Source organism: Trichomycterus rosablanca, chromosome 13, assembly GCF_030014385.1.
Source record: "Trichomycterus rosablanca isolate fTriRos1 chromosome 13, fTriRos1.hap1, whole genome shotgun sequence".
Classification (NCBI taxonomy): Eukaryota; Metazoa; Chordata; class Actinopteri; order Siluriformes; family Trichomycteridae; genus Trichomycterus; species Trichomycterus rosablanca.
Genome location: NC_086000.1, coordinates 13,466,211 through 13,610,389, shown reverse-complemented (window position 1 = coordinate 13,610,389; position 144,179 = coordinate 13,466,211). Strand labels below are relative to the sequence as shown.

General features: G+C 38.7%; 1 protein-coding gene across 5 annotated transcripts; it reads right to left on the bottom strand.

The window, feature by feature from the left end:
• Nucleotides 1-58,963: 58,963 nt before the first annotated feature.
• qkia (QKI, KH domain containing, RNA binding a) lies at nt 58,964-142,654 on the bottom strand. 5 transcript variants are annotated; one of them, XM_063006717.1, is made up of 8 exons: nt 142,258-142,654; nt 113,958-114,100; nt 93,572-93,688; nt 86,586-86,729; nt 68,611-68,698; nt 64,939-65,358; nt 63,512-63,586; nt 58,964-62,313 (listed from the first exon to the last, which is right to left on the bottom strand). In XM_063006717.1, exons 1-8 carry the CDS (start codon nt 142,400-142,402, stop codon nt 62,297-62,299), a joined length of 1,149 nt encoding a protein of 382 aa, XP_062862787.1. In that variant the 5' UTR covers nt 142,403-142,654; the 3' UTR covers nt 58,964-62,296. The 5 variants fall into 5 exon arrangements, with proteins under 5 accessions (XP_062862787.1, XP_062862790.1, XP_062862788.1 ...); XM_063006720.1 differs by having other exon boundaries at nt 65,059-65,358; XM_063006718.1 differs by having other exon boundaries at nt 64,939-65,334.
• Between the last annotated feature and the right edge of the window lie 1,525 nt (nt 142,655-144,179).

Here is a 144,179-nt window from a genome sequence, read left to right as displayed (position 1 = left end):
AAAATAGTTGGGACAGTAAATCATTTACCACTTTGTAATGTTGCCATTCCTTTTCACCACACTTAAAAGACGTTTTGGCACCAAGGATACCAAGTAATTTAGTGTTTCAGCTTTTATTTTGTCCCAATCCTCCTGCAAACACGTCTTAAGATGTGCAACAGTATGGGGTCATCGTTGTCACATTTTTCTTTTAAAAATTCTCTACTGGGGACAGGTCAGGACTGCAGGCAGGCCAGTCCAGTACCCGTAATCTCTTCTTCCGTAGTCATGCCTTTGTAATGTGTGCAGCATGTGGTTTTGCATTGTCTTGTTGAAAAATGCATGGACGTCCCTGGAAAAGATGACTTCTTAAAGGCAGCATATGTTGCTCTAAGATCTCAATGTACTTTTCTGCATTAATGCTGCCATCGCAGAAGTGTAAATGACCTTTGCCAAGGGCACTGACACAGCCCCATACCATGGCAGACGCTGGCTTTTGGACTTGTTGCTGATAACAGTCTGGATGGTCCTTGTCGTATTTGGTCCGGAGAACACAAGGTCTATTTTATCCAAAAAAAGACCTGGAATGCTAATTCATCTGACCACAATACACATTTCCACAGTGTCGTCTGAGGAATTGAAGATCACCGGCATTCAGCTTAAGCTTGTGCTCTTGGCCCTTACGCACTGAAATTCCTCCCGATTCCTTGAATTGTTTAATGATATTATGCACTATAGAGGGAGAAATATGCAAATCCCGTCCAATCTTTCTTTGAGGTACATTGTTTTTAAACATTTCAATCATTTTCTCAAACATTAGTTGACAATCTGGAGATCCTCTGATCATCTTTGGAATTACATCATTATTTAGTTTTTCACCTTATTACTAGCCCCCGTCCCAAATGGAATGTGTTGCAGGCCTGAAATCCAGAAATGGCGGCATATTAACAAATGAAATAAAGTTGAGCAGACAAAACATGAAATATCTTGGGTTCAAAATGTCTGCAATCAAATAAAAGTCAAAGTAAATGTAAGGAACACTGCATTTTTATTTTATTTGCATTTTCCATACTGTCCCTACTTTTTCTGATTTGGGGTTGTAATATTTAATGGCATGCTTTAGTAAGTGTCAAATAATATCATCCATACATAGAGGCAAAAGCCCAAAGCTGATTCATGCTTCTCGGATGTGGTTTATTTAGTATTCTGTGACTCATGAGGGAATCTGGAGAGTAATGCTGCTAAAAAAGGAGGTTTGTCCAATTTTGGAAAGAAGACATTAAGGCAGATGTATTCAAAGGGTAGTAAAATAAGAGTAAGAGCACTTTAAAGGAGGTTTAACACCTTTTTACTCTGATTAACAAAAATACAGTAGTCTCTGTAATGCACCTCAGCTTCTTATCATTCCTGCCTCTTCTCTTTTTCTCTTCATCACTCTACCCCTACTCCCTGCTCTCTCCCTCTCTCTCTCTCTGGTAAGGGGTAATCGTCTTACCCCAGGGCACATCAAGGATACAGAAATGAAGCGATTTAGCATGTCAGCTTCATGAAAAGTGTTTGAAGATTAGTAGCGATGTTTCAACAACTGTAAAGCTGAGGTAAAAAGGGACAATTTCATCATCATCCCCCAAACCGGGAATATGTAAAATATCTTTCAATACCACTGAGAGGACATAAATATCTGTTGGAAACGGGAGAAACACCAGTTGACAGGCAGCATAAAGATGACGCAAACATATACTACCACAGTACATCTTATCCTACCACATGGTCATTCATGAAATAATAATAATAATAATAATAATAATTTTTAAGCGTTTTAAGTGTTTTTGAATGTCACTAGAAACAGAAGGATGCATTACAAAAATGCTTAGCGTTATCAATCAAGTTAAAATTAACATATTTTATTGCAAAGAATCTTGCATACAAAAACTTGGTGCGACTAAAGCTTAACATCAGATTGCCATTTCACAGACTAACATGACGTAGCAGGCTAGTGTTAGTTTCCAAGCTAAATAAACTGGTGTGATCTCTTAGTGTACTGTTCATGCACTAGCATTATTTTCTTTATCTAAATCATACTTACATTTGTGTGTGTCTGAGAACAATGCAGGCCACTGAATTGATTAAATAACTAAAACTCATTTTCATTTAACTAATAGTCTCTAGTAGAGGTGTTCAACCAACTGTATTAAACCATAACAATGCCGCCACCAGCCCAGCTTATTAGTTTAGTCAGATTAACTAAGGTCACTTGTTTTGACTATTCCAACATACAACATAACAGACAGTTTGAAATGTATGCGTGAAGATATGGTCTGTATCTAATAAAGTGCCACATTATGTTGTGTTTGACTTTTTTTTTTTTTGTGGGAATTAAGATCTTCATTCATTTATTCACTGTCTGTTTTACCACTGCTTTATTTTATTAATTGTTATGGTGGGTTTGATTCACTGGGTGTAAGGCAGAAAACTCCCCAGACAGGTTGCCAGTCCATAATAGGGCAAACATACACACATTCACACACACACACACACACACACACACAAACACACACACATGCACACATACTTAGGGGAAATTTTGTATTTCCAATTAACATGACTGCATGTCTTTGGACTGTAGGAGGAAACCCACTTTTTTGCTGTGAGGCGACAGTGCTACTTACCAAGCCACTGTAATGCCCTCAAACAATTAATCCCCACATAATTACCCCACCACTCTCTTGTTTGACCATTGGTATGATCTTATTGTGGAATTCTGTGTTCATTGTGGAATTCATGTTTTGTTAGGTCCACTGCATTTTATTTGTTAATTTAAATCCATTTCTGCATTTCAGGCCTTCAGGAACACATTCCAAAAGAGCTGGGATGGGGGCAATTTAGTAACACTTCATCACTTGTTATTCTCAGTGCCAAAATGTCTTTTAAGTGTTGTTCTTGTTTAAAAATTTTCCATACTCTCCCAACTTTTTTTGATTTGGGGTTATAGTGGAGAAACGCATAATGTAAATGAGCTAACTAATGCACTGTGAACAACTATGCATGTGAGCTAACAATGCACAATGATCAATTGAAGCCAAGTTCGCTTAAAACAAACTTGGCTTAAACTTTAACTCAAAACAAACAGAGGTGAAGTGACCAGATGTGCTCAACTGTCCCCCTCAGTATCCACTCACAATCCCACTTTGGTGTCCTGGTTGTTAAAATCATAACGCTTACATGTCATGTTGCTGTTTGTTTGCAATGTTTAACTCAGTTCCAAAACTGTGAATCAGTAGCTCACATTTTGCATGTATCTACACTGGTAAACCTTAAAGAAAAAAAACTTGAATACATGCTTATAAAAGGAGCGGTACATAGAGTACATAAAAGAGAGAGAGAGAGAGAGAGAGAGAGAGAGAGAGAGAGGAGAGAGAGAGAGAGAGAGAGAGAGAGAGAGAGAGAGAGAGAGAGAGAGAGAGAGAGAGAGAGAGAGAGAGAGAGAAACTGTGCATTTAATGGAAAGTAAGTTCTGTTCAAATGCATTAGCATAAAGCTAAAGCAAGTGGAATGGCAGGCTGCTGCCAGACGGCTGCCTAAATTGGAAGAAATTATTGCGTTGCTTCCTGCCAGTGTCTTGGTAATTACACTGTGCCTTTTTGAGCCTGTGAGGGAGGGGAAGAAAGCGTGCCAGCTCTGATGAATAAGGCACTGATTGCTGGTATTCACATCGCTGCTTTGATCGTTTTAGCTCATGACAGGTATCCCTGTTGTCCTTTCTGCTTTCTCACTCTCTCTCTCTCTCTTTCAAGAGCAGAGGCAAGCTGAAAGGAGGCCTGTTCTATTTAAAGAGCCACTTTTGTCAACTGGGCAGTTAAAATGGTAACAGCAAGAGCTTTTCAGAAAAAAAACCTCAATGACAGTGGGAGAAAAAAACTAATCTATTTCATGATCACTTAAGGCCAATTTGGTTTTGATCTCATATTGCTAACTACAGGAGAAAATGGGAGAAACAGCTAGACAAACACTGGTGGCAAGATTACAATCTGATGCAAACAGAAACTAGGCTCTTGTATATTATTTTTATTTTTCAGTTGTATTTATTTGTTTGAAGGTTCCTGGAAAATTTAAGGGGTTTTATACTGTCAGCACAAAAATGTCAGATAATAGACAGTATCGTTTTTTTCTTCCTAAAAGACAAAATCCATTGTCAGAAAAGCTGACATTCTGTGAAATGCAATAAAAGCAAAACATCTGTAACTTGGTAATATATAGATGAGATTAATCCCTAACATTTATCAACAGCATGACAGCGGTATGACCTCCTCAAGCCTACCCCAGCAGCAGATTTGGTTTAGGCACAAAGACCTGAGTGACTACAAGGGCTAAACTGTTATGGCCAGATGACTGGTTTGAAGTACAGTGGTACCTTGTAACTCAATGTCTCCTCAACTCAAAATGTTTGAAACTCAACGCCTTCATCGAAATATTTGTACCCTTAAACTCAACGTTTACCTTAAACTCAATGTGTTCCTTTTTGTTTAGTGCTTGGCTTGAGCGATGCGGTAAAACGTACCAAAGTGCGCTTATGAGATGAATCTGCATTTGTGTGGAATAACCGTCAAATTCAGTCTGAAAGTGTCCACATGTATCTGTGTTAAGCTGGATTTTTTCCCCGTTTCACTTTTAAACTTGTGATATAGCTCGGGATGCTGAGAAATGGTAAATATCAGCTTTTCCGAGAGAGTTTAAAAGAACGGCACAGGAACACTAAACTTCTCTGAATTATTACTGCTCAGAAGTTCTCCCCACTGATGAAATTCCTTGTTGTTTTAGTACAGTAGGTCACGTTAAGCTTTGTGCACCGCCACTTCATAGGAAATAACGGCACAGCCAGTGCAAAAGCTATTGTGCCGTTATCATGTTAATGCGCCTTTACTGAATGGAATACAGTATTCCAAGATCAAGCATCTCCACGATTAAGAAGCATAAGGAAACAATAAAGAAGTAAAGGCAAAGAGCAGGTTTCATTGTATTTTTTTATTGATTTTAACTGTTTTTCAGTGTTTTTATATTATATTTGTGTTATTATCAGTGTATAAGTGTCAAAAACAACCCTATTATTTTACATAAGCCTAAAATGTATGTAGTTCTGACATTGAGTTTCAAGGTACCACTGTATCTTAAATCAGCAAGAGTGAGTTCCAGCCAACAGTGGTCAAGAGTATGGACAAGTTACAAACTGGCAGACATTTTACATTACATTTACATTTTCTTACAGAAGTGCTTCCACAGTAAACATTTTCCCACTTTAGTTTAAGTCTTCCTCAAGGCAGCATGGTGGCTAAGTGGGTAGCACTGTTGCCTCACAGCAAGAAGGTCCTGGGTTCAATCCCCAGGCGGGGCGGTCCGGGTCCTTTCTGTGTGGAGTTTGCATGTTCTCCCCGTGTCTGCTTGGGTTTCCTCCGGGAGCTTCGGTTTCCTCCCACAGTCCAAAAACATAAAGTCATGTTAATTGGAGACACTGAATTGTCCTATAGGTGAATGGGTGTGTGTATGTGTGTCCGCCCTGCGATGGACTGGCGCCCCGTCCAGGGTGTTACTGTGTGCCCTGCGCCCATTGAAAAGCTTGGATAGGCTCCAGCACCCGAAGCGACCCTGATTGGATAAGCGTTTAAGAAAGTGAGTTTAAGTCAAATTCTAGATGGAGGATCATGATAAGCGAGACTAGTGGCTCTGAGGTTGTGTGGTACAGAGCTGGGTTCTGAGTTCTGTAAGGTAACTTGGGGCTGGTTAGTTTTTGGCTTTGTTGGCAAGCATCATTGTTTTAAACTGAATGTGAGCAGCTACAGGAAGCCAGTGAAGAGAACACAGCAGTGGGGTGATGTAGCAGTGTTTAGGTTGGTTAAAAACCAGGCAGGCAGCTGCAGTTTAAATGAGTTGCAGGGGTTTAATAGTGGATGTGGGAGCAGGTCCTTGGATGGCAAAGACTCATTTATGCCAGACATGAAGGCTGTGGGGTCCAGTACTGACCAACACAAAGTTTAGTCTAGTTTAAATTATAAATAATTTTACTGGTGATAAGGTAAATGTGTCACAATACAATGCTTTAAACCCCTCTTGTATGTCAAATTGCCCACGTCCATGCTAACTGTCCACTTCAATAGCATCAGTCTGTCCAAGCAAGAATAAATTACATTTAGTCCAAAGCCTTGGATTTCCCCACTTGCTTTGTGCTCTTTGTCTTCTGTTCTTGGCTAGGCTCTGTCCAGGATTTTTAGCAGTATTTAGAGGGCAAAAATGGGGGCACATGGCACTCAGACACTGCATCTTTACAGAGCTCTATTCAGACCAGCATAAAAATGCTTTCAGTGTCCCCATATGCTTTTAGCATTCAAGAGAATTGTTTGGCTTTTTCTGAGGCCATCGCCTGAAATGCAACAACAAAAGAAGTTCTACTTATGAAATACTTATCATTCCTAAATGGTTTAGGACCCTCAGGCAAGTCAATAAAAGTAGACAAACAGGGACTGGTATTCCAATATGATGAAATAGGTAAGGATATTTCTGTTCTGCTGCAACAAGGATTTCACAAATTGGTCTCTAGTGGATTAGCTGGTTTTATGTCATTACTCTAGAAATGCAATAACAGTGTGTCCCAGAGTTTATTTCAGGAGTTTGTAAACTAGACTAGAATAAGTTGCTTCTCTGTGGCAGTTGAGTCAGTAGAAATAGGTTTGTTCAAGCGAAGCCTTAAAAAAGGGTAATATAAGGTAGACTGAGCATTTTAGCTGTGGCTCTGATAGATGCACACTGATGCAATTCTGAAATCAAATTCTGCATTTTTTAGTGAAAAACACAGTAAGTAAATATTGTGATGTCAAATCATGATTGAGTACAGTCTTTTAATATTGTACTATTACAACAAAAAGTCTAAAAAATAATACAGCACAGAAACAATGTTTTGGTTAACTCTGTCTTACTCCCTTAAATACATGTTACTCTTAAAACAATAAAGAAACAATGGGTATATATTATTGCATTTACCAATTTCTTCCATTTTTGCATATTTGTTACACTTACAGGGGTTGGACAAAATAACTGAAACACCTGGTTTTAGACCACAATAATTTATTAGTATGGTGTAGGGCCTCCTTTTGCGGCCAATACAGCGTCAATTCGTCTTGGAAATGACATATACAAGTCCTGCACAGTGGTCAGAGGGATTTTAAGCCATTCTTCTTGCAGGATAGTGGCCAGGTCACTACGTGATGCTGGTGGAGGAAAACATTTCCTGACTCGCTTTTCCAAAACACCCCAAAGTGGCTCAATAATATTTAGATCTGGTGACTGTGCAGGCCATGGGAGATGTTCAACTTCACTTTCATGTTCATCAAACCAATCTTTCACCAGTCTTGCTGTGTGTATTGGTGCATTGTCATCCTGATACACGGCACCGCCATTGGATGCACATGGTCCTCCAGAATGGTTCGGTAGTCCTTGGCAGTGACGCGCCCATCTAGCACAAGTATTGGGCCAAGGGAATGCCATGATATGGCAGCCCAAACCATCACTGATCCACCCCCATGCTTCACTCTGGGCATGCAACAGTCTGGGTGGTACGCTTCTTTGGGGCTTCTCCACACCGTAACTCTCCCGGATGTGGGGAAAACAGTAAAGGTGGACTCATCAGAGAACAATACATGTTTCACATTGTCCACAGCCCAAGATTTGCGCTCCTTGCACCATTGAAACCGACGTTTGGCAATGGCACGAGTGACCAAAGGTTTGGCTATAGCAGCCCGGCCGTGTATATTGACCCTGTGGAGCTCCCGACGGACAGTTCTGGTGGAAACAGGAGAGTTGAGGTGCACATTTAATTCTGCCGTGATTTGGGCAGCCGTGGTTTTATGTTTTTTGGATACAATCCGGGTTAGCACCCGAACATCCCTTTCAGACAGCTTCCTCTTGCGTCCACAGTTAATCCTGTTGGATGTGGTTTGTCCTTCTTGGTGGTATGCTGACATTACCCTGGATACCGTGGCTCTTGATACATCACAAAGACTTGCTGTCTTGGTCACAGATGCGCCAGCAAGACGTGCACCAACAATTTGTCCTCTTTTGAACTCTGGTATGTCACCCATAATGTTGTGTGCATTGCAATATTTTGAGCAAAACTGTGCTCTTACCCTGCTAATTGAACCTTCACACTCTGGTATGTCACCCATAATGTTGTGTGCATTGCAATATTTTGAGCAAAACTGTGCTCTTACCCTGCTAATTGAACCTTCACACTCTGCTCTTGGACCATTGGACCATTGGACCAGTCTGGTGGCCAATCTTCATTAATTGCACATTGCACCAGTAGTGCAATGTGCAATTAATGAAGATTGGCCACCAGACTGGTCCAATTTAGCCATGAAACCTCCCACACTAAAATGACAGGTGTTTCAGTTATTTTGTCCAACCCCTGTATATGTTTCACATCATAAACTACCTTAAATATTAGACAGATACTGTATAACCCAAATAAACACAAAATGCTTTCTTTGTTTCATTTATTAAAGAAACAAGGCTATTCAGGCTTACCTGACCCTATGTGAAATAGTAAGATAATGGGGGGGAAAAGTAATTGCCCCCTGAGCTATTAAATCAACTAATTAACCAAATTCAATTGACATGCCTGGGTTCATTTTCACTAGCCACATCCAGGCACGATTACTGCCAGAGCTGGCAATGTGAAGCAGTCTCAAAAAGCAGAGATTGATCATTTCCATTGTCTCATTGAATCCCATTGTCAAGTCAAGTCAAATGTATTTGCATAGTGCTTTTCACAATAGACATTGTCTCAAAGCAACTTTACACAATCCAGAACTGACAGACCAAAAACCCCTGTTGAGCAAGCCAAGGGCAACAGTGGCAAGTAAAAACTCCCTTAAATTACAGGAAGAAACCTTGAGAGGACTTACACAAATCATACATGCACAAAATTAATTTAAACTAAAAGTTATAACTAGCAAAAAAGAATAAACAAGACATTGGAGTTCTTTATTATTTAGTCCAGTCTGTGATAAAGACCGTAGTGAGTTCCGGACACTTTCGGTGCAACACGCCAGGTTCCCAACATTGAGTTGTTATAAAAAAACCTTACACACTTCATGCTTGAAAACCATAGCTAAATTTAAACAATTCTAAAAGATTCCCTCACAGTGATGTAAAAAAAACTCGCAAGTTTTACAAATGGTTAATTGCAGTTGTTCTTGCTAAGGGTAGCACAAGCTGTTATTAGGTTTAGGGGGCAATTACTTTTCACATGGGTGATATGGGTTTAAATAAATAAATAGAACAATCATTTAAAAACTGTATTTTGTGTTTTCTTGTGTCATATTAATCTGACCCTAAAATTACTTTAAAAATCTGAAACATTTAAATGCAACAAATCAGGAAAATAGAAAAAAAAAAATCACTGTATGTAATTTTGTAAAATGCAATAAAAACATTAATTAAACTTTAAAACTTTAACCGACAAAATTACAAAAAACGACTAGTTTTGACTGATTTAGATTTAGTTGTATAGTATTGTAAAGTATAAACATATTTGATGCCTGCAGCACACTAAAAAAATTAGAACAAAGTCAAAATAAGAGTAAAACATTTGACAAATATTGAAATCAAGCTATTTTGAAATATTCCACTTTAAGCCGGTGAATTGGTAACGGGTGAGGTTATGATTGGTAATAAAAAAGAAATTACCAAAGGGCCATGGCTCACCACTTAGTACCAAACTTAGTAAGATAATTGTTTCAGTTAAAAATTCTCAGTTCTACATTCCAAATCAACATCTACCCTACATTAAATTGTGAAAAGATTTGATCTAAATCTCAGTCTATATAAGGAAGGACAAGAAACTACTGTTGTACATAACCTTCAAACACTCAGATGTCATTATATAAAAAACCCATCATGTTTCTGTGATAGATTTAGCCACATGGTAGTACTTTGTGAAAGCATTCTCACTTAACACCGTCTGCAGATGCTTAACTTGAAATTCTACTCCTATGTCATATGTCAAATCTATTCAGAAATGCCACAAAGTTATTTTGGTATGAACATATCTTGGATGTGCCAAAATTAAAAAGGACACACTTTTAGCACAAAAGCCAGTATCTGTCATGGTATGGGGGTGCATTAGTGGTGGCTGGGTGACAGAAGCATGGGTGACTTGCACATATGTAAAGGTATCATAGACACAGGCTTATACTGGGATTTCAGAGATCCATCAAGGATCCATTTTGATTTCCATAAAAATAATACAAATATTTTTCTTTACCCTTAAAATCCAGAATTTGTGAATATCTAAAAATTGCAAATATGCATAATAGAACAATAGGATATTAGAAGACCAGCCCAGGAACTTAAATATATATATACACTGATCAGCCATAACATTAAACCACCTCCTTGTTTCTATACTTACTGTCCATTTTATCAGCTCCACTTACCATGAAACCAAGAAACACTTTGTAGTTCTACAAATACTGACTGTAGTCCATGTTTCTGTGCATGCTTTGTTAGCCTCTTTTCACCCTGTTCTTCAATGTTCAGGACCCCCACAGGACCACCACAGAGCAGCTATTATTTGGGTGGTGGATCATTCTCAGCACTGCAGTGACACTGACATGGTGCTGGTGTGTTGGTGTCTGTTGTGCTGGTATGAGTGGATCAGACACAGCAGCGCTGCTGGAGTTTTTAAACACCTCACTGTCACTGCTGGACTGAGAATAGTCAACCAACCAAAAATATCCAGCCAACAGCACCCCCGTGGGCAGCGTCCTATGACCACTGATGGAGGTCTAGAAGATGACCAACTCAAACAGCAGCAATAGAGTGATCATCTGTGACTTTACATCTACAAGGTGGACCAAATAGGTAGGAGTGTCTAATAGAGTGGACAGTGAGTAGACATGGTATTTAAAAACTCCAGCAGCGATGCTGTGTCTGATCCACTCATACTAGCACAACACACACTAACACACCACCATCATGTCAGTGTCACTGCAGTGCTCAGTATGATTCATCACCTAAATAATATCTGCTCTGTAGTGGTCCTGTAGGGGTCCTGACCATTGAAGAACAGGGTGAAAGCAGGCTAAAAAGTATATACAGAAACAGATGGACTACAGTCAATTGTAGAACTACAAAGTGTTTCTATATGGTAAGTAGAGCTGATAAAATGGACAGTGAGTGTAGAAACAAGGAGGTGGTTTTAATGTTACGGCCGATCAGTGTATATATATACACCACAAACCACAAACAGCTTTAATATATTGTAAGTCAAATCAGTGTACTATTGTGTAGTTAGTATTTTGACCCTATTTAGCGTACAGTGTGGGATCATCTGAGAACAACGTCCAAGTCCAACTTTGTGAGTTTTGGCAATAATGATAGATTAGAATGCCTGACTTGCAATTGACACGCTGATTTTTTCCACTAGCATTTATGTCAGGACCTATAGCAAACTTGTTAAACAGCATTTTTATAAATCTCACTTTGTGGCTAGGAAGTAGTTTAAAGACAAAGTACTTAGATAATTTATGTGATACATCATTTATTTAATACAACTACACAATGGGTGGGGCTGAAACACCTGAACCCAGTCATCTCTCTATCTGTCCATCTATGTCTGTCTGTCTATATATCTGTCACTGATTTATTAAATTTAAATGTTTAAAGCTTTTATGTGGGTACTTTTAGCACACAGCTAATGGACTAGCTAAAGAGCACATTGACTATCTAGCCAGTTTGACAGTTATTCTTTGCCTGCATTTATTTATTCCTAATTTATTTATTTTAAATAACCACATTATCTAATTCAAGGTCATATTTGGGCCAATGCCACCTGGAAACATTGGTCGTAAGGACACGGGGCTAATACATCTGTCTGTGTTCAGGTGGCTATATAACGTATTTGGGCTAAGACATGACAAGAGGGGGCGGATACACACGCAGAGATGTATAACAAAAGATATTTTATAATAAAGAAACAAGACAATACACATTTGCACAAGACACAAACACACACACATGAACTATGCTAAATGCTAATGCTAACACTAATCTAAACATACATGAATAATGCTAAAGCTATGCTAATGCTAATTGCTAAACACATGAAACCTTAACCCTAAGCTAAGCTAACGCTAAACATGAACTGGACTTAGACAGAAAGCATGGACAAGACAAGAGCATGGACAGGACAGGACAAGACAAGAGCCTGGACAATACAAGAGCAAAACAAACCAAACCAAACCAAACCAAAATCCTGACAAAATCAAAAGAACCATAACAAGTCAAAGTCTAAATAACTTAGAGCAAGGCACTATCCGACATGACAGAGTTAAATAGTCTTCGCTTGACTGAGCCACAGCACACCCTTCAATTCCCTGAGCATTCTCCCTAAACAAGAGGCACCTGTGGATCATTAACATGGACCCAATCACAAAAAGGGGCATTGACATAAACAAACATGTGCTCCCGGAGAAGTGGGCATGACAGGTGTGCATGATTTAAATGTAATAAAAATTTAATTTCAGATTGTCCATTTGAATCAATAATTCTATATGATTTATTAAATAGAAGCCATAACATATAAAGTTGTAAGTACTGTAGTTTCTAAAGTCACTATCGATTTCCATGTACATGGATGTTCTATGAATATGTTTACATTAAATGAAAAGCAAATGCTGTGTATTTTTTAAAGTAAAAAGGGTAAACTAATGACAGCTAAGTGGATTTAAATCACTGTGCATTTAATGGCCACTTTATTAGGAACACCTGTACAGCGGCTCATTTATGTAATGACAGCACATTGCATAAAATCATACATCATCATGGATAAAAATCTGAGTGATCTTAGTGACTTTGTGGCATGTCGATTTCTGCCAGGCAGTTTAGACCTTTTTGATGAGGAAGGGCACAAAAGAATGGTTAGACTGGTCAAGCTGTGAGAAAGCCTATAGTAAATCACATAACCACCTAAGGTGTCAAACCCTTGGACTAAAATAGCTAAATACCTTCTGTCAGCCAAAAACAGAAATCTGAGGCTACAGTGGGCACAAACATACCAAAACAATGCCTAGCCTTAAAACTTAATTTCTGCTGCAACATGCAGATGCAGGATTTGACATAAACACTATGAATTCATAGAAGCAACCTGCCTTGACAACGGTTAGGCTGATGGTGATGGTCTAGTGATGTTGGAAATGTCACAAATTTGGCCACTAATACAAATCAAATATGGTTTAAATGTCACCGCCTATAAAATTATTGTTGATGACCATGCACATTTTTTTATAACGTATTTATTTATTTATTTATAGTGTTTTTAAAAATGTTTCTAAAACATGACAATTTTACTGAGTTTATTTTAATGACATTCCCAGACATCAGACAGAATCCAACAGAGCGCCTTTGAAATGAAGCAGATTAAGCGATTTAAATGTACAAATACATAGTGCAGCAATAAAAGCTGCAGCAATGGCATGGTGCAATTATGTCAACAAGAACAATGTAGGTTTCAGACACACACTGCCAAAACCTGGGATTTCTTATTCTTAACTCATAAAGTTATCCAATTGTTTCTAAACCAGTTTTGCTTGAACAGAAATTACTTGGTTTAGTACATACACACAAAAGCAATTGTTTGAGTAAGTTTCAAACTACTCATCATTACTCTCTAATCTCAAACAAGCTTTCTGACTTTATTCTGTGGCATCAAGAGACCTGAGGTCCAATTAGCTTCAGTCAGTTTTGTAAAGTTAATTGAAAATTAAAACTCACAAACTTAAACCTGACACCAAACTAAATGGAACAAGAAATTACAAAAATCTAATTGGAACAGAGTTAAGAAAGAGCAGAGCTATAGCACATGTAAATGCAATGCTTTGCAATGACTATCTCAACTGCTTTATTGTGGTCAGGGTCACAGTGGATCCGGTTACATTGGGAAACACTGGGTGCAATGCAAGAATACCCTCGACGGGGTGCCAATCCATCACAGATCTGAAGAAATCCCCCCAGGGCATAGCCAAGCCCCCAGACATAGTCATTTAGTCATCCATTTAGTCAGCTAGCTAGCTTATAGCAACCCTGATCTCAGGGGTGGTGGACTAGCGTGATAAACTGCTGGACCATTTAAGCATAATTTATTGTATTATGTAAAAATAATTAATAATAATAATTATTATTAAAAAATGTGGGGCAAGGACTGAATAAGAGTAAAATTTGTTGTAATTTTTCAGTGCAAAATTGCAGTAAATTTATGTAGCTGGTATTTTGTGCACTGCACTCTAGTTGGCACTGACATTGTATTAATTGCAGAGCTTCTAATAGACAAAACTCTAGAACCCTTGGTCCCATGTCCCAAATATTTCACACCAGCACAACACAACTGAGCTTTGTCACGACTGGCCTACTCAATAAAACATCATTAAAATACTGAATTATGACAGATGACTGTAAAATGTGCTCTGCTTGAGAAAGATGTTTCCTGAGTGCATGATGGTAAATAGTGGGGCTATTGTAAAACCCCTGCGGCAGTCATTTCCATTGGTACTGCCCATCCTCCACTGTAAAAGCAAGCCAGGACTGGCTTTGCACTGCTAATGGAACTGACCAAAAACCACTGGCCATTTTAATGACAGAGAAACAATGACAACAATGTGTGTTGTAGGAATGCTATAATAGATGGTAGATAGGTCAGCAACTAATGAGGTTAGCTTGTCAACATGCTGGTCTACCCTGTAGTCTACCAATAGCCTTACGAACTGGACTATTGGATAAACTGTGTGTTTTGACCAAAATGCCTCTTTTCTTAAGCTGATCAATGATAGGCAGAGTACCCTGCAAAGCTTCACTAATAATGGAATATTGTTTAGTGTGCAGAGCATGACAACCTGTAAGGACAACTGGTTTCATATCCAAAAGGCCACAGTCATTATCTTTACACCAAATTATATGACCAGCCAAGTCAAATTGTTTAAAAGAAGCAAGTCAGCAGACATTGACAAAGAGCAGTTCAGCCCCCTCAGAAAATCCATACCAAAAATGTTTTCAACTACTCCAAAATGCAGTGAAATTGTTTTTTGAAACAACGTTTGCTCACCGAGTAGGTTTTAGTTTGCCATCCCAGGTTACAGGACCAGGTTTCGGCACCAAGTTATTAGAAATTTGGCAAACAGGATTTAGAAGACTCTTCAGCACTGGAATTTTATTTACACATACAGATGGTCTGTATGACAATTATTTATGCTACTGGTAGGGACCAACATATGTAAAATGTGCGGCAATTTGTAAAGTCCTCAATATGGGACATGGGGAAACCTTTGAGGGGAGGGGGTGGTACTGGACCTTTTGTACCTTTTTTTCTGATTCTTCTTTTTATGATGCACCATACATTTAACAGGAGATCTTCCCTGCAGGTAGGACATTAATCAGCTTCATTAATCTTAAAATCCTATTGATCCTATAGGTGTTAAAATAAATGACTAAATAAATAATTGACATTCTGATTAGCATTTATCATAATATAATAATTTTTGTTTATTGTTTGTTTATTGGGATTTTAACATCATGTTTTACACTCTGGTTACATTCATGACAGGAACAATAGTTAGTCAACAATAGTTCATCAGTTCACAAGGTTATATCGAACACAGTCATGGACAATTTTGTTTTTCCAATTCACCTCACTTGCATGTCTTTGGACTGTGGGAGGAAACCGGAGCTCCTGGAGGAAACCCATGCAGACACGGGGAGAACATGCAAACTCCACACAGAAAGGACCCGGACCGCCCCACCTGGGGATCAAACCCAGGACCTTCTTGCTGTGAGGCGACAGTGCTACCCACTGAGCCACCATGCCGCCTCATAATATAATAGTATAAAAGAGATTTCCACATAGTAAACACTGATGTAAGTATAGCTGGAGGAGGGAAAAATCAAATATGTATCAGTTATGTATCACTGGGTGCCTCTTGTGTTCAACAGTTATATATAGCAGTATATAAAGCATGGTCAATAAGGGGTAAATGAGCAAGAGGTAAGCATGTCTGGTTGCTGATCAGAACATCAATAAGTTAGATTCTTGTAATAATTCAAGTGATAGCATGACGCTGGCATAATTGTGCATTACTGGATATAAAAATGGTGATGTTGTGCATCTTAAGAAATATATGTGGTTTTCCTTTTAAATAAACTGTGACCATGACGAGGACATGGATTACAGTTGCTTGACCTGTCAGAGCTTAAGATGTGTATTTGTTTATTTATTTTGCTAAATGATTCATCCTGGTCACAATGGGTCTGGTATACACCCTGAATGTGCATGTTTACTATATGATTTTTAAAAATGTGTAAAAATAATTTTAAAGCTAATTTTGCATCAATATTAACTTAATTAATAAAGACAAATTTCCTAACTAAAAAGACTCTTTATATATCTTTCCTCTTTCTCGTTATCACCATCTATTTCCTGTGTATTTTCAGTTTAGCATTTGTGTAATTTATGAGATAAAATTCTACTACATCTTTTCCTTAAGAAAAAAGTAATTCTGCATTTATTTAGAACTATTAATATTAATTTGAGCATGTTATAATAATTTTTTTCTTTAGCAGTTCATAACTCCCGGTTAATTAAATATTACAAATATTTTATCCTAGGTGAATGAATTGGTTAAACAATGCTGTGAAAGAACACACTGTACCAAAATTGGTTCACCCTCACTTCCAATCCACTTAATCCACTGTCTTGATTTGCATGTTTATATTCTCTACATCAGCCTTCTAATTAGAGTATCTGAAAGCTTCTTTCACATATACACTTTAAACCTGCCTGCAATTTAGAGCTATCATGTTTTAAATAATAAAGTAGCTTTTTGTAACCCAGGCAGAGGACAAAATATGTATATGTATTTGTTTACATCTTGTGTAACTGAACTTCTGAACTACCCAAATGTGTAATTAGGTTTGATAGTGATTTACTGATTAAAGGCTAAGTGGGAATGATTGAAAGACATGACAAATGATTCTATGACAAATTATTTTTAAGGTTTTAAATGTAAAAAGGACATTAATGGTATTTCCTAAGTTTTATTCTATCCTTGACTGCTACTGTGTCCTCTACTCACAATATTCTCCACCCATCTCCTGACTATTTTTTTGTGAGATTACTTTAGAACATGCATGCAGGAATGTATTCTTTTTAGAACATATACATTTAAGTAACATACAGCAAGCTTCTGGTACAACTGTGGATGGATCTTTAATCAATTTATTTGATAAAATATTGTTGAGATTGTTCAAAACCAAATGTTTAGGTTTTCTGTCACAAACTTACTTTTTAGTAGAACCTTTACAAGCACTTAGTTTTAGTCTAATTTAGCATTTCCAAAATTAATACAATGCACTTGTTTTGTTTGTTTTAAAGAGCTAGCACACACCATTATGAGTAATTTGCTGGGTTTAAATGCTCCTACTTTTTCAAACATATTTCAAACTTCTTCAAACATACTTCATTACACATAGTTCATTAAATTTTCATCAAGTGCCTTATCCTGGTCAGGGTCGTGGGTCCGGTGCTGTGTAGACACCTGGCTGGCTGATTGCATCTCTAAGATTTGAACCCAGCTCTCAAGATTGTGGCCTAGAGTAATAGACCGCTGTACCACCTAAGCACATATTTTTAGTTACTGTGGCCGATTTTTGAGAAGTTTTTTGAATTACATTTAACCATCGAGACAAATTTTCTCAAAACATAAGGTAACATGTTGGGTTTTCTTTCCAATATTCTCTATACTGTATAAACATTTTTAATTTTTACTATTTATTATTCATAGGAAAAGAACAGATAAATTAATTAAAATGTTTCTCATAAATTTACAAAGCTCCTCAGCTTTACATGATGCAAAAACTGCCTTTATTTACTTTCACATGCATATTCCTTTATTAATCTTTTTGTTCTTTTTTTTTGTATTGGCATTAGCTGCGGCTAATCAAGCGAAAAGTGTTTGGTCAGGTTAAATATGCCTCTCAAAGTCTAATAAAACCAAAATTGTGCGACTAGGCTGGATACACAGCATTACAGACAGTAGTAAAGCCAGCCTTCATTAGGTCGAAAATGCTGCTTTCCAGAGTCTGAAGCCAGAAGTGTTGAAATGAGTGAGATATACCCCATTGCAAGGTATATTGATTCCTGAATGTGACAGTGAGTCTGCTTATGGAGTTTACTGAAGCCAGAAGGGTGAGACTGAATGAAACATGCATCAGTGCAAAGTTTACTGAAGCCAGAATTATAGGATATGATTGGAAGGGTGACACTGCAGAATCGTCTAAAGGTGGAAGATTAGGTTGAATAAGCAGCATGACAGGTTTGAGATCAGACTGAAGAGTAAAATGAAGTCAAAATATTAGTATGAAGTATGATAGTGAAAGTGTACTGACCTTATGTGTGATATTGAGTTGAATATGCAGCATAGAAGAATATAAAATAGAGGTTCTGTGTGTACCAATGCAATGTAATTTATAGCTAGAAGTGGGAGATAAGGTTGAATTCACAACATTGCATTGTCAAAGGTAGAGACTGAGATTGGGTTGGATGTGTTACTCTGCAGGGTCTTATGCAGCTAGACGTGTGAGATTAAATGTGCAGAGTTGCCAAATGAACAGAAGCTATAGGCACAAGATTATTTTGGCTGCATTTTAATTTAATATCTTTAGAAGCCATAAGTACAACATCAGGTTGGATGTACAGCATTGCATTCAAGTCATCCAAAAACATAAGTGTGAAATTGGCTGGGGTGTGCAGTTTCTACTGATGCCAGAAGTCTATGACTGGAATGGATGCACTCACTGTGAAAGTGTAAAAAAGAAAGAAGAGGATTCTAGAAGTGGAATATCAGGTTGAAATTACAGATTGCTGAGTCTGGAGTTTATATTTACAGCATTTTACAGAAGCAACTTATGGTTATCAACGATTAAAAGTTGAGAAAGCCTTGCTCAAGGGCCCAACAGTGGTCACCTGGCAGTATTAAGTCTTACACCAGCAACCAGCCCATTAACTTAACCACTGTGCTACTGTGCAGAACAGTGATGGCATAGTTACCTTCAAAAAGTAACTTAGTTACTTTATTGATTACTTGATTTTAAAAGTAACATAGTTACTTTATTGATTACTTGATTTTAAAAGTAACTAAGTTAGATTACAAGTTACTTTATTAGTTACATTCAGCAGCTGCCGTAATGCAACTGGAGCTGCGTAGGCGATTGAAGCGGAATAAGAAACAAGAAAGATAGCGGAGTCCTCTGTTCACAAGTGTAAGTAAGATAAATAAAATAAAATTTTTAAAGACAAATAAATAACAAAAAGATGATAAATATCCAAAATTTTTGCGAGTGGGGTTTGTAATGAGTCTGTAACTATTGTGATATTACGTCATCACGTCCCCACGTGTAGTACGTAGCGGTGTTGTGTGCATACTGCACACTTCTGTACTGAAAGTATGTACAGTGTATCACAAAAGTGAGTACACCCCTCACATTTCTGCAAATATTTTATTATATCTTTTCATGGGACAACACTATAGACATGAAACTTGGATATAACTTAGAGTAGTCAGTGTACAACTTGTATAGCAGTGTAGATTTACTGTCTTCTGAAAATAACTCAACACACAGCCATTAATGTCTAAATGGCTGGCAACATAAGTGAGTACACCCCACAGTGAACATGTCCAAATTGTGCCCAAAGTTTCAATATTTTGTGTGACCACCATTATTATGCAGCACTGCCTTAACCCTCCTGGGCATGGAATTCACCAGAGCTGCACAGGTTGCTACTGGAATCCTCTTCCACTGCTCCATGATGACATCACGGAGTTGGTGGATGTTAGACACTTTGAACTCCTCCACCTTCCACTTGAGGATGCGCCACAGGTGCTAAATTGGGTTTAGTCCATCACCTTTACCTTCAGCTTCCTCAGCAAGGCAGTTGTCATCTTGGAGGTTGTGTTTGGGGTCGTTATCCTGTTGGAAAACTGCCATGAGGCCCAGTTTTCGAAGGGAGGGGATCATGCTCTGTTTCAGAATGTCACAGTACATGTTGGAATTCATGTTTCCCTCAATGAACTGCAGCTCCCCAGTGCCAGCAACACTCATGCAGCCCAAGACCATGATGCTACCACCGCCATGCTTGACTGTAGGCAAGATACAGTTGTCTTGGTACTTCTCACCAGGGCGCCGCCACACATGCTGGACACCATCTGAGCCAAACAAGTTTATCTTGGTCTCGTCAGACCACAGGGCATTCCAGTAATCCATGTTCTTGGACTGCTTGTCTTCAGCAAACTGTTTGCGGGCTTTCTTGTGCGTCAGCTTCCTTCTGGGATGACGACCATGCAGACCGAGTTGATGCAGTGTGCGGCGTATGGTCTGAGCACTGACAGGCTGACCTCCCACGTCTTCTATTTTTTAAAGCCAACCTCTGGATATGACGCCGAACACGTTGACTCAACTTCTTCGGTTGACCCTGGCGAAGCCTGTTCCGAGTGGAACCTGTCCTGGAAAACCGCTGTATGACCTTGGCCACCATGCTGTAGCTCAGTTTCAGGGTGTTAGCAATCTTCTTATAGCCCAGGCCATCTTTGTGGAGAGCAACAATTCTATTTCTCACATCCTCAGAGAGTTCTTTGCCATGAGGTGCCATGTTGAATATCCAGTGGCCAGTATGAGAGAATTGTACCCAAAACACCAAATTTAACAGCCCTGCTCCCCATTTACACCTGTGACCTTGACACATGACACCAGGGAGGGACAACGACACAATTGGGCACAATTTGGACATGTTCACTGTGGGGTGTACTCACTTATGTTGCCAGCTATTTAGACATTAATGGCTGTGTGTTGAGTTATTTTCAGAAGACAGTAAATCTACACTGCTATACAAGCTGTACACTGACTACTCTAAGTTATATCCAAGTTTCATGTCTATAGTGTTGTCCCATGAAAAGATATAATGAAATATTTGCAGAAATGTGAGGGGTGTACTCACTTTTGTGATACACTGTACTTCTTTACCGGCCGAGTAGTGCATACTTCCTCCAATCTAGTGCATACTCTGTAAGTATGCGATTTCGGACGCAGCTCATGACTTAATTGTCGCATAGGCCAGACGTCACTCCCCGAGTTGCAAAAATAGTAACGCACAGTAACTTGGATAAGTAACTTTAATCTGATTACTAGATTGAAAATAGTAACTCGTTAGATTACTTGTTACTGAAAAATGTGGTCAGATTAGAGTAACGCGTTACTAAGTAACACGTTACTGACATCAGTGGTGCAGAATATACATTTACATTTGCAGCATTTAGCAGACGCACTTATCCAAAGTGACTTACAATCAGTTAAGTTAGGGCCTTGCTGAGGGGCCCAACAATGGCAACTGGTGATGGTAGGGCTTAAACCAGCAACCTTATGATTACTTATTTAGTAACTTAACCGCAGAGCTACCACTGCCTTCCCTTTCTCCTGCTGCTGCAACCCCGCCCCCTTGCCCCAACTGTGACCATTACATCCCCCTTTTAACATGCATAAAAGAAACATGCATAAAAGAAACTTAGAATCTTAGTACTAACTTTGGGGTGAGAGCTGTCAGACAGAACTGAGGACAGTTATGAAATTCAGATAAGTAATTAGATCTTAAAGATGCAGTCTTTATAGTAACAGCGGGATGGAGTGGGTTCAGTCAGCATGCTGTGTGTGAAACTCATAATTTTTGTGATAATTATATCCTGAAATTTAATGTGGGTTTAACAAATCACATTTTATTACAACATAGTGAATATGATAAAGATTTTAAATATTTTGTGCTTTGTACACACAGAGCAGGTTGGAATTTTGCACATTTATTACAATTAGTATGCTCTAACAAATAAAACAAACAATGTAGCATATAAATGTTCAGGATTTTAGTTGATTAGATCATGAAAACAGTAGATGCTGTAATAAGCCACATCAGCTTAACACTTAGAAATATTCTCTTTATTTAATTGCCTCAGACCATTAAATGCATGTCTTTGTTATTAATTAGCTCAAAACATGCCAAAAATCCAATCATTAATTACAACCCCAAATCAGAACAAGTTAGGACAGCATGGAAAATGATTTCAGACAGGATGAACCTGAAAAATGTCATGTTTTGACTACTTAACTTCATTTAATTTATTAATAAACATCCATTCCTGCATTTCAGGCCTGCAACACATTCCAAAAAAAGTTGGGACAGTAAATAATTTACCACTTTGTAATGTTGCCATTCCTTTTCACCACACTTAAAAGACGTTTTGGCACCGAGGATACCAAGTGATTTTAGCTTTCAGTGTTTCAGCTTTTATTTTGTCCCATTCTTCCTGCAAACACGTCTTAAGATGTGCAACAGTACGGGGTCGTCGTTGTCACATTTTTCTTTTCAAAGTTCTCCACACATTCTCTATTGGGGACAGGTCAGGACTGCAGGCAGGCCAGTCCAGTACCCGTACCCTCTTCTTCCGCAGCCATGCCTTTGTAATGTGTGCAGCATGTGGTTTTGCATTGTCTTGTTCAAAAATGCTGGACGTCTCTCGAAAATGATGTCTTGAAGGCAGCATTTTTTAGTTTTTTCACCTCATTACTAGCCCTAAATTGCCCCCGTCCCAGTTTTTTTTGGAATGTGTTGCAGGCCTAACATGCAGGAATGGATGTTTATTAATAAATGAAATGTAGTTGAGCAGACAAAACATGAAATATCTTGGCTTTAAACTGTCTGCAATCAAATAAAAGTCAAAGTAAATGCAAGGAACACTGTGTTTTTTATTTTATTTGCATTTTCCATACTGTCCCAACTTTTTCTGATTTGGTTTGTGACATATACAATGCTCAGACATATAATATATTGATTAGATAATACAGAACAAGAAATCTTCAAGCACTCATCAATACAAAATCTCTCGAGATCCTTTAGGCCCATATGTCCTCTATAAGGATTATCCTCTTCAGCTCACCTAACATGCTTTCATAAGAGTTTAGGTCAGAGCACTGGGGCGGTCATGGTAAAAACTTGATTCTGTGTTCAACAAATCATTATGTGTAAACAGATTCTATAATGGCATGTGTGATAACAAGGTTCCTAGGTTATTTGAAAAAGAAAAAAAGATGCAAAAACATCACAGATCCTCCACCACATGTAACAGCAGAAATTAGAGGCTGCTCAGGAGTTGCATCAGTCTCATTCACTAGTTAAAAAGTCAAGTCAAGTCAACTTTATTTATATAGCGCTTTTTACAATAGACATTGTCTCAAAGCAACTTTACAAAATCCAGGACCAACAGATACAAAAACCCCTGTTGAGCAAGCCGAGGGCGACTGTGGCAAGGAAAAACTCCCTGAAAATTACAGGAAGAAACCTTGAGAGGAACCAGACTCAGCAGGGCCCTTCTTTGGTGGTCTGGAGGATACTTTAAATAAATACACGATTTACACAAAGCATACAAACACAGAATTAAATGATCTAAAAGTTATAACTGGTAATAAATAGATAAATAAATAATAATAGAGTTGTTATTCGCTCTAGTCTTCAATAAAGTCTGTAGTGAGTTCTTGTCATTCTTGGTGCAATTACTCCATACCCGTCACATCCGGCAGGAGCAGCATAGTTGTCACGGCAGTCTCGACTTTAATCCTTAACCTCGGCGGGTAAACAGGTTTCCATCAGAATGCCTTTGGAGTAAAACAACAAAGAATGTAGTTAATAATGTACAATGCTAGTTGAGTAAAACAGTTTTACAGAGAGTTTTAGACTCCGGCAGCCCTAATTATTACAGCATAACTAAAAGGGAGAGCAAGCAGGTAACAAGGTCATGAAGGCTTTCACAGGACATCAGCGCCCACCTCTCCTACCCAAACCGGTGTGATCGGACAAGAGAGGCAGAACGACAGCAACCCAACATCCCTGATCACCACAAGTTTCTATGACCAAGAACCCCCAAGCTCTGCGCCTTTGTCTATACTAATCAAAAGCCTGAGAAAATAAATATGTTTTCAGTCTAGACTTAAACATTGAGACTGTGTCCGAATCCCGAATAGAGGCAGGAAGATTATTCCAAAGTTGTGGAGCTTTGTAAGAAAATGCTCTTCCACCAGCTGTGGTCTTTTTTATTTTAGGAACTATAAGTAACCCTGCATCTTGTGAACGAAGTGGACGCGCTGGGTTGTAGTGATTAATAAGTTTACTCAGATACTGTGGAGCCAGACCATGTAGCGCTTTATAGGTTAGTAAAAGTATTTTGTAATCAATGCGGAATTTAACTGGCAGCCAGTGTAGAGATGATAGAACAGGACTAATATAATCAAATTTTTTAGTTCTAGTTAGCACTTGAGCTGCTGCATTTTGAAACTAACTGGAGTTTGTTTATGGATCTACCAGAGCATCCAGTTAGAAGAGCATTACAATAATCTTACCGAGAAGTTATAAACGCATGGATCAGTTTTTCGGCGTCATTAACAGATAGTATATTTCTTATTTTAGAGATATTACGCAAATGATAGAAAGCAACTCTAGTAATATTATTAATGTGTGTATCAAACCCTGGAGAGCCTGATTTCTCAAGCTAAAATCTCAGTGGTGTTACCAGTGTGGTTGGATTCGACTTTTGCTGTCTGCTTGAATTGCTGACATTCACAAGTTCAGAGTGTGACTGTATGCAATTAGGCTTTTCCAGTAGCATTTAGTCCTTATTTTTCTTGTTAAGAGGCTTTCTTCTGGCATGCCCTAAACATAGTTTATTGGCTTAAAAGTGGCATCTAACTGTAACCTGCCAGATAAAAGTGACCCCAAAATTGTATCCCTGGATAAATGTTTGTCTCTCTATCAACTCTTTCTCCTGTATGGCCACAAACTGCACTTGTTTTCTATAACAGATATGTTTATTATAGATTTGGTTCAGGTTTTGTCATCGTCATGTCTTAGGTAGGATAGGTAGTTCAAAAAACTGTTCTCTGTACATACAAAGACACCTACCTACTTGCTAGCTTATGACCCTCCTCAGTCAGCAAGGGTGTTGAGCAGTCGAGAGAGTAACTTTTTTTACACATTGGTGTTAATTGTTTTGACATTACTTAGTAGCAATTGATTAAGAAATAGGTACAGAAAAATATGCAAAGTGTAAAAAAGAAAGAAGAAGATTCTAGAAGTGGAATATCAGGTTGAAATTACAGATTGCTGAGTCTAGTACAAGCTGGAATTTATATTTACAGCATTTAACAGAAGCAACTTACGGTTATTAACGATTAAACATTGAGAAAGCCTTGCTTAAGAGCCCAACAGTGGCCACCTGGCAGTAGTAGGGCTTAACCAAGCAACTAGCCCATTAACTTAACTAGTGTGCTACTGTGCAGAATTTTCATTACATTTGCAGCATTTAGCAAATGCTCTTACAAAGCAACTTACATCCAGGCATCCAGGGTTTGTGCCCTGTGATTTCTGTGGAAGTAGACCCGCCGTGACCCTGACCAGGTAAAAGCAGGTGGTGAAAACTAAATAAAAACTAAGCAAGCCCTAAAAAGTATTTGCAATTGGATATTTAAACCATCCACAAACTACCCAGAGGAACAGTAATGATGCACTTGATGCCTGGATGTTGTTTATAATGAAGCTATGTAGATATAACCAGAAATCATTTGAATTTCTTGTGTTTGATTCATTAAAAAACAGTTTTACAATATACAATGACTACATTCTTAAAAGATTTAAAGAATCCAGAGAATCCTTTATCCATGGAGGGCAGGGCCTGTTAAACTTTTGTTCCCTCAGGCAGCACTACTTTAAAATTGATGTAGTTCTGTAATGAATATAATCAGAAGGGCATGGGAATCATTTGGAGATCCACTGTCAGTAAACAAAGTTTTTCCCTGTACATACAAATGAGATTAGGAATCTAATAGGCAAAATGGAAGCCATATATTAACAGTATTCTAAAATGCTACCAACTTCAACTTCTATATGCCATTAATACAGAGTATACAGGTAGATACACAGACTAAAGCTGCCTTCAGTTAAAATTGGTTGGTGCATTATGAAGCACAGTATTTGACATTAGAGGCCGCGCACTGTTGCAGCTGAAGTGTTTTATAAACAGATTTTTTGCTTTTAAAGCTACAACAATTGGTGTTTTCAGTTCCCAGATGATTGCAGTATGCTGTTAAAAGGAAAGGTGATGTAACACAGTGGTAAACATGTCCCTGCCCCCAGTTTTTGGAATGTGTTGCAGCCATTAACAGAATAAAACATTTAATGTATTGTCTTAGTACCATTTTTATTTGAATACAAGACAAAATGGATTTGCAAACACTGTGTAGCAGATCTTAACTATTTAAATTAGCATTTTTAGATGCAGCAACAAACTGTTTTTTAACAAGAGTTTTTACAAGTACTTTTTACAGATTTTTACTGCTGTGCCACATGAGGTAAAAAAGGTCATGGGCATTCAATTTTAGTTTTTGGTCTTGCCCTTTAGGCACTCATCTACATTTTTTTAATTCATTATTATAGATTCTAGATGATGACATACTTACATTTCTCTCAAACATACACTGAAAAACTATTAACTATTGAACTTATTCTCACTCACTTACTTTCTTAACTGCTTATCCAATTAGGGTCACGGGGGAATGCTGGAGCCTATCCCAGCTTTTCAATGGGCGCAAGGCACACAGTAACACCCTGGACAGGGTGCCAGTCCAACGCAGGGCAGACACACAAACACACACACACATACACACAACCATTCACCTATAAGGCAATTCAGTGCCCTATTGAACTTTTGTCATGTCAAATTTATTGTATAGAGCTTTTTACAGTGGACTTTACAGAATCAACGTCCAAAAACCCCTGATGAGCAAGCCAAGGGCAACGATAGCAAGGAAAAACTACCTTTACATACAAGGAATACAATCTATTGGTGAGTTCTGGACATTGTGAGTGTAGTCATGACAGATGCCCAACACATCCAGCACTCAAGCAGGAAAGGCATGTTTGCACGGCAGCCTCAAAGCCATAGAGTAAGAAGAGTAAAAACACAGAAGAGAGTTAAAGTTTGATCCCATAAAATCTATAACAACGATGATAAAGATGTCAACAGTGCAGATTATAACCTGAGACTTTGTCCCACCCTAATTATTGCAGCTTAACTGAAAAAGGGAACTTCCCTGATTAGTAAAAACTAATAAAAGCCTGAGTAAATAAGTATGTTTTTCTTATATTTATTTATGCATTTTCTCCCGAATGTAGTGTAGTCAATTTGTCTTCTGCTGCTGGGTATCCCTGATTGCATTAGAGGAGGGTATATTGCTGCTCACGTGCCCTCCGACAGGTGCGCAGTCCTAGTGGGCCCCTTCTTTACACCCGTGCTTCTGCACAGGCACCACTCTCCGCTAACCAGGGTCCTTGCACAGCGTTTGAAGACCCCACTCAGTGGCCAATTTGTGTCTGCTGCAGGTACTACCAGTTGTGCCCGCTACATGGCGCCCAGCCGACCGGTAGCAGAGCCGAGATTCGAACCGGGTGTTCAGAATCTCGGTGCTGGTGTGCTAGCGGAACATCCGTTAAGTATGTTTTTTTCATTTCGTCTTGAACATTAATACCAAGTTTGAATCCTGAACAAATTCAGAGAGATTATTTCAAAGTTGTGGGGCCATGTATGACAATTTTTTAATAGTAAGTAATCCTGCACCTTGTGAATAGGGTAAACGTGCTGGGTTGTAGTGCTCAATAAGGTCAGACAAATACTGTGGAGCCAGTAAAAGCATTTTGTAATTAATGAGGAATTTAATTGGCTACTGTGCACAAATGATAAAATAGGACTAAGAGAACTTTATAGTTCTAGTTAGCACTTTAGCGACTGCATATTGAATCAGCTGAATTTTGATCGTCTAGAGCAGAGGTCACTAACAGGCGGACCGCGGTCCGGATCCGGACCCAGAAGCCGTCCCATACAGACCCGGACCTACAGCCAAAACAGAAAGTTATTATTTGAAACCTGACGGAGCGCTTCTATTTTAACCGGCGCAGCTTCTGTAGTCTTTACGGTAGCGGTTTAGCGGATGAGAAAACGCACAGACACCAGAGATCACGTGACACCACTCAGCCAATCAAGTCTGTGCATTCCAGCCGGTAAACACTGCGACTCTACAGTGCAGACAGATGAGAGAGTTAGAGGCGAGTTACATGTGGAAAGACGGTAGAAAGAAAAAGAAAGATAGCGAACGTAGAAAAAACGAAGGGAGAGATACAGACGACTGTGCAGGAGAAAGTTGAGAAAAAGACGAGTGAGACAGGAGACAAATGGCGCTCTCCAAAAAAGAAACGTGTACAGCAAAAATACAGCATTTAATCCGTGATGGAGAGACTCATTTCTGTTCTTACTTCCCACTGGAGCACAATTTATTTTTATTTTCTCTTAATTTGATAAGAGAAAGGTTTGATAAGGTGGGGCGGTCCGGGTCCTCTCTGTGTGGAGTTTGCATGTTCTCCCCGTGTTCGCGTGGGTTTCCTTCGGTGCTCCGGTTTCCTCCCACAATACAACGACATGCAAGTGAGGTGAATTGGAGACACTAAATTGTCCATGACTGTGTTCGATATAACCTTGTGACCTGATGAGTCTTGTGTAATGAATAACTACCGTTCCTGTCATGATGTAACCAAAGTGTAAAACATGACAGTAAAATCCTAATAAACAAACAGACATCTGATTTGACAGTCAGTTATTGATTACATGCAGATGTTGATACAACTACTAGGCTATTTATATATATAATATATATATATATATATATATATATGTATATATATATATATATATATATATATATATATATATATATATGTATATATATATATATATATATATGTATATATACTGTATATATATATATATATATGTATATATATATATATAGTTAAACATTCCGGACTTTTGCTTCAAGAAATTTTCTCTAACTGGACTTCTTTAAATTTTAGTTGAATACCCCTGGTCTAGAGCATGCAGTGAGAAGAGCATTGCAATAATCTAACGTTGAAGTTATAAACACATGGATCAGTTTTTTAGTGTCATTAAAGTATGTTTCTTATTTGAGAGATATTATGCAGATGAAATTAAACAACTCTGGTAATATTCAAAACAAATCCATATAAGTTGATAAGGAAAACTGAAGGGACACGTGATAATCTGTAGCACTCCTCGATCAGTGGTGGAGAGGTGCAGCAGCAGCAGGATAGGTTGCCATCTGAAGAAAACGTATATGAGAATAAGAGGGGTAAATAAATAATTTTTAAAAATTGCTTGAGGGTAAATATTTTTAGGCAGTGTATACTGTAGATAAACGTGCAATTCATTGCATTTGCTGCTCTTTTTCCAGAGTGTTTGTGTTTTTGGAGTGAGCCAGTTTTAAAGATATCATTTTAATAAATCAGTTTTTTTCCTGAAAGCCCTAAGTCCACTTCCCATGGAGAGTCATTAGAAATGAGGGGAAAAAAACCCTTGGTTCCAACAGATCTTATCCAAATCATAATGAAGCAGTTAACTTATTATAGTGTGGCAAAGTACAATATTAAACTTTAATTTAGGATCTGATGCCAATGCACAATATCATGCGAATTTAATGTTTTCTTCAATTTCCATAACAAAAAGAAGGAATGGAATTTTTAATGGTTCTAGAGGAGCGTGCATACAGATTGTTTGTGTTTTGGACGCACACATCACACGCACACATATAAAAACACCATAAAATCACACATTATTATTTGCAGCACAGCCGATGAATTTGATTAATCGTCTTTGTACCCTAGGTCTTAAGATGGTCTCTGATTAGCATAATCCTCATCCAAACAACTGATAATGAATCTGGCTCTGCGGCGGATAAGAAAAGAAGAGAATGCATCACTGTCATTTAAGGGAGATGTGCACAAATTATTGGTTTAAGATTAAACAGAGCTTGTTTGAAATGGTTTATAGTATTAACTCCTCCATTAATCAAAAATATCCTCGAGCCTCTTCTGTCAGGAAGAAAGAAATCACAGAATGTGCTATTTCTAGGGATATTTAAAAAGGAGCAGGATAAATACAGAGTATGTTCACATTCAAATATTGATCTAAATTGTTTCAATAAGCCATATACCTGAAGTATATGGTGACTTAAGTATATGATCATTTAAATGTAATAAAAAATGTGAATGTAAATAAAAGGGAAACATAACATGCTTTTATTTTGTGCGGGAATAAGTACACAGTGGACTAAATATCTGAAAGATATCATTTAAGTAGGAGCAATGTGTAGCCCTCTCTCTCTCTCTCTCTCTCTCTCTCTATACTGTATATATATATATATATATATATATATATGGAATTTATATATAAAAAGTATATATATATATACAGTGTATCACAAAAGTGAGTACACCCCTCACATTTCTGCAAATATTTCATTATATCTTTTCATGGGACAACACTATAGACATGAAACTTGGATATAACTTAGAGTAGTCAGTGTACAGCTTGTATAGCAGTGTAGATTTACTGTCTTCTGAAAATAACTCAACACACAGCCATTCATGTCTAAATAGCTGGCAACATAAGTGAGTACACCCCACAGTGAACATGTCCAAATTGTGTCCAAATGTGTCGTTGTCCCTCCCTGGTGTCATGTGTCAAGGTCCCAGGTGTAAATGGGGAGCAGGGCTGTTAAATTTGGTGTTTTGGGTACAATTCTCTCATACTGGCCACTGGATATTCAACATGGCACCTCATGGCAAAGAACTCTCTGAGGATGTGAGAAATAGAATTGTTGCTCTCCACAAAGATGGCCTGGGCTATAAGAAGATTGCTAACACCCTGAAACTGAGCTACAGCATGGTGGCCAAGGTCATACAGCGGTTTTCCAGGACAGGTTCCACTCGGAACAGGCTTCGCCAGGGTCGACCAAAGAAGTTGAGTCCACGTGTTCGGCGTCATATCCAGAGGTTGGCTTTAAAAAATAGACACATGAGTGCTGCCAGCATTGCTGCAGAGGTTGAAGACGTGGGAGGTCAGCCTGTCAGTGCTCAGACCATACGCCGCACACTGCATCAACTCGGTCTGCATGGTCGTCATCCCAGAAGGAAGCTGACGCACAAGAAAGCCCGCAAACAGTTTGCTGAAGACAAGCAGTCCAAGAACATGGATTACTGGAATGCCCAGTGGTCTGACGAGACCAAGATAAACTTGTTTGGCTCAGATGGTGTCCAGCATGTGTGGCGGCGCCCTGGTGAGAAGTACCAAGACAACTGTATCTTGCCTACAGTCAAGCATGGTGGTGGTAGCATCATGGTCTTGGGCTGCATGAGTGTTGCTGGCACTGGGGAGCTGCGGTTCATTGAGGGAAACATGAATTCCAACATGTACTGTGACATTCTGAAACAGAGCATTATTCCCCCCCCTCGAAAACTGGGCCTCATGGCAGTTTTCCAACAGGATAACGACCCCAAACACAACCTCCAAGATGACAACTGCCTTGCTGAGGAAGCTGAAGGTAAAGGTGATGGACTAAACCCAATTGAGCACCTGTGGCGCATCCTCAAGTGGAAGGTGGAGGAGTTCAAGGTGTCTAACATCCACCAGCTCCGTGATGTCATCATGGAGGAGTGGAAGAGGATTCCAGTAGCAACCTGTGCAGCTCTGGTGAATTCCATGCCCAGGAGGGTTAAGGCAGTGCTGGATAATAATGGTGGTCACACAAAATATTGACACTTTGGGCACAATTTGGACATGTTCACTGTGGGGTGTACTCACTTATGTTGCCAGCCATTTAGACATTAATGGCTGTGTGTTGAGTTATTTTCAGAAGACAGTAAATCTACACTGCTATACAAGCTGTACACTGACTACTCTAAGTTATATCCAAGTTTCATGTCTATAGTGTTGTCCCATGAAAAGATATAATAAAATATTTGCAGAAATGTGAGGGGTGTACTCACTTTTGTGATACACTGTATATATATAAGGAAAACAACCCGATGGCCCTCCGAGAGGCGGGGTGGAAGAAGGGCCAAACCAGACTGACTTCTTGGCAACGACTGGAACGGATATAGGAAATGATTCTAAGATTATGAGAAGATGCAGGTGTGGATGGGAGAAGGTGACCACTTTTAGGGGTTTAAGGATTCACCAGGGAAAGAAGAAGTGTGAAGGAGAAGGCCAGCAGCAACATTGCACTGCAACTGCAGGTCAGACAAGAGGAGCCCAAAGCCAGGTCGCTAACCACAGTGCTGAGGGTTCCAACGTTGCCAAGGGAAGGCAGGCGGAGGACATAGGAGGGCCCGTGGTGGACACTTATCCCATAGAGGGTGACGCAGAGGAGAGCACCCCTGGAAGATCTTCCAACCCAAGCTGTCAAGAGCCAGGCCAAAGGACAGATAGGAAAGAACCTGGGCGGAAGCAGCCAGTCAAATGGCCTAAAGCAAACGAGGTGGCAGTTTGGCAGCAGCTTGACAAGGAACTCAGCATCATATTAGAGCATGCTCTGCGTGGCCAGGTGGAAACCAAGCTAAACCGCATGGGAGACATCCTGTACGAGGAGTGCAGAGGCAGGTTCGGAGTAGTGCCAGCAAAACAGAGCAGGGGCCCAAAGCAGAAGGGAAGGAGGGAGAGAGAGATCGAGGAATTGGTAAAGAGGCGGCGCCAGCTTCGAAAGCAGTGGAGGAAGGCAAGTCATGAGGAGAAGGAGGGCCTAAAGCCACTGTGGGAAGAGGTGAAAAATAACCTTGCCAGCCTGCGGAGGGCAGAGCGCATCAGAAAACGCAGAAGGCGGAAAGAGAAGGAGAGGAGCAGCTTCTACAAAGATCCCTTCAAGCATGCGAGACAGCTCCTGGAGGACAAGAGAAGCGGGAAGTTGGAAATCACGCAGCCGGAGCTAGAGAGTTACATCAAAGAGCAGTACAGTGATCCAGCAAAGTCAACTCCTCTGGGTTCACCAGGTTATGTTCCTCGCCCAGCCCCCCCATCCTTTCTGTTCAATGCGGCTCTCCCAAAACTCAGTGAGGTAGCAGAAGTCATCCGGAAAGCGAGAGCAGCCTCAGCCCCAGGCCCCAATGGGATACCTTACAAACTGTACAAGTACTGCCCAGGGGTCCAGAGACATCTGTGGAACCTTTTGAGAGTGGCCTGGAAGAACCAAATCATCCCTTCAGAGTGGCAACGAGCGGTGTCAGTTTTCATCCCAAAGGAGGCGAACTCCACCACCATTAGCCAGTTCAGGAGTATCGCGCTCCTGAATGTCGAAGGGAAGATCTTCTTCTCCATCTTGGCCAAGAGGTTGACTACCTATCTTACAAGCAATGGGTACATTGACACCAGCTGCCAGAAGGCAGGCGTGCCAGGCTTCCCAGGGTGCGTGGAACACTCTGCAGTCATATGGGAGCAGATCCAAAGAGCAAAAAGAGAGAAAGGTGACCTACATGTGGTGTGGCTAGACCTTGCCAATGCGTATGGGTCTGTTCCCCACCAACTAATCGATTATGCTTTGGACTTCTTTTATATCCCTGTCTGCATTCGTGCCCTGGTAGCCAAGTACTTCGAAGACCTCAGGATGTGTTGCACCCATCAGGACCTCACCACAGGCTGGCAACAGCTGGAAGTAGGCATTGCCATGGGATGCTCAATCTCGCCCATCCTGTTTGTTGTAGCCTTTGAGATCATCCTAATGGGGGCAAGGAAGATGGTCGGAGGAATAAAGCTACCATCAGGCCAAAGGCTACCACCAGTGAGAAGCTATATGGATGACATCACCACCATTCTTCAAACAGCAGCATGTACATCGAGACTGCTAAAGAGGATCGACGAGCTTCTAGGGTGGGCGAGGATGAAGATCAAACCTGCCAAATCGCGCAGCCTGTCCCTTAGGAAAGGGGTCAGAAGTGACCATACCATCTTTTTTGCAGGCGGTGAAGAGATCCCATTGCTCTCAAGCCAGCCCGTCCGTAGTTTGGGTCGTACCTACACAGCAGACCTCTCGGACAGTCAGATGGGGGAAGCAGTGAGGAAGCAACTCGCAGATGGTCTGGCTAGTATCAATCAGAGCCAGCTCCCTGGAAAGTATAAACTATGGAGCTACCAGTTCATACTATACCCAAGGGTAATGTGGCCTCTGAAGATAAGCGAAGTCCCCTCCTCGGTGGCAGACAAGATGGATAGATTGGCCAATTCATTTATCAGAAAGTGGCTGGGACTGCCGAGATGCCTATCAGAGGTAGGCCTGTTTGGCAGGAACGCGTTACAACTGCCACTGCGATCCATTGGCCCGGGATATAAGCAGGAGAAGGCGCGGATGGTGCTGGAGCTGAGGGAATCCACGGACCAACTGGTGAGAGCAGCTGGATCCCAGGTACGAACAGGGAGGAAATGGAAAGCCCAGGAAGAGGTTGATAAGGCTATCAGCAGGCTAAAACACCGCGAGATAGTCGGCCGAGTCCAGGAGGGTCGAGCAGGACTTGGAAGGAGCGAGACCTCCCTCTTCTGGTCAAAGGCATCCAAGGAAGAACAGAGAGCTATGGTGGTGGCAGAAGTGACAAGAACAGAGCAGGAGCGCCTTAAAATCAAAGCGGTGTCTCAGAGCCGGCAGGGGGGATGGTTGTCATGGGAAGGCATAACAGACAGGTCTCTGTCATGGTCGGATCTGAGGAAGATCCCCCAAGCCAGGCTCAGCTTCCTGATTAGGGCCACCTACGACACCCTTCCTTGTCCCAGAAACCTCCATCAGTGGTTCGGCACAGAAGAGGTCTGTCCCCTCTGCAGTACCAGCAACGCATCCCTCCAGCATATCCTGTCAGGCTGCAAGACTGCATTGTCCCAAGGCCGCTATAGGTGGCGACATGACCTGGTGTTGAGGAAGCTGGCAGAGGCGGCAGAATCATGCAGACAGAAGGCTAATAGCAGATCTGCTGCTCCAGGAAAACATCCAATTCTGTTTGCAAGGGCTGGAGAGAACGTCAACCTCTCTCGCCAGCGGGTAACATCTAGAATCCTCACAGCTGGTGGTGAGTGGACCATGAGGGTCGACCTGGGGAGGCAGCTCCAGTTCCCCAGGGAGATTGTAGAAACATCACTCCGGCCAGACCTGATTATGTGGTCTGAGCCACAAAAGACCATCCTGTTGGCAGAGCTCACAGTTCCGTGGGAGGAGGGTATGGAGGCTGCCAACGAGCGGAAGCGTTCCAAGTATGCAGACCTTGCTGAAGACTGCAGGGAGGCTGGCTGGAAGGCCATTACGTGCCCCGTCGAGGTGGGATGTAGGGGCTTTGTCGGGTCTTCAACTGTTCGCCTGCTCCGCGACATGGGATGCACGGGAGCAGAGGGTCGAAAAGCAGTTAAAGAATTGGCTGAGGAGGCAGAGAAGGGCAGCTTTTGGCTGTGGCTAAGGAGGAGGCAGACAAGTTGGGGGCCAAATAACATCTAGGGCATCAGCAGGGGGTGGCAGTGAGAGATCACTGTCATCGCTCCGCCACCAGGAGATGTACTGGGGTTAAAGGAGCGAAACATCCATGACTGGTGGTCCCCAGCTGATGACCCGGTCATGCCCAGAGAGGTGTCCAAAGGCACCTGCACTAAAGGCACCGGTGGAGGTGCGTCAGGCAGAAATGCCCAGCAGGCAAACCATCAGCCTGTATTCTCGTATATACAGTATATACTCTATTTTACCAGGTACACCTACTATAAAAGTACACTTGTAGGTAAATTACAAACCCAAATCAGAAAAAGTTGGGACAGTATAGAAAAGCAAATAAAAAAAAAATGCAGTGTTTCTTACATTTACTTTGACTTTTATTTGATTGCAGACTGTTTGAACCTGAGATATTTCATGTTCTTTTCTGCTCAACTTCATTTCATTTGTTAATAAACCTCCATTCCGGCATTTCAGGCCTGCAACACATTCCAAAAAAAGTTGGGACAGGGGCAATTTAGGGCTAGTAATGAGGTAAACAAAAACTAAATAATGTGATTCCAAACAGGTGATGTCAACAGGTGATTGTAATCATGGTTTGGTACAAAAGCAGCATGCAGTAAAGGCTGAGTCTTTGATGAGCAAAGATGATCAGAGAATCTCCAGTTTGTCAAGAAATGTGTGAGAAAATGATTGAAATGTTTAAAAACAATGTACCTCAAAGGAAGACTGGAAAGAATTTGCATATTTCTCCCTCTACAGTGCATAATATCAGCAAGTTTAAGCTGAACGCTCGTGATCTTTGATCCCTCAGATGGCACTGCATCAAGAACCGCCACTCAACAATAGCTGATATAACCACATGGGTGAGGGATTACTTTGGCAAACCTTTGTCAAGCTCTACAATACAGAGTTACATGCACAAATGCCACTTAAATCTTTACTGTGCAAAAAAGAAGCCTTATGTTAACCATGTCCAGAAGCGACATCGACCTCTCTGGGTTCGGAGGCATCTAGGATGGACCATCACACAGTGGAAATGTGTATTGTGGTCAGATGAATCAGCATTCCAGGAAATAATGGACGCCGTGTGCTCTGGACCAAAGACGAAAAGGACCATCCAGACTGTTATCAGCTACAAGTCCAAAAGCCAGGGTCAGTCATGGTATGGGGCTGTGTCAGTGCCCTTGGCAAAGGTCATTTACATTTCTGTGATGGCACACTTCTTAAAATGTGTTTGCAGGAAGAATGGGACAAAATAAAAGCTGAAACACTAAATCACTTGGTATCCTCGGTGCCAAAACGTCTTTTAAGTGTGGTGAAAAGGAATGGCAACATTACAAAGTGGTAACTGTCCCAACTTTTTTGGAATGTGTTGCAGGCCTGAAATGTAGGAATTGATGTTTATTAATAAATGAAATGAAGTTGACCAGACAAAACATGAAATATCTCCGGTTCATCCTGTCTGAAATGAAAAGTCAAAGTACATGTAAGATTATTATTTGCATTTTCATGCTGTCCCAACTTTTTCTGATTTGGGGTTGTACTAACTTTGTAAATTACTAACTTACAAGACATCTGTTATCCTTTAACCACTGAAGGACCAGGTATTATTGATGCTAGTGCAAGTGTCAGGGTTACGAGTGCATCAGGTGCAGCATTGTTGATGTTTTTAAATACTTTTTTTTACTTTTTTAATTCCATCTAAGATGACTGATTAGATGTGTCTGTTATCATGACTAATGAATATTACATTTATGAAATGCTTAAAGCACAAATTCATGTAATTGGGAAATAGTATTCATATGAATATAAATGTATATAAAAGCCTGTTTTACCAGTTAAAGGTGGCACTGTTTGTAGAACTATTAAACAATGTGAACCACTGTGCAAATATATCTACTGTAGAAAAAAAACTGAGAACAGAGGTTTACAGGAAGTGACATTTCCCTCAGCGATTTCAGACTCAGACTAAAATAATCCTCACCTCCAGCTTACATGTACACACCCTACTCACTCTCACAGAATATACAATTATAATGTTCCATCCTCCCACAGCCAGGGGGATTCTCTGAAACCATTCTAGGGGTCTGACCAATTCACATTGAGTTCACGTTTGATTGTTGTCATGTCATATTCACTAAAGGGAAAAGCTTCACAACATAGAACAAGGACTGTGTACCCCAGTGTACCTGCAGGAAGGAAAGGTTCTAGAGATATATACAAGTAAGGGTAAATGTTGCTGTGCAAAATGACTAATTAGTTGAATTAGATGAAGCTTCACCTGATGGTTTGAAAAGAGTACTAAAGGTCTAGGACCACAACATGTTTTATTTTGCCATGTTATCACCAACATAGAATGTTCACACTAAATCATGTACAGGATTCTGTGTGGTTAATTTATCAGAGGTTTAGTCATTGATAAAGATTTAATATTCCATCAAAAAGTAGTTGTAGGCAGACACAGACACAGCTAGTTGTCTTTAGCTGGTTGAGAGGTAGGTACGAGCAGCAAAAAAAAAAAAGAGAAAAAACAGAAAGAACATAATTGTGCATGATAAAGCTCTCTGTAGGAATCCAAGACTGGAGTAAAAAAACGGAATCCTCACACCTGTTGGGGAAGCCACGTATGTGCTGGCATGTGGCCCTCTTCAGCTATCTGGGCTGTTTTGTAACCACCAGAGATCATCTGAGTGCAAAGGGGACTTAAATATATTCAAACGCTAAATATTTTATATGATATAAATACAAACATACAGTGCTATAAAAAGTATTTGTCCTGTTTCTAATTTCATTTTACTGCCCATTGTATTTAAGGGAAGAAATAATTGTTTTGGTAATTACTCAATAAATCAATTAACCATATTTAATTAATAACTGGGTTAATTTACACTACACACATATTTGCTTACTGCCAGCATTGTTAAATCTTAACATCACTTTAATAGAACTTATTCAGCAATGTAAAGAATGAATCAAAGCAGTTCTGGGAGATGTGAGAAAGAAAGTAATTAAATATCTCTCAAAAGTCTTTTCAGTGAAAGGAAAAAAAACGAATTATGATTGCTGTCTGCTGGCCTCCCTTGTCTGAGTTTAAGTAAATCGCAACTTTTTATAAATTGTACCATAATGTATTTAATTTTGGGCACATGGTAATGCTAGTAGTGCTGTAATAAGCTGAAATAATCATCAGGTTTTGTGTGGACAGTCATTCTCCTTCTTCTTAACAAATGTGTCTGATTAATCAGAGCTGGTATTATTTTCCTGGAATCTGTACACAGTATTTTTATTAAACACTTAAACTAATTTGATTAAAATACAAGTATATGTTTTATGCTTTTATTTTAAAGCTATGCTTTTTATTTAAAATTACTTTTTTAGTGGCTGAAGCAAATTGGCACTCCTACAACCATTTCAGAAGCACTGGTTCATTGTAAAGAATAATTATTTGATTTTTTTTTAAAATCATGTTTTATCATTTTTGGTGAGTGCAGTGCTGATAAAGAGCATGGTGGATACCAACTCAGGACATAGCTTACCAGTCATAAACAACAAAAATGAATCTGAATTACAACCCCAAATCAGAAAAAGCTGGGACAGTATGGAAAATGCAAATAAAATAAAAATGCAGTGTTCCTTACATTTACTTGACTTGAATTGATTGCAGACAGTAATTGACTTTTATTTGATTCCAGACAGTTTGAACCCAAGATATTTCATGTATTGTCTGGTCAACATCATTTCATTTATTAATATACCTCCATTCCTGCATTTTAGGCCACATTCCAAAGTTGGGACAGGGGCAATTTAGGGCTAGTAATAAGGTGAAAAAACGAAATAATGATGTGATTCCAAACAGGATATAACAACAAGTGTTTGTAATCATGGTTTGGTACAAAAGCAGCATCCAGGAAAGGCTTATGGAGTCTTTGATGAGCAAAGATGGCCAGAGAATTTCCAGTTTGTCAACAAATGTGTGAGAAAATGATTGAAATGTTTAAAAACAATGTACCTCAAAGAAAAATTGGAGGGAATTTGCATATTTCTCCCTCTACAGTGCATAATATCATTGATCTTTGACCCCTCAGAAGGCACTGCATCAATACAACACAGAGTCACATGCACAAATGCCACTTAATACTTTAATGTGCAAATAAGAAGCCTTATGTTAACCAGGTCCAGAAGCGGCGTTGACTTCTCTGGATGGACCACAATGGAAATGTGTATTGTGGTCAGATGAATCAGCATTCCAGGTCTTTTTTGGAAAAAATGGACGCAGTGTGCTCCGGACCAAAGACAAACAGGACCATCCAGACTGTTATCAGCAACAAGTCCAAGTTCAAGAAGTCATCTTTACCAGGGACGTCCAGCATTTTTCAACAAGACAATGCAAAACCACATGCTGCACACATTACAAAGGCATGGCTGCGGAAGAAGAGGGTACAGGTAGTGGACTGGCCTGCCTGCAGTCCTGACCTGTCCCCAAATAAAGAATGTGTGGAGAATTTTGAAATGAAAAATTCGCATTTTTCTGCTGTCCCAACTTGTTCTGATTTGGGGATGTACTTTTGAGAAATGATATAAAATAATAATTTCCCCTGTTACTGGATATTTGTTACAGTGAATGATTTCCAATTTTTAAATAAAACATTACTAAAAGCAAACTTGAAAACTGAACATACTGTAATTCCACTGTAAACAGCAATGGCTGCATCATTGATGTCACTCCAAAGCATAAGTCTATTTTCTATCAGCTATTTAAATGTAAAATTGTTTTTGTATTTGGGATTGTTGTCCTGTTGCATTACCCAGTGTCATGAATATTCATCCAAGTTATAATGCAGCACAGCTAAATCCCCACACCATCACTTCACCTGGACCACTTCACTTGGAAATCAAACCGGGGACCTTCTTGCTATCCACCGAGCCACCATGCCGCCCATTTAAAATAAATTGTATACATTACCTTAAAATTAAAAGCTCTATTTGATTTTTGCCAGACATAATCAGAACCTTGTTGTCAAAAAAGTTAGATTTCCAAAGCTCATAACTACATTGGAGTGGGATTACTTCAAAAAACTTTTCCCTGTATTTCAAGGCATACTCTGTTTCATGCTGACCAGTCAGTTCAAGTCAAGTCAAGTCAACTTTATTTATATAGCGCTTTTTACAATAGACATTGTCTCAAAGCAACTTTACAAAATCCAGGACCAACAGATACAAAAAGTTCCAAAATAAAAGCCAGAATTTAGAGTCTATTTCACTTTCGAAAACACGTGTGGTGTGAACAGGACATCTCACAGTGTTTAAAATTGTGTCACAATGATGTGTTCAACTTAATTAGAATTAAAGGTAAATGCAGTGGTTTTAAAGCCTAATGTTCATGTAATTCATCTTTAAACACCTCACCTTGTAATGTGGCTCAATCTTCATTCATTCATTCATTCACTGTCTATTTTAGCACTTCTTTATCCGATTTAGTGACACAGTTGGTACAGTTTACTGTGCAAAAGCTAGCAAACACCCTGGACACGTCGCCAGTCTTTCCCCTGTTACTGGATATTTGTTACAGTGAATGATTTCCAATTTTTAAATAAAACATTACTAAAAGCAAACTTGAAAACTGAACATACTGTAATTCCACTGTAAACAGCAATGGCTGCATCATTGATGCCACTCCAAAGCATAAGTCTATTTTCTATCAGCTATTTAAATGTAAAATTGTTTTTGTATTTGGGATTGTTGTCCTGTTGCATTACCCAGTGTCATGAATATTCATCCAAGTTATAATGCAGCACAGCTAAATCCCCACACCATCACTTCACTGCCCTGTTTGACTGTTGCTATTTAAAAATATTCATTAATTCATTATCTGTTTTAAGACAATTCACCAATAAGTAGAAAACACCTCAAACATGTCTCCAGTCTATCACAGAGCAAACACACACACAAACACACTTAGTGATTTTAGTAGCTCCAATTCGCCTGACTGCATGTATTTATACTGTGACGAAAACTCATGTGGACACGGGGAGAACATGCAAACTCCACACAGAAGACCTGGACCACTTCACTTGGAAATCAAACCGGGGACCTTCTTGCTATCCACCGAGCCACCATGCCGCCCATTTAAAATATAATGTATACATTACCTTAAAATTAAAAGCTCTATTTGATTTTTGCCAGACATAATCAGAACCTTGTTGTCCAAAAAGTTAGATTTCCAAAGCTCATAACTACATTGGAGTGGGATTACTTCAAAAAACTTTTCCCTGTATTTCAAGGCATACTCTGTTTCATGCTGACCAGTCAGTTCAAGTCAAGTCAAGTCAACTTTATTTATATAGCGCTTTTTACAATAGACATTGTCTCAAAGCAACTTTACAAAATCCAGGACCAACAGATACAAAAAGTTCCAAAATAAAAGCCAGAATTTAGAGTCTATTTCACTTTCGAAAACACGTGTGGTGTGAACAGGACATCTCACAGTGTTTAAAATTGTGTCACAATGATGTGTTCAACTTAATTAGAATTAAAGGTAAATGCAGTGGTTTTAAAGCCTAATGTTCATGTAATTCATCTTTAAACACCTCACCTTGTAATGTGGCTCAATCTTCATTCATTCATTCATTCACTGTCTATTTTAGCACTTCTTTATCCGATTTAGTGACACAGTTGGTACAGTTTACTGTGCAAAAGCTAGCAAACACCCTGGACACGTCGCCAGTCTATCACAGAGCAAACACACTCATACATACATTCATACACACACTCATACTTAGAAGTTATTTAGTATCTCCAATCAGCCTGACTGCATGTCTTTGGACTCTGGGAAGAAAACTGGAGCACCAGAAGGAAACCCACACAGATACAGGAAGAACATGCATACTCCACACAGAAAGGACCTGGACTGCTCCACCTGGGCATCAAACACATGACCTTCTTGCTGTGAGACAACGGTGCTACCCACCAAGCCACCATGACATGGCTCATCTGCAGAATGAATTCGGACATGTGAAGAATTTTTTTGCATTTACATAATATTTGGCCGTTCAGAACAGTCTGATCTTCCGCTGGTGTGCAATACCCGCATTCTTTAGTTTTCTGGGAGCTCACTCAGGTGTCATGGCATTTGGGCCTCACAATGGCATCGCCCTGTGAGGGCGGATTGCCTCAGAGGTAGTGTGACATACCTTTTCCAGAGTATATATTGTTGCTTTGTGCAGGATGCACCAGTTGGTGAGGTAGGGGTTCTGGCAGAACCGGCAGGTTCAGAAAGTTCCTTATCTTTCAATTTTTACAGTAGCTGACTTGTTGCAGACCACCAGAGAAGGCTGCCGTATTGTGACATCCAGTTCTCAGTTCTGCACTAGCTTTGTTCTATCTACTTTCTTCGATGCAGGCTGTAGATGTTGTATGTCTTTAATTTCAGTTTGTTTTTAATTATTTTGCCACCTTTTTATTTGTGTGTGTAAAATAAATAAAACATAAATTTAACTGCAAAATAGACTTTTCCTTTTGCACTCTTAAGAGAGGGTAATACAGTTTAACTGATTATAAAGAAAAAATCTCAAATACCATTTTAGTTTTTTTTCTTTTTTGTACTTTTTGTAATCTGAAACAGTACTGGGTTAGATAGGTGGCAGCCTGAAAGTCTGTCTGACAGGTAACATTTGTCTATGAAGCACACACCGAGTTTAACACCTCACACCCACTGAGAGCAATTAAACACACACATGTGGTGAAAGCATTAGGATTAAGATCATTTGTATCTATTACTAATTTTTCAGCCTGGCTACAGATTATGCAAACAAGGTCATCTTGGCTAAATTAGCTAAGGTGTGCGTGTGTCAAATAACTAAAACAGATAACTTTAACTTCAAACTTCCACTCTTGTACTATTAAGAGAAAATAATCCTGTTTTACTTTCATTATTACAAAAATTGATATTAAACAGACTGAAACACTAAGTCAGAACAGCATGGCACTAATCTTAACTTTAAATTACTAAAGCACAGTGTAACATATAGTGCTTATATTCCATGAAAATCAACATACATTAATCTAACATTGTCCAGGTGCATCATTAAAGAGACAACTACACAACTAAACTAAAAAAATCTAAAAAATATTTTGTAATGTATTCACAACCCCAAATCAGAAAAAATAAAAAACACAGAGTTTAATTTACTTTGACTTTTATTTGATTGCAGACAGGATGAACCTGAGATATTTCATGTTTTATCTGCTCAACTTCATTTCATTTATTAATAAACCTCCATTCCTGCATTTCAGGCCTGCAACACATTCCAAAAAAAATTGGGACAGTAGAGCATTTACCACTTTGTAATGTTGCCATTCTTTTTCACACTTAAAAGACGTTTTGGCACCGAGGATACCAGTGTTTCAGGTTTTATTGAGTCCCATTTATTTTGTCGTCATTGTCCCAGAGAAGTCAACGCCGCTTCTGGACATGGTTAACATAAGGCTTCTTTTTTGCACAGTAAAGTTTTAAGTGGCATTTGTGCATGTAACTCTGTATTGTAGTCAGTGGCGGCTCCTACCAAATCTCTCAGGGGGGGCAATTGTTGCGACGATGGCCAAGGTGACCCGTTCAATGGGTTAAAGCTTAAATAATTAACATCTTAAGTCATCTGTCAGTTTGCCCTCACAAATAACTTTGAACATGGGGAGAGACCAGCTTTACCATTAATCATAAAATTAAGTAAAGCCTTCACCCTAACAATTTAATTCAGTCATCATCTGCATTTTATTTTAGGTGCAGCAGATCCTGAGGTGATGGTAGTCATGTTGACGAGATCGCTAGCTGCTCCAATTAGGGTTGCCAACTTTTAGAACTGGAAATAAGGAACACCCTGGGCTGACGGGTTGGCGGAAGGCATAGGGTGGGGGTTGGTATGGCGGGTGTTTACCTGAGCGGGAGCAGCGGGTAGGCGGTTAGGGTTGCACCTATAAAAAATATAACGGGTCTTACACCGTCATAGGAACATTATCAAAATGTTTTATTTAGGCTGTTTAACATTTTTTATTTTCATTCTTTATAATAATAAATCAAAACCATATTTTAGGCAAAACAACATAAAGAACATCATGTAACATTTTTTCTCAATAGTGCAAACAACATTTTTACATAATCCATCTTCACACTGACATGCAGCCCCGGTTCTGGACTGCGTTGCTTAGGGGGGCAGTGAGAAAAGTGCCGGCCCTGCTTGTGTTACTTTACTTCGGATTCGAACCTAGGGCGGAAAAATACGCGCGACGCGCTCTGCCCACTGCACTACTCAAACATTGAAGTAAAACCAGGTTGTTACCCTGATATCCCTGCACACACACGGCGTTACTAAGACTAAAAGTGAACACTACTTAAAATAATAACCAAACGTTTTCTAATTCCTACGGTAGCAGCAGTTTCCTTCTGTTTCTGTCTCAGTCTAATCTGCAGCATTTCTCTCCCATTGATAAAAAATACAGAACACCACGTTTAGTTTCCAAATAAAGAACGATTACGTGTGACGCAATCGTCATCCCCCCCGGAGGTCATTCAAAATGCATTGCAGTGCCTGCAGTTCGAAAAAAAAAAATTTTACATGAGAGTGTATGAGAGCAATCTGGGGCGATTTTCAGTTAGAGTGGAGTCGCCCCAAAAGGGGCGGTACTGTACGGAACACAACTCGACGCTGATTGGACTACAATATTCCGAGGCAATACAGACTCCAGAACAGTCACAGCTAGTTTAACACTGGTTGAATGTGATAGAAAAATTTCTTCCCTTTCGCACTTTGGTGGTGCGTCACCTGATCGCCTTAAGGAACGAGCCGCCCCTGATTGTAAAGCTTGACAAAGGTTTGCCAAAGTAATCCCTCACCCATGTGGTATATCAGCTATTGTTGAGTGGCAGTTCTTGATGCAGTGCCATCTGAGGGATCGAAGATCATGGGCGTTCAGCTTAAACTTGCGCCCTTGGCCTTTACGCACTGAAAAACGATTTCTTGAATCGTTTAATGATATTATGCACTGTAGAGGGAGAAATATGCAAATCCCTTCCAGTCTTTCTTCAAAGTACATTGTTTTTACACATTTCAATTTATTTTCTCATGCATTTGTTGACAAACTGGAGATCCTTTGATCATCTTTGCTCATCAAAGACTCAGCCTTTCCTAGATGCTGCTTTTGTACCAAACCATGATTGCAATCACCTGTTGACATCACCTGTTTGGAATCAAGCTTTTCACCTCATTACTAGTCTTAAATTGCCCCCGTCCCAGCTTTTTTTGGAATGTGTTGCAGGCCTGAAATGCAGAAATGGATGTATATTAACAAATTAAATAAAGTTGAGCAGACAAAACATGAAATATATTGGGTTCAAACTGTCTGCAATCAAATAAAAGTCAAAGTAAATGTAAGGAACACTGCATTTTTATTTTATTTGCATTTTCCATACTGTCCCAACTTTTTCTGATTTGTGGTTGTAGTAAAAATCAAATAAACTGCTATAATTTAAGCAGGTTAAATGTCTGGTTTGTTTAAGTAGAGTAACCACTACGAACCTGCTCAGGTACAACCAATTCACATGCCAGGCAAATTGGCCGACACCTGATATCAGTTGTAGTGGTTTTAATTACTTCAGATTACAACAGCTGTTTCTTGAGGATTCCACTACTAATAGTAAATAGTAACACAAAACTTCAGCAAGGTTTGGAAGCTACTTTTAAAGGGCTCTGTAATAAAGTTGTGTAAAGGCACAAGTTATGAGAAGGATACAAAATGATTTCAGCGGCTTTAAATGTCCCTCTTAGTACTCTTCAGAACATTATTGAGAATTAAACAGTATATGGCACTGCCAACACCTTGCCAAGATCATGCCATTTTTTCAAACTAGAGGACCAGCCAGGAAGATATTGATCAAGAAAGCTATCAAGAAGCCAACGGCAAGTTTGAAGTCTCTATGCCCAAAATTGGGCAATCTGTGCATGTGTCAACAATCCTTACACAAAGCTGGCCTGTATAGCAGGATGGCAAGCTGCTCCTGTCCTGTTAAACGACTTGGAGGATTGTGATGCCATGTAACATTATGGTCAGATGACACCAAGGTTTTTGGACTAAACTCCAAGCTCGGCATACAAAAACACACTATAACTATCAGAAAGCATAGTGCTGGCAACATTATGTTATGGAAATGTTTCTCTGAATAGTTGGTCACAATTTAAGGGAAAATAGATGCTGCCAATACATCCAAATTCTTAAGGAAAATATGCAGCCCTCTGCTAGATGGCAGAAGAAGGGCAGGAGGTTCACCTTTCAGCGTGACAATGACCCTAAACAAACCACCCAAAAAACAAAGCAGCTGTTTAAGGATAGGAAGGTTAATGTCCTTCCATGGTCAAGTCAGAGCCCTGACCTAATTAAAATAGAAAAACTTGAATGAACTTAAAGAGAGAAGTACATTGCTGGTCATTACAAAATTTGTCTGAACTTGAACAACTCTGCAAGGAACAACAGGCAAATGTTCCTTAATCTAGGTGTGCAAAGCTGGTAGGCACATATCCAAACAGACTGCGGCTGTAATTAAAACTCTACAATGTATTTTTATACACCTCTGAATTGAAACACTAATTGCCAGTCCTTTATGTCCAACATGAGTGCCTGTCCCACAAATGCTCTTTTGACTGAATAGGTATAAATGACCACACATGTATAGGGTAACTAATGGTCAGGCATACCCATATTTTTATTTCTTCAGAGCAGTGATTTTCTCTGGGTTGTCTTATCATGAAACATTAGTGCTCAACACTATACAGAGTAGAGGCTGTCATAACAGCAGAAAAGACAAACTCTATAATAAGTGCCATGCATACATACTTTTAATGATTACTATGACTTATACTGATTAAATGAAGTGGTTTTAAGATAAAATGAATCAAAGAACGAGATCTCAGTTTCTCAGTGAAGAACGTTGGACATTAATCTTAATCTTTTCACTAATTGAGCCAATTAGATTAAAAAGGTAATTTAATGTTAAATTATACTTACACATTTGATTCTAGTCCCCATATAACACAGGAATAATATAATAAATTAGATTTAAGGGGCTAATGCAAATAATTTAAAAATGAGAGTTCTCTAAATTCTTCTAAATATGTGTGTGTGTGTGTGTGTGTGTGTGTGTGTGTGTGTTCAGATGCAAATTAGTTAACATCTGAAAACAGCACACACTCTATTATGAGGTGATTATGACACATTACGATGCAAACTGTGTAGAAGATTGCCTCTTACAAACAGGAAGACACACACACACACATACACACACACACACACACACACACACACACACTACTGGGTTTGGACAGCCCAGGTGTCTCTAAATGCACAAACCACTATTCATCAAACTGCACATTTCTCTAAAACACACACACACACACAAACACACACACACACACACACACACACACACACACACTGCTGATTTTACAAACAGTCCTCTCACTCTTACACACAGCTGTGTCCTGCTTGACATTAACCATTCATTCTGCACCAACTGGCTTCATTTGTCACTTCTGACACTGTTCGCCTCTTGTCCTTGTTTTCAAAGTGTTCAGCTGCCATTCACTACAAACGGGTCTTTCATCCCTTCCGCGCTAATGGCAGCGTTGCCTTCCGTTTTTACACTCACACACACACACAGCAAACTCCTCAGGCCTTTCCTTTCAATCTTACCAATAGCAACATGTGAGAGTGTGAGATAATAGTTGTAGGCGATACCAACAAAAAAAGAATAAAAACTTTTCTATGACTAGTTGATCTGATCTCTAGATTATCAATGACAAATTGTGGGTTGTAATCCAGCTGTTGTTTATATTTTAGACATGCTTTATGTACAAGTGAGTTAAATGCATTGCTTATGGCATGTGTGTTTGTTCTCTTTTATCAACTATTAGGTCTTTCTGCATCATTGCTATTGCTTGTGTCAGGGGTTATAGCTTAACTATAAACTTTTATTGCTAGTTGGTAACCTTGTTTTTCATGGTCGAATCACTCATGCACCACTGTTGAGGAAGTAATGATATTTTTTAAAAACACAATGGAACTTAAAGTGATTTCATACATATACAGATCTTAAAAGTAGAAAGTTTGTTTAGTCAAGCATTGCTCCAATGAATATGGCATTTTTATGGTGTTCCACAGGGTTCTGCATTAGGCCCACTTCCTTTTTCTTAGTACATGCTTTTATAAGGTCATATTACAAAGAAATACAAAAAACTGAGTAAGTAATTGCAGCTGTGCTTATTAGCCTCATTTAAGTGCTTTATTAAATAAATGAACAAGTATTAACTTATTATTATACTATCCAGTATTTTAAATCTTTGTAAAAACAAAAGTTCTTATAATTGGTAATAAAACTAAAAGAGTGACACACTTTTGTGCCAATTAGATTAAAAAGGTAATTTAATGTTAAATTACACTTGGATGATACACATTTAATGCTAGTCCCCATATAACACGGGAATAATACAAACTTTGCACTATTTACCGCCCAAAGGTCAGATTCAAGGGGTTAAGGCAAATAGTTTTAAAATTAGAGGATTTTAATTCTTTGTAAAAACAGACAAGAGAGAACATATAAAAATCTGTTTTAACCTTATTACTGTATGTCTGTCTCAGTTGATTTTGAAATTGTAAAAAAATCCCCCAAAAGTTTGGACTGTGTATAAAATGCAGTAAAAATAAGAATATGTGGTTTGTTAATTCTCTTGGATCTTATTTAACAAACAAAAGTAGGAAGAAAAGATTTCCAATGTTTAAGTATAATAAGAGTGAATTTGTAACAGGTGAAGGAATCATGATTGGGTGTAAAAGAGGATCCACCAAGTGCTTAGTCTTTACAAGCAATGATGTGTCGGTATAATAAATTAGTTATTCAACATCTACTGTACATAATATTAAAGGGATGTGGATAAAATTCTGGGATGTGGCAAGATCTCTGGACAGATCTCAGTCTGTGTAGGGAAGCTATTAAATCTGATATTGGTGCTTTAGTAAATAAACCACAGAAAGTCATGTATAAGACAACTGATATTAATTAGATACCTTTTTTGTGATGGTCTTCCCTCTGAATTTTATCATGAGATGATCTTTGACATATCTAGTTTACTAACACGAGTATTAGGGCAGTTAAGTGGTTAAGGTACTGGACTAGTTGAACCGCCTAGTTGCCACTGTTGGGCTCCGGGGCAAGGCCCTTAACCCTCAATTGCTTGCATTGTACATAGTAGCAAGTGTAAGTTGTTTTGGATAAAAGCATCTGCTAAATGCCATGAATGTAAATGTAATGAAGGTATCTAGAGATGTAGTCTTTACTGAATAAAGGGGGACATGTCTGATATCAATAACTGGAGACATTTTACTCTAATTAATGTTGATTATAAGATCTTTGCGAAAATCATGAATAAATTAAATGGTGTATTAGATTTTATTATTTCCCAAGAACAGACATGGGCTGTAAAAGGAAGACATATGAGGGTCAATTTAAACAGCTTAAGAGAACTTGAGTGTGTATGCTTTTGACTATGTTTTAGGAGTTAATCTGTGTTAAGAAGGTATAACTTTCTTGAAAGTTTTATAAAGTTGATTATATGCTTATATGCTGGATCTAATGTTCAGACTAATGCAAGTGGTCATTTAACTGAACCCTTTGAACTCATAAGAGCTGTGAAACAGGGCTGCCCATTTACTGCGCTGTATGTCTTAGTCCTTTAACCACTAAAATCCGGTATGATACAAGGTTATAAGGTTTTAAAATTGTAGATAAATGTGTTGTAATATCTGCGTATGGAGACAATATCATGATTTTTTTTGTTAACTTTAAAATAATTTTTGAACATTTAAAAAAATATAAGCAAGTATCTAGTGAAATGCAATCTGAAATTACACAAGAAAACCATACATTACTTAAGTATATTCATACACACGCATATGTATGCTAATGTACAGTGTATCACAAAAGTGAGTACACCCCTCACATTTCTGCAGATATTTAAGTATATCTTTTCATGGGACAACACTGACAAAATGACACTTTGACACAATGAAAAGTAGTCTGTGTGCAGCTTATATAACAGTGTAAATTTATTCTTCCCTCAAAATAACTCAATATACAGCCATTAATGTCTAAACCACCGGCAACAAAAGTGAGTACACCCCTAAGAGACTACACCCCTAAATGTCCAAATTGAGCACTGCTTGTCATTTTCCCTCCAAAATGTCATGTGATTTGTTAGTCTTACTAGGTCTCAGGTGTGCATAGGGAGCAGGTGTGTTCAATTTAGTAGTACAGCTCTCACACTCTCTCATACTGGTCACTGAAAGTTCCAACATGGCACCTCATGGCAAAGAACTCTCTGAGGATCTTAAAAGACGAATTGTTGTGCTACATGAAGATGGCCAAGGCTACAAGAAGATTGCCAACACCCTGAAACTGAGCTGCAGCACAGTGGCCAAGATCATCCAGCATTTTAAAAGAGCAGGGTCCACTCAGAACAGACTCGCGTTGGTCGTCCAAAGAAGCTGAGTGCACGTGCTCAGCGTCACATCCAACTGCTGTCTTTGAAAGATAGGCACAGGAGTGCTGTCAGCATTGCTGCAGAGATTGAAAAGGTGGGGGGTCAGCCTGTCAGTGCTCAGACCATACGCCGCACACTACATCAAATTGGTCTGCATGGCTGTCACCCCAGAAGGAAGCCTCTTCTGAAGTCTCTACACAAGAAAGCCCGCAAACAGTTTGCTGAAGACATGTCAACAAAGGACATGGATTACTGGAACCATGTCCTATGGTCTGATGAGACCAAGATTCATTTGTTTGGTTCAGATGGTCTCAAGCATGTGTGGCGGCAATCAGGTGAGGAGTACAAAGATAAGTGTGTCATGCCTACAGTCAAGCATGGTGGTGGGAATGCCATGGTCTGGGGCTGCATGAGTGCAGCAGGTGTTGGGGAGTTACATTTCATTGAGGGACACATAAACTCCAATATGTACTGTGAAATACTGAAGCAGAGCATGATCCCCTCCCTCCGGAAACTGGGTCGCAGGGCAGTGTTCCAGCATGATAATGACCCCAAACACACCTCTAAGACGACCACTGCTTTATTGAAGAGGCTGAGGGTAAAGGTGATGGACTGGCCAAGCATGTCTCCAGACCTAAACCCAACAGAACATCTTTGGGGCATCCTCAAGCGGAAGGTGGAGGAGCGCAAAGTCTCGAATATCCGCCAGCTCCGTGATGTCGTCATGGAGGAGTGGAAAAGCATTCCAGTGGCAACCTGTGAAGCTCTGGTAAAGTCCATGCCCAGGAGAGTTAAGGCAGTTCTGGGAAATAATGGTGGCCACACAAAATATTGACACTTCAGGAACTTTCACTAAGGGGTGTACTCACTTTTGTTGCCGGTGGTTTAGACATTAATGGCTGTATATTGAGTTATTTTGAGGAAAGAATAAATTTACACTGTTATATAAGCTGCACACAGACTACTTTTCATTGTGTCAAAGTATCATTTTGTCAGTGTTGTCCCATGAAAAGATATACTTAAATATCTGCAGAAATGTGAGGGGTGTACTCACTTTTGTGATACACTGTATATATGGCTATATTGGCCCAATCCAAGGTGCAATACTCATCACTTATCACTTTATATTTAATCTATATTTAATCTGGACCATGTACTGTATACTTGGAACTGCACCTTCCTGCACTTTTAATTCCATTCCATTTGTTTATTTACACTTAATCCATCCACATCATAAATAAATAACTGCTCTGTAGTTATGCAATATATGTAAAACTCAGGTTACCTTCTATCTATCTATCTATCTATCTATCTATCTATCTATCTATCTATCTATCTATCTATCTATCTATCTATCTATCTATCCTATCCTATCCTATCCTATCCTATCCTATCCTATCCTATCCTATCCTATCCTATCCTATCCTATCCTATCCTATCCTATCCTATCCTATCCTATCCTATCCTATCCTATCCTATCCTATCCTATCCTATCCTATCCTATCCTATCCTATCCTATCCTATCCTATCCTATCCTATCCTATCCTATCCTATCCTATCCTATCCTATCCTATCCTATCCTATCCTATCCTATCCTATCCTATCCTATCCTATCCTATCCTATCCTATCCTATCCTATCCTATCCTATCCTATCCTATCCTATCCTATCCTATCCTATCCTATCCTATCCTATCCTATCCTATCCTATCCTATCCTATCCTATCCTATCCTATCCTATCCTATCCTATCCTATCCTATCCTATCCTATCCTATCCTATCCTATCCTATCCTATCCTATCCTATCCTATCCTATCCTATCCTATCCTATCCTATCCTATCCTATCCTATCCTATCCTATCCTATCCTATCCTATCCTATCCTATCCTATCCTATCCTATCCTATCCTATCCTATCCTATCCTATCCTATCCTATCCTATCCTATCCTATCCTATCCTATCCTATCCTATCCTATCCTATCCTATCCTATCCTATCCTATCCTATCCTATCCTATCCTATCCTATCCTATCCTATCCTATCCTATCCTATCCTATCCTATCCTATCCTATCCTATCCTATCCTATCCTATCCTATCCTATCCTATCCTATTCTATTCTATTCTATTCTATACAGAAATGCTGCAACATTCTCTGGGCCTGAGCTCATCTCAGATGGACCAAAAGTCAGTGGGAACATGTCCATGGTTCCGCTTATTTTAGGGAAAATGAACTTTGAGTTCTCTGTAATGAATTCAGGACCATCCAGACTGTTATCAGTCATCAGGTGCAAAAGCCAACATCTGTCATGGCATGGGTGACTTGCATATGTGTGAAGGTATCATTGACTAAAAGATGTATATTGGGATTTAAAAGACACATCCTGCCATCAAGGCAATGTATTTTCCTGGGAAGTCCATGATTATTTATTAGCAAGATGATGCCAAGCTTCATTCTGTACGCATTACAAAAGAGTGGCTTCATAGAGACAGTATGTGTGTATTTAACATACCTGCCTGCAGTCCACATGTGTCCTATTGAAAATGTTTGGTGCAGCTTGAAGAGCAGAATCAGATGACAGTGACCACAGACTGTTGAGCAACTGAAGTCTTGTATCAAGCAAGAGTGGACAAGAATTTCACTTCCAAAACTGCAACAACTTTTTGGGAGTATTTGGAAGCATCAAATTCTAAATTCGAAATGTGTGTAAACACTAGATGTTTACTTTTATCAGTTAAATAAAGATTTTTTAAAAATGAACAAAACACAGATTCTTCTTATTATTGCATTCTACAAAAACATCCCAAATTTTCTGCAAATGAGGTTTGTATTAATGGATAAGACATATACATACATCGCTGAATGCCTGACAGAAAATGTTACAGATTGAGTTTTAGGATCAAGTGCTGCTTTATTACATAAATTCTATGTAACACTGCCAGATTCTCTGGGCTCGAGCTTATCTCAGATGGACTAAAATGTGCAGTGCACAGATGAGTCCACATTTCAGGAAAAACAGACGTCAAGTTCTCTGTGCCAAAGACTAAATGGACCTGGCAGACATATATCAGCAAAAGGTGCAAAAGCTAACATCTGTCATAGAATGAGGTGCATGGGGTGACTTTCAGCAAAAGTCATAAGTTATCAGCTAGTCATAACTTTTAATTACAAATAACCGACAGTTATTTCACCTCCATAGCATCCATGTGAACACTATAGTGAGGAAATCTACTTTGTACATGATACAAGCAATTATTTTCAACAAATGCTGACAAACAGATCATTTGACAATTCTAATGAGTTGGAGGTTTGCATAAATCAAGTTGACTGCACCTTTAAATAGCTAGTAAATTACCATAAAATGAGATAATGGCTTTGTAACGGGCTAACTCACATAATTTGGGTTAATTTGAAGCGTACCTATGCCGGTATTTAAAGGCCTAACCTTACGACCCACTTGTCACTGACATCAGAAATCAGCCAACACATAGAAAAAGAATTGTGGACCTTCCTTGGGTGCAATTTCCAAATGCCTGAAGGTACCACATGCATCTGTTCAAATGATAATATTCAGACTTAAATGTCATGGGACCAGGAGGAACTGTCAATACCAAGTGATGAAATGTTTCAAGTGTTTCTTCCTGCAAGCACGTCTTAAGGTGTACCAACAGTTTGGGGTTGTCATCACATTTTTTATTTTTTAAATTCTCAACACATTATTTATTTGGAAAAGGTCAGGACTGCAGGCAGGCTGATCTAGTACCCGTACCCTCTTCTTCCACAGCCATGTCTTTGTAATGTGTGCAGCATGTCAATTTGGGGTTTCTGCCAGCCATACTATTGTCCTTTAAATAATGGCAAAACCATTGTACTGAAGTGTCCAGCCAAAAAACAGTGCTTTAATATAAATCTTTTGTAGGGTTTTGTTGGGGTAATCTGATTTTCTCACACTGTGTTTCAGGACTAAGATAAATCATAACATGTATAATCAATCAGTGAATTTTAAAGTTCCTTATTTCAATCTAAACAACCAAAAAAGCAGGTATAGAAGCCAGAGAATCCAGTTGTAAATACTTTATTGCACTCATCACATTTTTTTTCTTTTCTTTTTTCTTTTTTGGCATGTGTCACATACTATAATTACATTTGTAACAACAAGAATGAAAACTTGTTTACATACCTTCTTAGAACACCACAAAAGTATTTGCAATTTAGTGCACCCTTTTTAATTTGTTTGGCTTTAAAAAAAAAAAAAAAAAAAAAAAAAAAAAAGAAGAAAAAACACAATAATGTAAAAAGTTATTATTATTTCCAGATGCATTTTATCTGTAAAAATTTGGTAGGTTTGTCTTTAACCCCCTGAGTGCCACATGTGCCCAGAACTGTAACAGTTTGCAGTCCATTAAGGAATGTTTCTACAGATTCAAATGCACTTTTTTCCCAGAGGTTAATGTACAGCACATTTATCATACAAAACAAAATCTGTTGCATGTAACAGCCATTAAAGGCACATTATGGTCCAGTAATTTATCACAAAAGGGACTCGAAAAGAATGGACATCAGCATTTTACATTAAGGTACAAGAAAAGTAAAGCATATGCAACTGTATGATTTAAAGGATTTTAAAGGTTTTGTTGCTAAACAACTGGTTTAACATTATGCAAGAAAGAAACAAACTTTGTATAGATCTTTATCTGTTCTACGAAATGTATTAAAGCAAAATGTAACATGTACAGTGTACAAGTATATTAAATAAAGGTTTTTGTAGCATTTATTTAAAATAATGTAATTTACGTTTGGTGTGTATTGTGAATTCTGAGCTGTATCATAAAAACATGTAATGTTCTGATCACTAGGTTACCTTTACTGGTATAATGTTCTGATCACTAAGTTACCTTTACTGGTATAGTGTTTTGATATCTTTCACACGTGTAACACACACGTGTAGGTGCAGGTAAAAAAAACTACATACAGTATATTATGTTTATTAGGCCCAGTGTGTGCAGGGTAAATCGTTAATTATGTGCTGTAACATCATTAGATAAGCACAAGGGTGGTGGAAAAAAAAATTCCAGTTACAACTGTATGTATGCATACTGCATAGTAAAATACACATCATAATTGTATTTATTTAGAATGTCATCTAATTTGGCATGTTTAGTTATGCAGCAGGGCAAAAAAAATCTGATCTAAATAGCTAATAGAAAGAAAAATAAACATTTTGGAGAGGCTTACTTAAAGTCCTGGGCTTACTAAACCCACTAAAGATGCTGTGTGTCAAAAACACTTGTATAAAATAGCTTCGTAGTGAGGTAAAGACTAACATCAAATTATAAAAGGTTTAGTTTGTCAATGCTGTAAAAGTGTCCATAAGAGCTCCAATAAGCTTTTTTTTGAGAAACATGCAATGTTTCAGATCACTGTTAGTGTATTATTTTAGTTTACACTTTAATTGTATTAGATCTCTAGCCAAGACATTTAACATTTTCCACCCAAAGTTCACAAATGTCTTTCCTGTGAATTACAGATACATTTTAGGTAAGCATGCATGTGTAAAATAGTTTATAAGAACAATGCTATGACCAAAGTTCTAAAAAGGCCAAAGCCTTTTTCTGCTGATCCTTATTGCTGGCATCACTCAGTGGGTTAAATTATTCCAAACCAGATTTACGTTATTGTTTACATGTGGTTGAATTTAACAGTAAATTAGACCAGAGTAACAGAACATGTATAAATAAACCCAGAAATCCCAATTATTTACTAGGTATTCCCTGTGCTAGATGCATATCAGGAAAATCAAATTATCATTTATCAGGAAAAAATTACTTTGACATTAAAAGAGGCTAAAATTCTCAAAATCTCCAAGGCAACAGGACAAGTAGCCCTTGTGAAAACAGGCTATTTTTTGGCAGTAGTCAAGTGTGTAGCAGACAAGCTTAACTAGACTGCACACTAACAGAAGGCACTTGGCAGTAACTTACGCAGCACCAGTGGCCTACCAGTACATTCTGCACTCAAATAGCACTTTGTGTAGCACAGAGGAATGAAATATGACAAAACTTCAGATGCTTTTGGCAGGAAACATTGGTGTAAAAACACCAGCTGCAAGATTTGCAAAGCTTAAAACATTTAGTATATTGGCTATAAAACTGCAGCTGTCTCTTCCAGTCAGAAATAAATGTTTTATATTGCTAATGCTAACATTTTGTACTCAGGACTATTTCTTTGTCACAGCTCAGAAGTACATTCTATTACTGCTAATAAACAGTTTTGTGAAAAAGGAACTGCATGCGTCACTGGACTAGATGACTACCAACCTTACTGTTAAGATCAATGGCATAAATGTTTGGGTCCATTTTATTGCCTACAATAAATTTTAAAACTAGTTCTAATTTATAAATTAGAGCAAGTTTCCCTGAGAACGTGGAAGCAAATGTGGCGTGTTAACACTTTCCCACTGACCGAGTGCTGGAGCCAGGGAATGTTCTTAAACAAGGAAGTCAGGACTTAAGTTTTACTTCTTGCTAGTGCGGTCATGGCTCAGATTATATTTGCTAGAAAGTTCATTTCTGAAACACACACCATGTCTGAAAACAAGTGCAAAATATGTGTTCTTATTAAACAGTATCTAAGTTTCAATTTTATGTTCTCTACTACAGGTGTTCAATCTGTGCATGAAAGTGAGCAGGATGAGGGTCTGCAGATTTACTACATTGTACAGGAGTCTTGAATTTTAGGTCAGAATAACACACTATTGCAGCCAGATTTTACTGGGCAATATCAATGGCAACAATTACTTGCAAGATGACATACATGTTTCATAGCTTGGATTGTGTAGCTGTTAAAAATGGCTTATTTTACAGTAAAAGTGCCCATTTAGTTTGTCACTATTTTCAATAACATGAACATTGATTTTTTTTATTGATTTTAAAACAAATGCTAAATTCTTAGCATTAGTTTAAACAGAATAACAGTAATAATATAAACGACACTCCTGATCTATACCAGAGGTAAAAAAAAAAAAAGAATTTGTTCAAATGGCATAAGTTTATCATAACAAAACATTGTTAGTCATATTTACAATTAAAGCTGTCTAAATAATTTCTCCTCCCTTGATACCTTCACCAATACCATATGTTTTAGATGTTGTGGCACAATCAACAGCAGAAATGCTTCGCTGTGTTGACATCTTTTAAGTTAAAAAGATTCAAACATAGAAAGGTTTAGCCAGCATACAAGCAACTTGGAAATGCCTGTGAGGTAAATTCTCAACAAAGTACTAGTGAAAATCTATTAATCCTAGAAGACACAGAACCTGATTTGGTCCCCCACAATAATTTAGGCATAGCTGAAAGCCTAAAACACAACAGTAAACTGCCAAAACAGATGGCAAATTTGAAAGCTTTGTTGTGCTCAAGATGTGGGTGATGAAATGACAACCTACATAATCTACTGTATATTAAAAATTAAACCAGCAATACTTCCTGTCTGAGACTGGAGTGATGTGGAAATGCAGTGAAAAGTGCAGAACGGGCTCAGTTTAGGCACCAGCACTGGAACCAGCACTGTGTTTGTGAGGCAGACAGCATGGGTTTAAATCAGCAGAGCAGAGTGAAGATGGATTGGCTCGTGCACTTCTCCAGTTAGTCTGTGTATTGTATAATTGTGTTTATTTCAGTGTAAATAAAGGAAGGTAAACTCGTTGGTGTGTATATAGTTTGTGTGTGTGTGTGTGTGTTAGTGCGATTGCTTCATTTATGTCAAGTGACCAGACACCGGTTTTAATTGTGTTAGTGCTTAAACCATGTCAGGGTAGTACATTCATTAAACAGGTTAACACAAGACCAACAAAAAACAGCAAAGTTAGTAGAATTCTTATTAAGAATATTTTTATTAAAATAAATGGCAAGAGAGGGGTTAATAAGAAAAATAACAGCATACACCATCAAAACTAAATGCAAGCATGTAAAAATTCTAACAGGAAAAACTAATATAGTTGCTAATGAGTTAAACAAGCTAAGGATCGGCAAGAAAACAAAATATAATTGTAGGAAAGGCAACACTCCCAACAAGAGAGATGGTTTGAGATGTAAAAGGGTAAGACAAGTTAGATTTTAACCCCCAAAAAACTACTGTAGTGGGTTTCATTCAAAAACAAAACAAATAGATCAGAGAAGTGATTATTAATATACATATAAAATGAAGATAGAAAAATACATTAGAAACCTGTAACAATGATTGTAAATTACATTATTATACATGTAGTAGGCAGGCAGGAAAGAATACAAGAGATTTCTCCAAATACCTGATGACTAAATCGACCTTAAAACAATGACCGACAGCATGTAGTAACATTGCAAATGGCATTTTTCTTAATACTGCTTCATAACAGGACTCTCTTCTCCAACCTCCTGTCTGATATTGCATTTCATTTCTTAAGTTTAAAAAAATACAGCATCTAACACTAATAAATGAGCAAATAAAATATTGACCTTTCCTGGGTTACATGTCAAAATGTAAAAAAAAAAAAAAAAAAGACATTCTAGTTCTATTTTTCAGGTATTTATTCATTTTTGTATCATTTAATTAAACCTCCCAGTCGTTTCAATGGCTGGAAATAGTGTGGATTAGACTCGTAATTAGAATTTTATTTAAATGCAATATTCAAATGTTTGGCAATTGGTTTGACTTTTGTTACTGCTTCAGTATAAGGTGAATGAGCTGAGCAGCCTTTCTTTCACACCAATAATACTGAAAATCAAAATCTTGTTATTTTTGTAACTAGGCTCTCACCAGATAAAAAAAAAAAAGGTGTGGCACATTGACAAATACTGAAGCTTTTTCATATAAGCTTTAAAACTGTACTGTAAGAGCATAGTCTAAAAATGTCTATTTTGCAATGCTGAAATAAATGAGGGTTTGGACATTTTTAATATTTCCAAGAACACTGAGTCAGTTATTTAACTGAAACCATTCAGGTCCATGCATCATGGCAGTTTGGTTTAAACAGAATCACAGTAATAATATAAATGGCACTCCTGATCTAAACCAGAGGTAAAAAAAAAAAATATTTGTTCAAATGGCATAAGGGGGGTGGGGGAAATGAAAAGGGAGAAGGAAATTAACTCAGTAACTCAATCTTGGGAAGACAAATCATGGCACATAGTTAGCTGGTCAAATGACTGCTATTTGTTTTGCATAGAGTAGATTCAGTGGCACAGCTGGGCGACAGTAACATTTGATCAAGCCTCCCCTGCACTTTGCCTCTCTATGCACTCTTAACGCCCTGTCGGAGCTGCTGCAGAATATTACTTAACATAATGTAACTTTAAAAAACAACTATCAATAAGGCACTTTTTTCACACTTTTACATTGCTATCCTTTTCTTTTTGCTTATGATCGCAAACACTCCATCATTTAGAATTTCATCGCCATTAACACTCACAGCATTTTTAATGCAACCTTGCTTTTTTTTCTTGTTTTTTTTTTTTTTGTTATTTTGTAACTGCAAATATAAAAAAAACTTAAATTGCCAAAAATATATTTTTTCTCCAGCACCCTGTAAAGGTATCTAATTTTGATCGGATCAGCATTGTAATACACAAGGACATATCTAAACTTGTATGCATTTATATATATCATGTATGTATAAAGCAATCTGAACAGGCAGACATGGCTTTCACATCCTATTTTTTTTTTAAGAAAGTTCTACTTGGATGGGGTCTGGACTAACAAGTTTGCAGGACACATTGTGGATGAGCAAATTCATTTTGAGAATTTTTTTTTATGTGGTAAAAAAAAAAATCTTGTAAAGATGTATGCATAATTCTCAGGAATACTTAAAATTCTTAAACACAGTGGTAGACTTTTCAAATTTCAGCCAGAAGATTTAAAATTTTAGGTTTAGGAATTTAAAAAAATAATTAAAAAAAAATAAAAATAATCAGGTATGTACAAAAAATAGGTACATGACAAAACCTCATCTTTTTTTATTTATCCACAATCCTTAGTGTTTTTTTGTTATTTATAATGTAAAGGATAGAATCATTGTTGGTTGGTGTTATCATGCGATTTGATTGAACGTCAAACATACACAGGCACGACAGCACACTTTCATAATCTAAACTAACAGCCTCTGCGTTCAGATACATAATTGTATATATTTACTAAACAAAAACCCTTTGGCTAAATATGCACACAATACTTTTTTGTCTTTTTTTTCCTCACAGCTCGATTAAAAATACTTTTAAAAACTTCAGGCACTGTATTTTGAGGGTGGGGTTTTGGGTAACATGTAAGTACAGTAGCTACTGCTCATGCCCGAATCACCCCAGCCTTACACATCCTAGATTTAGATAACTGAGAATACTCTTCGTAACCAACCCCATCCTGCCGCATATATATGTACTTTCTGCCCCTCTATGATCTGAAAATCATGTACAGTCGAAGTTAAAAAATATTCAATGTCAGGAGATGAAAAATCTGTGTTAAAATGATTGTGGCTAAGGTGTATGTAAACTTCAACTGCAGCTTAAAGATTTATTAAAAAAACAGGAAGTTAACCAAAAAGTATAAAAGAAAACAAACCAAGCTTTTTAAGCAGTCCATCATTTTAGCCATGCATTCAGTGTCAGCTAGAAAGGCGCACCCAGAATGTGTCAGCAAAGTGAAAACAGATGGGAAGAAAACAAATCACATGACTACACATAAGAATGACAGATATAACAAGTTTGTGTGAGTGAGTTTCTTTCTTTTTCCTTTACTAATGTCTAAAAATTTGGATACTTTGCAAGACAGGTTTCCAGGAAAGGCGATTATACCCTGGACCCTAAACTACTTTCAGAATTTTATATTGTTTAGGCTTAATTAGAATGTAGTGGGTGGGTGCAGGGTAACCAAGAAAATAATTTTATTGCTTTGTAACTTAGTGCAGATTTGCTACCACCCAACTAGTGGGATAAAAAAAGAAAGAAACACAGTCATTAGAGTCAATTAACAACAATAAAAAACTAAAACAAAAATAAATCACACAACTGGTTGGTTTGTTGGCATTTGATGTTGCGATTTGTGTTGGTTTGTGTGTTAGGGTCACAGGTGCCTCTCTTTCAGCTTCCAACAGGCTAGCAAAAGGCAATTACCAGTTAATCTGATCAGCGGGCAGGCTTGGGGCGGCTCATCATTGGGTGAAGAGTCAGAGGTCATTTGTTAGTTGCCAGTGGCGGCTAGGTTGTTAGAAACAAACAAAAAAAAAACAAAAAAAAAAAGGAAAAAAGATAGAGAGGATATTAGTGTCCACAAGAAGAGACTGGAATGACATCATTTTAACAGTAAAATGAATGCAAAATCCTTCCAAACCCATATCCCATTGCAAACAGACAAACACAGACTAAACCAGATTTTAATCATGACATGTGCATCATGATTGAACTCGCTAAGCCACCCAAACTGAATCAACATGTTAATGTTAAACAGTAAAGCGCTTCATTGCTCTATGTACCCAAAAACAAGCAAAGAAATGACAGACAAACTAGTAATGTTATAGTGTCTTTTGGGCTGGAATGCATGTTATAGACAGTGATTAGTTGTAAAAGGTTTTAAAAAGGGCAGCACTAGTCTGCATAATAAATACAGTCAGAATTCACTTTAATAATTCCTTGTTTTTTTGTAAATCATTTAAGCATTTTTTATACAATGATACTGTGTGAAATAAAGGTACCCCTTTTAGAACAAAAGCTTTACTGTATTTGTTTACTAAAATAAGGCATGTCATAAATAGTTGTAAATCAATACATATATACTTTTTTAAAACAATAATTTAAGACACAAAGGCTGATGAAGTATAATACAGGTAACTTGTAATTACAGTTTCCTTGGTTTGCTGTAACAGGGTGTCTGCAGGTATCATCTATAGTTAGAGCCCTACTAAATTCACAAGAATGTTTTTTCAAAAATCACAGATTTCACGGATATTTAAAGAAAAGTGCCACATTTCATGGCAGACATTAAATAACATTTACATATTAAATTGAATGAATGTCCGTGTTTTGACAATGCCTTTTCCAAAGCTTTTCCAACTGGTTTACATTAGGTGCAATTATTGGCAGGACGCCAAAAAATTAGGGTAGTGTAACCTGCAGAGACTCTGCTTGAAATCAGTTCATTTCTGAAGCACCTCAGTTCATTTTTAAACTATTATTCATAGTTTGAGATCACATTAAGGGAATATATTTAAATACAAAACTCTCCCCTTAATTTCACTGACAGTATATAATCTGTACATAAATGTAATTATTTAAACCTGAGTATAAAACAGGACATTATGATTTAAAATTGTCACTTCAAAACAAACAAAATTCCATGTAATACAAATACATAGTTTGTATAAAAATACAAAAAGTAAAAGTGCTTTAACTAACTAACCTCTGTCTGTGGTCACTATCCTTTGGTAAGGATGGACCCGCGAGTCATGTCTCCGCACTTTAGTTGCCATTGCACCTAGATTGTAACAGGTCCATAAGGTTAGACACCATTCACAACAGACAAAATAAATAAATTAAATTAAAAATGTATGTAAAAAAACGTAAATGTAATAATTCAAGCTCAATCTAGGTAGAGATTTCCCACTGCATTCTAAATTTGAGTTGAAGCTAGGTTTCCTCAGTCTGTCCTTAAGTCTTACATTTAAGTCATTTTAATATTTTAATTTTAATACAGATTTATACAAAAAACATAGTGTTTATGAAGAAATCAATACTACAAATGTTTACCGTACTTACTATACAAATCAAAACATGTTAATAAGTAAAAGTAGAAAATGCACAGTTTAGCACCAAATTTCAACAGAGGCTTGTTTGACACACAGGGCTCTTTGAGACAGGTGGGCAAGGAAAAAATCCCAGAGTAAAATACATCCTTTAATTAAAAAAAAAAGTTACACATCAAAATCAATCAGGGAAGATGTCTAGCATCATTATGCAGTATGTTGTTCACCATGCTATGCTTTTTTATTAAATAAAGCATGCAGATTTTTGAATATGAAACTTTAATGAGATGCTATAAGCTTGTCGATTCACTGTTAAGTGTTGACTAACGACAGCCATGATTGGTAGAGAAAAATTACCAAAATTTGCATCCATACCTAAAATAAAACAAACACTTTGTTCTGCATTTGACTAAGGTAGACTTTTACTAGACAGAGGATATGAAAATATATTTTTAGGGTAAACTCAGGTAATGGGTGTGAACACTATGTTTGGCTTTCACACTACAAAGAATGCGACTGCTAACTGCCACAGCCTCAGCATTGACACATTTGTAGTCTAAGACAATCGTTCCTTAGAAAAGTGAAGACAATTCACTCTCAAATATGGAAGAGTGGTTGGATTCAGTAAGGCAAATAAAACAATACAAATTGGAAAGGGGGCAAAAACTGTAAGAAGATTTAGATCAGAACTCTGGCATCACAGTCTGTGGCCTGAGCAAAAAAACAGAGCTAAGAGAATTTCAGATGGCAGCAGAAATTCACCTGCAGACTGTCTGACTCACCTCAGAAGACACAAAAGAAATGTGTGTGCAAGCAAGCATGTCCCTGTCAGTCCGACTGTTGACAGCGTGTGTATACATACACAAGGGAATCTCACTCTGCACAGACTTTGCTGTGCATTACAGAGCCAATGACAAGAAGGTGGAAAGCACACACACAGTAGACTGAGTGATTGAAAAATCTCATCTTTAAACAAGGATGCATTTCCCCCCACCTGTCTCAGCAGCACCTTTAGCTCAAATGTGTTTATCAGTCCCCACTTCCCTTTTTAACAGCTGAGCTCAACTGCTCAGCACATATTTACCTTTTAAGTCCGGGGCAAGGCTTGGCATTGCCATGTCCAAACTTCCCCCATAAAGTGGAATGGCGGTACCATCCTGAAGCCCGCCGAAGGCTGCGGCACCAAACCCCCACGCCCGCTTACCTAGGACACCTCCGTGGTCGATAGGGTACTCCAGGAGAGAGGTGGGAGCCAGGGCGTAGGGGTACTCATATGGTGCAGCATAGATGATGCCTGCATCGGGCGCCGGTGGGACCAGTGTCGGGGTGGCATTGGAAAGCATGGTGGGCATCTGTGGAGGCCGAATAAGGTTCATGATGGGTGCACCGACTGGGGTCGGTGGACGCAGTGCAGCAGGGGGAAGAACCTGACCGGCGGAGGCAGCAATGAGCCTGGGGCCCTGAGCTGCTGCGGCCGCCGCTGCAAGAGAGAAGGCAAGGTTCGCTATAGCGTAAGAAAGCAGACAGACAGCAAGCAGGAACAAGTGGATAAGGAAAAGATAGTGGGAAGAAATGTGAGAATTTGGCAAAGAATGAATGGATAGACAGCAACAGAAAAAAGAAATAAGTGGGAAAGCAAAGAGAATTGTGATTGTCAATTCACAAATGCATGGGTCAGGTTTAAAGTGAGATTGGATGTGAGGAAGTGGAAACAGAAACATGAAAAAGCAGGAAAAAAGAAATAACAAAAAGAAGAGAGGACAAAAAAAAAGAAAATTTAGTTCATGCAATGTTCAACTGTAAACCACAACAAAACACAAAAACATAACCAAAATAAAATAACAGAAAATAAATCATTTAAGTACACAATCCTAAGTAGCAGGTGCATCAGTCATCAGTGACACAAAACATCAAAGCATAGCAATCACTGAAACAATTATTCCAGAGCACAACAGAACTAATCAGAGAAGAAACATAAAAGCTCTCGACACTGTTAGAGAATCCAATTGGGGTTTGCGCTGCCATGTACTAATAACCAGCGTGTCTGTATTACTGAGACGCCAAGTGATTTGCTAGAGACTAAAATGCCCAAATTCATAGAACTAAAGCACAAAGAAGTGACCCTGAGCAATAAAGGTTCAAAGGGGGTACAGATGGAACAGTTTCACAATTTAAAATGAGCTAGTCTGTAGCAAACAACTCCCGAAGCAAATAACACATACAGTATATGCCAGGCTGACTTGCAACCTGTGAATAAGTTGTGAAAAACTTATGGTTTCTACACAATTTAGTAGCTCAGGTTTTATTAGGTACAAACAAACACATTTTACTTTTCCCAATCAGCAAAAAAGCTTCTTTTACATTCATGACAGCCTTGGCAACAAATGTTTCAGAACATTTTAATACCATCTATAGGACCATGTAGGCTGTGTGTACATGACAAAAATTTTTTGTCATTTAAATTAACATTATAACGCATCTGCATAGAAAACACACGGGTTGACTATGAATAGGTTTATACAAAATGTAAATTTAAATAATTTAGCTAGCTGTCTAGCCTACCATAAATTGGTTTCAATTAGAAATTGTAATAAAAATTTTAATTACAGCTGATTCAATCAGTTGAAATGTGCCTTTGTTATAGTGATGAGTATCATCAAATCTAATAAACAATGTACAAATGTTATTTAGTACAGACTGTTGGGACTGATTAACATTTATTTCAGTTATAAACAATAAAGTAAAAATAATACCAACATAAGAATTTATCATTTATTTAGTCACCTGATAAATCAGAATGTCTGATCTTAGATACAGTAGTTGGAGTTTACGCTAATGCTTCTCATAATGTTAGTAATATTGCATTGCAGTAGAATAACTGATATTCATACACCGCTTGAACTTAATGTTGCATGTTGTCAGTTGCAGTGTGAAGTTCACAAGTATTTTACAATTTTACAAGTCTTTTCCTGCGTTAAATGCTGCTCCTTAAAATAGAAAGTATATGTTCATACCACTGACTTTAAACATGGCAAACCCCAAATAAAATCTGCTACATGGCGTAGACACTAATTTTAAGCTTTTCTAAATGCTCTGAAATTTTGTACCAGTGATGATAATACATACAGATTCTCAAAAGAAAACCAAAGAAAAGCCTAAATGACCAAATAATTTTGAATGATTTTTTAACTGAATTTGTACAAACTCCATTTTTAGACAAAATTGGGACACTTTCTGAAAATACAATAAAACATTTATTTTTACTTATCAGAAAGGGTACTTTTTTGAAAATGGGGTTTGTATGAACTGAGAGGAGTCACGTGCCAAAAAAAGGTAAAGGTGGTGCACATACAGCATACATTCCCTAACTTATAATCACACACATAAACAGACTAATTAAACATTAAGCAGCTTAAGTGAGACAGTCACACAATTTTTCAGAGATAATTCTTAAAATAAATTTGCATTTGTAACAGCAATGAGCTTCTTTATATGTTTATTTTTACTTTTAATCTGTATCTTTTTTACAGATCCTGTAAACCTTTAAACTGACAGCATGTTATCTGGGTGGTGGTGGAGCATTCTTTGCACTGACATTGTATTGAAGAGTGGAACTGGTAACAGAATATCAGAAGCAGCAGCATGTATATGGTTTTTAAATACTGTTTACACATACTGGCCTCTTTGTCAAGCTACATGTGTATCTGTGCTTAGTAATTACAAAACAAATATTATTATGGCCAGTACGTGCAAATCCTGCTTTGTCCTTTGATTAGCTGTCAGCATCTTATCACAGGACATGGCTAAATATTTTTTACCAAAGTCTTACCTCCCAGAATTGACAGTGATGTCTACTGAATACCACATGACCATCTGAATACTGCATCAGTGTCACTGGAGCACTGAGAATGATCAAGCATTAAATAAAATCTGGCCAGCTTGGCAAAGTGCACAGGGTAACAGATGGGCTACAGTTAGTAATTGTATGCCCACAAAACACATTTATGTGGTAGCTAGTGGGCTAAGTAAAGCACTTATAAGTGAGGTTCACAATCACATTGTTACTGGAACGTCTCCGGTTTGCTGTGTGACAGTGGTTAATCAAGTACATGACCAGCATTTAAGCAATCAATGTTCATTTTCTCCCGTTAGAAAAATTTAGTTTCTGTTTAAGTGATGGCTTCTACAGAACCTGTAAGTCTGGTCAGGTTTTTAATATAGCATTTGTATTTCCAATAACAAATCATTAAGCACTATACACACTATAAGAGCTAGAATAAAAAAAAAAAAAGTCATTTACTGTTGTGCTGTGTGTTGGGCCACACGAAATCTGAGTAAATGTGTTGGGGAAAGAAAGAAAATGATTTCAACATTCATGTACATGCAATACCGTAAAAGCAGACATAAAAGCATGCTTAATTAGATTCAGAATGTTATGACCTTATTAAACATGGTTTGTTTCCAATAATTATAAGCTTTGGTCAGTTACCCCACCTGGCAATTTGTGGACCATAGGATGCAAATACATCGAAATTTGTTTACATAAAGACTAAATTGTATCATGAGATAAAGGTAATTTACTTATAACAAAAAATTATGAATTTAAACACATCGCACATCATTTACCTTTTTGCGTGACTAAACAGTTAAGAGAATAAAAGCAGGAATAAAATACTTACACTTAAAAAGCAAATGAAACGGAGTGTAAAAAGAGAAAGTCATGAAGGAATGAATGTGCAATGTGTTGTTTACTTACGAGCTTTGAGGTTGGTGTCTCTGTAGGTTCCATTCAGAATTGCCAACTCCATCAGTTGCATCTTCTTCAGGTTATCTTCTCCTTCTGCCTAAAAAAAGAGAAAATAAATAAACAAATCAATAAACAGACTAGTCAAAGAAACCCAACATCTGAGGAAAATGCAGATATCAAACTAAATTGTGCAGCCTTTTTATACAGTGTAAAAATCAAAAACAAAGTAACAGCATAGTGCACTTCAGCCCTGTCAATTCTGTCTTATATAAATAAACAGACAGGCAGCAACCATGCTCATTACCACTAAATTAGAGAAGGGAAATTATTCACGAGGAAGCAATTAGACCCGCACTCCTCCCATCAAATACTAAAACAAAACAAAAAGCATGACGATAGTGAGCCTAGAGAAAAAACATCCACCCACACACCCTTAATATACAGTCCCTTCCATAACTACTGGCACCCCTGTTAAAGATAAGTGAAAAAGGCCCATAGGAAAACATGCCTCTATACACAGGATTTACTTAACCAGCCATTAAAGTACATTGCATCCTATTTTGGTTGTTTCATTATTTTTACAAGTACAGTGGCATCATAATCATGTAAAATATCTGTACATGTTTGAGCCTATAGGTAACAAACCATAGTAATGTACTGCTATTCACAAAAAGGCACCAAAGGACAAATGTGCAATACGTGTCTACCTAAACAGAATTTAGGTCAGAATGGAGTGATGTTTAGTATACAAATAAAAACTCAAGTTTTGAATTGTAGTCAGATATGGTTTTTTTTTCGGTAAAAGAAAAATAAGACAGACAAAATAGCATATTGCGCAATAAATCTGAACTCATATGGGAGAAAATAAATCACAATTCAGAAGGCTCATATTTCTAACAGCAGGTAGACCACAGCTGGTGTGGTGGATGCTTAGAATAAAAAAATACATAAAAAGAAAAGCCATTTACAAATCAGTTGAGCCTTATTTTATAGACTTAAGATGCTAAAAATGCTTCACATGTGTGTGTGGTAGTAGGCCCATCACTGCTTTTATTTTTTCAAACAAACCATAGATACTACAAAGCCAGAACACAGCAGGAATGAGTTTCAATATATTGAGTAAACAGGATTACAAAATGTACTTTATACATCAAGTCTTTAACCACATGCATTTACAACTGTAGTTACATCTACTCAGGTGTAGATTTATAACTTATGCTTTGCTAATTTAACTTTCCCACTGCCAATTCAAAACAATTCAACTCCCTCTACATGTACATGTCACATTTAAGACAAATGAAACGACACTGAGTAAACTGGGTCTAACATTATTCCTTGTTCATTTGCTACATTGTTTGTGGATATTTCCAGAATTTATGCAACGATTAACAGTGCAGTAAATGCAGGAGTAAATAAAGGAGCGCAACGTGTCAACATCAAACTGAACAGTCTCAAATCGCACACGCAGTTATTTAGACAATCTGAGTACAATTGATTAGTAATCCTAGCCTAATGTCATTGTTGTTCTCATAGCTGTATTGTTTATTAGCACTAACTGATTCAATCAAATACTAAACACATGTTCCACAGTATAATGACAGCAGCATGAGCTCGGATAAAAAGCCCTTAACTGATGGACGGGTTAGTAATGGAGTGCACAAGATATGATTGATATGATAAGATTTCTTGATCATAAAACAAAAAGATTCTGAAATGTTTTATTTTAAAAAAGATATGCTTTTCATTTTATGTTGTGGCAATCACAATGTGTTAATATTCTGTGCTCCTTGGTATATTAGGTAGGCTAACTTGTACTACATTTATCTCAGCTTTCCTAGGTTGTTCAATCTTTTATTTTTTCATCTCCCACTTCTTAACTTTGATTAGTGTGTATAAACAGTCACTGATTGAGCTGTGTATGAAAATAATTTAACTCAGACACTCATAAAAAGGTAAACAAATGCTCTATTCATAATTTAAAAAACTGCATGCTATCTAAACAAAATCAATCCTGATCTCAGACTGTGGGCCTTTATGCTCTACAGTATACACGACCTCACAACCATGTCAGTAAGCAATAGTAGGCAGGGCTCACAGCTGTACAGAAAGTTCCTATTAGGCAGTAAAAAGTCGAAAAACAGGGAACAAGAAAACATGACTAATGACTGCAGTATTCCAACAAAGCACAGAGTCATTCATTCCAAAGCATTCGAACAATCATGTGTGGGATAGCATGAGTAAGATCATGTGAAACGGTTTGTGTGAGAACATGATTGTGTATAAGTCTGTTTTATAGCAGCTTGAGTAGTTACAAAAGTTGTACATTTACAGAAAACAGCTCCTTACAGAAACCAACATCAGCCCTGCAAAAGCTGTTTAATTCTATGCTAACAAGCCACCCCCCCTCCAAACAGAAACGTCGCCAGGCCTGTATAATCAAACCCAGTAGGCATAGCAGGCTTGCTTTATTTCTCAGTATAAGCTTTGTAGATGAAGTGCACAACCAAGCTCTCAAAGGCTTTATGAGGATTTCAGAGAAGCTAATGAGAGGTGAGGTAAAGGTAAAAACAGCACTTCAGATTTCACACAGGTTTATGAGTCAAACTCCTTTACTCATATAAAGATAACGTACACAAATATATATTTGTGTATACACACACACACACACACACACACACACACACACACACACACACACACACACACACACACACACACACACACACACACACACACACACACACACACACGTTGCATTGGTTTAAATATCAGAGGTACTATTGGCTGCTCAGACTTCTACACAGATGATTGGCTAACTGGACCTGCCGTGACCCTGATCAGAATAAAGTACTTGATGAAAATGGAAGAACAAAAAAAGCATGTTTAATTGCCTGTAATTAACTTTTCGCTACTGGCAATTGTTTAAAATTAAACAAAAAACAATGCTAGAGAAAGTCTGTGTGCCAAAGACAAAAAGACAGAGACTGGATGGAGGAGGAGTAACCATGTGAAGGCTTTTATACACTGAGAAAAAACGACTGTGGCTGTGTGACAAAGAGGAAGAGACAGAGACTGGAGGAGGAGTAACCAAGCAAAGGCTTTTATACACAGCAGTGTGTCATCCTGAAAAGCTAGGGAAAATTCAGCCTCGGATATTACCACCACGAGTCGACAGCAGGGGAAAAAAGCAAACGCGCACACACACACTATCCAAAGGAGTCAAATAAAATCAATGGGTCAATTTGTGTGGCCACTGAAGCAGAGCAGAGATCATTGGGTATACTGTGGAGGGAGCATTGTCTTGAGTGTCAGTGACATCATTGCTAATGTGCTCAGAAACTTGCATATGTATCACTCTGTTCATGCTATTGCATCCTCATTTAATAAAGTCACATTACTGCACAAAAGAGGTTATAAAAAAACAACCAAAATGTTTTCTTTACCATGGACGTCACAGCTGTTATTTTAACTGAAAATGCATTTTTATCATTTATGATAAGAATAATGCTTGTTTGACATTTTCTTTGTTAGATTTTTTTTAACCAATCCATAATCATCTGGTCTGTTTTAATTCCAGACTTCGGTTTTGACAACATGAAGTCCTGTATAAATTCAATTTCACTCTGCAATTCATGTCTCTTGCATGGAAATTGCATAAAGATTTAGCTTAGTTCAAGTTTTATCCTCTGTTATGACTATTAATCCTTCATACGGCACGGTGGCTAAGTGGGTAGCACTGTCGCCTCACAGCAAGAAGGTCCTGGGTTCGATCCCCAGGTGGGGCGGTCTGGGTCCTTTCTGTGTGTAGTTTGCATGTTCTCCCCGTATCTGTGTGGGTTTCCTATGGTTGCTCTGGTTTCCTTTCACAGTCCAAAGACATGCAAGTAAAGTGAATTGGAGATACTAAATTGTCCATGACTGTGTTCAGTATAACCTTGTGAACTGATGAACCTTGTGTAATGAGTATCTACCGTTCCTGTCATGAATGCAACCAAAGTGTAAAACATGACATTAAAATCCTAATGAACAAACAAACAATAATCCTTCAAACCCAATCATAAATTACTTATGCCAGTTATTTTGGCCAAATATTTATGCAAACTTGAGAGGTTAAAATGGGTGAACATTGTCTGGTATGAATAATGAATAAACCTGAGGAACATTTTCTCAATTCAAAACATTTATGCCATAAAGCTAAATGTGTTCACAGGGTTCCCTCTATTTTAGTTTTGTATATATTTTACTCATGATTTCCTGCGTAAAATATATAACATTAATGGGCATACAAACAGGCACAATGTTACAGTTTATTAAACGAATAATCTTTTCTATATACACCAAGTGCTTGGGTGCAAAATTCTTTTACTATTTCAGTGCATTATAAGTGTATTGTTGTGGTGTATATAAATGTTGTCGACACGGTCAACAAATCTGGCTGCACTCATTTGCAGTGCCCATCACAAAACTGACTGAAATGGGAGCATCAATCAACCTTTGTACTATTTCACTCGACAGCTTGGTGCTGAGGGTACAGAGACAGTCTGTTAAAGGAGCAGGGGGGAAAGCCCTGACAGTGCTGCTGGATTCATGAGCTTTATTAGGGACCTTCATCGGGCCACAGTGTGCAACCTTGGCGCTTAAGCGCTTAGCCATCAATATCCCCAATACCTCCCTTACATGCAGCCAGGGGCCTGTAACAAGAGCACAAAAGATAGACTAGTCACACTCTTCCTCCTTTTAAATTCTCTCTTTTTACACCACACTTAGAGCTTTCTAATCCCACCATGACCTGAGCGAGCATAAAAGCAAACACACCGACAAAATACACAGTACAAATGAACACCACCCAAAGCATAAAAACAGAAAACAGGTGAATAAACTGTCCAGTTCTCATATTAACGATTGCAAGACGGGCGATTTAAATCAACCCAGGATAAGAGCGAGAGATTTGGCAGTGTGTAATATGTAGGTCATCAAAACTCTGGGGCAGTATTTAAACAGTAGCGCAGATGTTGACATGTGCCCGACATGAAAGTCCATACGGGATTGGATTGGCTTTCACCAGAGAGTAATGTTAAATGAGAATGTATAGTGAGAGGGAGAAAGTAAAAGGAAGTATTTAAGTGATCCACAATCTGAACTGATACAGCCCACTGTAAAACCCTCATGAGACATCTGTCTGCTAGTCTCTCTTTCTGTAGATGATGTATTTTTCTGTCACTGTGATCCCTCTAATACCTTCCAATCTAAGCAGGAATATCTAGAAGGGGATTTGGTGAGGCTGATTTGTGGCTTTAAACACGGACGGATTAGCATCAGATTGAGAGACGTGGGAGTTAAAAGCTGATCTCTGCGCTCACTGCCACCTGATCCACTAGCTCTCACATGCCATGACCTCGGCTAAGCAAAGAGGTTCCAGAACACCATGTTCTGCTGCTCCTGGTGGTGTCAGAGGCTTTACAAGCAGGAGGAGCTATTGAGAAATCAACAAGGCCAAAAAGGGAGAATGCATCAGCAGACAAGGGACAAACCCATGGGGAACAAACTCAAAAACCCTGGTTGCCATCATGTCAGAAGTGTGTTTGTGTCAGTGTTTTCACCACCTCTACCTTGTTATTTTCTCATTATAAAGTTTTTTTTTTTTCTATAAAGTTAAATGTGTTGGAGATGCAACAATAATAAGCCAAAAACGAGGTTCTCACCAGAAACAGCACTCAAGTATGACACACAAACAAGCTAACAACTAGTAAAAGCATTAGAGTTTACCAGACAGCAATTTGCAACTATTCTAAACACTCGCAACCAGAACAAACTGACACATTAGCCACAGCAATCAATATTTATGATTCTGTGCTGACTTGAGAAAATGAATGCATATCTGAGCAATAGCAGCTGCAGTTCCGGCAGCAGCCAACACAAAACAAGGCCCTAGGGTCTACTAGAATGCTAAGTAATCCTACTTCTAGCAACTAAGAGAATCTGGGGTTCCAACTCTCAGGTGACAGCTTTTAATGACATTGTCAATATGCCAGGCAGGATTCAGGCAGGGTATGGCAAAGAACTGTCAAATAATTATCCATACACCTTTAGCAGCAACTGGGAAGGTGCCTTTGGGGAAAGAGCATGCACTGCATTAATATCAAGAACTAGGTATTTAACTGCTATCTTTAGTAACAGGATTTGGTTGGCTGTTTAAAGGAAAAGAGATGGACCAACATCCACAGGGGGCTTTAGAGAGGACCAGTGCAGATCACATTTTTTTTTTGTTTTGAAATGAGAAGCAGGTCTTTCTTCAACAGGTCATGATCTATTGAGATAATCTTATTTATTCTGCTAGCTATAACAGAAAAGTCTGGTGGGGGGCACTAGGGGACATGGTTTAGTAAAAGTGGTGGCAGAGACTTTGTGCTTTTAGAGCATATGTGCAAACAAAGTTAGAGAACCCTTTGAAGTGTTCTCAGCATGGCTAAGCCCAACTTAAATTGACTCCCCTCCAGAACTACATCCCACTTTCCTCCCATGCAGGACTGGCATTATTGTGATCTGAAGCTTTTCTCTGCACAGCACTTTTACCTCCCTCTAAACCTTATGGGGGGAATCCGTGAGCTGACTCCCAAAGACACTGAAAAAGGAAGAGACATGATTGTGTGGAATATCGATTGCATTGAAATTCTCCATGTGGAAAATGTCTGGACATTAGACACTGTGGTAAAGCACCATTTCTCTAAAACATTTTGGTGGCAGTTAAGACCAACACTGTGTGAGCAACAGAGTGCCTGTTTCTGCAAATGAAGTACACAAGGAATAGGAAAAATACTTGTTAGAACCTTAGAAACCTTCCTTGATTTGTAAACCTCATCCTACAGCTAGATATGCGGATAACACTTACCATTACCCTGCCAAAACGGTAGGGATCAGCTTGCACATCAACAAATTAAGTTATTTAAAGTTCAGCAACGTTCTCCTCTCGAGGACTGAGGCACACCCCCAGAGTAAGCTGATTAAACCAGTGAACCCATGTCTGCAGAGATGAAGCAGGCCTAGCAAGAGCTCTACCCTTAGGAAGGTGTCTTTCTTGGATCACAGCCACCTGCTTTCCCCCCATGGCAAGGCTAATTTAGGATGCATATGTGCACTGTGGGGAAAATAATAAGACACAGTGGTATGTTGGTAGATGGCATTTGTCAGTATTTTTAGACACATTACACCTATTAAAGAGGATTTGAGCCTTCTGTTGACTGCCATGCAAAAATACAACAAGTTGTGTGTATTTACTGGTGTAACAATTTTAAGAGATATAACTGCCTAAAAAAGACAACTCCCTAAGAGACTAAAGCTAAGACAAGCATTGTACCAAAACAAAGGACAAAAGTTCTCTGTTGCCAAGTTGTACATTAGCATCGTTTAGAAACATTCAAGGCAGCAAAACAAATCCAAAAGAGAAGCTTTTCATATTCATAATTTACCCTCTTGTCATAAAAAGCAATTAAAGTCAATTTAGGAAATAAAGAAAATTATGTATACATGTCTGAATAGAATACTTGGCATTGTCATGAAAATGCATAAAACCAGGATGAAAAAACAAAAAGAAGTGTGCAGATGGTGGTGGGGGACGACAAAAAGAACACATTAAGAAAAACAGTAATACACATGAGAGGGCAGACAAAGACATCAATAAAGAAAAAAACTGACTGAGCATGGGGCAGTAGAAAGACTTTGCTTGGATAAAGTTAGGCTACAATACAGTTTACCTTTTTCACCAAAAATAAGTCGCTTGGTGTTTAAATGAGGGCAGCCATCAGGCTTTATTAGATTTTAAAGCTTGAAAAACAGTATGCAACAGAAAGACCGAACATGACCTGGCCAGTTGTAAAGTCACGGCCATCTGCCAAGTGGTTTCTATATTTGATTGTTGGCATTGCAAAAGGCAGTACAGATATAAATAGCCGGGGTGAGAATTCCAAAAGCATTCAATATACACTTGTACCCTTCATCTTATCCACAAACACCCAAGGACAAGCAGGCGAGACACAATTGATAGGGTATTAAGATAACCAAGGCAGCCTGGCAGCTTTACTGCCATAAGAACGTTCTTACACTTGTATTGCTTAATGGCTTAAACTCTGCCTAGCTAATGCCAGTCAAACGTTAGCATAAGATACTGCTACCAAAAAACAACTGCCTTAATATAATTTACCCAAGTTAGAATTGAACAGCTAAGCACACATTTGCAGATCGCAATGAAAAATAAAGTGTGGCTTAAAGAGAAAAATGACTAATAAATAGCAAGACCAAGAGAGGGAAGAAAGCAGACAAACTAAGCTAACATAAATCTAACTTCCACATAAAGAGAGCAGAATGCCAGAGGTTAATGAAAAACATTGCTGGTGTTTGATCCAGGCTGGTTGACCTGAGCAAATTAAATGGTTTAAAGGATGCTTCAACAAACCTGCGTGCTTTGAGATATAGAAAAAAATAAAGAAACAGTTGAAAAAAATCTTTGAGACTGTCGGAATCTGCACTGTCAGTGGTAGCACTGGGCAGTGGTAGCTCAATGGTTAAGATACTGGACTAGTAATCAAAAGGCTGCCGGTTCAGGGCCCGCCACTGCTGGATCCCTGAGCAAGGTCCTTATCCCAATTGCTCAAATTGTGTTCAGTCATAATTGAAAGTCGCTTTGGATAAGTGTCTGCTAAATGCTGTAAATGTTAACAGGTTGTTTTGTACCCTTGACACTATTTGTGCTCCTAAAGAGAATCAGAAAATCTTCAAGTTCCTCTTGGGAGAAGTGAGTGCTGAGTCACTGCACCACCACAGTAGGCCATTTCAGGCTCAAAGCATACCATGTTCCCATTACCCATGATCCCTCAGTCAGAGCCGGCAGCTACTGTTTAAGCCTGATTGTGGGCGACATAATAAAAGCACACATGGACCAAGCATGGGCTTGTTTTGGCCTTGCAGGGTTACTGTGTCTATTTTAGGAAATTATGCATCACAGGTGGTTTGCTGAAAGCGCCACCGTGACCTCGTTGCCTCCCTTTTTAAATGAAGCTATTGACTGCTAATGCTGCTAGTTAAAACAGCGCATGCTCAAAATTGCAGCTATGTCAAACAGTAATAAAGGCATGATGAGGTAATCGGCAAATACCTTACCAAAAAGGGTCCAAACTGACAGGAGGAACTAAAACTAGGGCTGGCTTGATACCACTTTTTTATGTCCGATACGGATACTGCAAATTGAGTATCTGCCGATACCAATCCAATACCGTCATTTTTCCCCCAAACAACTAAGCAGTAATAATTCATGTCTCAATGCACCATGCTTAAACTAGCTATCTAAATAACAATGCTCAGACTGTGAAACAAATATTCTAAAGTAATAAATACAGAACCTACAACATCACACTTATGCAAAACTGCTGTTTTTATTTGAACTTTTACACACAGAACATTTAGCAGCATTTTGGTTGCTCTCACGTTTGAGCGGTTGTTCACGTGACATCTCGCTTTACAGCGTGTCGTCCAAAGTGTCTACAATTGGAAGATGTGGATGTCAATCAAACACGATGGAGCAATTAGAATTGACACAGAGTTGAGATTTTCCGTTAAAGTTCTGTCACGTTTTTAGATGATTAAAAACGCGCGCTTATTAAAAAACCCTGCTGGATTTTGAAGAGGACATCTGTGGCTAAACGGAAAACGGTGTAGTTTGTTTTCTTTCATAACACTAATGGATTAATCATTGAGGATGTGAGATATCTCCAAGCCGGGACAAGATAGGTCCTTTATCTCAGGTGAGCGGTTTATCATTTATAAAGCGAATTTTTATTGTGTTTAAATAGTGATTTTAGATGTGGCAGCAGTAGTTGATTTTTTAAAATGCTAAAAGTTTAAGTAGATCAGTGTGTTTTAATTTCTGAATGGCTGTTGCAGATGAGTTGTAGATCAGTGGCACATGTTAATGATGTCATCAAGATGCACCTTGTTACGGCAGTTGCCGAGTGAGCTGGCAATAAACGGCACTCTGTTGGAACGTATCTTCATGTGTTATTTGCTTTACACACAAACAATGGCCTTATTTACATTAAATGTTATTTACATTAAGCAACAGAATTGGATCAAATTACACAATTTTTTCCTTCCGATATCCGATCCAGTGATTTGGGCCAATATTGGACCGATACAGAGTATCGGATAGGTGCCAGCCCTAGCTAAAACTATAAAGAACATTTAAATCAGTAGAATAAAAATTATTATTGGGGTGCTTTTGTGTGCACATAGCAAACAGCTGGATTGCATTTTGTCCTGATTTGTCATTCTGCTCTAATAAAGACAAATGTGATTTAACAAGTATGAGGAAAAAGGTGTTTATTGATCTCAATGAGTCTGCTGGTCACAGCAGGCCTCTGTGCCAGACTTCAGGCAGAGAGCTGACAGCAAAAACTTGGCTTTCGAGTATGGTACGCCTACAGACCACAATGCTTGTCATATATCACACACCATCTGTCTCTCACTACATCTTTTCTCCCTGTGGGGATGATTCTTCCCTACATTAGAAAAACCGAACGAGAGAGAAATACAGTGAAAGGTTTAAAGGCAGGAAACCATTATTATGAAAAAACTGTGAATTGATGGGCCTAGCCAGTGATTTAGCAGAAATCTTTCCTTATAATCGACTCATTGCAGTAATCAGTTGATTACACTACACAATGCATTCAATAAGAGAAAGAAAGAGGATCAGTATAAGAAGAGCTTTATAGCAAATACAATTAACAACAGCTTAAGACACTGTTGTCCAGGCTACTTATCGAGCCACCTTAATAAGGGCAAGAATACAAAAACTGCCATAAAATATTAAGGCACAGTTTTTCCTTTATTTCTTATATCTCATATCTTATTTCTCAATCATTTTCCCAAAGCGCCTGCTGGCCTTTCAAACTATGACAGATGAAGAAGGAACCACGAAGCACCAGCCTAACTCCCTGTGAGAAAAAGAAGCAAATAAAGCAACATCACATATCAGTGAGTAAGAATAGAAAGGAAACGTTACTGCTGGATTGGGTTTTAACTTGACGTTAAGCATGGAGTTCTTCAGATTAAAATGAAAGGATTTTGTCAGACTGCAGTGGTGCAGAAATCTCCTGTGACACAGCGTTTCAATTAGCAGGAGTTTAACAGAATGCGCTCATAGTGGCCTAGATTCTTTAATGAGATGGTAAAGGTGTGGGTCCCTGTTTCACCCACTCTTTAACACCCTGGTGACAACAAAAGGAGAAAGAAGACGCCGAGTGGGACATTTATTTTTTGTCATTTTCAAGGTTACGTCGAATCTGCATTAAGATTAACTTATTATTAGTTATTTCTGACCTGTCTCCATTTCCCCCACTGATTCTGTGGTTGCACGTGACCATGCTACTATTTGTAACACATACTTACACAGGACAGCCAACAAAGAAGCCAGTCAAACCCACTCCAATGTTACCATCACCCAAAAACACAGGAATGTTTTCATCTAAAGCAAACCAAAAGGGTGGAGAAACAAAAACCTCAACATTGTGAGAAGAAAAGGCTATTAAGCGAATCATGCTAATTCCTATGCACTGCATGTTCCACCTATTCCGGCATATAAAAGACTGGATTTAATAAGCATGTTATGCCTTTCTCTACATCACTCAGTTCCTGGAAAACTTCCTGCCCTGCCAGTGTTTCGAGAAATTCAAACAATGCTTTTTGTAATCACAACATGCAGTGGACTTTTCAAGACTTATGCTCACAAATTTTAAAACCCAAGAACCATCTTGAGACAGGCTGGGGAAACTGAACAGCACACATTTGACAGGCCATATTAGAGGCATAAAAAAATACAAATACAATTAAACATTCAGACAGACAGGTATTATATATTAGTCTATAAATTTAATTTGGGGCACTTCAATCTTCATCAACCTTAACAGCATGCCTATCCTCACACTGCTGAACATGACATAATTCAGTGGCATTATCTGTAGAGTCAAGGCACCAGATGGACAGGCTTTCTGCTGTAGCAACCAGGAACAGAGATACCTGGAAAGATAGAGGAACCCTAGACTGAGTATTGATCTTCCTGATCGAGCAAATGGCTTACTGACCTGGAAAAATACAACAGGGAGATAATGGATAAAAAAAAGCAAAATAGATAGTAGGCTACTTTTTTTTTTTTAGGTTTTTGCAAAGAAAGGCTCCAGAATCAGATCAAATCTAAGCTGTCAACATAATCCAGTCTTAGCTTCGTAGCAAGACAAAGAAAAGACAGTATAATGACAGCTACTTGTTGTATGGATTCATGTTTACCTGGGTTTCCCATTGATTGTAGGTCAGAATGATGCAGAGTGTACCTTTTAAATGAATTATAGTCTGGGGTGACTCAAGTTTGAATTATTTTAAAGGGTGCTGTGGCAAATAAAGGTGGAGAAACTCTGATCTAAGCTACAGGAAACTACCAGCATTTCAATAAAGCTAAGACTAAAACTAATACTGAAATACGTTTGACTGTAAAGAAGGTCAAATCAAATCAAATCTAATCAAAATATAAAAACATTTAATTTTATGCTTTATTAAATAAAAAACAGCCAAATGTAGCAGTAATGTAGAACAATAACATGAACATAAACATCATGACCAGAACTCGTTTAGCATTTAGTAGTGCTTGGTATTGACAAGATAACCCTGTTTTTTTTTTTTTAGCCCAAAAGACTTAGTCTCTCATCACTATTTCCTAATTTAAACTATGTTTAACTAATAATATTTGTCTACCAGAAAACTTTCAATTCAAGCTCATAGAATTACTGTCACCTTGGAGAATTTTACACTAGTTAAATTTAAAATAATAAAGAATGAAATGCCTGCTCCATGGTATAACGGCCGCACATGCTCCAATTTCCTTGCTGATTTAGAGAACGTCAGTGGTGGAACACTAAATTGAAAGAGCATCAAATACCATGGAAAAATGCTCAGGATTAGTATATTTATGCACTTATTAAAGCCAATTTCTCAGAATAACCCTTTTAAAAGATTCTAAATCATTTGAAACAATTTTTTTATTCTGATACATTATAGAAAACTTAAAATAAGTGTCCCAGAAAATAAATATAGTATACGGTCTAACAAATCTTTCTTTAAAGTTTTACATTGCGCTATTAAGCAACACTTGGAATAGTGCTAATGCTAATAGCTACTTAATTCAGCAATGTTGTTTATTAAAATCGCTTAGACTTTCTAACTTGAGAGATTGATATCCCTGACGTTTAACTGACTTTGTGTTATATTGTGATATTTAAGTGTTCCCTTAATTTTTTGAGCAGTGTAAACTATGGATATATCTGATGACCCAACTGTACACAATTAACAATATGTGCAAAAACATGAAAGTGAACAATAAATATATGACCCAGTAAGAAAAATGAGAATCTATTACTTGACTTTATCTGTACCATCATACTTCTGACCTTTTGACTATTTCTCCTTTAACCTCTGTATCACATGGCATCCACAATACTGTCTGTTTTATTCCCCTCATCAGCAGTACACCAGCAGTATTAAGGAATTTTCCATGCAACAGTCTGCAGTGCGATTTCATCAGCTCTGAAACACTGAGGCACAGGGACAAACACTGCCAGTGGAGCGGCACTGGGCCAAGTACATGTGTGACCGATGCAGAGAAGCACAAGTGACAGGGTGACTGAGCTTCTGCAGGGCGTTTGGGACACTGTGTGACAGCAGAAAGGCATCGTGGGAAATGGAGGTTGGAGGTGAGAGGCAGAAGATTGTTTGTATAAGGGGAAATGGAGAATCAGTGGGTAAGACCACAAACCACACATAAAAGAGTAGCTCAATCTCTCACTCTCTCATTACTCTGCCTCACTCATCCTGCTTTAATATTTTCACCTGCCTGCTCTGTTGCTCGGCTGGCATCTTTCTCTAGAACTTTGCCGCTCTCAAAGTTGAAAAGTTCACGGGTTTTATGAGCTGAATTGCTCAGTCTTCACAACACTCCATTTAATCTCTCTAAATCGCCTGTTTATGCAGTCACCCCATCACTGCATGTGAATGTGTGTGTAAAGAATAAATTCACAAAGTTTAAAATATACATTTCTCCTGTGCAAGTTTAATAGCAGTCGCAATGTTTCAGAAAAGGTGAACTAATGGTTCAAACCTCTGCATTATCACATTACTTGCATGACCTAGAGCAGGGGTGCACAACTTCTTTTTACCAAGGGCCGATTTCACATAAACACCTAAACCAGAGGGCCACACATTTCATTTTTACAGATCTGTCCACATGAATTTGTAATACAGTTAGGGCTGGGTGATATTGAAAAAAAAAAATCGATTATTTTCAAATGTATTATTGATTCTCGATTGCGATTGTAATTTTTTTGTTGTTGGTATAATTCAATTTGAAATTTTTAATTTAAAAGACTGCAGAAATGCAAAAATAGTAACAGCACCACCTAATTATCCTTTCAAGGAACTCAAACTTTATAACAATAACAATAATTAACAATAATTTGAACAAAATAGAAATCTAAATTAGCTATATCCTTTATATAAAAAACTCACAAACAACTCACTTTAAATAATGTGCAGCATAAGAAAAGTGCAAAACCACAAACAGTTCTTTACAGGTTTTTTAAAAGGAACACGAGCCTGTTTACTGTTTCCACCATATAAGTGAGTCTGTATCAGTATCTACACTGGGGGACATCGAATAAGCACTCAGCTCAGCTTTGATTTTGTCTTCTTGTGACTGGGGGGGTGGATGGACGGGGCACATTCCACGTCTAACCATATGGACTACAATTCCCATGAGCCCCTGGACTGTCACGTGACTACCACATGTCCCCGGTCAGCCAATCCTGATCGCGCTCACCGGAGTTTTGATTCAATTCAGCTGTGTTCGGTTCCATGAATCTTATTTAAACTCTTCTGTTTTAGTCTCGTTGTGAAGTTTTGTCGATCGTGTTTGTGTCCTTATTTCTAAATCTATCCGTTACCGTGTATAATCCTTGTTGTCTTCCGTTTGCTGCCTGTCTGTTTATCCTCTGGTTTTGGACTCTGCAGGGTTTTGTACACTGTTTTTGCCCTTTTAATATTAAACTTTCCCTGATTTATATTCCGCGAGCGCCTGGTCAGTTTCTGCCTCGTGACATGTTGGTATTTTAATTAAAATATAAAGTATGTAAACAACCGCAATTGTCACATTCTAACATCATGTGAAAACGTTCATTCTAACTAACAGAATTAATCGTGAAAATCGCCCAGCACTAAATACAGTTACTTAAAATCAGGTACTTACAAGAAATGTGTTGGTCTGACACCAAATATTAATGTGGTCGCAAGCACAGCAGACATGAGAAAATACTTGTATGTCCATTCAGGGTTAAATTTCATATGCTCGAGATCCACTTCTCTTTGTTTACTCGTACTTGGTTTGGACAAACACATGGTGCAGCTGAGGTAACTTGTATTTACATCAATTACTTTTCAGTCGCAATTTCATGGAATTACCTGGTGAATTTAAAGTGACAGTATCATTTATTTAAAAATGCATCAGCACTTCATTTGGCGGGCCGGATCGAGAGTTTTGCCGGGCCGGATCTGGCCCGCGGGCCGTATGTTGTGCACCCCTGACCTAGAGGAAAGTTCACTGGGTCGTAGCAAAGCAAAAGCTCACCTTGGAGTTGTTTTATGAGCATGCACACTTCTAAACCCTTACACCATGTCATAGAACATCCAGAGAAACAAATCTTTGTGCTGTGCCCCTTTTGTTTTGGAGGAATATTCAATAAAGACAATTTCACGCTCCCAAATGAGGAAAAGATGCCGTTGATTACATGAGGAGAGGCAGAAAGATTGTACTGCCATGACTTAATTGCATTTACATCGCTATGATAAAGGACAATGACAATCATGATCAAGATGAATGACAGGTTTATGAGGTGACGCTAATAAATACAATGACCTTCATTAAAAACTAAAAATAAGGGATTTCCTGTTAATATGTTTAGAGCGATGAAATGGTATTCACTAAAATATTAAGCTTAATGAAATAACTTTCCAGGAAAAATGACTAAAACTACAGGTAAAAAATAAAGTATTTACCTACAGAAGAACCACCTCTGAAACAAGCAAGATCAGTATAGTTATTTCTAATAATCTGCTCCTTTGGTAATTTGATATTTTTTGGATCTTTCAGAGGACATTTGAATATGTGTAGTGTGAGACTATGACCCATTTACACCACAATAAACACTGCATGTGGGCTATATTTTAAACATGGGTTTGTTTGGGAAGAAAAGGGGAGGATGTCTCATTACATCTGAAAGCTTGCTCATCCAGCAGAAAAACAACAAGCCTTAATGAAGATTGAGATTCAAAATGACTGCAATTTAGAAAGTGTAAGAGACAAGGGCTGAAAAAACAATATCAAGAGGTGGAAGGGATTAGGCACTTGCTGCCTGTGTTTCAGGAGGTCAAGAGCCTTGCTATGCTGCCCCTTGGGCAAACAGAAGACACTGCTGTCTTGGCCTTCTGTTCACAGCAGGTAGACAGGTGCCATAGCTGAGAGAAGGAAAAGGAATGCCAGCTAAAACGGAAATACAGAGGAAAAACCGGTCAGTGCCATTTGTTCTCTAGCAGGAGTCCTGGAACACAGCACAAGCCAGAATGGAGTAAGCTTTGAAGGAAAGACTAAATTAGCCCATATGCATCACATAATTCGTCTCCAGCATGGGCTGAGTGAAATTTGCAGGCTTCCACCTAATTTCATTTAGAAATAAAGGTCAAAACACTGCCGGCAGTGTTATTCAATACTACATGTATTCCTGTCCATCAAATGTATTATTAAAATGAAATAGTATTGTGATACTGATGCATTTAGCACAGGTCAAATAAAAAATAAATAAATAAAATATTGCTTAGATAAGAAATTACAAGACAAGAAGAATGCTGATGCTCTGCTTTGCCTGGGTAAACTCTGATTTACTATAAATGCTACAGTCCATCTTCTAATGCTACATAATGCTTCTTCAGATGATCCAAGGCAGATAATCCGATACTTTTTTGGAGTGATAAAAACTAAGTCAGTGCTCGAAACTGAGTAAGTATGCTTTTTACATTTTATTTTGCTTTGGAAAATAGCATAAATATTATTAGATAACAGCTTGGGACCAGCACAGAGAGCGCACTGATTGTTTTTTCGCCACTCCCCACCCCTGGACATGTATGTGCATAGCACCTCTAAAATCAAACCATGGATCACCAGATCTCAGCGGTAGTGTGCTAGTGCACTTTACCGCTGCACCACCAGAGTGCAATGTGAGGGAACTACATTATATGACTAAAAGATGTGTGACTGTGCCTACAATGCACAAAGTGATGGATAAATCAAACATGTCAATTGTGAGTCTCTTGTCCAACTTAAGTGATTGACCTCATAAATGCTCTACTGACTAAATGGCCACAGATTTTACAAAAATAGTAAAATGAGAGTTGGTGCTAATAAAGCCAAGGGGGGGGGGGGGGGGGGGGAAGGGGGGTCTATAGTTATGTCCATGGCTTCGGAATGTAATGTAATCCCTCTATTTTTATCTTAAAGTTTATTGTTTTTGTGTGTTCCTGGTTTGCCTTTGCCAACTAGCACATGTCCCTTTCAGACAGTCCCTTTCTTCAAATGCCAACCTCACTAATCCAAATCTTCAGACAAAGACAAAAATTAACAGAAAAATAATAAAAACAATAAGTCCCCTGATTATTAAGATTTGTTCTGACTAGTTAGTCAGACCAAATCTTAATAATCAGGGGACTTATTGTTTTTATTATTTTTCTGTTAATAATGTAAGTGCTGAATGGGCCTCATTTCATCCATTAAAGAGGATACACTGAACAGCTTTATGAATTAAAAACTTAACAGCGTTAGAGGAGTGGAAAATGAATAAATAACTTACTGCTGGTACCAGGAGCTTCTTCACCTCCTCTACAGCTCTTCTCATCTTGATCTCGGCTCGTGTCTGTGTGTCCTCTACTGTAATCAGCACATGCAGGTCCTCATTCAGGTGCTCCCAGTTCGGCTTTCCTCTGTTCTGCTCCTCCTGGAAATATGGAGACAGAGAGAGAATAAGAGGTGAGTGGCTGTAAAGGTTTTTCACAAGCTGACTCAAAAGTATGCTGTCATGTAACAGTGAGCGCCTACATGTGAGAAATAGTGACATTTTCTTGTACTGGCTGACAGCCTGGATGTACTTCAGACAGCAGTAAGACATGGTGATAAGAGGTAGGAAGATTTCCATCCATTTGACAATGTAAAAGGCAACCATTTGCTGGTCTATTGCAATAAAAATAGCAAAGTTAATAATAAAAGCATTTTAAACCAAACCAAACCCTAAACCAAATGAATTATTAACCTCTTTATACTAATTGGGGTCACAGGAGTCCAAGCCTAATCCTAGAACAATTTACAATAGCCATATTCACCAGCAGACATGCTTTTGGGAAATAGGTAAAAATGCAAGTATATGGGAAGCCCCACTGACATAAAAACAAACTACAGAAACTTCATACTTAACCAGAAACCTTCAAATCTTATAAAACCTATTTTATAGACGGCACAATAAACATGTGTAACTGGTCGCGTGGAGGCCGATACATCCTCATTGCAAGCAAATCAACAAAGACACTGGCTGCGTCTGAAATGGCATATTTAAACAGTTCGTACTAAATTCAAGAAAGTGCGCACTGCTCAGCCAGTAAAGCAGTAAGCTGTTTCAGTATGCAAGTGTGCAGTATGCATGCAACTTTTATGTACTATGTCCGCCATCCCACAAACGTCACGTGATGGATGATGTCACATCACCACAGTTCCGCTTCAAACACCTTAGCAGCTCCAGTTGAATTATGGGATAGATTATCAGACCACAGTGTGCTGTGTTTGCATACTCAAATGGCCGCCCATGCAGTAGGTCATCCGGGTACTTTTCGCGTACTGTTTAATGAATACTATGTATTCGGACACACTACCCGCTCTCGTGTACTGCTTTCGCGTACAGTTCAGTATGGAAGTAGGTGATTTCGGATTGTGTTTTGAGCACCATATTAAAAATATTTGTGAGGTAGCCTTTTTCCATCTAAAGAACATTGCCAGGATCCATCCCGTTCTCTCATATGCTGCTGCTAAGACTATTATTCATAAATTTGTAACATCTAGAATTGACTACTTCAATGCTGTACTTTATGGACTCCATGCTCGGGTTTTGAACAGGCTGCAGTACGTGCAAAATTCAGCTGCAAGGAGTTTAACCCATACTAGATCTTGAGAGCACATCACCCCAACTATGAGACATCTTTACTGGCTTCCAGTATCAAAGTATCGAATACAATATAAACTGCTTGTGCTGGTTTTTAGATATTTATACGGCCTCGCACCTTAGTATCTTTGTAGTCTGGTTACATCTTATTCTCCAGCTCTGTTTCTTTGCTCTTCTACCTTGCATCTGCTCAAAGTTCCACCCTCTAAATTGCGTACATCTGGTGATGGGGAATTCAGTGTCGCTGGCCCCAAGTTGTGGAATGGTCAAAACCCATCTCAAAACCCATCTTTTCCAACAGGCTTTTAGGTGACCCAGAACTGTGCCATGTGTGTGCCACAGGCAGTTGTAGCCTAGTGGTTAAGGCACTGGACTAGTAATCGAAAGGTCTCTGGTTCAAGCCCCACCACTGCTGGGCCCTTGAGCAAGGCCCTTAACCCTCAATTGCTTACACAATATACTGTCACAGTAGTGTAAGACGCTTTGGATAAAAAGCGTCTGCTAAATGCTGAAAATGTAAATGTATGTATAGCGTTTCGATTGTTTGTAAATGTGTATTCTTACTCGATTTTTCTTTATTTATTTTGTTCAGTGCCTTTGGGTGTCATGAAAGGTGCTTTAAAAAAAAAATTATATTATTATTTTTATTATTATATTAAGACAGTTTGTGTTCATCTTCATGATGATGTGTGCAGTCAATAAAACACCACATGCATCTAAACAAACTATGACGTCTTTAGATCAGTACTTTCACCAATATCAATACTCTGCATCAGACAGGGTGCCCAACACCATTATCTTTCAAAGCTGACATTTTAGGCACCTGGACGTTTTTGCACCCTTTAAAAACAGAAACAGTACACAGAATGATTCAGAATCCTTTACTGTTTTATTGAAGTTACTCTGATACTGTGACAAATATCTATAATTGTTCCTCCAAAGTGCTCACTGTGTTCTCAGACACTTGCTCTCACAAAAACGAACCCTTCAAAAGAGCTAGCGGGAGGTGTCAATAACCACAGTATTGGTCTAGTTTTCACAATGAGCTCCGAAGAGAGCTATTAAGCACTGCTAGCGGCCGAGGCTCTGAAAAGCAGCAGTAGGAATCAGTCAGCATGCAGTCCTTTCATAACCAACAATTACCGGCTGCCCAATGCCCAATTCATTCAAGCTGCCATCGAGGATGGGCAGGAAAAAAGCTGCACACTGCAAGGTGAAATGGAAATTTGTCCTGCTTCTATACATTTCCCAAATCTGTGGTTAGAATGAAATAGCTCTGCTACATGTGAAGTGATGTGAAGTAGCTATTCCTTCTGTGTCAACCTTAACCTCAATCCCTGAAGAAGCAAGACAGTTACTTCACCTTTCCTGGCTAAGAAAATGCTTATTTAAGTTAGATCATTTATTAAGTTACAATACTGGATGGCATCCGTCATGAATCCAAATTGGGTTTTATGCACATAGCATGTTTGCAGGCTACATGCACATAAATATGTATGCACGTTATAATTTAGCCATAGGGGAACACAGTTGTTTACTTAAAGCAGAGCCTCTCTCGTATTCTCTGAATGTTTCACCTGTCTTTATTTCAAATTCTGCCTAGGCTTTGATTTGTGTCAGCTCACTTCCCACAGGACACAGGGAAATCTTTGCCTGTTTGCACAATCTACACAATACCTAGGAGTTATTTATTTTACAGTAGGTTAAAAGACACAGGAACACCTAGTCCCTAAACTATTAACATGCCTATTAAGTGGGATTAAAATTACATTTTACATTTTCAGCATTTAGCAGACGCTTTTACCCAAAGCGACTTACAGTATACAATCTAAGCAATTGAGGGTTAAGGGCCTTGCTCAAGGGCCCAACAGTGCAATCTGACAATGGTGGGGTTTGAACCAGCAACCTACTGCATACTAGTCCAGTACCCTAACCGTTACTGCCCCATAAATCCTTGCATATACACGGCACACTTGCATTCCCCACTTGTGTTTAGTGCTAAATTAATCTCTATTTATGAAGATATTTGCTAATAACATGACCCCTAAAACTAAGTAAACAACAGACTGAGAATACTGCTTGTGCTGTCCTTGTGAATTAAACCACACATACATTTGCCTACTGATTATCACATTGTAAAAGGGAAGTGCAGGGAATTAGAATGCTAGAACACCCAAAATAATCCAAACACCCCCCACCCCACCCCCAAATAATGTAGAGCTATAAGATAACACAAACGTTAGCAGTTGGCATTTGTTAGTCATAAAGCTGGAACGTGAACCAAGTTACAAAATTTGACTGGAAAAAAGGCTTAAATTAGAAAAAAGTATACGCCATGCCATACTTCTGTAGTTCCTGGTGTGCAGAAAAGTATGCATTGGAACTAAGGTGGTGCATGGAACTATACTTAAAGTAGCAGAGTTCTTTCTGAAAGGGTTTTTTGCCATAATTATATGACAAATAAATATAAGATCATTCTCTTATTCTTTAATTGTCAAAAAACAATGATTCAACAACAAACAGCTAAAATGTAATTAATCCATGTCATTATTAAATCCACTCAAAGCTATTGATTGCACAAGGTCAACCTGTATAAGTAAATAAAACAGCCTCTTGACCGCTGCCCTGAACTATTCACATGGTCGGTACTGATTAATGCTTTAATGCTCATCTCTGCACTCCCTCTTCTGTCTTACTTTGCCTCCCTCCCTACGTCCCTGTTGATGAGCTGAAATGATCACTCATTTGTGCAATGGGCATGCTAATTAAGGTGTCTAATTGTAAGGAGTGCATTGTGGGTCTCTGCAGGGGAGCTATACCTGACATGCCTCTTAATGTGCAGAGCGAGAGTCAAACAAGAACCAACATTTTATTCCTCAACATCACAGACACTGATGCCATGGCACAGCTTCTCACAAGCTCTCTTAAAAACATTCTCTCTTACTCAGGAACAGAGAGGACATGGAAGGGTTCACAGCATATACTATCAATATATTTTACAGTCTAAATTATATATAATAATCTAATGCACAATAAAACTCTGCCCAACAAAATAAAAGCTTCCTGCCTTAATCACGTCAACTAAAGTCCCTTTAACTATAACCAAAAATCTTTCATCATAAGTCATTTATTAGATAATGAAGCAATTGAACACTAACAGTTTAAGCTTTTACGATATTTAAATGACTGATGAACATGTCTAGCAATGAATAAATCAGACTGAAACTCTAAATGTATAAGTTTGTACACAGACAGGACTCTATTTATCAGGAATCATGGATTTGTAGAGTTACACAAATAAACAGTTCTAATATAAAAACTATAACTCCAGCATTACTGTAACTAGAACACCGCATTGACCTGATAAGCAGTTGTAAGTCAGTGAAAGGTCGCTGGTTTAAGCCTTATTACTGCCAAGTTTTCACTGTTGTGTCTGCTAAATGGCATAAATGAAAATAAATAAAATGAAACACCGTACATTTCTATACATCTTTATATAATATGCATCAAGCCTTAGACCATGCAATACAAAAATGATTTTAAAACAGGATAAGCCAAATATTTTTGTGTAATAAAAGTAATTGAATGTTATTATCTAAATGCCTGGAGTGTCTCACCCTGTTACTAAATTACCCAGCAAGATGCATTCATGATAGACTTGCTTTACTACATGGTGTCTGGTAGCAAGCTGGTAATAAAAAAATTGTCACAACGTTGTGTCTAACAAAATACAATTTTTATATACAATTTATTGACAGGAAAATACTATACAGAAAAACTAGCACTGTGTGGAAAAGGTAATAATGTCTCTAAACACGATAAATGGTTGCCACCTTTTTCATGGCACTGTATGTTTACAGTAAATCTATATGTAAAGCTTAAATCACTTAATTTCTTATACTGGCACATTTGCCTTTCACACACATGCCCAAATCTCATTTACTCAAACTGTGGTGGTATGGCACCAGTGAGAGGGACCAATTAACATTATTTGCCAGCATCATGCTAGATGCCAAGTGGCTTAAAATATTTATCATATTTATCAGGGCTTAAAATACCTAAAATGGTAGCACAACCACCACCAATGAGTATGATGTGCAGTACCCAGCTGTGCCACAATCTATGTGTGTGTGTGTCTGTGTGTGTGTGTAAGGGTATATTAGTGGGGAGGCGTAGAAAAACTTCAAATAGACTCCACATGTGCAGCAAGGCAGAAGGGTGAAGGAGATGAGCAAGGCGGTAGAAATGATCACTCTAGACACTTATTAAAAACTCCCACACCAAACAGCCTATTTCTGGAAAAACTGTCATCATAACCAGTCTACCCTGGCAGCCTAACCCCTGCACGACATTAAGATGAAACCAGTCTATTCAAGTATTTAAAGCTGGACAGGCATTAGCAGAGACAAAATACCCCTTAAACGTACAGGAAAATACAGACATGGGAAAAATAAAGCAGTAAGACAAACATAAAATATGTATAATTTCTCAATGGACCACAAGTGGTATTGTGGAAAAGAGGTAAGTTAAGGAGAGTGTCACATTGTTTTGTTTGATCGCAGTAGGGTTTTGAGACCTCAATCTGTGCTGTATTTGATCAGATGTAAATGCAACAAACATGAACTGGTTATTAACCAAAACAGGTTTGTTCTTACCAATTCCATTAAATCTGCCCATGGTTGAACATAAAAGGTCAATTAAAATGCAATTTTATTGCATTTCGTTTAGGCGTTCTGCTGTATTTGATGCCAAAAAAAAAATTTAATTGCTGTGTTCTTTACATTTACTTTGACTTTTATTTGATTGCAGACAGTTTGAACCCAAGATATTTCATGTTTTGTCTGCTCAACGTAATTTCATTTGTTAATATACCTCCATTCCTGCATTTCAGGCCTGCAACACATTGCAAAAAAACGTTGGGACAAGGGCAATTTAGGGCTAGTAATGAGGTGAAAAAACTAAATAACGATGAGATTTTAAATAGGTGATGTCAACAGGTGATTGTAATCATGGTTTGGTACAAAAGCAGCATGCAGGAAAGGCTGATTCTTTGATGAGCAAAGATGTTCAGAGGATCTCCAGTTTGTCAATAAATGTGTGGGGAAATTATTGAAATGTTTAAAAACAATGAACCTCAAAGAAAGATTGGAAGAAATTTGCATATTTCTCCCTCTACAGTGCATAATATTATGAAATGATTCAAGGAATCGGGAGGAATCAGTGTGTAAGGGCCAAGGGCGCAAGCTTAAGCTGAACGCCTGTGATCTTCAATACGTCAGATGGCACCGCATCAAGCACCGCCACTCAACAACTTTTTCCCAACTTTTTCTGATTTGGGGTTGTAAATAAAGGGGGCGGGGATTTAACAAGTTTTCTGGAGATAGTTACCAAGGTACATTTATAATTCAAGCACTATTTACTTTATTTTAACTTTTCTTTTAAGATTCAAGTTTAGCAGTTGTCAACTTTATTAAGCATTTTAGCAGCATCATGACGTGATCAGTATAATATTAATAATTCACTATAGATTACCTAAATCTAATAAATACTTGTTTATTGTTACAATTTAAAATGCTGAATGTTTATACATTTAGTTGTTTAATAAGCATACTTATAATTAAATGTCTGACCTTCTTTTTGTCCCTCATGGAGCTCTTTCCTCTCACCATGATCTTACAGCCAGTTTCTGCCTCTAACTGCTTTGCTGTGAGACCACGAGGACCCAGAATCCGACCCACAAAGTTATACTGCAAAAAAATAAAAGGAAGAGAAAAACAAGCATTCAATAAAAATCCTTAAATTGTCCAGAACACACACAGAATGTACCAGCTCCACAAAAAGTCAGTTCTTGGTTAGAAGACAAAGAATGAATGCAATATGGATTAAAGTCACTGGTAATTAGCCCCAGCTATGCCACAACTATTTTTAAGTTGAAAACAGACCCTAAATTGTCCTTTGTAAAGGCAGGAAAGACAATGACTTAACCAACATTACGGCATGAGCTGCAGTTTAAAAAAAAAACAGACTTATTAAAAAGGATTAAAGTATTAAAAAGGAGTTGGTTACATAAATTGTAGGCACTGTAATGTGGCAACAACATATTTGGGGGGGAAAAAAAACATAAATCAGTACATAATTAAACATTTACAATTAGTTTTCCAGACAATAATAATAATAATAATTTCACCAATGATTTTTGCACTTTAAGTAAATAAAATAAAATTAAGTCAATAAAAAAAAAAGTACTTTTAATAGAACCTTGTTACTACCATATGCCCTAAACATTTCTACAAACCAAGATACTATGTTCGTTTAATACTCGTCAGCCCTACTGTAAAGATGCTTGGTCAAAATGTAAATCTTTAAATTTAATATGAATCTGATGACAGAATGCTGTCTAGGTGTTTAACAACTGAAAATAGACAACCATCATTAGTTAAAGGTAACTAAGCAAAGTAACTGATAACCAACTAGCAAAGAGCGCTCTATCAAAATATAAAACACTGCAGAGCTTCACTTAAACAAATCTTTATGTTTTCTTCATTAAAAAGTGTAACATCGTGAATGAGGCAGTAATGCAGAACGGTACACTGTGAGCAGAACCAGTACAGCATCATTATTGTACATTTTATGTAGTCAGCAGCTCATTACGAGTCCAAGTAAACACACTAATCACAATAAAGAAAAATGCAGTTGGTACATTAACACTTTCCTGCCATTTTTAGAGTTATAAGATAATGGGCAGAGATTTACCTTTTAACTGAAGCAGGATCTAAAATACATCATTGCTTAAAAACAATCTGTTACACACATCCACATGTGCAAAAATAAACATGCAGTTTAAAAATAAAATACTTCCATTTGTGATATTCATGTTTTAGTTCCATAATTCATTATTTAAAAAATATAAATGCATACACGGCTTTGTTAGGATTAGAATGACAGCACTGTCTTTAAACGTGACGCATGTGCACTGAGGGTGGGTCAGAGTGAGTCACAAATCAACAGCCAACTCACACAAGCGCTGCTGCTCTCAATTCAAATCGAGTATCAGCCGTTGGAAATGAAAGGCCTTTTTAACCAACAGCATTCCAGCAATGACGGTTATGATGTCTGTTACTGGTTAATCATTAACATATATACATATACATGTATTTGTGCCTATCTCTTATTTATCAAAATATATACATTTCTGGCACTAGACACAGTAAATTAAACAAATAGTCAAACTAGCTTTCAGACTATATCAGAGTTTTCCCTGATGAGAACAGAATACTGCAACATAAAACACAAAGACTGAAGATAACAATAAATAATCCATCGGCACCCTGTTCATTTTTATTACTGTGATAGAAAGTGTGTGCTAGTGTTCTACACAATTTGCTTTAACACTGTGCCTTAAGCACTGGCAATACAAGTACTATTTACCATGGCAATAAAGCATTTAAAAAGAAAGAGAACAAGAATGAGGGAGGAAACAGAAGAAAAGAGAGAAAAACAAAAGTCAGATCAAAAAAGACCAGAAGAATAAACAGGGCAGTTGGTGTAGGATAGGGGACTAACACTGGACCTGATAGATAATCAGATCAGCACTTTTTTCAGACAGTAAGTGTCAAGCAGGCAGCTTGTAATTTCACTGTCTAACTGTTCCTCTATTCTCTACATCCCAGAAGGACACAATTGGTGCTGTCACAAGAATTAAAGGTACAAAAAGCACCACTTTATGCTTTGACAGCTCAGACATCAAAGCCGAATAGATTGGACATGTCTGGGCATGGCACGACAAAAAAAAAAAGAAAATCAATGTATATGTGCATCTCGGTGAAGTCACAGAACTCAAATAATGCAGTGTGTACCACAGTTTAGCATAAATGACAAGTTTATAGTGACATCATAATATAAATCGTGTCACTGAGCTTCAAATCCAAGTCACATGCTTTAGTAATTATTAAAGAGCACTGTTTGTTTGTTTCAGCACATTGAGGCTATTTATATGGTGGTACATAGGTTGCATCTTTAGTCTGTCATTTTAAAACAGATAATAAACAGTGAACAGTAGGGATGTAACGATACACTCTACCCACGATGCGATTCACGATACTGGGTTCACGATACGATTTTTTCCCAATTTTTTTTAACTGAAATTGAAAACAAATTATGGCAAAGTTTCCTTTTATTATTTCTCTTAAAAAATAAAATAAAATACTGTATTTGTGCCTATCTCTTATTTATCAAAATAATGAATGGCCTTTTATTTCTGAGGTAGGTACAAACTATACAAATTTGGCAACCAGGCGTATAGCGCTAGTGACGTCAACAAGGCGAGGTGTATAGCGCCAGTGCCCTCTGCTGTTTAAAGTGAAAATCGATTAATTTTACATGCCAAATTGATTTGAATCGTGAAATTTTTCAATCGGTTATTAACTGTATTGTGGTGAATCGTTACATCCCTAGTAAACAGTACTGTAGAACAGTTATGCTGCATACATACAGGGGTTGGACAAAATAACTGAAACACCTGCTTTTAGACCACAATAATTTATTAGTATGGTGTAGGGCCTCCTTTTGCGGCCAATACAGCGTCAATTCGTCTTGGAAATGACATATACAAGTCCTGCACAGTGGTCAGAGGGATTTTAAGCCATTCTTCTTGCAGGATAGTGGCCAGGTCACTACGTGATGCTGGTGGAGGAAAACGTTTCCTGACTCGCTTCTCCAAAACACCCCAAAGTGGCTCAATAATATTTAGATCTGGTGACTGTGCAGGCCATGGGAGATGTTCAACTTCACTTTCATGTTCATCAAACCAATCTTTCACCAGTCTTGCTGTGTGTATTGGTGCATTGTCATCCTGATACACGGCACCGCCATTGGATGCACATGGTCCTCCAGAATGGTTCGGTAGTCCTTGGCAGTGACGCGCCCATCTAGCACAAGTATTGGGCCAAGGGAATGCCATGATATGGCAGCCCAAACCATCACTGATCCACCCCCATGCTTCACTCTGGGCATGCAACAGTCTGGGTGGTACGCTTCTTTGGGGCTTCTCCACACCGTAACTCTCCCGGATGTGGGGAAAACAGTAAAGGTGGACTCATCAGAGAACAATACATGTTTCACATTGTCCACAGCCCAAGATTTGCGCTCCTTGCACCATTGAAACCGACGTTTGGCATTGGCACGAGTGGCCAAAGGTTTGGCTATAGCAGCCCGGCCGTGTATATTGACCCTGTGGAGCTCCCGACGGACAGTTCTGGTGGAAACAGGAGAGTTGAGGTGCACATTTAATTCTGCCGTGATTTGGGCAGCCGTGGTTTTATGTTTTTTGGATACAATCCGGGTTAGCACCCGAACATCCCTTTCAGACAGCTTCCTCTTGCGTCCACAGTTAATCCTGTTGGATGTGGTTTGTCCTTCTTGGTGGTATGCTGACATTACCCTGGATACCGTGGCTCTTGATACATCACAAAGACTTGCTGTCTTGGTCACAGATGCGCCAGCAAGACGTGCACCAACAATTTATCCTCTTTTGAACTCTGGTATGTCACCCATAATGTTGTGTGCATTGCAATATTTTGAGCAAAACTGTGCTCTTACCCTGCTAATTGAACCTTCACACTCTGCTCTTACTGGTGCAATGTGCAATTAATGAAGATTGGCCACCAGACTGGTCCAATTTAGCCATGAAACCTCCCACACTAAAATGACAGGTGTTTCAGTTATTTTGTCCAACCCCTGTATGATACACAGCAAAACTTTAAGCACACTTAAATTTTTTTTTTTTTTTTTTTCGCACACTGTGCAGTTTTACCACTTTGAAGCACGGTTTTTACAACTTAAGGCTAAAATCAAAATTCAAGCTTTGACCCAGTGTGAGGCTTAACCTTTTCAAGACGCCACTAATGAGAAGTGTTCATTTAAAGTGAACAATGCACTTTATAAATGTGGATTTTTAACAGAGTTGGTAGCACACAGTTTATTAAAAAGTGCTAATCAAGAGTTTTACTTTTATTCTGGGGCATGATGCAAAATATCCACATTATTTTTCTGATGTGAAAAAAATAAAAGGGGGTGGGGGTGTGAAGTCAGACTCCACACATATAATTTTAAGGGGTGACAGTTTTGTTGTTAAATATTTTATCATATAAATACTAGAGCTGTCAAAGTTAACGCAATAATAACGCATTAACGCAATCTCAATTTAACGCGATTAAAAAAAATAGTGCCGTTAACGCAAATTCTATACAGGAAAAAATTTACCTATACAGGCAGTGAGTGCCATGTAGAATTACATCACGAAGACCCACATTGTTATGTTTTGTACTTAACCACGAAATAAAATGACACTAGTTATGTGGAGAACAAGTTGTCTTTATTGCTTAATCCACAACTTGGAGCATCACACTTAAACATAACATGCCGTTACCCGCTGGTCACCTGATACAAATATCAGCTCAGTGACGTACTACACACAGTGGTAACGTGATACGCAGATCACGTAAATGATATATCACACGCATGATAATAATAAGCTTTTTTCTCTCTTAATTTTCCCTGACAAGTGAAAAACCAAAATATAGCAACCTTAACATTATGAGGAAGAATTTCAAAGATATTCCTTTGCAATACTTTATCATTTCAAGAATATGATACAGACTGACCAACACTATTAAGCCAAATCAGCACTGAAAATTGACTTTACTTTTAATAGCCTTCTACAATGCTGGTGCTTCTTAAAACTGAATATTTTCTTTTAAACAGAAGCGTTATTTAAATGCTATTAAATTGTTTTCCAACAAAATCCACCCAATTTGGCAGATAACCGCCCAATCTGGCAACACTGGAACGCGTTATTATTATCGCGTTAACTTCGACAGCCCTAATAAAAACGTATTCTGATATCCAAATTTTTTATCGTTTGACAGCCCTAATAAATACATAAAAAAAATAAAAACCCTACATGTGACAGTTCACGGAGCGAGCGCGTGGGCATTCTTACTACATAGAGATCAGAAGCTTTAAAGATGTGACTTTTTTGTCATTGTTGAATGACTGTTTAATCGTTGACATTGACTAGTTAAGCACCTGAATGGCAGCTCAGATAATACACTAATGACACACTGCTGCAAATGCTAGCATATGCATAACCCGAGACACATTCAGCCAGACACTGCCTCTTGTGGCTTGGAGAAGGAGTGAACAACCCCCCCCCCCCCCCCCCCCCCACACACACACACACTTTCCAAACTGGCTTACAAACACCAGAGATTGGTTTGTGATTGTGTGGGTTGTCATTCCTTTCTCCTCTTCAAATGCCCTGTTATCAAACTCATCAGCTCTTGCTAGCTTTATTGTTGTGTCACTATGAAGGTCAGCTCCGGATGCTAGAGTGATCACATATAGGAGCCAGATTTATTTAAGATTCAATTAAAACAAAACAAACATGCATGCACATGCTCAATTAGAAAGCAGCACTGAAGCCCTAAACCTAATAAGTTAGCATGAGTCAGGATGATTAAATTTAAAAAAAAGGTTTAAATATCTCCACGTTTCTCCCCTGATGGCATGCTGCCACAGCTTCATCGACGCTATGATGCAAATGATGTGTTTGTGCATTTGTTGATGTTGATTGGACATGACAGAGAGCAGGAGCCTGATGCACTGAGGGAAATTGCTCACTTTGAATACTGGAACCAGGCAGTAATTACAGCCAGAAGGGGACGTTACAAATTATACACAAGATACATCAGAAAGAAGGCGAAAGGGGAGGGTAACAAACGTTTAACTGTGACTTTTTATTTAATTTTCTCTTTTTAGTTGTGTTCTTAGAAACACTGTAGAAGGGTTTAAAGTGAGGAGTACTACAAGCCATGGTATGTTTGGGAGGAGTAAGGTCAGAATTAAGGAGTGCTGACAACGTGTATGCAGGTAAATAAGAACTCAGACTTTAAAAGTCTGATGTCCGGAAATTCGGAAAATTGGCACCCGCCAGATTTTGCCAAATAACAGACGTTACTCACAGTCTTAAAAGTAGGGGCAAGTAGGGACTGGCTGATAGTGAACCCCGAATCCCAACTGTAGTAAGGTAGGCTAAATCTATTTTCATTGTGCTTACATACAGGTGCAGGTTGGGACATTAATGTGGCCACTTTTAAAGCATGGAGACACTGTAAAAAATCTGTCCTCCACTGTCCAGTTCATTTCACCCATGCCTCTTCTAAATACAGGAATCCAAATGAATGCAGTTATATTCATTGTTTCAGCTGAACACACACCCACTTGTTTCTTGCGGCAGTATTATAAAGCAATAGTGAGTTGGTGTGTTGGTGTGGATGTGTGGATGTGTGGGTGTGTGTGAGTGTGTGCATTTCTCCAATGAATGCACAGTGTATGAAAGGGCAGCCTCAGAGTAAGACCACAGGGATGTAAAACAACACAAGGCTAAAGCAGAGCAGAACGGGAGCAGTACACTGAAGGCCCACAGTCAAACCCCGGAGATCAACGACCAACAAAACATCTTCTCTCTATCATTGTCCACCTCCAAATAACTACTACTACACAAAAATTGTTCAGTCCTGTAAAAGACCATGTTTACGTCTAAATGGTTTAGTCATTTGAATCTGTTACATCAAACTGTTTTTTTAATAAACAGTATGTATTCAGAATCAGATCGGTGTGTGCTTACTATAAACTAAAGCATGTAGATGTAGTCAATATTCTCAATATTTGCCAAAGTTACATGGCAAAGGTCCAGAAGTCCCTTTTTTGACTTGCAGTGCATTATTGCATAAAAAGTTTTCCTGTTTGGATTTCCTATTTCTGAATGCAGCTTGTAAACGGAGCTTGCAGCTGCACACTGGAAGTGTTTCAAATTGACACACTTACTCTGTACAGACTGTAGCTGCACTCGCAACTGGGATCAAGCGGAAATTGTTGGAAATCTTTTACAATGACATTTTTAACCCACAGCATTAGTCGAACAATGAATTCATTGTAAATTTTAGGTTAATCACTGACATCCCTAGTTTATTTGCATAATAAATTTAATCTGACATGTATCCCCACTTCCATACTGCAGGTTGTGATTCAAATTAAAACCATGTGTCTGAATAACAAACTTTGTACAATCAAGAGATTTTTTTTCTACATTCACGTGCACAAAATGTAGAGAATGTTTACTACTGCAAGTTTACATGACCCCAGTCACATGCTCTGTCAGGAAGTCTCACTTTGATTTTAATTCAAAGAGAAAAGTCTTCATTTACATTGGGGGGGAAGGAGGGCAATTATGCTTAAAAAAAAATCGAAGGAGAGAGAGGAACAAGATGGATGGATCATTATCAAAACCAGTAAAAGAATAAATGAAGGAGTCAAACAGAAAACTGAAGGTTGTGGGGAAACACTATCTTTACGGTCACCAGCAGTGCAATAATAAGGATGGATAAAATTGTGTGGGCTAGAAGACTGGGTCAGTGCATCTCCACAATGGCAGGCCTTGTGGGGTGTTCCCTTGAATGCAATGGTACAACAAACAGTGAACCAGCAACAGGTACCAGCACACAAGGCTCATTGATATGTGTTGGGAGCAAAAGTTAGCCCATCTGGTCAAATCCTAAAGACGAGCTACTGCAGCACATATTGCTGAAAAAATTTATGCTGAATATGATAGCCATAATAGCTACACAGACTGGATTGGATATAGCCAATCATGTCTTTGTATACTCCCAGCTGTCCAATTGCACCACTGAGATTTAAACTCAGATCTCAGTGGAGTTCAACTATAGTAAAAGACTACTGTGCAGACCAAGCACCTCTTTAAATGTGTTTATTTATTTATTTTTAAAAGATGAAGGTATTTTAATGTATTCTTTACACTTTAAAGAGGTGGAATTATTTTGATCCGTAAATCCCAATCCTCGTTTAGCATTAGGTAACGGGTTGCACAGGGACACTCACATGCTTACTTAAAAAAAAAAAAAAACATTAAGCACACAGCAACAGCCAAAGAAATGCAAACACTTCAGACTGAGAGGGACTTAAGTCACACTAAATGTTTTTTTGTTTATGGCACTTTTTAAGCTTAGGCTAATCAGAAAGGAAAATAAACCTAGCATGACAGGGTTGCAGAAAAGAGGGAAAAAAAGGAAAAAAAAAGAACATGGGCACAAACGTGTATGAGCAGACGACTTAGTTTATGAAGCTTTTTTAACCTTAACAGAAGACTTTCCTCTACAGAGGAAGCTTGTCTAAAAGTCCATTTATAAACCTCCAGAATAAACTTTGTCTTATAAATATTTTCTCCTCAAAATCATTTCTCTCCATTATGGCCCTGCACTATATGTGTCTGTCGGAAAACCTAGTGAGCTGCCTTGTTGCCTACTGATTATCTAGGTAGCTGCCTAAGTAGAGAGGATTCTAAGACATCGACTTATAAGGCAGATTATTTGGACACACCACCTAAACAGCGATGATGTCATGGCGGTTTCGCTTACTAAGCTTACACTGTTAGCCTCAGGCCATTCCAACCAATGGGTTGAAGCAACACAACCAGCTAGCACGCAAGCTAACATCTCCCTTCGTGTCCCGAAAACAGTTAAATTGTCACCGACAAGCCTAAATTTGTAAATGAATGACACCTGTGCATCTTTATACAAATTAAAAATCTATGAAAATGTATTTACATTTGAAAGGAAATCAGTTCATTGCTCTGCATTGTTCCACCATATTATTCATATTGTTATTTGTTTGTGAGAAAAGTTGTACCGCACGCTGAATGCTGGGATTGCCTTCACCGCTAAGGAAGCATTGAATGCTCCCTCGTCTTTCAGTCAGTGTATAGCTTTGAATTAAGGCATCTTAGTAGGCAGCATTTTCAGGAATCTAAAAATTCAGACAGGGAAAACGTAAAATACTGTCTATGTAGATAGCTCACTAGGTTTTCAGACAGACCCTATCCTATCTCTCTTCTGTCCATGCTAGCTTTGAATTCTCCTTTCTTCATATCCCATTAATGGAGTTATACATTAACACCTCAGGGAGGGAAAACACAATAATAAAGATGAAGCGGGTGAATAGATGACACTACTGAGTGGTCAAGCTAATTACTAATAAATGTGTGTCAGATAATGTAGTGGTCTGACTCTAATTTGTACCTAAATACCTTAAAATAGAAAACACAAAATAAAGACACATACACATAGCCAGACGCAGAGGACTTGAAGGCAAGAATCAGGAAAATCTTAATTTAAATTCAGTTATTAAAAAGTAAAGCGGTCCTCAATGACAGACTGAGCATGGGAATTACCAATGCACTCATTTTTGCCCTCGCACCATAATTCAGCTCCATTAAAAAAGACAATCGGAATCAAATTCTGCAAATGCAGCAAGGTGACGGGTCAAAGGCTGCATTTGAAAAGCTATGCAAAGGCATGGCGAAACTAATCCAATGCTTCTCCCATGCATGGATCCTCCAGATGAAAACTTAATTATCATAAATCATTAACACAACCTCTGCCAAGACTGCACTGCAACAAGCAGCAATTACAAGGCAGAGATGAAGCCCATCCAGCTGGGGCCTTTGGAAAGGATGCATAAAGAAGCACACATTCAAATACAAATAATGTTCCAATAGCTTAATAAAACTCAGTTAAGTACACAACTACAGTTTTAAAAGGCATCAAAATGTATATAAGCTTTATAAATCAACACAGATCAGTCTGACCACATCACTTATAGTGGCTTACTTTAAAACCTAAAAGCAAATTTGATTCAACAACATAGAGCGCTTACTGTAGAACGCAGAAAAAGACGTGTTGTGTGTAAGAAGGGGAGAATTTAACTCCCAGCAACCAGCGATCCCCATGTAGTCAGCCTCAATTCTGACACAAAACAGCTTCCATTTAGGATTTTAATGTGTAATAGGTCAGTCATTCAGGATTTAAATAATATAAAAAGCTTTCCTGCTCGGATTAATACAGCAGCAAACGTTTTCTGAAAGAAAACGAAACCACTAAATGCTCTAAGCTCTCTGTTAAAATCAAGCATCAGCTGTTAAATGAATTTCTGACAGGATTAAACAACAACTTCTATGAAGGTTTTCAGGTAATCATGGACATCTCTACTACAGTATTATTTAGTCAATATGATCCTGTGGGGTCTCTTAATTAATGGCACAGAGATGGTTGACAGAGCAACAGATGGACTACAGACAGTAACTGAATGCCCACACATTGCATCTAAGTGTAATGTGTAGCTCGTACATACAGTACATTCATTTACTGTGTATTTTATAAGACACATACATGGTAAACGTAATAAAGTGGTTGGTAAAGTATGTCTGTTTAATGTTTTCATTTAGAAAGAGCTTTCTCCATCTCTAAAAATCTCTCATCTTTTCAATGTTACAATCAAGACTCAATCTGTTCTCTCTGCCACTCTGCTCGTGTGAGAGAGAGAGAGAGAGAGAGAGAGAGAGAGAGAGAGAGAGAGAGAGAGAGAGTAAAAGAGAGAGAAATCAGAAAATCCAATCTGATGGGTTATGACATGCATCCTGTGGGAGAGAAAATAATTACTTTCTCTGAACAGGGACAGTCAGGTGTGTGAGACTGAGAAAGAGAGACTGCTGTAGCTTTATCAAGTCCTCCTCTTTTCCCACCGCTCAAAATATCAATCCATCAATCTCTCCCCACTCAACCAGTCTCCTCTCGCTGTTTGTAGACTTTTTCCTTTGTATTTTGTCAATGTCTCAGAATTCATTACCATTACTCATAATCAGTAAATTCATTATGCTAGGATATCATGTGGCTAATGCTAACACTATTTCTGTCCTGCATACAAGAAACTGCACCACTTAAACATGCCAGGATTTTACATGCCATGAACTTAAAAAAAAAACTTAAATCACAAACTATCACAAAAAAAAAAATATATATATACAGTGTATCACAAAAGTGAGTACACCCCTCACATTTCTGCAGATATTTAAGTATATCTTTTCATGGGACAACACTGACAAAATGACACTTTGACACAATGAAAAGTAGTCTGTGTGCAGCTTATATAACAGCTTGTATATCAAAATAACTCAATATACAGCCATTAATGTCTAAACCACCGGCAACAAAAGTGAGTACACCCCTTAGTGAAAGTTCCTGAAGTGTCAATATTTTGTGTGGCCACCATTATTTCCCAGAACTGCCTTAACTCTCCTGGGCATGGAGTTTACCAGAGCTTCACAGGTTGCCACTGGAATGCTTTTCCACTCCTCCATGACGACATCACGGAGCTGGCGGATATTCGAGACTTTGCGCTCCTCCACCTTCCGCTTGAGGATGCCCCAAAGATGTTCTATTGGGTTTAGGTCTGGAGACATGCTTGGCCAGTCCATCACCTTTACCCTCAGCCTCTTCAATAAAGCAGTGGTCGTCTTAGAGGTGTGTTTGGGGTCATTATCATGCTGGAACACTGCCCTGCGACCCAGTTTCCGGAGGGAGGGGATCATGCTCTGCTTCAGTATTTCACAGTACATATTGGAGTTCATGTGTCCCTCAATGAAATGTAACTCCCCAACACCTGCTGCACTCATGCAGCCCCAGACCATGGCATTCCCACCACCATGCTTGACTGTAGGCATGACACACTTATCTTTGTACTCCTCACCTGATTGCCGCCACACATGCTTCAGACCATCTGAACCAAACAAATTAATCTTGGTCTTATCAGACCATAGGACATGGTTCCAGTAATCCATGTCCTTTGTTGACATGTCTTCAGCAAACTGTTTGCGGGCTTTCTTGTGTAGAGACTTCAGAAGAGGCTTCCTTATGGGGTGACAGCCATGCAGACCAATTTGATGTAGTGTGCGGCGTATGGTCTGAGCACTGACAGGCTGACCCCCCACCTTTTCAATCTCTGCAGCAATGCTGACAGCACTCCTGCGCCTATCTTTCAAAGACAGCAGTTGGATGTGACGCTGAGCACGTGCACTCAGCTTCTTTGGACGTCCAACGCGAGGTCTGCTCTGAGTGGACCCTGCTCTTTTAAAACGCTGGATGATCTTGGCCACTGTGCTGCAGCTCAGTTTCAGGGTGTTGGCAATCTTCTTGTAGCCATGGCCATCTTCATGTAGCGCAACAATTCGTCTTTTAAGATCCTCAGAGAGTTCTTTGCCATGAGGTGCCATGTTGGAACTTTCAGTGACCAGTATGAGAGAGTGTGAGAGCTGTACTACTAAATTAAACACACCTGCTCCCTATGCACACCTGAGACCTAGTAACACTAACAAATCACATGACATTTTGGAGGGAAAATGACAAGCAGTGCTCAATTTGGACATTTAGGGGTGTAGTCTCTTAGGGGTGTACTCACTTTTGTTGCCGGTGGTTTAGACATTAATGGCTGTATATTGAGTTATTTTGAGGGAAGAATAAATTTACACTGTTATATAAGCTGCACACAGACTACTTTTCATTGTGTCAAAGTGTCATTTTGTCAGTGTTGTCCCATGAAAAGATATACTTAAATAACTGCAGAAATGTGAGGGGTGTACTCACTTTTGTGATACACTGTATATATACTGGCTTGATCTCTAGCAATAAAGTGACAGTAATAACCAACAGTAATAACCAACTAAAATTTACATTAGTCCTAAACTTGTAAATACTGTAATATATTTTGTGTGGAACCTGCTGACCTATTGGTTACATGGGGCTGTTAGCAAGCTAAGCTAATTTAGGACAGATTATCCAAGGACAAGCAAAAAGCTGTATTAATTTCCTTTAGTAGATTCAAAATATAGTACATGCTAACTCTAACTTGCGTGTTCTCATATTTTACACAACACAGGTTTAGCAGTTGTGCTCTCTTAACCATTTAAATGAGCATTTCAAAAATGAACACATTTTAACTATGCAAGGTTGTCTGGTTAGCTTGTTAACTATGGCTATGCAGAAATAGTGACATGACTTGACATAACACAGGCAAACAAATAGCTTAATTAAAAAGCTGTCGTGTTATTTGACTACTGGTTCAGTGTACAGTCAGCTCACATTTAAACAACTTCAAACAATGATCAGCCAACATGTCCTATGACAGAAGGCCCATTATCCTTACTGTGAAGCATGGAGGTGAATCGCTGATGTTTTGGGGGTGTGTGAGCTACAGCAGGCACAGATTTTAGCCACTTGATGGTACAAAAAATGCAGCATGTTATTGGAAAGAATTGGGGGGAAATTTGAAAGCTGCCCATGGGATGCACTTGGACTTTTTAACATGACATGATTAATAACGCAGGGCAAAGTCAACACTGCAGTGGCTACACCAGAGAAAAACCTAAAAGGTACTGAAGTGGCCATCACAATCCTGATCATTGAGCCACTTTAGGGAGATCTTAAATGTGCAGTTTATATCAGACAACCCAAGTATTAATGTGACCTGGAGGATTTTTGCCTAAAAAAATTTTGCCATCCACAATATCACAAAAGAATACTCTACTCTGTCGTTGATGCTACAGGCAGAAATACACAGTAACAACTTTTGAACAGGGACAATCTCAGTGCTTTTCTATTGCTATGATCTGTTTAATGTTCTGTGATGTGTTTAATTTGAATCCAATTAATATAAAAAAAATGCCTGATCAATCATGTTTAATTTAAATCCACATCGTACAAAATCTGTCAGTGTATGTAAACTTATGAGCAGAACTATGAGCTTGGGGGAGGGTAAAAAAAAAAAGTAAATAATAATGAGTACATACAACACACAAACACACAGAACAGATGGGCCAGATAATAAACAGTAATGAGAAACAGAAGAAGTAAAAATGGAATAGGTGAGGTGAGAACAGACACTACAGCTGAGGAAGCATTTACGCAACTCCACCTGTATCTAAGGCACTAAACAGCAATTCTCTTTGAATGAACAGGAAATTTACTGCTACTGAGCAGAGGTGACCGCAGGAGCACAACTACTTCCTCTAGGTAACACAGTTTATGTACATCACTCACAGCAGGGGGTCACCCAAATCAATTTCTCAGGGCTGATGACGATTAATGATGAATAAGGTGGTCGATAACCTACACAAAAAAGTGCTGACTCTTTGAAAGTTGTGCTTTTTTGCATCAACTGTCAGGTTCAGCATGTTTTGGAAGAGGATAAATAGGCGTCCATAAGCCCCCCCACTGGTTCGCACCATGTTTTACTCAACCTAAGAGCTCAGATGAGACACTGACCCACATTCCCCAAGAGGAGATGATAATTCCAAAAGAAAAGCAGTGCCAGCAAAGTGAAGGAGCCTTCTCATACAAACCCATACAGGAGCACCGTGTATTAAACATTATGCATTACCAATGGTGCCATTCGGTTCAAGGTTTAAATCTAAGCTCAAGTTCCTGATCATTAACAAATTACACAATTGCTGTTGCTCCAGGTGCACACTTCCCATTACCATCAAAAGATGAAAATGAACATTTTGAGTACACTTCCAGTAGGAAATGTGGGGGCTGGAGGGGGGAGCCTTTAAAAAATATAAATTAACATCTGCACAAACAATACAGAGTTTCTGACAGAAATTTAAAAAGCTTAAGACAGTGTGTAGGGCTTTTGATAAATCAGGGAGCATTCAGAGGAAGCAGGAACTTGTTTGAGACGCTCAATTGGAGTCATTTCGCTTCAAAAGCCCCAGTAATAAGCTGCAAATTAAAGACCATGCAAGCAGAACTGAAAGTGGTTTCTTTCTATATTTCTCATAAATATCTCGCTAACATTTGACCATATCAGATGTTTTAGTAAGCCTGCAGCTGTCAGATTACTTTAAGAAAAAACCCAGAATTTTAAAAAGAAAATCAAAACCTCAAATAAAGCCAGTGGGCGCACTACTGCTTTGTGTTTTTGTACACAACTTTCTAATGATGGTGGCAAGAAGAAGGCAAGAGCTACATCATTAAAAATGTGTCTGCATACAGACAGGTTTTAGTCCTGTGTGGTGTCTGAATAAAGGTGCAACAATTTTTTTTGTTTGTTTCTGTAGGTAGCTTTTACTGTCGCTACTGTATTTTCCATATTTCGTGTGTGTGGGTGTGCATGCACTGGTGCATTTCTGGTTGATGAAGGGGCCTATGTAAAGCTGAGATGGCATTTTATAGAAAGCACATATGCTTGCGTTAGCTCCTTCTTGTTTGTGGAATATACTGAACAGCCTCTGTAACAGTACCTGCAATAAATGCTCTGAAACTGTTAGTTATAAGGTAGTCACACAAGACCAGATGTAATATCCTAAACACAATGTGTCTGACAAGTCATTAAAAACTTGACAAATTCTCCAGGGGGCAGCCATTATACGGCGCACCAGTAGCCGAGAGGGTTAAAAATTTTGATCAAGGGACCAACAGTGGCTGCTTGGCATTGCCAGGATTTTTTTTTTTGCTTATTATTACTTATTTATATTCTTACTAAACAAGTAGCTACAGTACTACTTTTTCTATGCATTGTTGGAGTTTGGCATTTGTAGGAACTTTGAAAAACCCTAACCAAAATGGCTTTTCATACAATAACACCTTGAGTACAATAACAATGAACAGGTTACAATTGACAAGGTTCACTAGAATTATAATGCAGATACAGAATCACACACATCCATGTCAGATAAAAAAATAAAGTGTGTTAGTGTGTTAAATAATCCAACATACACACCAGTTCACATGAAGGTGTAAAAAAAAAAAAAAAAGCGACTTTAATTAGAAGCTTTCAGTTTCTGGGACAGGTTTCATTTTTAACAGGACCAAACTGTTTATACATCTTTAATGTTACCAAAAAGTGTTGTGAAGTGTGTTCATGAGCGTCAGACCTGCAATCCAAATTCAAAACACTTGCACTCCAAAAAGCTGAAGGCCCTTAACTCCAACGTGACATGAAACAGAGCTGAAGGCAATGCCTGTGTGTGAAAAGGTGATTCAGTAGCAAATGCAATTTAAACCTCTCCTATTAACAACACACAGTGAGGTGCAGCGCCCAAGTGCAAATGGCAAAAACCGCAACAGATCTGGTTAATGCTCGGCCCTGCCTGGCGCCTGAAATCCTCTCTGCCCATAAACTCAAGTACGTATCGTGAGGGTGTAAAGAAAATCAGATAGGTGAGAAATTCCACAAGTGAGGGGCTGTCAATTTAGTGAGCTGTTCAAAAACTAATTTATTAAAACATTAATTTAATTCAAACACTAATTCAACATGTTCAAAAGAGGAATACCAAACCAAACATATTTTTGATGCAACAAAGAGGAATCTCTGAATAAGTGATTTTGTGATACTCTGCAAAGCACTGGCACCCATTGTTTTTAGAATCGGATATAAGGTCTGATGGGCCTTACCAAAATCAAAGGCTATTAGAATGATTAATTATGGGTAAAGTCACATATACAGAATTGAATAATTAAACCATTATTAATTTAATGTTATTGGTTCAAACTAACAATATGTGAATGAAAAGCAGCACTGACACAACTAGTGTAAAGTTCACCCAACAACAGTAGGGAGACTTGTAGTAAAATCTGAATTTTACATGAGCACATGGCAAAGCACTGGTACCTTAAAACCTACAGGGTAGCTAAGGTCATGATACTCTTCAAACAGTGTAGTTAGTATGCTGACCCTTGGCCATGTGGACATGTTGTTATAGGTCTCAATAGCATTGAGACACAGACAATGCCTGGTTTTCCCTTTTAAATTCAGATAAATTTTGCCTACTCACTAGACACTGACTTTCATTTACAATGTGACTTTTAAATGCATCCCTAGAAAAGGGGGGAAATACTACAATGCAATGCAAATAATATATCTTTAACACCAATATAATATAATATAATATAATAATATTATTAATAATAAAAACATGGGATATGCAAAGAAAGAATTGCGGTGTACTGTACACGTGTATAAGGACATATGACAAATAAAGGCTTTATGTTCTATTCTATAAACAAGAAATATGCATATATACAACACAGCTGTAAATGTTTAATTTTAACATTAAAAATTTGTATTTATTTAATCATTTATTCCGATGTTTTTCGCCAAGCTTTCACAGTGTTAATATTCATGACAGGAAAAGTGGTTAATTCTCATGTCAGTCTATAGTCCTTCGCAGCCGCAATGTTAAACATAAAAATACATATCAATAAAAATAAGGAATGCTACTCTGCAAAATAAATGCTGACTAAAGAGATCACACAGACATCCCATCAATACACAAATGACCCAACACAATCGAGCCAAATTGCTAGACAAGTACACGTTTCTGACTGAGGGCCAATGACATGCAAAACATGAAGACTGCACATTGCTTGTGGCTTATTAATTTATTGTATGCAACCATATGCAGGCTGTCCCAGCCTTGGAGCTACAACAGTATGATATCCCACCCACAGGGTGACATTGTGCTTCACTATCTTTCAAACCCTCATTTTCTTTTTGCAGTGACAGCAATTAATTTAAGATACAACTAATCAGATTAGGGATCTTGCCAAGATAAAATTCTCTGCCTAACACAGTCCAACACACATCTGCAGAGCTCTCAGTGAGGGATTCAGAGCAGGGGCATGGTGGCAAGACAAGTTATTTTAGAGAAATTGATGTGACGCAATGCAGCGAGGGAGCAAGAAAATCTAATTAGCCATTATGGAAAGGGAGGGCAGAGAGACAGAACGACACACAGATGGCATGAAGGAAGACAAGAGTTTAAAAAAATAAAAACACCAGACAGAGGGCAACAGGATACAGGTTTCTTGTCCGCTTCCTTCAGTAATGGACAGGAAAAATGTGTGCAGCCTGAAAGAGGATGCCATGTGTCCCTTTTTTGTCCTGCTGCAGCACCTGATGGGATTTACAGCACACTGAGGAAACCACAATGGCCTCCCAGACAGCTTTCATCTTAACATACAACTGCTCAAAATAGAGTACTTATGTGCTTGCGTATAATTTTATTCAAAATTAAAGAATTTTAAAAAGCCAAATCAAAGCTGCTTCCTCTATTATTAAGCTCTTGCATAATGCTGTAGAACTAACATGCATTTTACATTGTTTACCTTGTTCTAAACATGTCTATACATCACATAGTTTAATTATGAAGATAAAAACAGTGTTCAGGTCAGACGAGAGTGGCATGGTCTGATCATGTGCTATCTGGTAGTGAAATATGTTTAGCTCTATCAAACTAAACTAAACTCAAACAAATAAAAGTACTGTTAGATCATTATAAAAAAAAACATTTTATGGAAGGAAACCTGAAGAAATTTGAAGTAACTATGTCTATGTACTGCATCTGTATCCTCATGCCTTTTTGCACATGCAGTAACACACTAACACACGCCAGTGTTCCATGCAGTGATAGCACTTCAGCCATTCCACACAGGGTTACCATATTTTCCATTCACACAAAACACACAGACCTATATATTGCTGGATATACAAGATCAAGTGCTATCGAGCTAGGTACACCAGATACATCTGACCTTTAAAAACTAGACAGGTCAAAGAAACACATGCAAATATATATACACACCAATGCAAGAAATGTGCCATGTGTTTAAGACCCGGGTGGCAAATGGAAAGATTTTAACATCAGATTCTATTTATTTCAGTGCAGTCTACACTAGGAAAAACTGTTTCTATGGCTCGCCTATTAGACACAAACCTGAGCAACTGACAAGACACTATAACGCTGTAACCAATGATTATTGGAAATGAACTGCTGTAATAAAAAAAAAGAAAATGATTTCTGGATAAAAGGTGTAGTCTGATAACATTAAATCTGAGTGTTTGCATTCGGGCAGCAGTACAGACTTTTCTGGTTTTCTCTTCGCACAAGACTGCATAAGCATTCCTCTTTAAGATCACAACAACCCTTAATGTGAGACAGAAGCAGACACTGTACTATGACTGTTCTTGTAATTTAAATACATATTACAATAATATTTAATGTATTAAAACAAATATATCAAATCAATACAAATAAAAAACAATGTTTCAAATCATTTTAGTGAGAAAATGTGTGCACGTCTGGATGTGGTAACCTTTGCCAGGGCAACAAGGGGCAAAAAAAAAAAACCCTGACCACAGGGTTGAAGAGGGTATGCGCAGACTATCAAGGCCTGTAAAAGGAAAATGGATTTCACGCTTAGCTGACCCCCCCCCCCCCACCCACCCACCACCACCCTTTCCTTTCGCCCCCTTCCTCTCACCTTCCCCATTCTTCCCTCCTTCCTTTACACATGGGCTTGCGAGAAATAGTGACCTAACCCTGTTCATACACATCTGCTTTCTTTCTCAAACCACACACACAGTGCTGGTAAAGCCAAGTACAACACATTCCCAGAGCACCATTCTGATCCCGGCATTAGAAAAACACATTCCACTCAACTCCACCCTGATCTCCACCAGCCCCCTCTCCCTCCCTCTCTGAAGGATACACTTCTTGACCTGATCACATTTCTGGGCAGAGTCGTTTAGGCAAGATACTTTTCAGCCCATGACCTTGTCTGCTCGCAAATACACAAAAATAAACACACCCTCACTTTAGGAGTAGCTTAAAAAGAAGCAGCTGTTACAAACAGCTTTTATTTACTTTTACACATCAGTCTGAATGCCGTTACACAGGAACAGACAGTAACTATATAGACAACCTAAATTTGCTTCACACCCTTTCTATGGTGACCTGAAAAATACAGTTCTAAAAAATATTAATTAAAGCACTTGGCTACAGGATTACACCACAAGTTGGTTACTAAAGTAGTAAAACAAACACAAAAACATAAAGAAAAGTCTCCAATATGAACTATGCACGCACAGCACTGGAAGACCATTACTGTAGCTAAACATTACCCACCCGGCTGGGGAACTACCAAGGTCATTACAGTCACTGTACCAGCTAAACTTAAAACCATGGAAGAAATGAGACACAGGCCTATATGCAATGCACTAAGTTATTGCAAGTGTGTATAACAAATGTGATAACAAGCTCTCACTTACATCTGGGTATTCTTTGACAGGAACAAAAAGTTTCTCCTGTAGGTGAATGATTGGACCATGTGGCTCAGGAAGCTCCAGCGGAAGCTTCTCCACCAATCCGCTGACCGTGTCATTGTACATGTCCTTTCGAACTCTGTTTATCTCTGCAAAGAACAAACAAACAAGTCAGCATGAGCACTCCATGGTATAAAAAGAAATGTTCTGTGAAAAGAGATGAGGTTTGAGATAATGGCATCTGTGATTTAATTAGCCCATTTTGCTGTAATGGACCGCTAGCTACCAATTTCTTGTCAATTCACAACACTAAACCACGATAGTTATTGAATGCTGATTTTGTTTTTGTTGCCAATAAGTATATTTTTTTGAAGCCTAAAACCGTTTTAACATTATAATGGGTCGCTACAGTGATAGTTGATATGAGCATTGACAGTGGGTTATCGGTTTAAACAATTTGGCAAAACTTGCATTCCAAGTGGTAAAGACTACAGAAACTACAAAACTGTGCACTGTTATAGTAAACTATGACCGTCTGTGTCTACAGTTAACATATTGACAGTAATTTACTTGTGATGCTTTAGAATTCTCTATACACTATAAAAAAATCTTATTATTTTATTGGATAATACTCATAACACACACAGATCCAAAACCATGATCCCTGCACATACACACAGCTGCAGAATGCCTCACAAAGACTCATTCATAACTCTGGGTTAGAAAAATGATCTCACACTACTACAGCTAAATGATTTAGCACACAAGGTCCACACACACACGCACGCACGCACGCACGCACGCACGCACGCACGCACGCACGCACGCACGCACGCACGCACGCACGCACGCACGCACGCACGCACGCACGCACGCACGCACGCACGCACGCACGCACGCACGCACGCACGCACGCACGCACGCACGCACGCACGCACGCACGCACGCACACACACACACACACACACACACACACACACACAGACTTTAAGCCACCGTACTACAAACATGAAACCTCTAAAAATGTCAATGTAAACAGCCTAATCTGACTATATTATATCAGGCCAATATTTAAAATGCTGAAAGGACTTATTCCAGATGCGACACATCTGAACCAAAATCCTTGAAATAAAATGTTCCAATTTAAAACTGACCCATGCCTTTGTTTTGTCCATGTGCAGGCGTGGCTAACATGGTGTCTTTGGGCCTAAAGATTTCTGGTGCACATTTTAAAAACCTGATTTAAAAAATGCCTCATTTTGTGCTTAAAGTCAGAAAAGCTTTAGCCACACCTGCATCTAGCCACACCTGCACATAAACAAAACAAAGGCATGGGTCAGTTTATATAAAAAAAAAGGAAATCCTACAGCAAATGTAGAAATGTGGAATGCCTATTAAAGGGTACATCATTACCAGAATCAGAACCTTTCAATCACCAAATTCACTTGCAATACAGTCAGAACCATTTGGTTTCATATAGAGGGGCCTTATTAAAATATTAAAGTTATTTTCATTTATGGTTGTTTTGTTGTTTATACACACAGTCAATTCAGAGGGTAAGTCAATACAAATTAAAAACAGAGAGCAGTGATTTGTAAACCGTCTGCTAAATCAACACACTAATAGAAAAGTATCAGCTTTATTAATATTTGTAAATATACCATAATTACTAATATAATGCCTCCAACTCATTCAAAATAATTATTGTGATAAGGCAGGTTAGCTCAGTTGTTTACAAGCAAGGATGTTAGATCGCTACTTTGCTAAACTCTAAACATGTGTGAGCAATCCATCTGTTTAAAAATAAGATTTTTTTTAGCAAAATTTTTTTATTATTATTATTATTTTTAATTTGTCCAGCTACAGTCCAGAACATTATTTTGTCAATTTCTCAGGGAAAAACTAAAAACTAAAACTGAATGCCCTTGAGCTTAGATCATTTGGGCAGCATTGCATTATGAACACACATGCTGATGTAAAGATTACCACATGAGCTAGGAAATGCAAGCTGAGTCCATAAGGTTACAGGTGCATTTTTTTCAACTGTTCCAACTCTTTTTGGAACTGTTTATACATAGCTCTTTTGCATGGACAAATACCTTTCACTCATATAAAAATAATCTTTTTTTCTTACACAAGACACTGTGTAACACAGAACATAAAGGAAAACCACAAAACCTTTATATGAACCACAGACGCAAACCCCATTACAAACAAACGCTGTTCAAAATGGTTAAGTAGGGAGAGGCAGCCGAACACTTTAGTATAATAATCTCAAACCAAAACAAAATGACGCTCATATTTGCTAAGCCACATCTGGAAAACATGTGTGACAGCTGATGTAAAAAGGGTAAAAAAGAATCTTATTGTGTTTATTACAGGGATGTTCACATGTGGGTGTGAATCTGTGACTCCAGGGATTTTTTAAAAACAACCTACATCACCCAAACTGAAATTTAAAGAAAAGAGACAGAAAGACTGATTTTATTTAAAACAACACAATGTAGAGTAATCACAGCAAACCAGCATATTACTCAAAAATTCTCCATAAAAGGTATGTTTTTAAGTGTGTTAAAAAAATGGTGTGAATTCTAATAACCTTCTGATGTCTAACAAGGACACAATAAAATCAAAATGAAAAAATGGTCAGTTCCAGCTGTTCGTTTAAGAATTGTGCTTGTTGACGTTTAACAGTTACAGTGTAGCTCTTTGTAGCACAGTAAACTATGCAAGAAATGAAAACTAAAGACATTGAGAATATATAAACATCGATAAAAAAAACAGCACCACACCCTATTCAGGACTGTGTATCTTTTGACAATTTTAGTTCATACAAATACAGAAACACCAGTCAATAACACCATCAGCCACCAAAGTGTAGCATTGCACTGTTAAAGCAGTTAGCTATGACATCAACTTTTGGAGTGGGATCAGTGTTCAGTAAATAGACCACAAACTAATGTTTGCATGCTTCAGTAATACAAGTACTAAGTAGTGTAACAGTAATTAATGCCTATAGATTTAGAATGGGATGTCATAAAATCTCATGTAGGTGTAATGTATAGGTGTCCCAATACTTTTGTCCATATAATGTAGGTTGTTTACAGTTGCCTTCAATAATTTTCCACGGACCAACCAACACAATAATCTTATTGTATCTTTATTTATTTAACAAACTCACCCATCAGAGCAAAAGAATCAGGTCAGTAAGCTTCACCCCACACAGACTAAACAGGAGTAGCATGTGCACAGCCTAATTGTAAACTACACTACAAACTAAAAGTATTTAGTCAGTTTTATAACACCCAGATAAAATGTCTTTACTAACCATAGTCAAGTTGCATTTAAACAAAAACCTGCTTTGCTGCTTATAAGTCAATGGACAACAAAGATTAACTGGTGTACAATAATGACACGAGTTTTAATATACCAACTGCATCTTTATTAACTGTGATTAGCACCTTTCATTAGTGCTTGTAATAAACTGTTCACTACCAACTGTACCTAAAATCTATCTTCTCAGTGCTGAAGTGGTTTTGTCCTACCATGTTTATGTTCTACATTACTGCTGAGTGTGCAACATAATACTGTTTTACATAATAACAAAGCATGTGCTGAAATGAAGCTTACTGATTAGAGATGGGACGATCGGGGTTTTTGGCACCGATTCCGATCTCCGATCTCCTTTCAGGGACATCGGCCAATAGCCGATTGCGATCTACATCACAAGTAAGAACCGCTCACGATTTACCAAAGTGAACCAGGAGTTTATATAACGTGCTGATAGAATCGACTCAGATGTGACCGGGTTGAATTATCTTTTTAAAGTAAATATTACAATCAGCAAAATTACATCGTATGTATGATGCACAACGTTAATGATGTTATTTTAGGTCATGAAGAGCTTTCACTGTGGTTTCTGTACGATGGTTGATGAATGGTGATGTGATGGTTGGTGCTTCGTAGCTCAAAGTCTGGATCAATCCACTGAGCTGTTAACTTAACGTGATCTTTATATATCACACGATCGGATCGGCTACTTTTAGGAAATATCGCCGATAGCATATTTTGATTCATAGCCGATCGATGGTCCCATCTCTATTACTGATGTTTATGTTGTTGGAACGCTGTAAACAAGTTTATCGTCAACCTATGACCATTGGTTATAAGATTTTTCCCCTTTCGGTTGCTCCTGTATGTAAGGGTCTCCACAGCAGATCACTCTGGTCCACATACCTGCTCTGGAAAAGTTTTACACCAAACGCTCGTCCTTATTTTATCCAGAGTAAAGACAAGCACTAAGAGCACCTTACAATGGCTGGGCTGTTTAAGCGTTTGGGTGTTACAGAAGTAAAAATCACTACTGCTGACATCCGGGGTATGAATCTCAGTGCATTTACTAAGCACTGCTTCAGGAATCCAGTAGTTTTTACTCTTTTATTTGACTGAGTTGTATAACTTATAATCAGTACAAGCTGACATGGCAGAAAAAACAATCAATTAGAAATGGACAGACAAAACCAGGGCCAGTGGATGAAACCAGTGGATACAAATCTATTTAGAGTATGCTTCATTTTATTACACATAATTAAAAAGCTTAGATTAATACTGTGTGTAACTAATGCAGATCCATAATACAAACTGTGTATATGTATTTAAACCCAAGTTAAACACAAATATTTGTGAGCAAAACTAGGCTGATTAGCTTGCAGGCTTGATTAGATGACCAGCTAATAATCCCATATGACTGCAGGCGATTAGTGAGGATTACTTGGATAAAGCTAGACACCTGAGCAGTATTGATCCACCAGCCGATTAAACACAGTCTACATCACCATCACCACACAGACATCACGCCTTGGAGACTTTGAGGGAGAAGTCTTTTGAGGATACACCTGTAGTGATGGTGTGTGGTCAAATGAACCAGCAGACAATGGATCTAATAGTTAAAATAAAGAAAAGGTTGGACAAGAGGTTGTGTTCATTGCAACATTTTCCCAAATTTAAGATAACATTAATAAGTCCACATTCTATATAAATAATTCCAGATGGCTTCACATTCTTTATTTACAGATGTATTTTAAAATGTTCATGCCCTAAAAGTTTTATTTTTTCTTAATGAACAAAAGCTTTTTAGGCTGCGTAATTGCTGCAGTTATAAAGTCTACAAAGCTGCATTTTTTTATGCCAAGCCCTTTTTCCTTACTCCTCTTTCATTACAATTTCTCCACTGAAGCATACTCCTCCATATGTTTTAAAATGCAGTTATAAATCTGTGCTCAGCATCAGTGCCATATTGCAGTTGGATGTTAGTGCTCACAAAGAGAGAAAGACAGCTGAAGCCCAGAAAAGTTCTAAATTGACAAACAATAAGTAATAATTTTAGGGATGCATCGATAAAATTTTTTCCCAACCGAGTACGAGTACAAGTACATGTATTTTTGTACTCGCCGATACCGATACCTATTTAGAATGATGCAATCTGGAGCATTATGGAATAGTGTAGTTTTTAGTGTAAAATAGTGCAGTGGAACAGTTGCTTGGGTTGCCATCACTAATTGTAAAAAACACCGCACAGACATCATTGAGAAAGCTTCTGACAAGCTAACGTTAACGTTCATTAATAAACGCACGTAATTAACGTTGTGCACATCATACATGCGATGCGATTCTGCTGATAATACAGTCTGATCCCATCTGAGCCGATTCTATCAGCACATACATTCGTGGTTCACCTCGGTAAATCGTAAACGACTCCGAGTCGGCTCCCGCTCTGTATTAATAACCAGTATAATTAAGCCTGAGCTTTATAATGTAAGCGAGTCACACAGAATGTTCTGTAGTATTTGGTGTTTATTTACAACCGCATCATTCATTATAACAGTAAACACGGAGAGATGACTGAGAAAATAAACTTACGCTGCACTTAAAATGAGTCGACTCCTGAATCACTTCTATCGACACTGTGAACAGAGTATTAAAGACACACACACGTCCTATAACAGCGGTCGCTGCTTTTGTAACCGGTTATCTTCGCTGTTAGCTCTATTTTAAGGTTTTTTTTTGTGAAACGGAACTGAATAACATTAAACGTGCGTGTGAGCGTGGTCAGTGAGAATAATTCAATCTGTCTCCCGTGGGTGAAAAATGAATTGCTTTAGTTTTAGAAGTAAAAAAATCTCGCAGTGTCACGCCCCCCCGGTCGGGCACTCGCGTAATTTCTTAACAAAAGATCAGAATCCATAAGTCATATCCTTTCAACTGAAGCACAAGCTCAGATGACACTCTGGACTATAGATTTGACCTACTCATAAGCAGAGTTTAGGTTAATAAATGTATAGCCATTGTTCACCTATAATTTTTTCCCCAAGGAGTAGGAGTGTTTTTATAGTATATTTATTAGTCATAACTAGCAGTGGTCACATACATTTAAAATTGGTGAGTCAGCAAAACAAGAATTATCCAAACAAGTCTCCAGTTTTAACATGCTTAATGACTCCACCTGCAACAGGAAAACTCCTCTGCTGTGCAATAGCAATGATTATTTTTATCTAGGTGGTTTATTAATCTGATGTGGAATGCCTTTATAGAATTGCAGAGAAGTTACACAACGTAACAAAACCTGCTCACCCCACTTACTATTAACTACAAAGTCACAGTGCAACATCGCCATCATATCACAGCTATTGTTACGGAATCCACTGATTTTTGCAATAGTACTCACTGCTGACTTTTAATGCAACTTATAAACCATTAAAACCAGTTTCTTTATATACTATAAAATCTAAGAAAATGCAATCAGAATCAGTGCATACACAGTACACTGTAAGTCAGCGAATGCAGAAACAAAGCTTTGTACACATCTAAGTTAAAAAGCAAAGGTCCAGATCATCCATTTAAAACTTTAAATGGATGGATTCCTTAAGAACCAAATAAATACTGAAAATGCTGAGCATGAAGTATGATTGTAACTAGTGCTGGACAATAATTCGATATCGATATATATCGCGATAGAAAATGTTTCAATAACGGTGATATTATTTTTAAACAAATTCGATCGATATGCTTACGTAAGTGCATGATGACGTGCGCCACAGTTACCGTACACTCCGCTACAACAGGGTGGATATTAGGGGCTAAATGAGTTCAACAGCTGTGAGTGACCGAGCATCCACAGTTAATCTGTGTCCAGCCGTTCGAGGGGGAAAAAGTCTCTGTGACTCTGAAAGTCTCCGGTGCACCAACAGACACACATTAGGCCCATAATCTAATCATATCTATATATCTAAACCAATCAGAGATAGTGAAGGGCGGGACCAGCGTCACCACCGGCGGGCGTTACACAGCGAAATATCATGACGGAGTGTGTAGAATATGTGTGAGCATCTGTGCTGCTGTTACAGATGTTCGTTTTAATGTAAAAACATCAATCAAATATCGGTGATAAGAAGACGAAATATCGGTGATCGGTGTTTGTCTCAGTTGTTGTTTTCTTTAGTTCATTGACGTGAGAAGAGTTTTGCGCTTCGCTTTCACCGTGACTCTCAACATGAATAACCGATTAGCTCAGCGCTCGACTCGAGAGATAAAACATCATTAAAGTTCCATGATACAAACGAACATCTGTGTGAAATAACCATCAAACCCAGTCTAACAGCTCCACATGTATCTGTGTTTAGCTGGATTTACTTCACGTTAAGCGTTGTTCGTTCTGTCCGGGTTACTTTTACCACGTCATATCACACAGTTCATCTTTTCTTTAAGGCACTTTAAAAATATCAGCAACAAACTGACTCAAAATGTAATAATGTCATGTAGCCTATGTCAATAATATGCGTCTCGTTACTGCATTAACCATATGTAATATTCTTACCATTAAATGAGATGTTCAGTTTGAAGCCCTTGCACTTTTAATTTAGATTTTCTATTTTCTATTTTTCTAAATTTCAGCTTAGTGAAGCACTTTAAGCACCAACACTTTTTCAGTAAGTTACCTTTCATGTAGAATTGTGCTTCAAATAAAGAACTTTATGTTGACCAGATTGTTAGTTAATCAATATCAATGAAAGTCAGTATTAAAAAAGTGAACCTGTAAAACAGGTGTTAAATGCGATGCGGTTGAAAATTTGGATGCACCTAACTTTTGTGCTGGTGCACCTAAGAAAAAAAGTTAGGCACACCAGTGCAACCAGTTAGTCTAGAGCCCCGAGTGTTGCCAGATTGGGCGGTTTTCCTCTAAATTGGGCTTTTTTTTCACTTCCATTTAAAAGAAAATATTCAGTTTTCAATGCTGATTTGGCTTAATAGTGTTGGTCAGTCTGTATTATATTGTTGAAAGAAAATTAAAATTTGTTTTTCATGCATTCACTCTAGCATGTTCTGGGGTTCAGATGAGTCTCATCAGTACTCACAAGTTTGCAGTCAAATGATAAAGTATTGCAAAGGAATATCTTTGAAATTCTTCCTCATAATGTTAAGGTTATAGGCTATATTTTAGTTTTTTACTTGTCAGGGAAAATGAGAAAAAATAAAAAGCTTATTATGCTAGGCTTGATGTAATTCTACATGACACTCACTGCCTGGGTAAATGAGTGAATGAGTGAGTGACCAAAACACTACTAGATCCACAGCAACTTGCCACATAAAAAAAGGTATCAGACCTCTGTGCCACCCCTGTGTGAGCAGTGGTCTCAGTCTGGCCACCCCTATGAAAATTGTCTGGCTCCGCCACTGTCCACAGTTGAAAAAGAAGCAGATGAAATAGCTGATAAGAGAGGAAGGACTAATTCAGTGGTGTATTCCGCTTGTATTTCTTGCCAGAAACCAGAAAAGAGGTTTGCAGGTACCACCATCCAATTTTGGTGGCAGTTTTTCTGACATTTGTATTATTCATATCGATATCGGAATTATATCGTATCGACCGAAATTAGGAGTTATATCGTGATATAAATTTTAGCCATATCGCCCAGCCCTAATTGTAACTGAAGAATACTCCAACAACATACACCGTCTGTCTGTCTGTCTCGCTCTCTCTCTCACACACACACTAATAACAGGAAACAAGTTCAGGATGTTTGGCTCACTGGCTGATAGTAGAGAATAAGAGGAAGTCTTACTTTTTTACCACTCACTTATAGAGGAGAGAATGTTTTAGAATTCAGGTCTTTCCAGTAAGTGAATAGGTAACATACAGGGGTCACTTGCTTGTCAGAGCACAGTCAACTTGGAGGTTTAAAAAAAGGGAGGTCTGAGAATTTTTCTGGTCAAACACACAGAACAAAAATTTTACAACTGCCCATGGTGAACCCTATTACATCAGCACAAATGCAGGAAAACAGCAGTCAGAGCAGGAAGGAAGGAACCGGTTAGTCAATGTGCAAACTGCAGATAGCCAATCACTTGCTTACTAGTGTAACACCACCCTTTTAACTGTTATCACGCACCAGAGTCAACTTACACACACTGCATTCCAATGTGACACGCTTTTACGTACAGGTACAGCACCCAAACATGTCTTGAACTGAAGCTTGTTATGCATAACCTACATAGTCTTCAGTGAAAACCACCTGAATTAAGACATGAAAGACTACTTTGTGTATGTATTACATTTGTATTATACATTCATTATACTAAGCTAAATGCGTTGCCCTTTTTAACTGTGAATTCATGCAAATAAACAAGTATGCTGTAATAAACACAGGTATAATTCAGTGTGTATACAAATACGACTCCATCACTCTGCGACTAATGGAGATAATTCAGGCTCTGGTGGTAATGTGGGAAAATGTGTTCGCTTTGATGTGGTTCAAACTGCAAATGAGTCAAACTGCATTTTACCTCCTTTTAATAATCCTCCTATATGCTCTTTAGTGGAAAGACATGGGGTGGGACCCTCCACTAGCCTCAATTAGCAGAAAGTGGGGACAGGCAATAACAGGGATCAAAACCATCAACAAAACTCAATCTCATTAGAATTGAGAGCGAAGCTCCAGAACTCTACACACAAGCTCAGACTGCTTTAACTGTTATCCACCATTAATGCACAAACGTTGTGTACAGTCATTCACAAAAGGTGCTGCTGCTCAAACATTTGTATTATTCGACTCACAAAAGAACGACCTATTACAAATTCATTTCACAAACAGAAGCCGTTTTGTGTCTGTCTGTGGTATATACAGTGTATCACAAAAGTGAGTACACCCCTCACATTTCTGCAAATATTTTATTATATCTTTTCATGGGACAACACTATAGACATGAAACTTGGATATAACTTAGAGTAGTCAGTGTACAACTTGTATAGCAGTGTAGATTTACTGTCTTCTGAAAATAACTCAACACACAGCCATTAATGTCTATATAGCTGGCAACATAAGTGAGTACACCCCACAGTGAACATGTCCAAATTGTGCCCAAAGTGTCAATATTTTGTGTGACCACCATTATTATCCAGCACTGCCTTAACCCTCCTGGGCATGGAATTCACCAGAGCTGCACAGGTTGCTACTGGAATCCTCTTCCACTCCTCCATGATGACATCACGGAGCTGTTGGATGTTAGACACCTTGAACTCCTCCACCTTCCTCTTGAGGATGCGCCACAGGTGCTCAATTGGGTTTAGTCCATCACCTTTACCTTCAGCTTCCTCAGCAAGGCAGTTGTCATCTTGGAGGTTGTGTTTGGGGTCGTTATCCTGTTGGAAAACTGCCATGAGGCCCAGTTTTCGAAGGGAGGGGATCATGCTCTGTTTCAGAATGTCACAGTACATGTTGGAATTCATGTTTCCCTCAATGAACTGCAGCTCCCCAGTGCCAGCAACACTCATGCAGCCCAAGACCATGATGCTACCACCACCATGCTTGACTGTAGGCAAGATACAGTTGTCTTGGTACTTCTCACCAGGGCGCCGCCACACATGCTGGACACCATCTGAGCCAAACAAGTTTATCTTGGTCTCGTCAGACCACAGGGCATTCCAGTAATCTATGTTCTTGGACTGCTTGTCTTCAGCAAACTGTTTGCGGGCTTTCTTGTGCGTCAGCTTCCTTCTGGGATGACGACCATGCAGACCGAGTTGATGCAGTGTGCGGCGTATGGTCTGAGCACTGACAGGCTGACCTCCCACGTCTTCAACCTCTGCAGCAATGCTGGCAGCACTCATGTGTCTATTTTTTAAAGCCAACCTCTGGATATGACGCCGAACACGTGGACTCAACTTCTTTGGTGGACCCTGGCGAAGCCTGTTCCGAGTGGAACCTGTCCTGGAAAACCGCTGTATGACCTTGGCCACCATGCTGTAGCTCAGTTTCAGGGTGTTAGCAATCTTCTTATAGCCCAGGCCATCTTTGTGGAGAGCAACAATTCTATTTCTCACATCCTCAGAGAGTTCTTTGCCATGAGGTGCCATGTTGAATATCCAGTGGCCAGTATGAGAGAATTGTACCCAAAACACCAAATTTAACAGCCCTGCTCCCCATTTACACCTGGGACCTTGACACATGACACCAGGGAGAGACAACGACACATTTGGGCACAATTTGGACATGTTCACTGTGGGGTGTACTCACTTATGTTGCCAGCTATTTAGACATTAATGGCTGTGTGTTGAGTTATTTTCAGAAGACAGTAAATCTACACTGCTATACAAGTTGTACACTGACTACTCTAAGTTATATCCAAGTTTCATGTCTATAGTGTTGTCCCATGAAAAGATATAATGAAATATTTGCAGAAATGTGAGGGGTGTACTCACTTTTGTGATACACTGTATATATATACAGGGGTTGGACAAAATAACTGAAACACCTGTCATTTTAGTGTGGGAGGTTTCATGGCTAAATTGGACCAGTCTGGTGGCCAATCTTCATTAATTGCACATTGCACCAGTAAGAGCAGAGTGTGAAGGTTCAATTAGCAGGGTAAGAGCACAGTTTTGCTCAAAATATTGCAATGCACACAACATTATGGGTGACATACCAGAGTTCAAAAGAGGACAAATTGTTGGTGCACGTCTTGCTGGCGCATCTGTGACCAAGACAGCAAGTCTTTGTGATGTATCAAGAGCCACGGTATCCAGGGTAATGTCAGCATACCACCAAGAAGGACAAACCACATCCAACAGGATTAACTGTGGACGCAAGAGGAAGCTGTCTGAAAGGGATGTTCGGGTGCTAACCCGGATTGTATCCAAAAAACATAAAACCACGGCTGCCCAAATCACGGCAGAATTAAATGTGCACCTCAACTCTCCTGTTTCCACCAGAACTGTCCGTCGGGAGCTCCACAGGGTCAATATACACGGCCGGGCTGCTATAGCCAAACTTTGGTCACTCGTGCCAATGCCAAACGTCGGTTTCAATGGTGCAAGGAGCGCAAATCTTGGGCTGTGGACAATGTGCAACATGTATTGTTCTCTGATGAGTCCACCTTTACTGTTTTCCCCACATCCGGGAGAGTTACGGTGTGGAGAAGCCCCAAAGAAGCGTACCACCCAGACTGTTGCATGCCCAGAGTGAAGCATGGGGGTGGATCAGCGATGGTTTGGGCTGCCATATCATGGCATTCCCTTGGCCCAATACTTGTGCTAGATGGGCGCGTCACTGCCAAGGACTACCGAACCATTCTGGAGGACCATGTGCATCCAATGGCGGTGCCGTGTATCAGGATGACAATGCACCAATACACACAGCAAGACTGGTGAAAGATTGGTTTGATGAACATGAAAGTGAAGTTGAACATCTCCCATGGCCTGCACAGTCACCAGATCTAAATATTATTGAGCCACTTTGGGGTGTTTTGGAGAAGCGAGTCAGGAAACGTTTTCCTCCACCAGCATCACGTAGTGACCTGGCCACTATCCTGCAAGAAGAATGGCTTAAAATCCCTCTGACCACTGTGCAATTGACGCTGTATTGGCCGCAAAAGGAGGCCCTACACCATACTAATAAATTACTGTGGTCTAAAACCAGGTGTTTCAGTTATTTTGTCCAACCCCTGTATATATACAGTACCAGTCAAAAGTTTGGACACACCTTCACATTCAGTGGTTTTTCTTGATTTTTTTATTTTTCTACATTGTAGATTAATACTGAAGACATCCAAACTATGAAGGAACACATATGGAATTATGTAGTAAACAAAAAAAGTGTTAAACAAACCAGAATAACTTTTATATTCTAGATTCTTCAAAGTAGCCACATGTTGCTTTGATGATAGCTTTGAACTCTTTTGCCATACTTTCAATCAGCTTCATGAGGTAGTTACCTGAAATGGTTATCCAACGGTCTTGAAGGAGTTCCCAGAGGTGCTGAGCCCTTGTTGGCTGCTTTGTTTTCACTCTGCGGTCCAACTCATCCCAAACCATCTCAATTGGGTTTGGGTTAGGTAATTTTGGAGGCCAGGTCATCAGACGCAGAACTTCATCACTCTCTTTTTTGGTCAGATAGCCCTTACGTAGCCTGGGGGTGTGTTTGGGGTCATTGTCCTGTTAAAAACAAATGATGGTCCCACTAAGAGCAAACCAGATGGGATGGCATGTCGCTGCAGAATGCTGTAGTAGCCATGCTGGTTAAGTGTGCCTTACATAGACATGGCGGGTGAAACCAAAAATCTAAAATTTTGACTCATCAGACCAAAGGACAGATTTAAGGACAGTCTAATGTCCAGTCCCTGTGTTTCTTTGCCCAAGTAATTCTCTTCTTATTATTGTTCTTCCTCAGGAGTGGCTTCTTTGCAGCAATTTGACCATGAAGGCCTGATTCATGCAGTCTCCTCTGAATAGTTGATGTTGAGATGTGTTTGCTACTTGAACTCTGTGAAGCATTTATGTGGGCTATTTATCTGGGGTGCTGATAATTTACAGTTTCTGAGGCAGGTAACTCTAATGAACTTATCCTCTGCAGCAGAGGTAACTCTTGGTCTTCCTCTCCTGGGGCGGTCCTCATGAGAGCCAGTTTCATCATAGCATCTGATGGTCTTTGCGACTGCACTTGATGATACGTTCAAAGTTCATGAAATTTTCCGGATTGACTGACCTTCATGTCTTAATGTAATGATGGATTGTCGTTTCTCTTTACTTAGTTTAGTGATTCTTGCCATAATATGGATTAGAACAGTAGTCAAATAGGGCTAGTCACTGTATAGACCTTTGCACTAACTCTACCTCTGCACAATACAACTGATGGCCTCAAACACATTAAGAAGGCAAGAAACTAACTCGACAAGGCACAATTGTTAATTCAAAACCATTTCAGGTAACTACCTCATTAAGCTGATTGAAAGAATGGCAAAAGAGTTCAAAGCTATCATTAAAGCAAAATGTGGCTACTTTGAAGAATCTAAAATATAAAAGTTATTCTGGTTTGTTTAACACTTTTTTGTTTACTACATAATTCCATGTGTTCCTTCATAGTTTGGATGTCTTCAGTGTTAATCTACAATGTAGAAAAATAAAAAAATCAAGAAAAAGCACTTAATAAGAAGGCGTGTCCAAACATTTGACTGGTACTGTATGTATATACAGAGTGGGCCATTTATATGGATACACCTAAATAAAATGGGAATGGTTGGTGATATTAATTTCCTGTTTGTGACACATTAGTATATGGGAGGGGGGAAACTTTTCAAGATGGGTGGTGACCATGGTGGCCATTTTGAAGTCGGCCATTTTGGATCCAACTTTAGTTTTTTCAATGGGAAGAGGGTCATGTGACATCAAACTTATTGAGAATTTCACAAGAAAAACAATGGTGTGCTTGGTTTTAACGTAACTTTATTCTTTCATGAGTTATTTACAAGCTTCTCTTTGTTTACAGCCATTGACATGTCGCAGAGGTTAACACGTGAGGAGCGGATAGAAATTGTGTTGATGTCTGGTGAACGCAGTACCCAGGTCATTGCAGCAGATTTCAATGCAAGACACCCTACGAGACCACCCATCTCCCATGCTACAGTTAGCAAACTGCTTGCCAAGTTTCGTGAAACTGGTTCAGTGTTGGATTTGCCAAAATGTGGACGCATGAAAACTGTCACTAATGAAGAAACATCAGTGGCTGTCCTAGCTTCATTCAGCAAGAGCCCACAGCGTAGCACTCGCCGCATGTCACTGGAGAGTGGCATCAGTCGAACATCCCTTCGGCGGATATTAGCTACTCACAAATGGCACCCTTACAAACTCCAGCTGCTGCAGCATCTCAACGAGGATGACCCAGATCGGCGCACTGAATTTGCAGAATGGGCAAAACAAAAATTGAAACAGGACCCTCAGTTTACACAGAACATTTTGTTCAGTGATGAGGCAAACTTTTATGTGAATGGTGAAGTTAACAAACAAAACCACCGCTATTGGTCTGACACTAACCCACATTGGATAGATCCCTTCAAGACTATTGGAACACAAAAATTTATGGTATGGTGTGGTATATGGGGTACAAAGATAGTGGGGCCATTCTTTATCAATGGAAACCTCAAGGCCACTGGATATTTGAAATTGTTACATGATGATGTGTTTCCCTCTTTATGCACCGAAGCTGGCACGTTCCCTGAGTTTTTCCAGCAAGATGGTGCACCATCACATTATGGGTGTCAGGTCCGAGCATTCCTAGATGAACAGTTTCCTGGAAAGTGGATTGGTCGTCGTGGGCCAGTTGAATGGCCCCCAAGGTCTCCCGATCTCACCCCCTTAGACTTTTATCTTTGGGGTCATCTGAAGGCAATTGTCTATGCTGTGAAGATACGAGATGTGCAGCACCTGAAACTACGGATACTGGAAGCCTGTGCTAGCATTTCTTCTGCGGTGTTGCTATCAGTGTGTGAAGAGTGGGAGAAGAGGGTTGCATTGACAATCCAACACAATGGGCAGCACTTTGAACACATTTTATAAGTGGTCAGAAACTTGTAAATAACTCATGAAAGAATAAAGTTACGTTAAAACCAAGCACACCATTGTTTTTCTTGTGAAATTCTCAATAAGTTTGATGTGTCACATGACCCTCTTCCCATTGAAAAAACTAAAGTTGGATCCAAAATGGCCGACTTCAAAATGGCCACCATGGTCACCACCCATCTTGAAAAGTTTCCCCCCTCCCATATACTAATGTGCCACAAACAGGAAGTTAATATCACCAACCATTCCCATTTTATTTAGGTGTATCCATAGAAATGCCCCACCCTGTATATATACAGTGTATCACAAAAGTGAGTACACCCCTCACATTTCTGCAGATATTTAAGTATATCTTTTCATGGGACAACACTGACAAAATGACACTTTGACACAATGAAAAGTAGTCTGTGTGCAGCTTATATAACAGTGTAAATTTATTCTTCCCTCAAAATAACTCAATATACAGCCATTAATGTCTAAACCACCGGCAACAAAAGTGAGTACACCCCTTAGTGAAAGTTCCTGAAGTGTCAATATTTTGTGTGGCCACCATTATTTCCCAGAACTGCCTTAACTCTCCTGGGCATGGAGTTTACCAGAGCTTCACAGGTTGCCACTGGAATGCTTTTCCACTCTTCCATGACGACATCACGGAGCTGGCGGATATTCGAGACTTTGCGCTCCTCCACCTTCCGCTTCAGGATGCCCCAAAGATGTTCTATTGGGTTTAGGTCTGGAGACATGCTTGGCCAGTCCATCACCTTTACCCTCAGCCTCTTCAATAAAGCAGTGGTCGTCTTAGAGGTGTGTTTGGGGTCATTATCATGCTGGAACACTGCCCTGCGACCCAGTTTCCGGAGGGAGGGGATCATGCTCTGCTTCAGTATTTCACAGTACATATTGGAGTTCATGTGTCCCTCAATGAAATGTAACTCCCCAACACCTGCTGCACTCATGCAGCCCCAGACCATGGCATTCCCACCACCATGCTTGACTGTAGGCATGACACACTTATCTTTGTACTCCTCACCTGATTGCCGCCACACATGCTTGAGACCATCTGAACCAAACAAATTAATCTTGGTCTCATCAGACCATAGGACATGGTTCCAGTAATCCATGTCCTTTGTTGACATGTCTTCAGCAAACTGTTTGCGGGCTTTCTTGTGTAGAGACTTCAGAAGAGGCTTCCTTCTGGGGTGAAAGCCATGCAGACCAATTTGATGTAGTGTGCGGCGTATGGTCTGAGCACTGACAGGCTGACCCCCCACCTTTTCAATCTCTGCAGCAATGCTGACAGCACTCCTGCGCCTATCTTTCAAAGACAGCAGTTGGATGTGACGCTGAGCACGTGCACTCAGCTTCTTTGGACGACCAACGCGAGGTCTGTTCTGAGTGGACCCTGCTCTTTTCAAACGCTGGATGATCTTGGCCACTGTGCTGCAGCTCAGTTTCAGGGTGTTGGCAATCTTCTTGTAGCCTTGGCCATCTTCATGTAGCGCAACAATTCGTCTTTTAAGATCCTCAGAGAGTTCTTTGCCATGAGGTGCCATGTTGGAACTTTCAGTGACCAGTATGAGAGAGTGTGAGAGCTGTACTACTAAATTGAACACACCTGCTCCCTATGCACACCTGAGACCTAGTAACACTAACGAGTCACATGACATTTTGGAGGGAAAATGACAAGCAGTGCTCAATTTGGACATTTAGGGGTTTAGTCTCTTAGGGGTGTACTCACTTTTGTTGCCGGTGGTTTAGACATTAATGGATGTATATTGAGTTATTTTGAGGGAAGAATAAATTTACACTGTTATATAAGCTGCACACAGACTACTTTTCATTGTGTCAAAGTGTCATTTTGTCAGTGTTGTCCCATGAAAAGATATACTTAAATATCTGCAGAAATGTGAGGGGTGTACTCACTTTTGTGATACACAGTGTAACTCAATATACAGCCATTAATGTCTAAACCACCGGCAACAAAAGTGAGTACACCCCTAAGAGACTACACCCCTAAATGTCCAAATTGAGCACTGCTTGTCATTTTCCCTCCAAAATGTCATGTGATTTGTTAGTGTTACTAGGTCTCAGGTGTGCATAGGGAGCAGGTGTGTTCAATTTAGTAGTACAGCTCTCACACTCTCTCATACTGGTCACTGAAAGTTCATGGCACCTCATGGCAAAGAACTCTCTGAGGATCTTAAAAGACGAAATTGTTGCGCTACATGAAGATGGCCAAGGCTACAAGAAGATTGCCAACACCCTGAAACTGAGCTGCAGCACAGTGGCCAAGATCATCCAGCGTTTTAAAAGAGCAGGGTCCACTCAGAACAGACCTCGCGTTGGTCGTCCAAAGAAGCTGAGTGCACGTGCTCAGCGTCACATCCAACTGCTGTCTTTGAAAGATAGGCACAGGAGTGCTGTCAGCATTGCTGCAGAGATTGAAAAGGTGGGGGGTCAGCCTGTCAGTGCTCAGACCATACGCCGCACACTACATCAAATTGGTCTGCATGGCTGTCACCCCAGAAGGAAGCCTCTTCTGAAGTCTCTACACAAGAAAGCCCGCAAACAGTTTGCTGAAGACATGTCAACAAAGGACATGGATAACTGGATCCATGTCCTATGGTCTGATGAGACCAAGATTAATTTGTTTGGTTCAGATGGTCTCAAGCATGTGTGGCGGCAATCAGGTGAGGAGTACAAAGATAAGTGTGTCATGCCTACAGTCAAGCATGGTGGTGGGAATGCCATGGTCTGGGGCTGCATGAGTGCAGCAGGTGTTGGGGAGTTACATTTCATTGAGGGACACATGAACTCCAATATGTACTGTGAAATACTGAAGCAGAGCATGATCCCCTCCCTCCGGAAACTGGGTCGCAGGGCAGTGTTCAAGCATGATAATGACCCCAAACACACCTCTAAGACGACCACTGCTTTATTGAAGAGGCTGAGGGTAAAGGCGATGGACTGGCCAAGCATGTCTCCAGACCTAAACCCAATAGAACATCTTTGGGGCATCCTCAAGCGGAAGGTGGAGGAGCGCAAAGTCTCGAATATCCGCCAGCTCCATAATGTCGTCATGGAGGAGTGGAAAAGCATTCCAGTGGCAACCTGTGAAGCTCTGGTAAACTCCATGCCCAGGAGAGTTAAGGCAGTTCTGGGAAATAATGGTGGCCACACAAAATATTGACACTTCAGGAACTTTCACTAAGGGGTGTACTCACTTTTGTTGCCAGTGGTTTAGACATTAATGGCTGTATATTGAGTTATTTTGAGGGAAGAATAAATTTACACTGTTATATAAGCTGCACACAGACTACTTTTCATTGTGTCAAAGTGTCATTTTGTCAGCGTTGTCCCATGAAAAGATATACTTAAATATCTGCAGAAATGTGAGGGGTGTACTCACTTTTGTGATACACTGTATACGTATGTATATATATGTATATATGTATATATATATATAAGCAGGCAAGTCAAAGAGTTTAACAGGCAGTCACATTCCAACACTCCAAACTGACACAAAACAGCTTCTGTTTGTAAAGTTAATTTGCTACATAAAAATAACTTCTACATTAACTATATTTATAACTTTTACATTAACTGCATTACTGTTGTCAGAAAAAGCTTTAATGTACAGATAGTATTTTTATTTAACATGATTAGCAGGTTTAGTTAATGCTTGTAGTAAACAAGTTTTGCTCAGTGTTTGTTAGTAAAGTCTTTAAAACTAGAAGTGTTTAAGGTGTTACCATCTTATCAGTAGGGGTTTGGGGTTGATGATGGTTGTGTACAGGCTACAGCTATTAAAAATTAAAATGTACACATTTTCCACTGAGATTTACAACCTATTTAATTCTGAATGTATGTTGATAGCCCTTATATCTACTAGCATCATGACATTTGGCCAGACAGAAGGAGAAAAAGCAATGGACAGAGGGTGAGAAGTGGGACCCTTGTGTGTATCTTAGGAGAGAAAGAGAGAAAATGAGTTGCACTGGTTAAAGCAAAAAGACAGTAACTGTTACAGGCCTTTAACGTCAGAGTGGTTTATAAAAAAAAAAAAAAAAAAAAAAAAAAAAAAAAAAAAAAAAAAAAAAAAAAAAAAATGGTATAGATGTTCAGTGCAGAAACCCCAAGAGGAATCGAAAGAAGGAGAGACAGAAAGAGGCACATATCTGTGTGGTCAGGAGCAAAAGCTGAATTGAGACTGACAGACAGTTTAACTTCCTCTTCAGAAACACTAAAGCACTGTATACAGACAGACACGGTGATTAAGAGAGAAAGAAGCAGGCAGAGAAAGAATGCGAGGAGGGCTGAGAGCGCAAAGGAATAGTATATATATTTTTTTTAATTACAGTAGGGATGAGCATCCTAACAGCTTTTTTCATTTACATATGCCCATATGACAAAAATGCTCATAGTATTAAGTAATAAAAACATAAGTGATTAAGTAATAAAACATGGTTTTGTTTACTTAAATATCTCTTGGAAAACCAACCTACATAAAGATAAAGCAGTCAATAAAACAGAAAGAATGTGCCAACAATGTGTGGAGTGTTGCAGGTCAAGCCTCACCTGCTAAACGGTATTTTAAAAAAGCTTATCTTATCAAGCTGTTCAGTAGTCCTGCTTTAATCTGTTTATGATGCTTACAGCCTGTTTTACCATGGGCCATAGCCAAGAGATGTGGGAAAAACCACACAAAATGTACACTTTACTATGCTGGAAACAGTGTGAAGCAACTACCACCATGTCTTACTATGCTAGCAATTTCATAATTGCAGAGAGCAGGGGAAGCTAGAACAAAAGCCTCAATTATGCAAAGGCATGCAGGCAATGACCATCTTGTCATTCCTGTAGAGTGACTTCATTCAGTAAACACTCTTTCTCACTATCGTTTAATCACCCCCCCCCACCTCTCTATCGCTTCATCAGCACCCCCTTCACCCACTGTTCTATCGCTCCATCTTTCCTGTCCCTCTGTCCTCCATCTGCCCACTCATCATCCTTTCAATGCACATAATCAGTCAAATCAGGCCAGCACAGTCACACTAACACATCCGTCTCTGAACTAAGCACGCTGATTTTCTATTCTCTCAGCATCGTCACTGTGGCATTGTATTTCTTTTATAAAACCACAATCACAGCAGAAACACTAGTCATGCACTTTCTTATCTAGCCAATTTGGACAATGGTTTACAAATTGAACTTCAATTGAATGTAATCCTCAGTGAAGACTTAGGTAATGACTTTACGAATACAAACAATAAATCACTGTTTCTTGAGTTAAAGGACAGAACTTTTTGGTATCTTATTTCTTTTAAATACTACATTAATTTGAAGTGGATATATCTATAGACTTAGGTCTCAGCTGTAAAATATATAATTAAAATATTACATATGTTGGAGCCCTATTATTGCATCCACCAAGAGAGGGTTCACCGTGTATTTAAAAAGTCAGTGATGTGCATTAACAAGGATCTAAGTAACAGGATGAAATAAGCAAGTGCATTAACCACCAAGAGTTTTATCAAATTCTCAGCATTTTGCATCTACAACAATCAGGTTTATTTATAAAAACAATTGCTTAAGTCCTGCAAATAGCATAAAAATAAAAATAAACAGCTCTGTGTACAGCCGCATTTGGAGTTTCTAATCAAAAAAGTTGAAATATTTAAACATTTACATCAGGGGTCATCAAACTACGGCCCGCGGGCCGTATACGGCCCGATGCTTTCATTTGACCGGCCCCTTTAACCACAGCAGCAATACATGATGTCTGGCCCCTGTTCATCTTTAAACTCACAGTATTATAGCGGAAAAAAATAACAGAGGAAACAAAAATTGGCCACCTGGAGTCTCCGTAGATTATACGGCAGCGATCCAATGGGTGGCGCTCCAAGCATGGTGGGTTCTGCGAGAGGAGTGATTGTGCGTATCAATAGAGAGATGACTGACTGCCGCAGCCACTGCACTGTGTTGCACAGCGGTTAAATGGAATTGCATTATGAAAATCGTTGTGTCCTGTGTTAATTTTATTAAAACTAATGCTCTTAACTACATGCAGATTCAGGAATTATTGTCCTGTTTGGACGCGAGGAATGTTGCTTGGTATACGACCTTTGTTTGGAATACGACTCGCGTGCTAGAACTTGTACGGGTCAAAATGAGTCACGACACCGCGCGCTACTCTTGTTTACCTCTCACGAGACAAAGCCACAAGCGTCATTACGCCAGTTGCTACCATTCAGTAAACAACCCGCGCTATAACTTTATACAGTAGCTATAACGTGCTATAACTCTCTGTTCAGGTACTGTACTACAGGTACTGTGGTCCCGTTAACGGTGTGCCGTGTTGCTAGGCAACATGAAAGCGAACATAACATTCGCAAACTGACACGATTTCTTGTACGAAACACCCGCTTAATGATTAGGATTACTGTTTATATTAATCTGGACATTTTTATGTATAGTACACGACTTCAAATAGTGTTCAACCAAGTTTGTACTTGTTCTTTTCAGTGGCGTATTAATATGGAATGATGTGAGGTGGTCACAGGTGTGCGTATATCGAGGATTTTACAACGGCTTCGAACGCGGCTCAGCCAATCAGATTTTAGGACCGGAACTATCCGTTTTATAAATTATTTTACACAACCCCATCAACGTATAATATGTCAATAACAATAGGATTTTTTTTTTTATGGGAACGAATTAATCATTTTCCCTTTATTTCTTTGGTATACGTCCTGTTTGGTATGAATCCAAGGATCTGGAACGGATTAAGGTCGTATACCGAGGTACCACTGTACCTGTGAGCAGACTTTATCGAAGTTTAAACACCTTAAATCTCCAACCAGATTCAGACTCACTCATCAACACTTATTACCTATTTTGACTGGCAGTAACAAATATGGAACCTGATGCTTACTGTCTCGTCAGGCAAAAGCAGACTCACAGTTCACACTGATTTTTGGGGAAACACTGTATGAGTTGGGATAATGGAAATGATTAAAATAAATAAAATGTCTGCATTATCATTATGAAGTAAAATTATACTACAGTTATACACAGCAGACAATACATCCAGTATACATAGTAAATAGCTTTTTTTGGGGTGTGTTTACTATTTCATCTGCGGTCCGGCCCCCCGAAACACTGAAGAACAGTAATCCGGCCCTTAAGTTAAAAAGTTTGAGGACCCCTGATTTACATGATTTAAATAATGAATTACAAACTCTTGCATTAAAATCCACAAAAAAGCTGTTTAATAAGTAAATATAAAAACATTGTGTAATTCACTAAGATGCATTACACACAAGGAGATCATTTTTCTGTATGAAATTATGAAAAAATATTCAACATTTAAGATACTGATTGCTTTGAATGCACAAGTGTTTTATATATATATATATATATATATATATATATATATATATATTCCACCAAAGTATATACGAAAAAGAACCAGTTGAAGGTATTCCTGCCTTAAGATCAGTGTTTCATGGTAGAACTGATTCCACCACAACCCTGACCAAGGAAAATGGATGATGGCTAGGGACTGAAAAAACTAAGGGCTAGGGATCTTGGGGGGAACATTTCACAAACACATACAGAAAGTCATCAACATTTCCCACTATTTAATGCTTATAACTGTAAAGTAAACACATTTCTTAATACTCTAAAACTGAAATGCTCTCAGCCAGTGAACTACAAAAAGCTACTAAACATATGCAGCAGTCACACATATGTTCAAGTCTCTTATAAACTTGGTGCTAAATCTAAAAGTCAAATAAACATAGCTGATGACAGCTGGGCTGGGATATTTATACTGCCGGGTCTGACATTCTCGTTTGAGCTGAGAGTATGTACTGTATGTAGATAAATGTTGCAGCAGCATCAGAAGTAAGCATGTATGTAAGTAGTTACAGGCCGTGAAGAGTGCATAAAAAAAAAAAATCGCTTACACACACACAATGGGTCAACTAAATTAAAGTTAAAAAACTGAAATTGTACTTGAACAGGCATCCAAACAAAATTGGTTACACAGGAGGGGAAGGCAGAATGTGTGCATGTTTGAATGAACAGGACAAGTCCAGAGAAGATAAGACGTCCCAGCGTTTATGGGACAAAAAACCCTAATATCAGAGCAGACAGCTTTATCAGTGTTACACGAGGGCCAAAAAGCTCTCACACACCTTGCCACCATCTGACAGAATGCACACGTTCTAAACCACCACCACTGCAGAGGGATGGAGAGAAAGACGGACGATCTACTTCATGTCCCCAGGCTAACCCTGTCAGCCGCTTCCTGCCATCCAATTTATTATCACCAGCCGAGAGAGAGATGGGGGTGGAGGGTGAGAAAGCTATCCACACGTCCATTTTGTAGCTCCTCCAGCGGTACTAGTTAATTAAATTCCGCCATGTAAGTGGCATCTGGGGAGGTTTTTAGGAAGGTGAGGGGAGGATTATAAAGCAGGCCACTGCGTGCTAACTGAGCCTAAGGCGCCCACTGAAACCTCCAGAGCACAGCGCAGCACTTGCTCTGCTAAACAACACACACACATCACAGCTAAACATTTTACAACCACTAAGTCAGGCTGGTTTTCACATGAATGAGGATATTTCCAGACTTCAGGTCTCTCCATACACTGAGCGGTCTCTAACAAAACAACACATTGGCTAGCAGTATCTGCAAACAAACTATGTGTGCCCTCTGTGGATCGATCTATGCCCTTAACACTGGATGCAAACAACACACATTGAGACACAGCTAAAAGCAGTGCATAGAGCAGCTGCCTTGGACATTGGTCAGACTGAGGTAATGTAAGAGGTTTCAACTTTCCTTTACCATGACAACAGCTGCACACACTCTAATACATGTATAGTTCATATATGTGTGTGTTTAGGTTGAAAGTATGAGCGGCATGTGGGTCTGCCGGTGCTTGTGCCACATGCATGCACATGCATGCAGCTGTCAAAATAGCTAGTACAACTGAATGGGGCCATGGCATTATTAACACCATAAGTTCCAAAAGTAAAAAAGGCAGGGAAACAGTGGTACTTAGTAACTAAACTCAAAAAATTTTAAACTCAACGCCCTTCGTCGAAAAATTTGTGCCCTTTGTGTATTTAATTAATTTTAAATTAACAATGAACAGCCGCTTTGTTCAGTGCTCGGCTTGAGCAGTGCAGTAAGACGTCATCAAAGTGTGCATATGAGACAAATCTGTATTTCTGTGAAATAACTGTCAAATTCACTCCACATATGTCTGCGTCTAGCTGGATTTTCCTCCTGTTTCACTTTTAAACTTGTGTTATAGCTCGGGGTTTTGAGAAATTGTAAAAATCAGTCATTCAAGACAACCTAAAACACTTAGCGTTAAACAAGTTTACCGTGACTTAATGTATTAAAAGAACAACAAACACTAAACCTTTCTTAAATATTACTGCTCATAAGTTCTCTCCACTAATGAAGTTCCTCACTCATTTTCATACAATGTCACGTTAAGCTTTGTGCACCGCCACACTCCATAAGAAATAACAATACAGCCAGCGCAAAAGCTATTGTGCGGCTTCTAATGTGAATGCGCGTTTACTGAACGGAATTCGGTATTCCAAGATCAAGCATCTCCACGATTAAGTCTAGTTACATTATTTGTATGTGATGCAGTCCTGCATTTTGAAATGGTCACTTAACACAGTATATTATCACCAATCTTGCCTGCTTATTTTTAATCTGTTCTAAAAAACTGACAATTCTAACACTGGTACATGGTAAAGATACTCGAGTTAACACTAGCCAAACACCAGGCACTTGCAGCTGCTGGCTCACAGTGAGCAAATGGCCACTTGAAAAACTCCAGACAGCAGCTGAATCATAGCTAAATTACAGGGGAGACAATAATTGCTCATACACCAGGGCAGTCATCCGCCTTCTTTCCCTCTCTGTTAAAAGTGAATACACAGACACTGTGATTTTGTTTTCTTTTCAAACCATGGCAGCTTCACTCCAACTGATCCACCACTGGTTTGCAATTCCAGTCACTTGTTTGTTCTATTATCCCTGATCAAACAAAGCTAATTCAGCTCATGAAGGGCATGGAAATTACTAGTTTAACAAAAACTTGTAAAGCATGAGGTCCCAAAGATTGACAGTAAAACCATTACAGTACATGACGAGCTTTATTTGCACAGGCAGATCAGTATGCAAATTAAAAAGTGCAGCACACAAAGCTGTCACTGTGAATCCCTGGTAAAGAAAAAAGTCTGTAACTTCAAATGGATTGCAAACTGAAGACCAGTTTCGCTCCACAAACTAGAGTGCAAGTAAATAGAGGTGTGAAAAATCACACACAGACAGGAAGAAATAGAAAATCAGTGTTTGGTGTTAAAAAGTTCAAAGATGAGAGATTTACTTGTAAATTTCACCTTTATTTTTAACATTAACATGAACAACGTGGTATTAAGAATGAAAGAATTATACACCAAAGCAAAAACTATCAAATTAACCAAAGTGTCTACTATGACTGCTTTTAGGACAGAGTAATGACATTCCATGAATGTTGCCAATCCACTAAGAAAACCGGTTTTTGATTTCGCAACACTTGTGCAATGTTAACACAACACAACAGTGCATCGTTCAGTACTCAACTTTTATAGGATAACATTTTTAGAAATAATTTCTGATGCTATAGTATACATTTCCAGAAATACTTTAGGGGTCTAAATCCCAAAGTACATTGCATGAAATCAAAGTGCATTGGCATGCCTTTAACCTCAAACATCTAACTGAGAAGTCACCAAAAAGCAGACTACGTTCCAGACCAGGGCCCAGAATAGATTTTATGCAGACTGTGACTTTATGCCTATAAATTTGTCTGATGTAGACTTCAGTTCCCTACACAAGCAACTCAGTCAAGTTGGGCTTAATAAGAAGCAATGTTGCCTCAGTATACATGCCTCAACACACACACACACACACACACACACACACACACACACACACAGAGCGTCCAAAACAACTTAAATTTTGTCCACATGCCTTATTTGTACATAACGTGAAAATAAAGCTTGTTCTGAAACATTAAGCATAAACGGCTAATATTACGCACAGTCAGGGTATTCCAGACTATCGAACTTGTAATCTTCATGTAAATAAACACATGCAACTGCAAGTTTCATTTCTTTTGGCTTGTTTTCCTCCACCCAAACAGGGCTAGTACCGAGGAATTTAGTCATGAAAGGGTCACGCATTCAGAGAACTATTCATGTTTAATAAAAAGCAGCAGACATTGGACCTTATTTAGACTTGGAGCCATTACCATGTAACCAAAACTTCACCACAGCGTTCAAAATCTCCCAACTGTTGCGTGTTTAATGTACTTGCTGGAGAATCGGTTAACGAGTACAGAATAACGACACTTGCAGTTAACAAGCGTCGGCTATTATAATTAGCTACAGTTTTATGAGTATATGATTTTTACAGTTTAGTTTTATTTTAGATATTTTCATGGTAATCCAACATAAGGGCGAACCGTCTTCTCGGCACAATCCCCCAAACTCTGAAACACTATAATCTTGGTAAAAACGAAGAGATTTGTATTTAGTTTAACGAGTTATTTGCGACACGTCAGTTTAAATACGCTGCTGCTGGATTTCACTCAATGTATTTTAAAAGGGAATTGATTAAATGTGATCAGTCACATCTAAAATAAAGCTCAATATCAACTGCCTGGCGCGCTGCACGGAACATTTGTACCATGTATACAGCTCCGGTTAATCCTTTCTCTTGGTTTTATCTAAGAATTCTAGCCCGACTGTTCATTTGTATTACTCACACACACTTCCTATGTATCTACTCACAGACAATTCGATTATTTTATCTATTTAGAACCCTAAGGTGATCGAAGCACCGTACGGCATACTGTAACTGTTTAACCTTGGTGTCTAAGATTCCAAACAAACTAGAACAGCATTTAATACTCTATATATTTACTATATGCGCTATATATCAGTGTCGTGGCGAATAATTACAAATAAACACGAATGTGTGTCAACACATGTAGAAAAAGGTCATTAAATGTAATTTAAAAGAAAAAACACTTTAAAAAGAAGTCTCAAAAAAGTTTTCCGTTAGCCAGAGCTATGTATGCTAAATGTGCTAGCTGGCGTGAGTGAAAAAAACTTTTGCTCACACAACCGTGGTAGAACTGCAGTAAAACTGTACAGTCTGTACAGAACAACAAGTCTGTCAGGGGAATAACTAAATAAACAAGTTTTAATATGCACTGGTCAATACTAGCCAACGTTTGAAAGTTCTAATGAACAGTTAATACTAGAAGGCTAGTTTAGCGTGCTAGCTCTCAATACACCAACTAGTTACACGAACACATTCCTGTACTCGAACACATTTACCTTCATCAAGCAGTCTTTCAAGGTGTGTAAAGATACCGCACAGGTTCGGCAGGCTGGTCATAAGCTTTTTCTCGTTTAGTAATTGCATCAGATAGTCCGGACTCGGCCTCGGTCTCTCCTTCACTTCAATCTCCCCGACCATCATCTTTGCACAGAGCACCAACAGTCACAACCGCTAGAATCCTTCTTTAGAAATAAGCAAAACAAGCAAAAATAATTAAAAAAAAACTTGCGGAGCAAATCCCTAGTTTCCCCCCACGGTTTTGCTTGCTGTGAATTGAAACACCAGTCCGAATAAATGCTGTTTTAACAGTTGTTGCTGGTTTTTGCGGGCGCAAATGTAACGCGCTGTACTATCTCATCTAAAACAGTCTCTGTTACTCTACGAATCCCTCCTCGTCACTACGCTCGCATCTGACCGAGCTCTGACTACGCTAGAGACTCCACTGGCTAAACCCCGCCTTCTCCGCTCTGATTGGCTAAATGCGCTTTTAGATACATCTCATATACCCAATGATTGAGCTGCATTGATCAGAAAGACACTATCTCTAAAATGATCTACTGAGATTAGAGCCAGTGGTATTAGAGGTTATTTTACATTGTACAGTTAATTTGACCCCAGAGACGTTTTAATAGCAGCGATTATTAGATGATTGTTAAGGATTTGCTGCTGGTCTTTATGATGTGATAAACAGCAGCATCGACGTTTAAGTGGATTTAGCTTTTTAGGAAATATTTAGAACCAGATGTCACAAACACAAGACACAAACATCTTACCTACAACGGGGAAGTGTGTGTGTGTGTGTGTGTCAGGAGTGGGGGTTGTGTTGTTTTCCTCACCCAACTCATTTAATAATTCATACATTCATTTATTCATTATGACTTTGAACTTCATTCAGTTCAGGGCTAAGGTAGGTCTGGTGCCACACAGAAACACTGGGAATAAAGCAGGAATACACTCCGAAAAGAGTGCCAGTCAGTCACAGGGCACCACACATACCTATGGACCATTTCCACTGCATAGTACCCAGTGGTATGTTACAAAGATTGGTGATTGATCATGATTGGTGTAATGTAATCCTCACAGAACTGCCACTGGAGTGAGATAACAGAAAAGGCACATTTAAAACCCAACTGCAATAGATTTTTATTAAAGCGGTGTCGTGGAACGACATAAACAGAGCCATAAAAAAATCAAAGACCACAAAAACTGCAATGGGGCAAACTAAAAATTGTACTGTTGCTACTGCTACTGTTACAATCTTTGCTCTTAGTGTCTTGTGAAGGATGCCGTTACAGCCTCACACTCAGCAAACTCACTCTTTTAATGTTTTTTTTTATACAGTGAAGGTGTGTTCACTACAGAAATTAACAGTTTAGGAACGCCATGTTGCATGCACAATTTGCAAGAAATTTAAAGATTTTACCATCTGCAGTCTATATTATTATTAAAAGTTAAAAAAAAATCTAGACATAAGGGGCATGTTTGTATGCTCATGACCTTTATTCTTACAGATGACACTGCTTTGAAAACTAACATTCCTTTGTAATTAATTTAACCTTATGGGCTAGCAAGTACCTTAAAAAGACCTGTCAATAAACACAGTTTGTGGCTGCATCTACAAATGCAAGTTAAAACTCTGTGGAACAATGCAGAAGTTATATATCAACAACACATTCTGCTGACATCTCTAAACCCAAACTCATCTGAGATGGGTAACAGTATGCAAAGTGGATTAATGTTCACTGAAACAGAGAGAAAAAAAGAATCATCTGGAATGTTACCAATACAAAGTCTAACAGCCAGTGGTATGGCTAATATGCTCATCATGTCAAGGGACCATTAATGCTGACCACCATTAATACACCATTAAGTTAATACATATTTAGGGGAACATATGCATTCATCTGGAGAGTGTCTT

Bases quoted from the DNA above. Each gene is read 5' to 3' on its own strand.
- qkia (XM_063006717.1), bottom strand. From the start codon at position 142,402: ATGATGGTCGGGGAGATTGAAGTGAAGGAGAGACCGAGGCCGAGTCCG. The intron at 114,101-142,257 runs GTAAATGTGTTC...TGTTCTTTGCAG, and splicing joins TGAAAGACTGCTTGATGAAG to AGATAAACAGAGTTCGAAAG. The intron at 65,359-68,610 runs GTAAGTAAACAA...CTTACGCTATAG, and splicing joins AGACACCAACCTCAAAGCTC to CGAACCTTGCCTTCTCTCTT.